Genomic DNA, 107,674 nt, shown 5'->3' with positions numbered 1-107,674 from the left:
CAGGCACTAACCACACCCCCACACTGCCTTTTCCTCCCTCTGCCAGGAAGTCAGTCACACGTTGGCCTGCAACTAACGCCTATCCCTCTGTTCTGTAGTGCGACGCCCAGCAAGCTTCTCCTTCACCTAACTGGCTCCCCCCTCCTGACTCCAGGTGTGGACACACCGTGAAAAACTGAACACACGGGTTTAGGGGTACCCACGGGTTTAGGGGTACCCACGGGTTTAGGGGTACCCACGGGTTTAGGGGTACCCACCTGTGATCCCAGCGCTCAGGAGGCAGAGGCAAGAGAACCAGGAGCTGAAACTAGCCTTGGCTACATAGTGAGACTGAGGCCAACCTGAGTTAGAAGAATGTCTCAAAACACCAAAAAACGGAGAAGTCAAAAACCTTCCCCATAGCTCTGTCTGTCAGTCTGTACTTGGTTTCCCTTCCCTATGACCACTGACCACCAAAGAGGGTCCCATAGCCTCCCTTGTCCCCTTCGCTGGTTCTCTTGAATCCCCTGGGATGTAGCTCTCCCCACCTCCCTGCCCCATGACCTCCCCTCCCTGCCCCATGACCTTCCCTCCCTGCCCCATGACCTCCCCTCCCTGCCCCATGACCTCCCCTCCCTGCTCCCTGACCTCTCTCAGATTGCCCATTCTGCCCTTAACCGCAGATTGGCTTTGGCCTCTGCTCGGCCACCGCCCCCTTCCTCACCAATCTTCTACTACGGAGTTTTTAAAAAGGTTTTAGAGCCAATGAGAAGGCCCAACGTAAAGGCCCTTGCCATCAAGCCTGCTTGACCTAAGTCCAGTCCCTGGGGCCCACACGGAAAACCGGAATCTGAGCTCGACATGTGTGCTGTGATACCTATATGTCCACACACGTAAATGAATTAATGTAATATGAAAAAATGTCATTTTTAAAGCTGGGCAGTGGTGGCACACGCCTTTAACCCTGGCACTTGGGAAGCAGAGCCAGGTGGATCTCTGTGAGTTCGAGGCCAGTCTGGTCTACAGAGCAAGATCCAGGACAGGCACCAAAACTACACAGAGAAACCCTGTCTCTAAAAACAAAACAAAACAAAAAAAATAATTGTTTTTAATTGTGGGGCCTGGAGAGATGGCTCAGCGGTTGAGAGCACTGGCTGCTCTTCCAGAGGACCCGGGTTCAATTCCCAGCACCCACATGGCAGCTCACAGCTGTCTATAAATCCAGTTCTAGGGCTTCTGACACCCTCACACAGACACACATGTAGGCAAAACATTTTTTAAGAAACAGAAAAATCAAACAGCAATGCTTCCCCTCTCCCCGCTCCCTGCGCTTACCACTCTGCTTCTTCTTCTTCTTCTTCTTCTCCAGTTAAATTTTGTTTATTTTACCGGTGCAGGGGGGCGGGGATTCCTGTGCCATGGCACATGTGTGGAGTCAGTTCCTTTCATCATGTGTGTCCTTGGGACAGACGTCCGATTGTCAGGCTGGACAGCAAGCATGTTGATCTACTAAGCTTAGCTCGACCACTCAGGATTCTTATTTTTTTACTTTTTTTTTTTGTTAGACTTACTTTTACTCATATGAGTGTTTGCCTGCATGTAGGTGCATGCACCACATGCAAGCTTGGTGCCTGAGGAAGTGGTGAACATTTATGTGAGTGCTGGGACTCGCACCTGGATCCTTGATAAGAACAAATGCTCTTAACCTCTAAGCCAACTCTCCAGCCCCAGGGTTCCCTTTTAAAGACAATAATATTCCATTGTGTAGCTACTCTCTTTTCTGTCTCCATTTATCCAGAGATAGAGATTTGGGTTGCTTTTCCTTTGATTATTGTGAATAATGCTGCCTCAGTAACAGAAGTATGCAAAGACTCTCTTTCTGATCCTCTCCACCAAGATTGGTTGTGGTTTTAGATTTGTTTGTTTGTGTCTATGTAAATATACAGGTGCCGTAGGAGGCCAGAACAAGGCGTCAGATCCCCGGGAACTGCGGTTGCAGGCAGTTGTGACCTACCTGATGTGGGTGCTGGGAACTGAACTCTGGTCCTCAGCCAGAACAGCAAGTGCTCTTGACATGGGCCATAGCTCCAGCCCCTGGTTGTTTTGTTTTGTTTTGTTTTGTTTTTTGAGACAGGGTTTCTCTATGTAGACCTGGTTGTCCTGGAACTCACTCTGTGGACCAGGCTGGCCTCAAACTCACAGACATCTGCCTGCCTCTGCTTCCAGAGCTGGGGTTAAAGGCATGTTTCAGCTGTTTGTTTTTTGTTTTTTATTTATTTATTTATTTATTTATTTATTTATTTATTTATTTATTTATTATGTATACAGTGTTCTACCTACATGTGTGTGTGCAGGCCAGAAGAGGGCACCAGATCTCATTACAGATGGTTATGAGCTGCCATGTGGGTGCTGGGAATTGAACTCAGGTCCTCTGGAAAAACAGCCAGTGCTCTTAACCTTTGAGCCATCTCTCCATCCCTGTTTTTGTTTTTTTATTGGAGCAATTGGGCTTCTTTCATTTCTTTTTTCCCTGTGAACTCCTTTTCTTCCTCACACTAGCCAAAGGCCCTGCACCTGGGCCCTTTCCAGGCTAGTCTTGCTGCTCCCAAGACTCTAGAACAAGAAACTTGGGGAGGGCACACGATGAGGCTGGGCTCCCGGGCTCCCAGACTTTCCTTCCTGTGCCGGACGGGAGCTTGGGTAGCCCTTCTGGTTTGACCCTTGATTTCTGCAGCTGTTGATTGACGGAGTGGACAAGGAAATAGTCATACTTTCCAGCATCATGATGCTTCACCTCCCTAGAGGCCAGTGTCCCTCCATGCTCAGTCGGCCTTCACTCTGCCGACCATCTTTCTGCCACTCACTCAGAGGCTTCTTGAACCATCCCCTGTGGTGGATAATTCCGGGCTGTGCTAGGGAATACCTAGAACGTCGTCGCCTCTGTGAGTGTCTGCGAGGCTGTTTCTAGAGCAGACAGCAAGCTGGCTGGGAAGGAGCCACCCTTAATGTGGCAGGCACTGTCCAGCCATCCTTCCAGACTCCAGGATTCACACCAGTGTCCCTCTTCTTCCACTTAAGTGGAAAGTCACACCAGCAACCTCTTTGATCCCGAGGTTTTAGAACGTGTACTAAGTCACTCTATCTGCCTCCATGGGACTCCTCAGCTTCTGTAATCATGTGAGCCAATTTCTTTAATCCCTCATCCGTCACCTACCTGTCTGTCTGTCTGTCTACCAATGGATCTATCTATTCATCCATTCATCCTTTATCCACTCTGTGTTTGGAGAGCCATGCCTAATACACCCCTCTGCAGCTGGAAGTTTTCCTGTGTCCTGCCCGGTTTGCAGCCGCTCAGACCCAAATAAACACACAGAGGCTTATATTATTTTTAAACTATATGGTCTAATGGCTCAGGCTTCTCGATAGCTAGCTCTTAAATCTATACTTTGCCATGTGGCTTGTGACTTACCAGTACTTTACATCTTCTTTTGGCGGCAGCTGGCGTCTCTCCTGTTCTGCCTTTCTCCTTCCTCCCTCTCTACTTAGAATGTCCTGCCTAACCTTATTCTGCCTCACCATTGGCCAAACGGCTTTATTTATCAACCAATCAGAGCAACACACATTCGCAGCATACAGAATGACATTCCACAGCGCCCCTTCCATCCCCCTTTCCTCCCTCATGACAACACAGAACACTTTGCTTTTCCATGCACTCTCCGTGATGCTGGGACTGCTCTCATGTTTTAGCTACTGTGATCAGTGCTGCTATGAACACAGGAATACAAATGTTCCCAGTTCTTTTGATCATACCCAGAAACAGCCCTAATGGATCATACAGAGGCAATTCTGTTTGCCTTTGGAAGAACAACCAGGTGCTCCTCACCACTTCACACTCCTACCCATGGGGCACAAGCACTCCAATTTCTCCACACACACAGCCTGTTTTTTGCCAACACTTGTTATCTTTTTTTTTCCCTATTTCTCAGAGCCATTAGGTGCCTGAGATAAGGTGCCTCATTGTGGGTTTTTAAGATTTAAATTTTTTTAATTGTATGTGCATGAATGTTTTGTCTACAGGTATGTATGTGCACCAACTGCATTTCTGGTGCCTGAAGAGGCCAGAAGAGGGTGTCAGATCTCTTGGCACTGATGTTACAAGTAGTTGAGAGCCACCATGTGGGTGCTGGGAACTGAACCATTGCCACGTCTCCAGCCCAGCTCTGCCTTTTTCCCAGCAGTTATTTACATGTACCGATCTTACAGAAAAGCCAACTGTGGCTTATGGCACACATGTTGAGAGACTCCCAACTGCTTGTGAACCCAGTTCTAGGGATCTGACTCCCTCCTCTAGTCTGCTTGGAGACCTGTACTCATGTGCGTGCACACACACACACACACACACACACACACACACACACACACGAAATAAAGAAGTAAACAAACAAAAGCTGGAAAGCTGGCTCAACAGTTAAGAAATTATTCTTTTGTTTGTTTGTTTTGTTTTTCGAGGCAGGGTTTCTCTGTGTAGTTTTGGTGCCTGTCCTGGATCTCCCTCTGTAGACCAGGCTGGCCTTGAACTCACAGAGATCCGCCTGCCTCTGCCTCCTGAGTGCTGGGATTAAAGCGAGCACCACCGCTGGTCAAGAAATTGTCCTTGCTGCTCTTCCAGAAGACCTGATTTCAGATCCCAGCATAAGTGTGGGATGGCTCACAACAGCCCAGCTCCAGAGGATCTGACACTCCCTTCTGGCCTCCTTAGATATTGGCATACAGGTGGCACATACACACCCACACCCTCCCTCCCCCACACCCCATACACACTTCTTACATATTTTTAAAAAATCTTAAAAAGCCAGGTGGTGGTGGCACACACCTTTAATCCCAGCAATCGGGAGGCAGAGGCAGGTGGATCTCTTGAGTTCTAGGCTAGCCTTGGGCTACAGAGCGAATTCCAGAACAGCAAATTCCAAAACAGTGAGGCTACACAGAAAAACTTGTCTTGAAAAACCAAAAGACCAACCAACCAACCAACCAACTAACCAACCACAAAAAACAAAAAGACAAAAACAAAACTTAAAAAACAACAGACCCACCAGACTCCTTTCTTTTAAACCCCCATAAGAGAAAGCTTCAAATGACCAGGGCCTCTGAGCACATCTTCCCTGTGTGGTGTTTGGTCATCCCAACAGCATATTTCTTTCTGATAAGTTTTAATGCTTCACTGCTTATTATATTTATTTAATTTATTTATTTATGTGCAAGGAGAGGCATGTGGATTAGTAAGTGCCACAGCATGCCAGGGAGGTCAGAGCACTTATGGGGGGACCATTTCTCTTTCTCCACCATGTGGGTCCTGGGGGGCAAGCTCAGGTCATCAGGCTTGGTGGCAGGCATCTTGAGTCATTTTGACAGCAGCCCCTTGTTTGGTCTTGAATAAACTTTTTTTCTCCACTTTTGCAAATCTCTGTGAGCTTTTATTTTTAACGCTTATTTGTTTTTTTACTTGTGTGTGTGTCTGTCTATAGATAGATAGATAGATAGATCTGTGTGTACAGGTGTCCACAGAAGCCAAAGGAGTCAGGTCCCCTGGATCTGCAGTTACAGATGTTTGTGAGTCAGATGATGTAGGTGCTGCAAACTGAACTCCCATCTTCTGCAGGAGCAACACACTCTTAATAACAGCCATCTCCCCAGATCTGCAATTTTTTTGGTCATTTTTATTTTTAGATTTGTTAATTTTTATGTGTAAATGTTTTGCTCACATGGATGTCTGTGTACAATGTGCATGCCTGGTGCCCAAGAAAGTCAGGACCAGGCTGGCCTCGAACTCACAGAGAACCACCTGCCTCTGCCTCCCGAGTGCTGGGATTAAAGGCGTGCGCCACCACCACCTGGCTGGCACTAGATTTCTTGGAACTGGAGTTCTGGACTGTTGTGAGCTCTCATGTGGGTGTGAGGAATGTGACTGGAGTCCTCTGTGAGAACACGTACTCTTCACTGATGAGCCATCTCTCCAGCCCCCTTTAACATTTTCTTATTTTTAATTATGTGTCTGTGTGTGTCTATGTTTGGGTGTATACCTTTCTGGGTGTAGGTGCCCAAGGAATCCAGGAGAAGATATCAAGTCTCTAGGAGCTAGAGTTACGGGAGATTGTAACTCACCCAGTGGGGTGCTGTTGGGAACCAAACTCAGGTCTTCCTCAGGAGCCATAAGCGTTAACTGCTGAGCCATCTCTCCACCTCCTGTTTTCAGTTCTTTGAATAAGAGGCCAAGAACACAGATGCTACTTCAGCCACCAGTAACAGACTCCCATCCTGCTATGCTCTGAGTGTAACCCAGGCTGTCCTCAAACCCACGACAATACCTGCTTCCGTGTCTAGGTGCTGTTCACACATGTGAGCTACCATGCTTGTTGAGAATCTTCTCCCTCTCTCTCTAGTTACATTAAACCTAGGGTCTCATGATGCATGCTAGGCAAGTGCTCTACCACTGACCTGTGGTGATATAGTGTGTACCCTGATAAAGCTTGTCTGAGGATCAGAGGACAGAGCTAGCCACTAGATTAGACTGAGAGGTCAGGCAGTGGTGGCGCACACCCTTAATTCTATCACTCCAGAGGCAGAGATCCTGAGTTCAAGGCCACACTGGAAACAGAGTCAGGCAGTGGTGGCACACATCTTTAAACCTAGTACTGGGAAACACACACGCCTTTAATCCCAGGAAGTGACCTGGCTGGGTGGAGAATGGTGTATAAGGTGTGAGGAAACAGGAACTAAGGCAGTTCAGCTGAGACCCTTTCAGGTGAGGACTCAGAGGCTTTCCGTCTGAGGATCTGTGGAAACAGGATAGACTGAGGAGTTGGTGAGATGAGGTTGGCTGTGGCTTGCTCTGCTTCTCTGATCTTTCAGCTTTCACGCTGATATCTGGCTCTGGGTTTTTTTTTTTTTTTTATTATAAGACCATCTTAGATTTGAACAACACTGAACTATATCACCAGTCAATTTTCATACTTCTGACACAGGGTCTCACCTGCATGATCTGTCATTGAACTCACGCTGTAACTCCAGCAGGCCCTGAACTTGTAATCCTGTCTCAGCCTCCCAAATAGCCAGGATTACAGACTTTCACCAGCACCCTTGGCAAGAGGATCTATGTGGTGATACATTATGGTAAAAATATCTTACCTTCTAAGAGACTGGAGAATTTTTTTGGTTGTTTTTTACTCTTTGGCTCTTTAGGGGCCTGCCACCCAGCTATCAAATAAACACAGAGTCTTATTCTTTCTTATGAATGCCTGGCCATAGCTTGGCTTATTTCTAGCCAGCTTCTCTTAACTTAAATTATCCTGTCTACCTTTTGTTTCTGGGCTTTAACCTTTCTCTATTTCTGTTTATCTTTTTCTTTTCCTTCTTCTTCTGTGGCTTGTCCCTTGCATCCTCCTCTCCTTTTTTTGTTCCTTGATCTTCAAATAATATTCCACAACAGTTCTTTTCTGGACCTCACAGTCAAAGTTAATAATACACCTTGAAGTCACTTAAGACTTAACATGGATCTCCTGCTGTGTACTCAGCTTGTTGGTTTAACCTGCCTTTAAGAGAAGAATGTAACAATCAACCTCACTTGCCTTGGATTCCCATGTAATCAACATTTACACCCTGAGCTAATGTGTGGCTGTAATCTTAAATTATGTAGTCTTCCATGTCCCTGGCCCAGAGAAATGTGTGTGTTCTAATAATCATTTGCTGAATACAGCAAAAACAGAGGTTGAAAGCAATCTTATGAAATGAAGATCCACCATGAATGTTTCACACAACATTTGGATGTTGATGTTCGTGGTACTCATTGTTATCTGGGTCAGTTGGAGTCTGTGACTTACTCTCTCTCTCTCTCTTTTTAAATTTATTAATATTTATTATGTACACAGAAGAGGGTGCCAGATCTCATTACAGATGGTTGTGAGCCACCATGTGGGTGCTGGGAATTGAACTCAGGACCTCTGGAAGAGCAGCCGGTGCTCTTAACCTCTGAGCCATCTCTCTAGCCCCATGACTTACTCTCTTATAAAATCTGTTAAAGATTTCTATAAAGAAGCCAGGCGGTGGTGGCGCACTCAGGAGGCAGAGCCAGGTGAATCTCTGTGAGTTCGAGGCCAGCATAAAGCTAAACAGAGAAACCCTGTCTCAAAAAAACAAAACAAAACAAAACAAAACAAAAAAAACAAAAACAAAAACAAAAAAGATTTTTATAAAGTATCCCGTTCCTTCCCTGTGTAATGCTTCCTATGCTGTCCAGTGAAGACGAAGCAAAGCTCTTCTCCTGACTTAGACTACTCACAAGACAGCCCTCAGGCAGGCACAGACTCAAGCAACAGACAGACAGAAAGACAAAGACACAGAGTAAAAAGTGGAGAATACAAAGCTGGGCCTGCTCTTCTTTAAATGACAGCGGGGTGGGGGGTGGAGGAGTGTTCTGGAGTTTGTGGCCCTTGGGAAAAGACCATGAAGTCTATGGCATAAACTCAATCCAATTATAATTAAAAGATTTATCCATTAGCTGCTAGAAGGATGAACAATCTCTGAGCCAAATTTGAGAGTGCAGTGAGAAGGAGGTTGAAAGAGGAATTTTTAAAGGAGAAAACCTTCAGTGTCTATGCAAGCAAACAAAAACTGTTATGTGAAGTGGTTAGGGTGACTCAGAACAAACAGTCTTTGAGTATCTGCGTGAGCAAGTTACAGAAACAAGAAAGCAGTTAGTCATATCACAAGTAGATGGTCACGGTTGTACATTTTTGGGGTTGGGGGGGTCACTGAGTCAGGGTTACTGGGAATTTACCTTCTAGGGACTGGAGTCAGAGACACATGGCTAGTGGGTGCTAAGATGGACATCTAGCTTAAAATGGAGTTTAATTTTTGGAAGGGGTGACAGTTATGTGGTCATCCACTGGAACACGGGAAATGTGTTTTAGAAAGAGAAGAGAGGGAAGAAGAGGAGCTTTCTAAACACGGTTCTGTCTCAGAGCCCAAACAGCTTTTCCTTTAATTCAGAATAAAAAGAAAAGAGCCTTAGGAGTGGTGCGTTTTGCTTCCGGCTCCTTTGAACTGAGCCCCGAGCCCACCTGCTACTCCCTTGGGCTTTCCCTTATTTGTTTGTTTGTTTTTTGTTTTTTTGTTTTTCAAGGCAGGGTTTCTCTGTAGTTTTGGGTTTTTTGGGGGGGTTCTTTTTGTTGTTGTTTTGTTTGTTTGTTTGTTTGTTTGTTTGTTTTGAGACAGGGTTTCTCTGTGTAGTTTTGGTGCCTGTCCTGGATCTCACTCTGTAGACCAGGCTGGCCTTAAACTCACAGAGATTTGCCTTCCTCTTCCTCCCAAGTGCTGGGATTAAAGGTGTGCGCCACCGCCACCCGGCTTTTCATAATGTGTTTGGTGACTAAACTTTTTTTTTTTTTTAACCTGCACTAGTAATGTTTTGCTGGTGAGAGTGTTGGGTCCCCTAGCATTGTAGTTAGTTACAGACAGTTGTGAGCTGCCATGTGGGTGCTGGGAATTGAACCTGGATCCACTGGAAGAGCAGTCAGTGCTCTTAAACACTGAGTCATCTCTCCAGCCTGAGCAGGTGTTTTATACACACACTTAAAGAAAAAGAATCAATGGATTTGAATGAGAACAAGCGGGAACACGGGAGGGCCGGGGCAAGGAAGCCAGAGGGATGAAATGATGTGATTATACTATAAAAAAGTGTATTAAGGGCTGGAGAGATGGCTCAGAGGTTAAGACCACTGGCTGTTCTTCTAGAGGTCCTGAGTTCAATTCCCAGCAACCACATGGTGGCTCACAACCATCAATAATGAGATCTGGTGCCCTCTTCTGGCATACAGGCATATTGTATACATAATAAATAAATCTTAAAAAAAAAGTGTATTAAAAAATTCAAGGTTGCCGGATAGTGGTGGCGCACACCTTTAATCCCAGTACTTGGCAAGCAGAGGCAGGTAGATCTCTGAGTTTGAAGCCAGCCTAGTCTACAGAGCGAGTTCCAGGACAGCCAAGGTTACATAGAGAAACCCTGTCTCATAAAAAAGAACAAAACAAAACAAAAAACAAAAAAAAAAATGTTCAAAGGTCATCGTGGTGGCTCATGCCTGTGATCCCAGAACATGTAAAAATGAGGCAGGATCACTGCTGTAAGTCTAAGGTCACCCTAAGACCACAATAAGTCTCAAAATAGCTTGGGCTACAAGTGTGAGACCCCATCTCAAAACAAAACAAATCCATATGGTACCCATTAATTAATACATTCAAATCCCACAGCATCTTTATGTATCAGTGAAATCCAAAACAAAAATAAAAATGGAAGACAGTGTCCTAGTTTGCTTTCTATTGTGATAAACATGACCAAAAGCAACTTGGGCCGGGCAGTGGTGGTGCACACCTTTAAATCCCAGCCCTTGGGAGGCAGAGGCAGGGTCTCTGTGAGTTCTAGGACAGCCAGGACTACACAGAGAAACCTTGTTTCAAAAACCAAAACCACCGGGCAGTGGTGGCGCACACCTTTATTCCCAGCACTCGGGAGGCAGTGGCTAGCTAGGCAAATCTCTGTGAGTTTGAGGCCAGCCTGGTCTACAGAGTGAGATCCAGGACAGGCACCAAAACTACACAGAGAAACCCTGTCTCAAAACAAACAAACAAACAAAACAACAACAAAAAGAAACAAACCAAAAACAACTTGGGTAAGGGTTTCTTTCTTTCTTTTTCCTTTTTGGTTTATACTATGTAGTCCTGGCTGTCCTGGAACTCACTATGTATACTATGCTGGCTTTGAACTCACAGGGATCCTTCTGCCTTTGCCTCCTAAGTGCTGGAACTAAAGGCATGTGCAAGCACACCCAACCAGGATTTTCTTAATCTTTTTTTCAGATATATTTATTTATCATGTATACAGTGTTCTGTCTGCATGTATGCCTGCAGGCCAGAAGAGGGCACCAGATCTCATTACAGATGGTTGTGAGCCACCATGTGGTTGCTGGGAATTGAACTTAGCACCTCTGAACGAGCACCTCTCTCCAACCCGGATTTTCTTCATCTTAAAAGTTATAGTTCATAATGAAGGGAACTCAAGGCAGGAACCAAGAGGCCAGAACTGAAGCAGAGACTGCTTGACACCATGGTGCCTTTCTCCTTAGGCTCACATTCAGCCTGCCCAAGGGTAGCACACCCCACAGTGGACTGCCTTTCCACATCAATCATTAACCAATAAAACGCCAACGTACTGGCTGACAGGCCAGTCCACTGAAAGCAATTACTCAATTGCCATTTCCTCTTCTCAGATGAGTCTAGCCGGTGTCGGGTTGACAAAAGAATAAACAAAACAAAACAAAAACAAACAAACAAAAAACCCACTAACCTGCATAGAATGAAAGCATAGAATAAACAAACAACTTTAAAAAAACCTACATATGGGTGAAACCACACCCAGAGCTGGAGTCAGTTCCCTGTTTCTCCAGTTTGAGTTCCTATACCAGTGCCCGCTGCACCTTGGCACCTTGACCTCTACTGTTTGGGCTCCGAAAATGAGAACAGGTACGGAAAAATTAACGATTAGATTCCCTTCCTCTCTCTACTGAAAATCAAATTCTAAAAGGTGCCTCATTTTAACTGAATTGTCATCAAGAGCTCCGGAAAGCAGGCGCGGAGCCGCAGGTCTGTGATCGCAGCACTTGGAAATCTGAGGCAGGGGGATTAACAAGCTGGAGGTCAGACAGGCCTGCATAGCAAGACCTGTCCCAGAAAGAAAGGAAAATAAAAAAGAGAAGAAAAAAGAAACGAGAAGGAAGTTGAAGGAAGAAAAGAATGGGAAAAAAAGAGAGAGAGGGAGGAAGCAGCTACTTCTGACTCTTGGTTTCTGCGTCAGCCAATTACGAAGGTCCCTAGCGGGACACGCACGCGTGACAGGCTTGAGGGCATATGGAAGCTAAAGTAGGCGTGGCTACTTCCCTAATCCAAGATGGCCGAAGAGGCGCTCCTAGAGGGAGGCTCAGAGGCTGAGAATGCCATTGGTGGAATGATAGCTACTTCACAGTGGGCGGGAATGACAGCATCCCGGTTTCCGGTTCCGGCAGTACCAGGATCCTAGTCGAGATGGAGGAAGATGCGAACCGAGTCTGGCTGCCGCTGGGAATGGAGGGTCGTGCGCGGACTGCGTTCTAGAAGTTCAGGCCTGGATTTCTCAGACGCGGCCGAACCGCCTGGGTCTGGGAAGGTAAGCGACATCGGTGCTTGGGTGCCTAGAGGGATCAGCGGTACCTAAGGACCGACTTGTCGAGGAGGCAGCGGATGTCTGCTCTGCGGGGCTACAGCGCCATGGGAAGCCGCCCTGCAGTTCTGGCTACGAAAGGCAAGTCCGGCGAGGCATCTCTTCCTGGCATAGGAGCATGAGAGGCTGACGAGAAGCATGGCAAGGGGCATACCCAAGGACCCTGAGTTCGCCGTGCCAGAGCCGGACCGAAGGTGCATAAAGGAGGGTGTCACGTGGAGTATGTGGAGGGGATTGTCATGTGGTGTCCGTGATGAGGGATCACGTGGAGACCTCTATTGAAGACCAAAGAAGACTGGGTGGGAATCTCACCGTGCCGGAGGGAGGAGGCTGTCTCCAAGTGGGAGGAGACATCGCCAGGACCTAGGGAAGGGCGGTGAAGAGTGAGCGGGACAAGTGTTCCAGGATAGTGCGTTCCCGTTCAAGTGGGTGACAGCTCCCAGAATGCAGAGCCTGGTGCGGCAGAGAGGGCAGAAAGGAGAGAGGGAGCTGCTTAGTATTCGCTCCTGTCTAAGAACTGCAGCCCCCTGGGTGTCTGGTCAGGAGCTGACCAGCACAATGTAACCTGATGTGGTGGGAGTGGTCGACAGCCAAGATGGGAATAGACCAATTGGTCATTATTGTGCGAGTCACAGGGCTTCTAACCTAGTCCTAGGGCTCTCAGACTCCAAGAATAGTTATGATTCTCATCAAACTGACAATCTCTAGTAATTAAAGCAGTGCTCCCAGCGCTTGGAGGATCCATGTAAACCACCTAGAGATGTCAGTGTTATTTCTTAATCAGCAGGTGTCAGGTATGGCCCAAAATCCCCTTCCCCCAGCAAGACAGAGTCCTGCTGTGTAACCCAGGCTGACTTTGAACTCCCGTGTCTCTGGCCTCAGCCCCCTTGTGCTGAAGTGACAAGCATGTGCTACCACACCTGGCCCTGCTCTTGTAATAGGCAACCCCAGGTAATGCCCAGGCTGCGGATCTGTGGATCGCTGTGGGTGTGGAGGACTCAGAGCATCACTGCCCAATAGGACTTTGTGAGAAATACTTTACTGTGACCAAAAGCCTTTCACAGTTAGTAGCTCCAAGGGCTGAGGATCTGGCTCAGTTGGTGGAATGTTTGCATAGCATGCAAGAAGCCCTAGGCTGGATCCCAGCGCCGGATAAACCGGACAAGAGTATGGTGGCTCCCGTCTGGAATCCCAGCATCTAGGAAGTGGTAAAGACAGGAGGATTCAAGGCCAACATGGGCCACGTGAGACCCATACAAAACAAACAGCAGAAACAGCAGCAACAGCAAAACCAAGTGAATAGTCTAGTTGTGGATTTTATGAATGTGAGTAGAGTGGAGGTGACAGATGAGCATACTGGTTTGTCTTCCATTTCATGTGGTAACTTCCAGTATAACATGCTCCCGAATCTGGCTTAGCCGTTGGGATGCACAGAAAGGACCTCATAATTCACAACGTTTCCTTTTGTTTGTAAAGCAGGGGTTCTTGTAACCCTGGCTGGCTTTGGACTTGCTGTATAGTCAAAGATGACTGTAGACTTGCCATCCTCTTCTGCCTCTGCCTCCCAGGTGCTGGGACTGTAGGCATGGGCCACCACACCTGGTTGTTTTTTTTTTATGCCGTGCTGGGGACTGAATTTAGGGCCTGGTACATGCTAGGCAGCCACTCTGTCAGCTGAGCTACACCCCCAGCCCCATGCACAGCTGTAAAGGGGACAGAAAGTCCAGAATTGTCGTCAAGTACACAAACGGGTTTGACAGAGGGCCACGGAGAAGTTGGACTGGCAGAACCAGGAGAAAGGAAGGCTGAAGAACGTTTGTGTTCAGATTTCTGCCAAGAGGATTTCCCAGCAGATGAAACGGGAGAAACAGATGTTTCAGCGGGACGTCTGGGGTGACAGTGAGCAAGCTGAGGTCCTACTTTTAGGGGAGAAACTTCTCCTTTTCCAAGGGTGTAACGCCCTCTTAGCCTTCTACTATGGTGCTCTATTGACTGAGTTGTGACCTTTAGTAGCTCCTCCTGTTACCCTGACACTGGTGGGAATTACCTGCCTTGGGGAACTGTGGCTCCCTTCAGAGGAATTAGAGTGACTGACACATGTGGGAGTTGAAGGCCTAGGGGACATGGAGCAGTGGGTCCTGCCTTAGGATTGCTCATTGGGAATGCCTGCCCAGGGGGCCTTATCTTCATGGGTTAAGAAGGTGCCCATGAGAGCGGGTCTTGGAACAGAATCCTTCCTGGCTCTGCCCTTCTGCCCTGTACTGCATGCAGTTTGTGCATGCCCAGCAGGAGTCCCAGCTTGAGCTGTTTATTTTCTGATGACCACATGGCTGCTCAGCCAATCAGCTCAGTCAGTCCCCGAGAACGAACGCCGAGAAAGAGGAGGCAGCCCCAGCTCTCCCTGGACTAAAGCGGAGAGAACTGGCGGTCAGGAGACCATTCACACCACCTCCCGTGGGAGGTCTTAGTTTTGAGAGAGCTGTGTTGAGCTCTTCAAGAACTCCGCACGGCACCGGAGGCACAGTGGAGTCGAGATCTCGGCTGCTGTCTTGTCTCCTTGCTGCCCAGCAGCTGCATGACTCGGGGCTGCTTACAGTGGACCTGTTATACCGTCTTCAGTTTGCTCGTTTTCCAGGGATGTTTTGTTGTTGTTTGTGGTTTGCACACCTAGGGTTGGCAGCCCAGACTCCAGCAGGCCCTGTCCCTTTCTAGACTGTGAAGGGAAACCAGCTCAGGTGGTTCTTTACTCTTCCTGGGGTTAGCTAATGGCCAAAGAGGACTCTGACCTTTGGCCTGTTCCTGACTTTTAGACTCCTTTCCCTGGAGAGTGGGGAGGTGGTTGGGGATTGCCCCGGAGTGTGAAATCCCTGCCTGTGTTCTTCCCTACACTTTCTTCTAATATAGACTAGAGAAAACAGAAGTTCTGGTGAGGGTAGGGCAGGGGTGGTCAGAGCAGCCAGTGCAGGGGGCAGAACTGAGGCAAGCAGGCAGCAAATGTGAGTCAGGTGCCTCACACTGGAGATGGAAAGGTGGGTGCTTCTTCTCCTGTGTCACTTTGTGACATCCCATTAGCCATGTAGGCCTTGATTCCAGGCAGATGGGTTGTCCACAGCATCCTAAGCGTGCCCAGGCAAGTAAGACAGAATGATCCGTGTTCAGGACTCTGATGCCAAGACCTCGGCCGAGACAAAATTCAGAATGGGCAGTCCTACAGGCTGAGTGGGGGCCGAGGTGAGGGTGGTCTAGCCTCGTCGTGCTGTGAGGGACGATTTCTGGAGGAAGGACTCGATGAGTTGGACAGACTGGTCAGGACAGGAGTGCAGAGGGCTGCCCTGGGTTGTGTACAGACAGAACCCGACTGTTTGAAGGCGAGGCCTTGCTGAGGTGGGGGTCCTAAGAGATACAGCCTGAGAAGGTGACTTTGAAGCCTAGGCAGGAGGGAAAAGAAATGGAGTTCTGATCTTCCTCACCTCCCCCTGCCTGCCCAAACCCCAGGTCTTCAGGCACAATGGAGGACAAGCGAAACATCCAGATCATCGAGTGGGAACACCTAGACAAGAAGAAGTTCTATGTGTTTGGCGTGGCAATGACCATGATGATCCGGGTTAGCATGTACCCCTTCACCCTCATCCGTACTCGGCTGCAGGTTCAGAAGGGCAAGAGCCTCTACCATGGGACCTTTGATGCCTTCGTCAAGATCCTCCGGGCAGATGGAGTGACTGGCCTCTACCGGGGTTTTCTGGTCAACACCTTCACGCTCTTCTCTGGCCAGTGCTATGTCACCACTTACGAGCTGACCCGGAAATTTGTCTCGGACTACAGCCAGAGTAACACAGTCAAATCACTGGTCGCCGGGGGCTCCGCCTCCCTCGTGGCCCAGAGCATCACGGTGCCCATTGACGTCGTCTCCCAGCACCTGATGATGCAGCGCAAGGGTGAGAAAATGGGTCGCTTCCAAGTTCGTGGGAACCTGGAGGGACAAGGGGTAATTGCCTTTGGCCAAACCAAGGACATCATCAGACAAATTCTGCGGGCTGATGGCCTTCGAGGCTTCTACCGAGGCTACGTGGCCTCGCTGCTCACATACATCCCAAACAGTGCTGTGTGGTGGCCCTTTTATCACTTCTATGCAGGTAAGCAGGGCCTGGGGGGGTGGGGAGCTCTTACTGAGGGGGCAGGGATACTCTCGTTTCTGCGTGTTTTTAAAGTGGAGATGAGTATAGAGAGGGGGTCACAGGCGCCTGCTGGCAAACCCAGCCGAACCCTTGTTTTGCTAGCTCTGTTTCTTCTACTGACCACAGTATTTCATCCAGACTGAGGTAAAATGATCCCTGTACTGTCACCCTGACCCTTTGGGAGAACATTCTGGTCATCAGTGTGTGTTCTTGTGTTTCTGTGAGACAGGGTCTCCCTGTCTAACCTGGACTGGCTTTGAACTCACGCTAGTACAACAATGTAGAGCTAACAACATTGCTTTTGCTCCACAAGTGCTAGGATTACCTCAGCAGGCACTTAGGGAAGCTGGGCACGTAGCTCAGTTGAGGAGGGAGCTTGGCTCGCATGCAGGAGCCCTCCCTCCCTCCCTCCCTCCCTCCCTCCCTCCCTCCCTCCCTCCCGAGCACTGTAGGAAAGCCAGTTAGTTCCAGGACGGTGTTTTCTCTGGAGTCTGCCTCTGGCCTTTGGCCTCACTTGATCTTAGGAATACTGAGAGTTAGGTTTCCCCGTGTGCCCACGTTCTGTGGCATTGTCAGCCAAAGCTGCCCAGAGGTCTCAACCGACATTCTGACTGTGGGGCCCTGTGCACTGAAGGCCCTGGCTGTCTGTCACGCGAGGGGCTGAGCTCCGCGCACCCTTACATATAAGTAGCTGCCTGGCCGCTGAACTGCAGCACTGGCTCTTTAAAAATTAAATATTGATTGTTTTTAAAATAGGGTCTTATTCTACAGCCCAAGCTAGCCTGAAGCTCAGTATGTAGCTCAGGCTGACCTTGAACTCTCAGGAGTTTTATTGCTTCAATCTCTAAAGTACTAGGGTACAGGAGGGATGCCCAGCTTAAATTTTATTGCTTGGAAAGGTCCTGCCTTTGTCCCCTCTGCTGCTGGAATTACAGGCTTACACCACCACACTTAGCTAGTTTTGTCTTTGTTCTTGAAGTTTGTGTGTGTTGTTTTTGTTTTTGTTTTGTTTTTTTTTTTGATTGGGACTCATGTACCTCAGGCTGGCCTTAAACTACTGATCCTGCTGCCTCTACCCACCTAGTGCTTTTTTATTTGAATCAAGGTCTCATATTATACACGCTGGCCTTAAACTTGCTCTGCAGACAAGAATGACTTCAAACCTCCACCTTCCATCCACGCACTGGGACGACAGGCATGTGTCACCAGGCCCAGCTTGTTTTTGACACAGGGTTCTCGCCGTGTATCCCAGGACAGCCTCCAACTCACTGTGTACTTGAAGGTGACCTTGTTTTCCTTTTCTTTCTGAGATAAGGCCTCGTTTTATAGCCCTAGCTTGCCTGATAGACATGTAGGCCAGGCAGCCTGACCTTGAATTTCAAATCCTCCTCCCTCTACCTCCTGGGTGCTGGGATTAAAGGCTTGAAGCCTGTGTGGTTTATGCAGTGTTAGGGATCAGAGATGATGTTTCGTCTCTGCTGGGGAAGCTCTACCAGCTGAGCCACACTCTTCCCTGTTCATACCTTTTTGTTTTTTAGGTTTTTGGTTTTTCGAGACCGGGTTTCTTAGTGTAGTTTTAGTGCCTGTTCTAGATCTCGCTCTGTAGCCCAGGCTGGCCTTGAACTCACAGAGATCCGCCTGGCTCTGCCTCCCGAGTGCTGGGATTAACTTCTTTACCCTGTTGGAAAGAGGGCTGTCTCTGTTTTCTGTTTTGGCTCCTTTAGTCCCTGACACTTCAGTTGGCAGTTATTTTACCCCCAACTTCTAGCTCCTTAATTAGAATCTGAAGATCCATGACAGTATTTCTCTGTTTTTATTTGTTTGTTGTGTTTTTGAGACAAGGTCTCTCTATGTAGGACACCCCCCCCCACCCCCCCCACCCCCACCCCCCGGCCAGGAACTTGCTCTGTAGAGTCTCCCAGGTGCTGGGATTAAAGGTGTGCACCACACTCATGGCTCTTCTTTCTCTGCACGGGTCTAGTGTTTATCATAACGCCTGGCATTTAGCAAACATTAAATAAATAGTCATTTATTACTGGGGGCCAAAGTCACTTAGCCAGAAGATAGTTAAACAGAGTCAGCCTGGACTTATTCTGTCTGTAGGTTAGGGTGCTTGGTAAACATTTGTTGAACGAATAATGAAGAGGGAAGAAAGAGAGAGTTAAAGGACCCTGTCCTGCCCTTTAACTCTCTCCATCCTCTCTGTGAGCTCCAGGAAAGTGCCACGTGCACAGGACTAGAGTTGGAGTCTGGATCCTGTGCAGCGTGCATGCCTGCGCCCGTGCATACAGGCCCGGGAGGCAGGCAGTGCGGGTCCCAATGCTGTGCAGCTTGCATGCCTGGGCCCGTGCATACAGGCCCCGGAGGCAGGCAGTGCAGGTCCCAATGCCGTGCAGCTTGCATGCCTGGGCCCGTGCATACAGGCCCCGGAGGCAGGCAGTGCAGATCTGAGTGCTACAGTATGATGGTTGCAAAATGCCTTCTTCAAGAGAAAAAGGGCACCCGGGAGGCAGACTCCAGATCAGCCTGTTTCTGTTGGCATGCTTGACTTTGGGGAGAAACAGTTAGGAACTGGGGAAGAGGTGGCTCTGCCAGGCTTACGGAATTCTGCCCTGTCGACTGAGACCGAAGCTGTGGCTTTGGCTCTGCCAACCCTGTCCTCCTCCCTCTCCTCTAGTCTCCTCGCTAGCCACAACTGCCAGCACCAGGCACCTGAGAAAGACCTCCTAAGGACTGGTGACTGGCCCTAGAGGAGAAACTCTTGGGAGGAAATCTTTGAGATTATGAGTCTATGACCTCCTGTTTTAGCATAAAAGCCTGAATTCTCCTAGAATCCTCAGGGCCCTTGGTTACTCACCTGAATCTCACTCACTGCTCCTTCCAATGTTCAGCTCCGAGGCACGGTCTTGCTGCCCCTGCGCCCCTCAGGCGTGGCGCTGCCTTGGTCTCTGAGAGCTGTTGTCCTGGGAAAGCTCTTGGCCCAGGCACGTGTGGCTTAGATCCCACCACCAGGTGGTCTCTGGCGCTGTGCCCCTGCCGTCCCCTGCCACTTGATTTGATCTGTAGTCCGCACCTTCTGCAGGGCTTTGGGCTTTCCTTTTTATTTGTTTATTGTCCCTTCTTTCCTACTAGAATGTGTACTTCCTGAGGGCCAGAATCCGAGGCGCTTTTATTCCCCGTCCTGCCCTCAGGACCCAGGGCGGTCAACCCATGGTACTCACTGAATCTTTGTTGACTAAATAAATGAACTCAGTCTTTTACCTTAAAAGAGAGTAAGGCAGAGAATTTATTTGCAGGCATACTTCCCAGTGGCACTATGAGAAAATAGGCCTTGGTGTTATTGTTCTTGTTCTGGGAGACATGGTTGGCCTCATAAAAATTACAAGCATGCATCACTATGCCTGGCTTTTTTTTTTTTTTTTAAATTTAAATAGACTCTGGGCTGGAGAGATGACTCAGTGGTTGAGAGCAGTGACTGCTCTTCCAGAGGACCCGGGTTCAATTCCCAGCACCTACATGGCAGCTCATAACTGTCTGTAATTCCAGTTCCTGGCCTTCTGATACCCTCACACAGACATTCATGCAAGTGAAACACCAATGAACACAGAATAAAAATAAATTATTAAAAAAAATTTAAATAGACTCTGGTGTAGCCTTGAACCTCTGATCCTCCTGTGTCTACTTCCAGGGTACTGGAATTAGCTATATGCCACCATGCCTGGTTTTATGTGCTGGGGATCAAACCGAGAGCTCCATGCATGCTAGGCTTTGTACATCCTAGGCTCCATGCATGCTAGGCTCTGTACATCCTAGGCTCCATGCATGCTAGGCTCTATGCATTATAGGCTCTGTGCATCCTAAGCTCCATGCATCCTAGGCTCCATGCATCCTAGGCTCCATGCATGCTAGGCTCTGTACATCCTAGGCTCCATGCATGCTAGGCTCTGTGCATGCTAGGCTCCATGCATGCTAGGCTCTGTACATCCTAAGCTCCATGCATGCTAGGCTCTGTACATCCTAGGCCCCATGCATGCTAGGCTCTGTACATCCTAGGCTCCATGCATGCTAGGCTTTGTACATCCTAGGCCCCATGCATCCAAGGCTCTGTACATCCTAGGCTCCATGCATTATAGGCTCTGTACATCCTAGGCTCCATGCATGCTAGGCTCCATGCATTATAGGCTTTGTACATCCTAGGCTCCATGCATGCTAGGCTCTGTACATCCTAAGCTCCATGCATGCATGCTAGGCTCTGTACATCCTAGGCTCCATGTATCCTAGGCTCCATGCATGCTAGGCTCTGTACATCCTAAGCTCCATGCATGCATGCTAGGCTCCATGCATCCTAGGCTCCATGCATGCTAGGCTCTGTACATCCTAGGCTCCATGCATGCTAGGCTTTGTACATCCTAGGCCCCATGCATGCTAGGCTCTGTACATCCTAGGCTCCATGCATGCTAGGAGAGCACTCTGCTAATTGAACCCCTTTTGATTTTCTTGAGACAGAGTCTCGTGTAGTCTGAGTTGACCTGGAACTCGCTCTGTAGTTGAAGATGACCTTAGACCCCCGGCCCTCTGACCTTTGTCTTTTAAGTGCATCACCATGCCTGGCTGCAGCTTTTGTTTGTTTGGTTTGGTTTTTTGAGACCGTTTCTCTGTGCAGCCCTGGATGTCCTGAAACTGGCCTTGAACTCAGGGATCTGCCAGTCTCTGCCTCCCAAGTGCTGGGATTAATGACATGCCCCATCACGCCTGGCCGTTTTTCTTTCTTGGAATAAGCTGGTCCTCACTGTAGGGTAAGACTTCCTATTTTAATATTAATTGTTTATATTTGTAAAAATATTTACATAAAATTTCCAAATGAATTTTGAAGGGCTAGGAATGTGGCTGAATGGGTAGGGTGCTTGCCTGGCATGCTTGAAGTCCTGGGAGCCATCTCCGGCACCGTGTAGACCAGCTGTGGTGCCACATGTCTATAACCCCAGTACTTGGAGGTGACGACAGGAGGGTCAGAGATCATCCTCGCCCTCATACTGAGTTCCAGGCCAGCCTGGGTCCATGATACCTTGTCTTCCCCCAACCCCTAAAGGTAAAGAACTTTGAAAGGAAAAGGTTTGCAGTATGTAATGCTAGTCACCCAGTCCCTTCCACAGAGACCACTGGGTATCAGTGTCACATTTTTTTAATAATTTGAGACAAGGCCTCACACTGAAACTCGAGCTGGCCTGGGATTTACTCTGCAGCCTGTATGGTAACAAACCCATAGCAATCCTGCCTCAATCTCCTGGGTGCTAAGATTACAGGATGGAGCTACCATGCCCTGCCTGGCTGATCATGTGGTTTCAAGTGTCACCTACTAGAATGCCACATAAGGAAATGTGCAGTATGTGCTTTTGTTTTTACACCAGAAATGATTTTCTGTCTATCAGATGAAAGGAGTCACCAAGTAAAGAGGGTTTTGTTTGTTTGTTTGTTTGTTTGTTTTTAAGATTTATTTACTATGTATACAGTGTTCTGTCTGCCTGCTGAAAGAGGGCACCAGATCTCATTACAGATGGTTGCGAGCCACCATGTGTTTGCTGGGAATTGAACTCAGGACCTCTGCAAGAACAGCCATTGCTCTTAACCTCTGAGCCATCTCTCCAGCTCCGCAAAGAGTTTTTTAAATCCCTTTCTAAGTCTTGTCCTTTTAAAATGGATGATATGTCCAGAACGGCGTCTGGAAAGCTCCAGAGATATACACTATGAATTTTTGGTGGGTGCAGGTAGACACAGAGAAGCAAAAGAGATAGCTTAAAGGTCTAGGATGGCAGAGGGCTGAGGGCTTGTCTTGGCTGTAAAGGCATTGTGAGGGCGGGTGGACGGTACCTTGTATCTTGAGGCGTTGTCTCTCCCTGGATTCCAGAGCGGCTGTCGTACCTGTGTCCTCAGGAGTGCCCCCACATTGTCTTCCAAGCCATCTCTGGGCCCTTGGCTGCGGCCACTGCCTCCATCCTCACCAACCCCATGGATGTCATCCGAACCCGTGTGCAGGTAACACCGGCCTCCTCCCCAGTCACCTCCCCACCCTGACTCAGAGATTAGAAGCAAGAGCTGTAGGCCTCCAGTGTCCCTGTGACCTCAGTGTGCCATGACCCTGATGTCTAGTCAGCCTTATGACCATTCAAGTCCCTTCTTGTGCTTATCTGTGCAGATGCCAGCTGAGAGCTTAAAAGTGTCCAGATTGTTTTCCTTACCCTGTCTGCTCCTTGTATGTCTCTACCCATTACCTGCCCGGCCTCTGGAGACTCTGTCTGCTTTCTTCTGGCCATCAGTTGAAATCTGTTCCATACTCTATTAGCCTAGGTCCTAAGCCACCCTCCTTGCAGGCTGTGGTGATTGGAATTATTGTTTCATATTAACTTCCGAGGTCTCTTGATTTTTTTCCACTAGGCTCTGAATTCACAGAATGAGAAATTGAAATCAAAGAGGTGGTCTCTAACGTGATCTGGGGGGAGGGAGGTGGAGGCAAGACCCTTGAGAAATGGAAAGAGAGACAAAAATGTCCCTTTTCCGTTCAAGATTACTACATTTATTTATTATGTGTGCATGCATGTGTACACGAGGTTGACATGGAATGAGCAGAAGCCAGAAGAAAACTTGTGTGAGTGGCTGAGTCCTTTACTTGCATTCTGTGGCCCTTGGAGTCAGACTCCGGTCCTCAGGCCTGGCAGCAGGAGCCTTTACCCACTGAGCATTTTGCTGATCCTTTTTTTTTTTTCCACCCTAAAGACAGGTTCTTGTGTATCCCAGGCTGGATTTGAGCTCTATAACTAGCCCCGATGATGGCCTCGAACTCCTGACCTTCCTCTACCTCTAGAGTACTGGGTTAGAGGGGTGTCCTGTTGTACCTGCTTTTAGAAATGCTGGCCTTGCTAAGCAAGTCCTGAGCAGACTGAGCTCCCCAGCTCCTTCTGGTTTTGTTTTTGAGACAGGGTGTCATGTAGTCCACTCTGACCTCAAAGTTGTTGTAGCTGATGCTGCCCTTGAATTCCTGATCTCCTGAGTGCTGAGATTACAGGAAGGTGCCTCGCATTTGGCCTTTTGTTGATTTTTTTTTTTTTTTTGAGACAGGGTTTCTCTGTGTAGCTTTGCGCCTTTCCTGGAACTCAGTTGGTAGCCCAGGCTGGCCTCGAACTTACAGAGATCCGCCTGATTTTGAGACAAAGTCTCAGAGTTCAGCAAGGCTGGCTTCGAGCTCACTTTGTACCTGAGGATGACCTTGAACTCTTGATTTTCCTGCCCCCACCCTCCAAGTACTGGGATTAAAGGTGCATGCCACTATGCCAGCTGTGAAACTCCTGGGGGTTTTGTTTGTTTGCTTGTTTTGTTTTTGGTGTGTGTGTGTGCGCGTGCGTGCACATACACACTATAATGTACGTGTAGCGGTCAGAGGTTTACTTGCAGTAGTTGGTTTCCATGTGGGTTCCAGGGGATTGAACTCATGTCACCAGGCTTGATGGTAAGCAGTGAGCCATGTTGCTAGTCTGAGATTGTTTTTAAATAGCTTTCACAGGTTGTACTGTGTAGACTCATTCAAAACACTGACAACTTGTAGTGCTGCCCAGAAATTGTAATCCCTGTCTAAAGTCAGCTCTGAAGACAAGTAGCTAGCACCAAGAAATAGGATCTGAATATGATACATGATACGCAAAGGGTAAGTTTTGCTGTATCAAGTCTTCGGTGTCAAGCAAGGGGGGCTTTCAATGTGTTACTAGGGTAATTTAGGGTGAAAGGTAGAGAATCAAGAAAAGATATATTCGAGAAGGATCACTGGGATGTGGTGAGAATAGGAAGGAAGAAAAGGAACCTTAACAGTTTGGGGCAAAGTATTTTTGTGTCACTAGTGTGTCCAAAGAGGGGCAACAGATATAGGGATTTTTTTGTCCCTAGGAAAGAGTTCTTCCACCATTTCAAAATAAATACACTGGCATTTGCCTGGGATGCAGGTGAATCCTCCGGTGTCTTTATCATGGAGAACCAAGGCTGGCCCCGTTCCTTCCTTAACCTTGCCAGGTGTTTTAGGAGGCAGTCTGAGGGAAAGACAGCTCTCTGCTCTGTGGGCTTCTAGGCCAGAGTCTAGGGCCAAGCTGAAAATGCCTTTGACGTGGCTAACAGAGCTTGTGGAAGCGAAGTGATGAGATGAGATGCTCGAGGAGACAAAGTTGTGGAGGAGATGCCGAGGAAGGCAGGGTAGAGTAGGGAGCCATGGCAGACTGGGCTGGGATCACCTGGGGAAGATGCACTGGACAGGGAGGGTATGAATAAGGAGTCTGTGTCTTGTGTGGGCAGAAGTGCTCTGACCTGGGCTCTAGAGCTGTGATTTGGGAGTAGGGGAAGGAGATAGAACTGTCGAGAAAAGGGGGCAGACATCCATGTCCTGGCTACTGGCCGGGTGACCAACACTGAACAGAGTGGAGGCTTCTAGCCCTGAAGCCGAGAGGGACTGAGATGACCAGAGGCTGCCATGGATGGCTAGAGCTGCCTGAGGGCCTTACTAGGGATTGAAGGCAGCCTCGTGAGACAGAGAGAAGCACCTAGTCCAATGACTCACAGCTGGATAGCTTGCCTGAGACAGGGAAAGCTGGTACTTCGTGAGCATGCTCTTACCAGACAGCGCTATTGGCAGTCTGTTGATTGAGAAAGGTTTCATCATAGAGCTCTGACTGGCCTGGAACTCACTGGATAGCCCAGGTTGGACCCAAATTTACAGAGGTCTGCCTGCCTCTGCCTCCTCAATGCTGGGATTAAAGATGTGTGCCGTGTTGTTGGCATTTATAAGTATTATTTTCTTCTCGCTTGTAACAGCCTCGTGACACAGGGACTGTTATATCACCATTTTCTATTTGAGGAGACTGGGGTAGGAAGGGTTAAGTAAACTCAGGTAGTCTGTCACCAGAGCTCAGAGGAAGTCACTGTGCTGTCCCCAGCAGCAGAGTCTAGCCCTTGGAGTCCCCACTTGAGCCTGAAACACAGTGTGGGTGAGCAGAGCAGTTGTGACCGGGGACAGTTGGTGGCGCCTCACTGTGGTGACTTTTCCAGGTGGAAGGCAAGAGCTCCATCATCCTGACCTTCAGGCAGCTGATGGCAGAAGAGGGGCCCTGGGGCCTCATGAAGGGCCTCTCCGCCCGAATCATCTCGGCCACACCCTCCACCATCGTCATCGTGGTGGGCTACGAGAGCCTCAAGAAACTCAGCCTCCGACCAGAGCTGGTGGACTCGAGACACTGGTAGCCAGTGGTGGACAGAGAGCCTCTGGTTTCACACATTCTTCTGGGCCGGGGTAGAGCAGGGAGGATAGTACCCTTGTGAACGCCACCACCACACACCCACCCTGCTCCCAGCCAGGTGGCCTATCTGGGACAAGAGAAGAAACTTTGGACTGTTCTTGCTGAAGAGGTTCTGTGCCTGGCTTCCCTGTTCCCAGTCATTTTATTTCTCCTGCAGATCTGGGCCCCTCACTAGGTCCTGGTACTTAGTCACGGCCTGAAGGTCAACCTCCACGGGACCTGTTAGCCCCTCACTGGTGCCCCTTTCTCTGGCCACCCCTCAGGCCTGGAGAAGAGCTGCTCGAGAGTCTGTCTGTCCTCTGCTTTTTCCGCTTGAGTCTTTAAGCCAAGGCTCTAAGCAACTGCCCAAGATCTATTTTTTAAGCTTGCTTATCTTAAATTGGGGACTGAGTTGTCCACTGGACTACTCTGCTGTGCCCTGCTTTTGGGGACATGGGAGCAGCAAACACTCTGCAGGGAGTCACTAGGAGGAACGCCAAGGCTTGACTTGGTGACATCTGTGAACCAGGCAACTAATCCTGACAGCGTCAGGCCTGCTGTTGGAACCCACTCCTTGAAGAAGTGGAAAACTGTGACATCGATCCCGATTCTTTATCCCTTCCCTGTCCCTTCAGGTCTGGGAGCCTGAAGACAAGAATGGGCTGTTGGCCTCCAGTGGCCCAGGAGACTACGGTGGAGGGCACAGTTCCGAGCGGATCAGACTTTCTGGAAGACACTGGACTTGGAACGTTGCCCTGAAGCAGGTCGAGAGAGCCGCTGGCTTGGAAAGCAATGAGAGGGTGTGTGTCCCGTCACTGTCCTCTCCTCAGGCCAGCTGAGCCAAGCCCGGGAGGCAGCAGGGGAGGTTCGGAGCCCCAGGCGCTGATGTCACACACATACCTGTCACTTAGATGAACAGCAGGGGTCTCACAATGGGACTCTGGAACATGAACTACCCTGGTTTTTCTTGTCTGTGGTTGTGAAGTGTCATCCCGGTCATGGTACCCTGTGCTGGCAACAGAAAAAAGAACCGTCGGGAAGGCACCCAAGGCCAGGCCCCCTGCAGTTACCAGCCTCATACTGCCAACGTCAGTGAAGCTCCTTCAGGAGCTGCTTCTCTGTCTCCAAGCCTGTGCCGGAGGCAGAGAGGCACAGCATGTGGAATGGGAAGATGGTGGCCTGGGTGATGCTTTCAACCTTTTCTAGTGGCCCCATGCCTCGGGAAATGCCATGGTGCCAATGTGGAAGGTGCTAGCTAACTGAAGCAAGCCTTCATGGTTTTCACTGCTGCTCCACGTTCTTCCGTTCCGACTAGACCCCTGTACGTAACTCTTCCACTCACGGTAGTCTGTATTTGTTTCCTTTGGAACCCTTGACTCTTGTCTCAGCATATTAGTTGTTTTGAGACAGGCTGGTTTGATTCACTCTGTAGCAGAGGATGCCCTTGAACTCCTGATCCTCCTCCACCTCCTGAGTTCTGGCTTTGTGGTATGCTGCCAGGCCCCACTTCCTGCACTTTATTGAGAGAGCCCTCCAGTTTTGTCCATAATCATCTGAAGGGTGGAGCCCACAGATCGTTTTGAATCTTTCTGCTCCTCACCTCTACATTAAGAACTGTCAATACAACGGAAGCACAGACACCCCCGAGGAAAACTATCATGACTTTTGCTCCGTGTTGTCTTTCCTCTTTGGTCCTTCCTTACTGGGACAGAGGGTGGACAGCACAAGAGGTTCTTGCTTCTCATGCCTTAGGTTATTTCTTCCTCCTGACTACATTTTCTTGTGCGGTGTATAAATCTCTCCCTCTCCTGTCCCTTCTCTTTCCTTCTTCCCGCTTGTTTGAAAGAACAATACACGTAAGGGCACCTCCCCCATCCTGACCCCTACTCTCCCCAACGTCAGGGACTAGGATGGGCCAGCGGGCGCCCGTTTTTCCAAAACTGGAGAGCAAACAAATTTTATCCCTTTGGTCCGTAACCTAATTTAGAAACTAGAAAAGCCAGGAAAACTGGAGGGACATGGGGAAGAAAACTTAAGCGTTTGATAAAATGGACTCTTGAGGATATTAGCTGCGAATATTCACTGTTGCACTGTACGAAATCTTTGAAATGTAATTAAAAGTTTTTATTGAGCCCCTAAACTTCGGTTTGAGAACGTTTTTCCCGCCGGGAACTAAATTATCCGAGGTATTCCGAGTCCTCTGACCCGCCTCCTCTGGCGGCTGCCCCGCCCAATCCGGTCTAGTGATGGGCATTCCCTCGCCTCCAATCAGAGGTCCTGGTGGGAGGGGCTGCAGGAACAATTCATTTTGGCGGTTCAATTTCAACATGGCTGAGGTGAGCCACGGAGATGAGGCCGTGGAGAGGGGGCCTGAGGCCTCATCTCCGGAGTCCGTGCCAGTTGACACGACCATCTCCAGGGTGAAACTCCTCGACACCATAGTGGACACTTTCCTCCAGAAACTAGTCGCCCCCAGGAGGTAGGTGGAGACCAATAGGAGCGAGAGGTGGTGGCGGGAGGGCTCGTCCTCGGGATGGTAAATCCCGCGAGATCCGGTTGGTTCGGTCACGTGGTTCCGGCGGCTCCCGAAAGCCTTGCCCCCGGGTTCTCCCTGGGCTCGACCTGCGGGGGTCCCGGTCTCCACCGTCCCGCGCCGGGGCGCCTGTGTGCGCTGAGCGCCGTGGGCCGAGCGGAAAGGCGCCCGAGGCTGCCAGCGCGAACGCAGAGTCGGAAGGAGGACCTTCTTTGCTCTTTAGACTTCCACTCTCATTTCATCTGGCGGTTTTGAAGCGAGAGTTTTGCCCCCGATCCCACCACGCCGGCGCCCGGGATACTGATACCCTTGCACCCCGCATCGGTCTTCCAGGATCCCTTGACCTCAGTGATTTCCATTTTGTCAGGCTTGGTTGGCTCACTTTCGTAATCCCGTTTGCTCGGGAGGATCGTGAGTTTATGGACAGCCTGGACACTTGAACCAGACCCTATCTCAAAATTCAAAACCGGGCAGGTGGTTCAGCTCAGCAGTCTATGGTTCATTCTTCAATCTAGCGGTGAGGGGAGAGGTTTGGGGAAGAATAACACTCCCTTTTTAAAAATGTTAAGTAGATTTGTTCATGTCATGTATGGGTATTTTGTTTGCATGTATGCGCACCACACACGTGCTTGATGCCCACAGTAGGGTATCACATCCCCTGGAACCGGAACTGCAGATGGTTGTGATCCCACGATCAAAAAGTGCTCTTAACTGCTGAGTCATATCTCCAACTCTGAGCATTCCCATTTCTGAGGCCTGGCCCATCACCTGTGATCACAGCCATCCTGGAGGCTGAGGAAGCCTGGATAACAAAGTGAAATACCAAAAAACAAAAAGACCATCTCTTCCTGCAGTCTGGGCAGCTTAGCTTCCAGTCGTGCTAGTGTGCGTGTGCATGTGTGTGTGCTAGGGATTGAACCTGCAGCCTTTGTGTGCTAAGCAACTACTTCACCCGAGCTGCGTCTCCAGCCCTTTTTAAAACGTTTTTTAATCTTGAGGGGTTGTAGGGATGGCTCAGCAGTGAAGAGCATGTCCTGCGCTTGCAGAGTGCTAGAGTTGGAGACCCCGCCCCCAGGTCAAAGAGCTCACATCTACTTGTGACTCCAGCTCCAGGGGATCTGAAACCTCTTCAGAAGTGTTGGGAGACCCACCCCTCCCTCACAGGTGCAAACTTACTCCACCCCTACTCCCATGGACTTAATTTAAAAGAGAAATCTTGGGTTTGAAAAATGGCTCAGTGGTTAAGAGTGCTTGCTGCTCTTCCAAAGGACCTACCTAAATTCAGTTCCTAGCACTCAGGCCCAGCGACTTACTGCCTGTAACCCACTTCAGGCCTCCAGCACCAGCATACCTGTGGCAGATAGACAAGACAGAAAGACAGACACACACACACAAACACAAACAAGCCTTAAAAAAAAAAAAAAAAAAAAAAAAAAAAAAGACTTATGCTGGGCGGTGGTGGCTCATGACCTTAATCCTAGCACTTGGGAGGCAGAGGCAGATGGATCTCTGTGAGTTTGAGGCCAGCCTGGGCTACAGAGCTTGATCCAAGACAGGCACCAAAACTACACAGAGAAACCCTGTCTCGAACCCTACCCCCCAAACAAAACAAAACAAAAAACAAAACAACAAAAAGACTTACTATTTGAGGCAGGGTCTCAGTTAAGTTTTCCAGGCTTCACTTGGACGGATCACCCTGTCTCAGCCCCTGAGGTGCCAGGCCCACATCACACCCACAGTGAAGTGCTTTCTTTTCTTTTTCTTTTTTTTTCTCGAGACAGGGTTTCTCGAGACAGGCTACAACTTTGCACCTGAAAGACCCCCAGGGGAGATCTTCCTCCGGGAGAGACCCCAAACCCAAGGAACACACCGAAACCACAGATTCAGATGCAAAAGCAAGAGGGTTTATTTAGACCAGGTACCTGGGGCGAAGTCTCTTGGAGGACTTGCAGATTCAGATGCAAAAGCAAGAGGGTTTATTTAGACCAGGTACCTGGGGCGAAGTCTCTTGGAGGACTTGCGCGCTTTCCTAGGGCAAGGGGGACTTTTTATGGGATCCCAGGGGCAGAGGCGCGGTTACAGAAGCAAGAAGCATAGTTACAGGGTCCCTATTGGTTGTTTCTAAGAAGGCCAGGGTGAACTTGGGGTCGTATGTGTGTGGCTGATTTGGCCTTGCCCAGGCCAGCTGCTTATTCCTCAAGACCAGGGGGCCAGCCATAAAATATCCTGATTCGACTCAACTGTTTTTTTCCCAAGGCCGCCGACCACAGTTATCTCTCTCAAGGCTGGATGGCTGGCCATAGCTATCTCTGTCAAGGCCGGGTGGCTGGCTACGGCTGTGAACTCCTGTTTTTCTGATTCCTTTAGAATGGCGTTTCTTAGGCTAAGCTATTGGGGGGGAGCATTTCATTGGCCCAAAGCCCCATGTCCTCATAATGGAGCGGGGGTCTTTCACACCTTTCCTGGAACTCGCTCTGTAGCCCAGGCTGGTCTTGAACTTACAGAGATCCGCCTGCCTCTGCCTCCCGAGTGCTGGGATTAAAGGTGTGTCCCACCGTGCCGCCGCCCCCCCCCCCAAGTGCTTTCTTTTGCATGGGCCTTGTCATCTGCCTCTTTACTTTCCTCCTAATAGATATTTTTGTGCCTTCTCTGTATTTGGTGCTACAGATATGATATAATCATAGGGCTTGGTAACATAATGAACGGATAAGTTAGTGAATGGGTGATATGATACAGAGTACTAGGTAAGATAAGAGGAATCTACTCTGAAGAAGTGATAATGCAGCTAGAATTTGAAAGATGGGAAAGAACTAGATTTTTTTTTTTTTTTTTGGTTTTTTGAGACAGGATTTCTCTGTGTAACCCTGGCTGCCCTGGAATTTGCTCTGTAGACCAGGCTGGTCGCAAACTCACAGAGATCCGCCTGCTTCTGCCTCCTGAATGCTGGGATTAAAGGCTGCGCCACCACCGCCTGGCAAAGAACTAGATTTTTGTAAAATAAGGTCTATGCGTATAGGCCCTGGGGTAACCCGATCTCATGGTGGAGATGTCCTTGCCTACAGTGTATGATCAGAGGGGGAGTAAAATCAGAGAGGCTAACAGTCTCAATTAGAGCCCAGGTTTGCATGAAATCTTTTTAATTCAGATTTATTTTTTGTGGCCGGGCTGTGCACGCCTTTAATCCCAACACTCGGGAGGCAGAGCCAGGTGGGTCTCTGTGAGTTCGAGGCCAGCCTGGGCTACCAAGTGAGTTCCAGGAAAGGTGCAAAGCTACACAGAGAAACCCTGTCTCCAAAAACAAAAACAAAACAAAACAAAAAGATTTATTTTTTGTAGGTATGAATGGTTTGCCTGTATTTGTATGTCCACCACATGTGTTCCTGGTACCCTTGGAGGCCAGAAGAGGGCCTCACATCTCCTGGAAGTGGAGTTATTGATGACTGTAAGCCTCCATATTGAGAACCAAACCTGGGTCCTCTGCAAGAGCAACCAGTGTTCTTAATGGCTGGGTCATCTTTCCATTTGTAAATATTTTATGTGCATCACACACTCACTATGTTTTCAACCAGTGTCCCTTCCTTGTTTAGTTTTCCAAACTCTGGTCTTCTCAAGGACCTAGTAGTTGGCTATAGGTCCTCATGTTATTTATAGTACAAATAATCATTGGCCAGTGCTGGTGCCTAAACTGTCGCTGGATATACAGCAGTGACAGTGACCAACAAGGTCCCTGCCCTTGTGGAATAGGCATGGTGTTGATATAAAGAAAAAGTCAAAACTGGGCATGGTGGTACACACTTGTAGTCCCAGCTGTTGTGGACTGGAGGCAGGAGGGAAGAGGGGAAGGTTAGGTGGTCCCAGTTGGTGTTGGGAATGACAAGGTTTCCCATGGAGCAAGATGTCTGTGACCCCACAGCAGGGTGCACGTGCTGAATCAGAGGCGATTTTGTTATAGACTAAGGAGACCTGGAGAGAGGAAGTACAAGTCTGTTTGCAGATGCATTGTGAGTGCTAATCTGAGTGTTCTCAACTTGACTACTGTAAAAATAAAAGAGATTCCTAGACTCACAGATACTAGTGTGTCTCAGCAGTTGGAGTCTAAAGGAGCTAGCAGAATCCGAAAGCTTTTCAACCTTTAAAGAAGATGATGTCTACCAAAGTGTTGTCAGAAAACCCCTCAGCAAAGGTCAGAAACCCAAGACCACAGCGCCCAGGACTCAGCATCCTGTTGCTTCCCATGTCCTGTGGTTGTGTTAGCTTTCTGTCTCTGTAATCGAAGCCTGAGATACCTGAATAAGAAGGGTTTATTCTCACTCACAGTTTAGAGATCCAAAATTGCTTTGGCTTTTATCAAATACAGAAACAGCTCAGCTCTTAGCAGCAGGAAGAAAGAAGGGGCCAGAGTCCCAATATCCCCTTCAGCCATCCAGCCCCAATGAGCTAACTTCCTTCTACTGGGCTTACCCCATAGAGGTTCCACCACCTTGAGTAGCAAAGCCTGGGGACCAAGCTTTCAATACATGGCCCTTTAGGGGTCATTTGCTGTTCAGACTATGATAGTCCACCTTCCTCTCATACAGTGTGTGGTCTGGCTTACAGTGTTCATTCTGCCTGATGCTCAGAGCAGTGACTGGCGCATGTGGATACTCAAGAGATGGGTCTGGGATAAATGAGCCCCAGGTCGTCTCCTGAATGTCAGACCTCTGTCTCTGACAACTTACTACTAGAAATCTCCATTTCGTGTCCCACAGAGCAGTCAAGCTCCGTGTGGATTTCCCTCTTCTCTTCCTGGGTCCTTTGTATGGTTTGGAGCGCGGCTGTCTAACCACCTTCCAGGCCTCTTTGGGAGTTTATGCTGCACCTTCTTGCATTTCTAATCTTCTTTCCAGCCTTGCCATCACGGGCAGTTACTGGATACGACATCAGACTCCACACCATCTTCCGGCCTTGGTCTTATCTCTACTCTCCAGTCCATGTGGTCTCATCATGTCCTGCTGCTCACCAAGGTCAGCTGGTCTGGTGCTCCCTCGCTCCCTGCCTCTCCTCCATCTTTAACCAGGCCTGAGCCTGGAGTGCAGCGCATACACTTTGCAAATGCAAGGCCTCAGACCTGAGAATTTCCCCTGTTGTTTCTCACGAGAACTTTCTCCCCTCGGTTAAGTAGGCCCTTCAGTTGGCCTCCACATAGGAAGGGCTCAGTAAATGTTACTTCTTTTTTGAAAGAATAGTCGATTACTGAAACTGCTCGGGAGCAGTGGGGTTGGAGACTGACTAGAGAATTCCTGCCAGTACAAGTCCTTTACAAATAGACTTTATTTTTGAGACAGTCCTGCTGTGTAGCCCAGGCTGACTCAAACTCAGAATACTCCTGCTTCAGCCTCCTGAATGCTGGGCTCCAGACTTATAAAATGGATACAGATGTTTGGGTTCTTGACTACCCCTCCTCCCAATGCTTCCAAGCTATTAAGTCTTCAATTTCAAGGGCAAAGTGCTTATATCTATGACAGAAGTCATCACACAGAAATTGTTTCTTTATTTGTATCAGTGATCTAAAGGTTATGGGTGGTTTGTGTCGGGTCCTTAGATCACTCCAAATAACCAGAAGACACCCAATATGCAATTACAGGAAGCAGCTTTATTCTCAAGCCAGAAAAACCAGCATGCTGGGGTCCACCCAAAATGGCATCAACCCCAGGGGAGAGTAAGGCAGCCCCTTTTAAGCCTGCTTAGGGGAATTCCAGCTGTGATGAAGTGTACTTTGAAGTGATTGGGAATAGACCCTTACCGATACAAGAATCATTTTATGATTGGCTCATGACATGTGGTTGGCAACTGTGGTGTCAGGGGTCTGTTTTATATGTCAGGGGACTGTTTGATTGAAAATATCGAGAATAGTTCCTGCTTGTGGCGGGGTAGGACCCTAATTGGCACCAGATTGGATGTACCTCCTGAAGATCTGCCTGAAGCCAGACATGAGTCAACATAGGATGGTGGGATAATATGGGGCAGAGGTCTTAGCAAACTGGCCCCTGGGAAAAACAACTGGTCCTGGTCTCTTTAGTTAGTTTGTGTTTGTTTTGAGACAACTTTCATTCCATTGGTCAGACTAGCCTGAGCTACGTAGCTAGCACAGACTGGGCTGGAACTCATTGCAGCCCCCTCAGCCCACCCACTGCTGAAATGACAAGTGTGAGCGGCCACATGCAGATTCAAGTGTGTGTGTTCTTGTGGGTGTGCATGGATGTGGAGGCCAGAGGTCAACCTCCAGTGGCTTTCCTCAGGAACTTCCCACCATGTTCTTTGAGGCAGGGTCCCTCATCACCATGACACGAGGCTCGTCAGTTAGACTCAGCTGTGGCCAGTGAGTTCCCCTATCTCCCTAGTGCTGCTATTATAAGCACATACCATCACACCAGGCTTTTTTACATGTGTTCTGTGATCCAACTCAGGCCTTTCCCAGATTCTGGTCCCAGCAATCACGTGGTAACTCATAACCAAATGTAACTCCACTTCCAGGGAATCTGGCACCCTCTTTTGGCTTTCACAGACACCAGGCATGCGTGTGGTACATACACACACGTAGGCAAAACATCCATACACGTAAAATGAGAAATAAAAATCAATAATTATACCTTCTCCAAACTTCAAACCTTGTCCTGATGCTCACAAGACCAGTATTTTACAATTGAGCTGTCTCCAACCCCTTAAAGTATATTCTTTAAAGCCCAGATTGGCTTTCCCTACAACTCTGCAGATTAAAAAAAAAAAAAATTGTGTGTGTGTGTGAGGTATATGTGCACAGGGGTGTGTGTGCATGTGCATGCTGAGGTACCAGAGGCACCAGGAGCCCTCCTGTGCCCTCCTCTACAACTACCTCGTTCTTCTGAGGTAGGTTCTCTTGTCGAGCTGGGAGCTTGTGGTTTTTTGGCTAGGCTGGCAGTCAGCAAACCCCACCAGTCCTCTCCCCCTTCTCAATGCTGGGGTTAGAGTGTGTTCGGATTGTGCCAGGCTTTTGTGGTGGTCAGGCTTGCCCTGCAAACATTTATTACCACTGAGCCATCTCTCCAGCCCCATCTTTTACATATTTTTAATATAAATATTAGGTTGAGCAAGAAAGTGAAGTCTTTTCTATACTCACAGCCTCCTGGACCTTCAGAAACAGCCTTTCTCTTTCTTTCTTCCTTTCTTCCTTTCTTCCTTTCTTCCTTCCTTTCTTCCTTCCTTTCTTCCTTCCTTCCTTCCTTCCTTCCTTCCTTCCTTCCTTCCTTCCTTCCTTCCTTCTTTCTTTCTTTTTCTTCAATTTTTTAAATTAGGCTGGCCTTGAACTCGTGATCTTCCTGCCTCCGCCTCCTTCAGCAAATCTTACTGGCATGTGCCACCACAACCGGCAGCCATTCTCTTTAGCTGCAGCAAGCAAGGGGCTCCTTTTCTGTGTTTCGTGGCATCTGAACCTGCCAAGAGAGACAGTGGGTTGGTGGAATTAGTGGAGCCCAGGCCTAAAACCATTTAGTCCTAAACAGAGAAAAGCCAGGCCTGCCACTAGCACACGGTGCAGCCCAGCTGCTTGTCCCAGGAGAATAGAGAGAACTGTGTGAGCGAGGAGCAGTCGACAGCTCCTAAATTCTTACCATGTACTGATCCAGGCTTGTGGCCTGGGATGCACTGGGCAGGGTGTGATCTTATATAGTGATGTGGAGCCCAATGAAAGAGAGCAGACAGCCACTGTGCCTAAGTTGATAGCATCTGAAACTAACGGCAAGGAGGTGAGGGATGGGGCTCAGTGATAGAACACCGTTGAGGCCCTGGATTCTACCTCCAGCTGTGGGGATCCAGAAGAAAATCATCCGTAGTAGGCAAAGGTGGCAGGCATTCAGGAAGCAGTTCTTTACAGAAAGAGTAGTTCTGTGTGTGAGCCACAGGAACTCCTTACCCACTGTACGTGCGCAGGTGATCTGGTTGTGGTGAGAATTCGTTTCTGAGCGCCTGGCTCTTCAATGTAGAGTGTGCTCTGGTCTGGCCAGCCTCGTCCCTCTCCTTCATGTGTTTCCAGACCACCCACTTTACTGTGTCTTCGCTGTCTCTGCCATCTTCAGGCTGCCATCTCAGTCATGCCTCCTAAATCTACCCTGGGATTGAGGCGAGCATCTTCAAGTGCAGATGGGGGCCTGTCTCGGTCCCTGCGTCAAGCCCTTTGACCCTTTTATAGTTCCTCTGGCATGAGTCAGTTCAGGTGCTGTGATTCAGGCCCCTCCCTGCCTTGAATGGTGGAGTGTACATTCCAGTTGGCTACATCATGTCCCAGCCAAGTGACTTTGGACAAGCCTTTGTTTGCTAGTTCTTGCACATCTGAGCATTGGAGATGACAGTAATGGAACCTGCCTCGCAAGGTTCTTGTAAGGAAGGGTTTGGTGAATGACTTCATGGAGAATGCTTAGGACAGGCCAGGTACCAGTCAGTGCTCTGAATGTCTCCATGATTACTGCATCTTTGCACACATGTGTGCACAGTACACTGCCCTTGAGTCACCTGAGCCTGAGCCTCAGCACCTCTGTTCTTCTGCACATGGAGCCCCTACCAGTCTGCCACCCACCTCATAATACCTAACATCCCAAGCTTATTCCCTGAAGGCTTGTCTATACGTCCATGTGTGTGTGTGTGTTGGGGGGCAGGCGTCAGAGGATAACTTTCAGGAGTCAGCCCTCTCTTTCTACCGTGTGAATCCCAGGGATCAAACAACTCAGGACATCGGTCTTGACAGCAATTACCTTTACCTATTCAGCCTTTTTTGAAACGTGGTTGCTCACTAGCCTGGGCCTTGACCATTAGACTAGGTGGCAGACCACTGATCCCCAAGAATCTAACCATCTCTACCTCCCAACCCCTGGGATTTTTACATGGGTGCTGGGTACCAGGCTCAGGTCCTCATGTGTACATGGTTTCTCCCTCCACAGTTGGAATTGTGCTTTGGATTTGTGTTAGCAAGGTTGGCCTGCCCTCGTGTTACGCTGTTAGAGCTCAGTAAGTTGTGTTTGGTTGGTTAGTGCGTGTTTGTTTTTGAGACTGGGTCTTGTGTAGTTCAGGCTGGCCTTGTACTTCTGATCTTCAGCCTCCCAGATGCCAGGATTATTACGATCTACAAGGTGTATGCCATCATGCCTGGTTTTACTCAGTTCTGAAGGGTGAACTCATGGCTTGATACACTCAAGGCAACTGTTCTACATCACCAACTGGAGAATCCCTTCTAAGGGATCAGGGCAGCTGTAACTGCAGGTGGCACTGGACAGACTGAGTAGTATTTTATAACCCAGCTTCATCTGTTGTGTTCAGAGCCCTGCTTCTTCTGCGCCAGTCGCTGCTGCCCTCTGGTGGACAAACCATGGAACTGTTGAATCGGGAAGCCCACTATGCATGGTAGCATAAGGCAAGCCTGGCTTTTGTTTTGTTTTTGGTTTTTGGTTTTTCAAGAAAAGGTTTCTCTGTGTAGCTTTAGAGCCTGTCCTGGAACTCACTCTGTAGCCCAGGCTGGCTTCAAACTCACAGAGATCTGCCTGCCTCTGCCTCCCGAGTGCTGGGATTAAAGGCGTGCGCCACCACCACCACCACCACCACCACCACCACCACCACCACCACCACCACCACCACCGCCCGGCTGGTTTTGTTTTTTTGAAATAACGTCTCATTTGGCCCATGCTGGCCTAGAACTCACTATGGCTCTTTCTGCTTCTACATCCTGACAGAGGGCTGCAGGTGTGTACCACCACACACAGCTGCTGGCCCTCTTGGCTCCCTTGGCACTGTGTACAATAGTGACACTGCCCAACAGTGTTATGTGTTTCTCGTCTGGGCCTCTTTCACCTTTCGGTGTATGTACAAAACAATAGGTTGTATTTGGGCATCTGCATAGAGAATCCGAGGACAACCAGGGTTGTATAGAGAGACCTTGTCTCAGAACAAAAACCAGGTTGACAAAGGACTAGCTTTCTCCAGTCTCTACAATGAGTGCACGCTAACAAGTCCAGATCCCCCGCTTTACCCCTACCCGCGTTTCTTTTTTTATTACATGGTCTCTATCACCCAGGATAGCCTGGAACTCAGGCTGGCCTTGAATTGTAAACGGTCCTTCTGCCTCTGCCTCTGCCTCTGCCTCTGCCTCTTAAAAGTGCTGGGATTACAGGCATCAGCTATCACACTTGCTCGGCTCTGGAGCCCTGGCTTTTTACATGGGTACTGGGTATCAAACATATTCTTAGCTATGTGTGGCAGGCATGTTACTGGCTGAGCCATCTCCCCAGCCTCTGAAGTTAAATTTTTGTAAAGTAAAGCCTTAGCTCTTTTACAGCGAATCATTTGTTTTCATTTTCTGTTACTGGACATTGAACCCTGCACCTCATGTCCCACCACTGAGTTCCATCCCAGTACCTATCTTGGGTCTTCAGAAAATGAAATGCTGCTTCAGTGAGCTCAGATAATGCATGCTGATTGAGAGAAAATGCTGGGTTAAAATTGGCCACTATATTCACGTCAGGCATTTCCATATATTTATGGGTGTTTGTTTGATTGTTTGTTTGTTTTGAGACAGAGCCCTAGTTGAACTGGAGTTCATAGAGATCTGCCTGCCTGTGCTGGGTTATTAAAGGCATGCACACCACAACCAGCCTTTTACTTCTTTCTTGTCTGTCTGTCTGTCTATCTATCTATCTATCTTTTAAGTGTCTTGGTGTTTTACCTGCATATGTGTCTGTGTGAGTTTCAGATCCCTGGGAGGTGGGGTTACAGAGAGTTGTGTGAGCTATCATTCAGTGGTGGGAACTGAACCTGGGACCTTTGGAAGAGCAGTCTGTGCTTTTAACCACTGAGCCATCTCTCCAGCCCCTGCTTATTTGTTTTTTAATTCTGTGTTTTTTTTAAAGATGTATTTATTATGTATGCAGTGTTCTGCCTGCATGTCTGCCTGCACACCAGAAGAGACCACCAAATCTCATTATAGGTGGCTGTGAGCCACCATGTGGTTGTTGGGAATTGAACTCAGGACCTATAGAAGAGTGACCAATGCTATTAACCTCTGAGCCATCTCTGTAGCCCTTGGTGTAGTCAGAAGTTTTCCTGGTCCTGCCCAGTCCCGCATCTGCTCAGTCCCAAGTAAGCCTTGGGACTGTATGGCCTGTGGGTCAGCTTTTTTTAGCTATCTCTTTTAACTTAATTTAACCCATTTCTGTATGTATGTTGCCACATGGCCATGGCATTACCGGTCTGCTGGCATCTTGTTGCTCCTTCAGTAATGGCTGGTGTCTCCCTTGACTCTGTCCTTTTTCCCATAACTCTGCTTGGATTTCCTACCTGCCTCTAAACTGCCCTGTCATAGGTCAAAACAGCTTTAATTATTAGCCAATGGAAAGAACACATATTCACAGCATAGAGAAAGACATCCCACAGCACTTGGCCCTTTTTTTTTGTTCGTTTGTTTTTTTAAAAACGGTATGTTGCTATATAATGCAGACTGGCTTCAAACTCATCATGTAACTAAAAATCTGTTTTTTCTTTTTCTTTTTTCTTTCTTTCTTTTTTTTTTTTTTTTTTTGTTATTGTTGTTGTTGTTCTTTAGGTTTTCAAGACAGGGTTTCTCTGTGTAGCCCTGGCTATCTTAGAACTTGCTCTGTAGATCAGGCTGACCTTGAACTCAATAAATCAGTCGGCCTCTGCCTCCTAAGGTCTGGGATCAAAGGTGTGTACCACCACACCCAGCATCAGAAAATTTTTGTTGTTGTTGTTTGTTTTTTTTGAGACATTGTTTCTCTGTGTACCTCTGGCTGTCCTCAAATTCCCCCTGTAGACTAGGCTGGCCTCGAACTCACAAAGATCCACCTGCCTCTGACTCCTGATTGCTGGGATTAAAGGCGTGCGCCACCATGGCCAGCTAGATGCCTTCTCTGAAGAGACAGGGTTTCAGGGGCTGGAGATACAGCTGCAGGGAAGTACACTTGCTTAGCGGGTACAAGTCCCGAGTTTAACCCCCAGCACTGCCAGAAGCAAAGGAAAGAAGAGGGAGGTTTTGCTGTGGTGCTGAGACTGCCCTCAAACTCCTGCCTCAACTGTGCATAGCCACTTTTATCTAGAAATTTTAAAAGAAAAAAATGAACCTATGGTAATGGAATTCAGAAAGCTAGTGTGTATTAAGAGGACTGTTTAGTAGCTTTGGAAGCCCGAGGCCTTGGACCCCACCTCCAGCTTCCTGGTAATGCTAGAAAGCTTAACTTAGCTTTAAAACTTAGTTTATGAGATTCTTTGTTGGTGTTTTGAGACAAGTTGTTACTTTGTAGCCCTGGCTGGCCTTGAACTCATGATCCTCCTACTTCTGCCTATTATGTTATGAAGTTATGGATATGTACCACCATACTGAGCTAGTAATTGGGCTTTGGGGTTTATTTTGTTTTCAGAAGGAGTATCATATCATACAGTCCATGCTGGCCTGAAGGATCCTCCTGTCTTTGCTTCCTGAGTGCTACAGACTTGTGCTCTCATGCTTTGTTTTAGGTGGTACAGAGATGGAACACAGGGTTTTGTGTGTGCTAGGCAAGCACTCTGCCAACTGAGATAAACCCCAGCCCTAGTAATGAGGTTTTTAAATTCGGTTACATTTTGTTGTTGTTGTTGTTGTTGTTTTGCTTTGTTTTGTTTTGAGACAGCGTCTCTCTATACAGTCCCGGCTGTCCTGGAACTCATTAAGACCAGGCTGGCCTCAAATTTGCAGCGATCCCCCTGCTTCTGCCTCCTAATTGCTGGGATCAAAGGTGTGCACTACCTGGTAATTTTTTTCATAGGTGTATACTATCATGCCTGGTTTTCTGCCTCTCTTTCAAAAGGATACCATTTATCCCAGATTGGCCTTAAACTCCTTATGTAGCAGAGGATAAGCTTGAACTCCTGATCCTCTAGCTTCTAGATCCTGATGGATGGGATTATATGCCTGTCCCAGCACAGCTCATTATGTGGTCCTGTTTTGAACCTAGGGTTTTATGCATACCAGGCAATCACTCTCCCAACTGAAGTAATAGTCATGTTGGGATGCATCCTGCAACATTGCCTAGAGTTCCAGCTCTTCAGGCTGAGCCAGAGGATCACTGGTGTTAGTATTCTGAACTGCCCCTTGGGGACCTGCCCCTTGGGGACCCGCCCCTTGGGGACCCACCCAGTGTCCTGATGTCATCTTATGAGAAGTCTCCTTAAGAAAAAAAACCAACCCCTTCTCCGTCTCCCCCTCTTCCTCTCCCTTTAATAATAAATTTTCCGCCCGGACATGTATCTGCATGGTGTGAGTAACTTTCCTCCGCTCCATGCCACAGCCCACCACTGCATCTGCATGGTGTGTCTCCTTTACTCACCAGGGCACCTTGGCCCAGCCCGCCAAGCCTCCTGCGTGACATATCACAACTGGAGCCCAGAAGTTTGAAACCAGAGTGGGCTGCATAGTGAGACTCTATAAGAAAACAAACAGATGGGCTGGAGAGGTGGCTTGTTGCTCTTACAAAGGACTCAAATCTGGTTCCCAGCACCCACGTGGCAGTTCACAACCATCTGTAACTCCAGTTCCAGGGGATCCAGTGTCCTCTTCTGGTCCCTTTATGCAACAGGCACATATATGGTGCACAGACATACGTGTAAACAAAACACCCATCCATATAAAATGAAAATAATAAAATTTCAAAAGAAAGGGGGAAAAGGACAGAGTGATAGAAGGAGACACCCTCCGTCACACATGCACTTGCCTGCACCCTCAAAGAGTACTCTGTATTCCCAGTGGCTTCCTGGCTTAGCTGGAGAACTCTGGCCTTCCTTCCCTGTCCCCCTCCCCCAGTGGAGGGCACTGAAGCCAGGGCCTCAAGCATGGTAAGCCCGCTCTGTTATTTAGCTACAGGCACAGTCTGCCTCTCCCTCAGACCATTTTCCTTCGAGATGTATTTATTCTCTGCATGTTGGCTATAAATTGGTAGCCCATAGACAGTGGGTCTAGGCTGCCTGTAGGGAGGTAGAGATGGCGGCAAACACAGATGCTCACTTGAGTGTAGCAGTGTGCAGTGTGACAGACTCCCACCATCGAAGGGTAAACATGGCTTAGGATACTTGAGTGACTGTGCTCAGATATCAAAAGGACAATTCAAAGGACAGATACTGGGAACCCTTCCAACCCACAGCCCACAGCAGAGTTCCGGGCATCTTGTTTTGGTCCTGGTCTCCACAGCCACTCAGCCTGTGGCTCTGGGGGAATGCTGGGGGGGGGGGGGGCACATGATACAGCCCAAGGAGGCTGAAATTGAAATGGGGTAATTGTGGCTTACACCAGAGATCCTGTTCCTTTCCACAGCCCACTCCGGCATCCGGGTCAAGCCGGGCATTGCTCCTCAGCTCCACTAGTGGACAGGGCCTAGGGAGGGGTGAAGCAGACTGCCTACACTTGAGGCACTTGAGAACTCTTCTGTAAATGTGAAGGACCCCAGAAACGTGCACATTTCATCAGAAGGGACACTTTTCTACAGAGTCCCAGGTAGGTGAACTAGGAAGGAAGGAAGGTAGTCAGACCAGCACTAACAGCACAGAGTGTTTACACACAAGGAGGTCAGAGGATGAGGCTGGGTGATTTCCTCAGCCAGTGCTGGTGTGGGAACGGCTTGAATGCCCTGTGGATTTCTTGAAAACTACACTCAGGGAAGAAACTGATGTTTAGTAAATGCCCATGGCCATGTGTTGGCCAAACATAAAATTATAGCGTAATGTAATGCTGTAATGTCCCTGTGGAAAAGTGCTGGGACCTGGATGCCCACAGCAGTGTCGGTTGGCAGTATGGAGTCTACACAGACTGGGCAGCCGGGACGGGGTCATGGCTGCAGGCCTGCTCCCCTCCCAGCTGCCTCTCCCCCTGGGCCTCAGGTCTGCTTGGGTGGCAGAGCCCTTCTCTCAAGCCCCCCATGGCTCCTCTGTCTGTGCTTCCTTTATCCTCACAACAGAGCAGTTCTTGGCCTTGACCTTCTCAGTGTGCACAGGAGGCCAGCTCTGCACCAAAAAAGCCTGCTAGCTCTCTTTTGTTGTTTGTTTGTTTTTTTTTTGAGACAGGGTTTCTCTGTGCAGCTTTGGTGCCTGTCCTCAATCTTGCTCTGTAGACCAGGCTGACCTCGAACTCACAGAGATCCACCTGCCTCTGCCTCCCGAGTGCTGGGATTAAAGGCGTGCGCCACCACTGCACGGGTAGCATGCTGGCTCTTGACACACTGGGTTCAAGTCCTGCCTCCACAACCTCTTCACTTCCGTAAGCCTTGGCCTTGGTTTGCTCCTTTGTTGAGTGGGACAGCAGCGTCTGTACTGCCCAGATTGCTCTAGGGATGAAGTACTCTGGACCTCTGAAGTACTAAGTGCCCCTCACACAGCCCCACTGCTGCAGGGCCTAAGATGCTAGCCAGCTGCTTAGTTTAGAATGTGAAGAAACAATCCAGCAGCAGGATTCACAGAGCTCCGCCCCTCTGCCTCCCGAGTGCTGGGATTAAAGTGCCACCACTGGCTTTGGTGTGGACTTTTAAAACCTCAAAGCCCACCCTAGGGACACACCTCCTCCAAATCCTTCTCACACAGTTCCACCAACTAGGGACCAAGTATCAAGACATAGGAGCCTGTGGGAGTCATTCTCCCATCTGTGGTGGTTTGAATGATAATGGCCTTTATAGTCCCTACGTTTGAATGCTTGGTCTCCAGTTAGTGAAACTGTTTGGGAAGGATTAAGGGGTAGACTTTGAGGGGTTTTTGTGAGGCATAGTTTTTGAGACAGAGTTTCTCTGTGTAGCCCTGACTGTCCTGGAATTCACTATGTAGTCCATGCTGGGCCTCATACTCAGATCTGCCTGCCTCTGCCTCTTGAATGCTGGGATTACAGGCCACCCATCGGCCAGCAGCTTTGAGGTTTCAAAAGCCCACGCCAGGCCCAGTGTCTTTCACTCTCTCTCTGCTGTCTGCTTCCCAGCATGATGGTCATGGACTCTACTACCCTCTGGAACCATGAGCCCCAAATTAAATACTTTCTTTTCTAAGACTTGTGTTAGTCATGGTGTCTATTCACAGCAGAGGACACTAAGACATCATTCAAATCACCACAACGACCTGCTTCTATTTTTACTGTTTATTTCAGCAGGGTCTCATGTAATGTAACTTAGGCTGGTCTTGAATTTACTGTGTAGCTGAGGTTGACCTTGAACTCTTGACCTCTGGCCTCCATCTTCCATGTGCTGAGATTAGAAATGTGTTCCTGGTTTTATGCAGTACTGGGAGTCAAACTATGGCTTCATGCATGTTAGGCAAGCCCTCTTCCTACAGATGTAAACTGAATCTCTATCTCCATCTCCAGTCCCGTAACCCATTTGTTTTGTTTTTCTTTTCTTTTTTTTTTTTTTTTGTTTGTTTGTTTGTTTGTTTTTTTGAGACAGGGTTTCTCTGTGTAGCTTTGCGCCTTTCCTGGAACTCACTTGGTAGCCCAGGCTGGCCTCGAACTCACAGAGATCCACCTGGCTCTGGCTCCAGTGCTGGGATTAAAGGCGTGCGCCACCACCGCCTAGCTTGTTTTTGTTTTTTTCTTCACATCTTTCAACCTTTCAATAAAAGCACAGCAAACAATACCTCCCCACCCACCACCCACTCTTCCTGAGTATGGTCTATGAAGCCACAGCTGCATGTGACCAAGACAGGCCAGAGGCCAGGCCAAAATGCCCATTAAAGGGCAATTCCAGCAGGACTTCTCGGCTCAGCAGGCATTCACACAGCTACCAACAAGACTAACCATGCTTAATAATCCAAGAGAAGCTGAAGAAGAAAGACGGGAAGTCAGGTAGAGAACAGAGAAAGAAAAGCTCCAGTTAGGCCTCATTTGAGGCAGTCCCTGCAGACACCTAGCCCAGGCTGCCCTAACCAGAGCCCCAGTCATCCCAGGCCAGTTCTGGACGTGCTCAGCACGTGGCTCAACCTGTTGGATTCTGTTGTTCAAGCTCCGGCAGGTTCTGCCACAGCGTTAGGCTTCCGTCATATCTATCCACAGGAAGAGCTGGTGCTCGGGCACCAGGGCAGCCCTCACTGCTGGGCTGACTTAGAGAAGGTGAGCTGGCCAGGGAGAGACCTCCTCCCAGGGTAGGTGACTGAGTGTCTGCCATAACCCATTTGCAAATGCTACCAGAGCCCTAGCTTGGAGTAGAAGCAGCCGACCTGTCACTGGAGGACATGGTACCCACAGCCATTACCCGGGTCTCAGTGATAAACAGAGGTGACTGCCTGGGGCTGCTCACCCCAGGTTTGCTTGTCTCCTTCCTGACAGCTTCGAGAGGTTCACCGACTGTTACCAACACTTCCACCAGTTGGATCCTGGGGTGACGCGGAGTGTCTATGACAAGTTTGTGGCTCAGTTACAGACATCCATCCGGGTGAGTGCCACAATGACCAGAAGTCCTTTTGCTTAGGGTTCACTCTGTATTCGGCTCCCTCAAGATGGCAGCCTGTTTGCAGTCCCTGTCTGCTCAGCTCCTGGAACTGTCATCCAGTGCACCCTTACCCTCCAAACAACATGTGTCTCGATGCCGCCTTCTCTCCTGGTCCTGTAATATAACTGTGTAAGTTGTCCACCAGCCAAGGCAGTGCCAGCTCAGCCAGGCCCAGATGGACCAGGCTCACTTTTGCACGCCCAGCTTCTGAAGAGACCCTTGATAAAATGCCACAAAGGACAGGGCTTACCTGTGTGGCCTGGGCAGGCGTCTCCATGACGGGTAAGGTGACCTGCTGATGTCCCACACAACCCAAGTCAGAAGCTCATTTTTAATAAAAAGGGAGATCTCTCGGGTCCTGGCCCCTGTTTTGGGTAACTGTTGCCTTGCTTGCAGCCCTTGACCTTGATATCCTCCCAATACTAATTCCTTGCCAGATTCCACCCTCCTGAATGCTTAAGGGAAGTTCCTTGTCTATGTATCCTGAATAATGGGCGTTAACAGCTTAGATGCAAGATTGTAAAACATCAGTAGCGAACTTCTGCCCTCCGGGGTTCTCCCATTGTGCTGTAAGCCTGTATTTAACCTCCTACCCCCTTCAAGAAATGACATTTGACATTTAAAATTAAAAATATATGTGTGTATATATATATATATATATATATATATACACACACACATATATATATAATTGAATGAATACTGCGAATGTAATCTGAATACTACAAATGTGATTAATATGAGTGTAAGTAATGAATATCATGAGTGATGAGTGTAATTTAAAAAATAAATTAAAAAAAAAGAAAGGACAGGGCTCCACTCTACTCATGTCTCAGTTACTGTGATGATTGCCCAGTGTGGTGGCGCACACCTTTAATTCCAGCACTCAGGAGGCAGAGGCAGGTGGATTTTTGTGAGTTCCAGGCCTGCCAGGGCTACATATGAGCATGCCTTCTCAGAAAGGAAAAAAGGAGTTCCCATGTTGTTCCTAGAAAGTCAACCATCTGTGCTGCTGCTCCAGGACGGTCTTAAAACAGGTACCTGGCACAGAGACAAGAGGGTTGCAGTCTCCTGAGTTTGCCCTGTGTAGCCCTGGCTGGCCTTGAACTCACAGAGACATGCGCACCTCTGCCTCTGGTCTGTAGGATCAAAGGCATCTGCTACCACTCCTTACATGCAGTTTCTTTTTCAGTGTTTGCTATTTTATATTTTCTTGGGTTAATTCTAAAACCACACATTGTAGAGAAATTGGATTATTCAGGAGAGTGATAGAAATTAGCCAAAGTCTTCCTCAGTGCTGTTAGCAGCTCAGCATGTTTCCACTGAGAGCGTGCATGAAGTCCTCACAGCTCTTTCTTCTCTTCTATTCAGGAGGAAATCTCAGAAATAAAAGAGGAAGGCAACCTGGAAGCTGTCCTCAACTCCCTGGATAAGATCGTAGAAGAAGGCAAAGCCCACGGAGAGCCAGCCTGGTGAGACCAGGTAGAGGGTACTTGAGCAGGGTACCTCAGTGTCTGGAAGAAGACCAGTTCTCACCCATGTCTCAGTTCCTGCCTTCTGAAACGAGACCGTTCGAGGCTTCCTGGGACCCCCGGGACCTTACAGGAACAAGCAGAAGTGGGGGATCCGAGGGCCAGGTCGTGAGCTTTGGCCCCGAGGGCAGATTAGGTGACTAGTCACGTGGCTTTCATTCGTTTGTGTGTGCCACACTTAGGAAGCATGGGCTGTCTCAGTGTGTTCAGTCATGAACAAGTTGCGCTTGGCAGCTGGCATTGCATTGGCCAGCATGGCTGTCTGGTCTGCGGTGTGCTGGACAGAGAAGTGGTGACTGGGGTGAGGAGGGCAGGAGACGGTCATGACCAGAGTGGCCTGGGCTCCAGGAGCCTCCCTCTGCCTCCCCTTACCTTACCTACAGCTCCAGGCTATAGTTGGCATATGCCTTTTTTATTATTCTGTAGTATTGGTGCTGAACACAGGGCCTTGGGCAGGCTAGGCAGAGTTCCAGTGCCTTCGCCCTCTTTCTGCATTCCCTTTTGGTACGGGGTCTCCCCGAGTTCCCTCAGCTGGCAGCTGGAGAGATGGCTCAGCGATCATGAATACTGGCTGCTACTCCAAAGCCGCAGGGTTTGGGTCCCAACGCCCGCGTAGCTGCCCATCCTCCGCTCCAGTTCTGGCCCACCAGCACTCATGTAGCGCACATACATAGATGCAGGCAAAACTCCATCCACGAACATAAGTCCTTTCCAAGTTCCTCCAGCTGGCCTTGAACTCGCTGGTTCAGGGTGACTCTCATGCCAGGTCTATCAGAAGAGGGCAGCAGATCTGACTGGAGTTACCGACAGTTGGAAGCCTCCATGTAGGTGCCGGGAATCAAACTCCAGGTCCTCTGGTTGCTCTTAACACCTGACCCATCTCTCCAGCCATAGCCTAGGAAGTGTTTGTGTGCTTGTTTGTTTGGAGACAGGGCCGAGATAGCCCTGGCTGGCCTGGAACTTACTGTATAGACTAGAAATCATAAAGATGCCTGGGATTAAAAGTGCGCACCACCATGACTGGCCTGTAGGCTGTGAACCTTGACTCCTGCCTCAGCCTCTCAGGTACTGTGGATTGCTATGGCCCAGCCTGGATATCTTTTCTTTCACTTGTCCTTAAAAAAATGAATGATTGGGCTGGGCGGTGGTGGCACACGCCTTTAATCCCAGTACCCGGGAGGCAGAGCCAGGCAAATCTTTGTGAGTTCGAGGCCAGCCTGGGCTACAGAGTTAGTTCCAGGAAAGGTGCAAAGCTCCATAGAGAAACCTAGTCTCGAGAGAAAAAAAAAAAAGAATGATTAGGGCATGGTTCAGGATGGACAAGCAGGTGGGGAGGGGAGGCTGGGGTCAGCTTGTGACTTGGGCCTGGGACTAGAGTGTCTGGCCCTTCTCCTTGTGATGGGCTGTCAGAGAGGGCCGGCCATCCAGGTGAAGTACCCAGTGTTTGCTTGGCTGGGGGGCCTCTGGCTCTCAGCCCAGAGAGTGCCCAAATAGGCCGCACAGCCGCTCCAAGCCTACACCTCTCAAATTGTAAAATTACATTTCTCCTTTCGGGGTGTATCCCACAGGACATGTAGGGTCAGAGGACAGCTGAGCTTCGATAACTGAAGGAATTTGTAGAAGAACCTGCAGTAGTCTTTGCTCATTGACTAGTCTTGCTCCCTAAAACACCTTCCCTTATCAGTCTATACTTAATAGATCTCTGAGAAGCTGGGCCCTCTGAGGAGCCACCCAATCCGGGAAAGGTCACCCTGCCTCCCCCAGTTCTCCCTAACTCAGTCCGTTGGGGTAACGTACCAGCATGGACTCGTGGTCATAAGGACGGAGGCAAGGTCTGGAGAGCCACTGTGAATTCTAGGGTGCTGGAGATGGGTGAGTGTGTGGAGGAGCAGGCTGTGTGGGGGGCTGAGGGAGGAGGCCTGGAGGGGTGCCTGTAGGCAGGGAGGCTGAGGGCCAGGAAGCCAGAGTTCCCATCGGGAGCAGATTCAGGAGGTAACAGGGATCCCAGAAGAGTCCTAGCCTAACTCGGGACTTGAAGTAGGACTGTTACTGGTTAGGTTTAGAGGTAGAAGCCTCCTGTACATTATATTCCTCCTTCCCTGTCCCCTGGAAACCATGTGCTGTAGAGGAAATTCTAAACGGTCTTATTAAATAAGAAACACAGCCAAATACAGAGTTAAAAGCCCAAGAGATCAGAGCATTAGCGAACAGCCTTTAGCTTACCACTCACTGCCATCCTTCCCCTGAGAGAGAGTGTCTCCTGTGTGACCTGTCTCTTTATTGTCTTTCTGTTTTACCTTCTCATTGGCTCTAAACCCAACCACACGATTTCCTCATCACTGCCTGTGTATACAGACCTACAGGTCTCTATGGTTTGTACTGGGATTAAAGGTTCGGGTCACCACTTGGCTGTGTCCTTGACCACACAGAGCCTGCCATGTGATCGGATTGAGGGCGTGTGCCACCACCGCTGGACTTCTGCTAAATAGCTTGCTGTTAGCTCTGATCCCCAGGCTACTTTATTTATTAACATATAAATAAAATCACATTTCAGACAAAGAAAATATCACCATGCTGTGCCCCTCTCCCCAGGCGACCCAGTGGGACCCCGGAGAAGGACCTGTGCAGTGCCATGGCACCCTACTTCCTGCAGCAAAGAGACACCCTGTGCCGCCGGGTGCGGAAGCAGGAGGCCAAGAACCAGGACCTGGCCGACGCTGTCCTAGCCGGGCGCAGGCAGGTGGAGGAACTGCAGCAGCAGGTCCAGGCCCTCCAGCAGGCTTGGCAGGCAAGTGCTGGCCTTGGCCTGTTTTCTCCTTCTCAGGGCCCTGGGTGGTGGCTTCCTCTCTCCCAGCCGAAGGGATCCCATGGGGAGCGGGCTGTGCCCACAGCACCTTTGGTGGGACATGCGAGGTTGGCTCCTCAGTGCTTGTGCTGAAGTCCAGTCACAGCACGTGTTCTGTGCAGCTGCTAAGTGAATGCAAGCAGAAAGGGCGAGAGCCTGGGCCTCTGTCCGGGTGGAGTCCACCCTCTGAGGCCAGTGGTGCAGCGTCTGCTGCATGCAGGCACAGCGGTGTCCTTAAACAGCACGCGTCAGAAGGACCCCAGAAGGACAGGGCTTGGAATCACTCCCAAGGGACTTTGAGGTAGTAGAGCTGGGTCGTGCAATTGTTAGGTGTGACAGGAATAGTGAGAGCGCTTCTTTTTGTTGTTGTTTTTGAGACGGGGTTCTCAGTGTAACAGCCCTAGTTGTCCTAGAACTAGCTCTGTAGCCCAGGCTGGCCTCGAACTCACCGAGATCCGCCTGCCTCTGCTTCCCGAGCGCTGGGATTAAAGGCATGCAATCACTTCTTAGTGGCTTCAGATGCAGTTCTAAAAGTCTCGGGAAGGCCCGAGTGTCAGTGTTACTTCGGGGTCCTCCTCATCCGCTAGAGAGCTGCCCAGTCTGTGCCTAATGCAGTGGACAGTGGACAGCTACTTCCTGAGGCTCATGGTGCCCAGGTTCCTTCTGGTTTGCTCTTGTGTAGCCTGCCCTAGGTTCGGACGGGTAGGTGCAGGTGGAAGACCTGTCCCCATCCCTCCAGTCGCCCAGTGCTTGGTCCTTAGGTACTTGGAGCCACCTTGCTGGATCCTCAACCCCTCCATCCCTAGGAGGCTCCTTAGCACTCTTGTCTCCTGGATAACAAACTGGCCAAACCATGGTCCCCGAACCTGTCAGCTCTGCTCCCATAGCCTCCCTCCAGCCCAGCTTCCATCCTGGCCTTGTCTGAGATGCAGCAGCTGGACCGGATGTTCAGTGTTGACCCTATGTGCGAGCTTCAAAACCTCTCACTGTCTCAGTGCTCAGAGATTGAGCATTACTCAGCATGCCCTGGGGTCCACTTTCAGCCTGGGAGGGGTAGAGTTTCTCCAGTGAAGGCAAAGGAGCTGGAGCCACTTGGGAGTCCTTGTTGGACATGGATTCTGCTCTGGAGAGGCCCAGCAGAGGTGGCCAGGGCATCCAGATGGCCGGGAATACCACCGGGTGGCAAGGGACTTCCCGCTTGTCTTTGTCCTGTGACGTGAGCCACAGACCCAGCCACGTTGTTCTAGGGGACCTGGACTGGGAAGGGCCTGGCACATGGGGTGTGCTTTTCTCACGCCCCACACATCTCCTCTCGACTTTGGTTTCAGGCTCTTCACAGCGAGCAGAAGGAACTGCTGTCAGTGCTGAGGGCACCTGAGTGAGGAGCCGTTGGGCCCCAGAGCAGAGGGCAGTCATGGTCTTGTGGGAGTCCCGTGGATCCAGCTCCCCATTCCCACTGCTTAGGTTCTGGCGGGGTCACCCACACTGCCTTCAGACTCCTGCCGCCGTCCCACCCTGGGCATCAGACACCAGCTTTGTCTCCTGGAGTTGCAATCAGCATTGCCCCACACCCTCCTTCCGGTTGGTTCCCCAGCCCCCTGCACTGGACGGGATAGTGTTTTCAGGATGCTCTGATTGCCGCCTTGCTGGCCAGCCCAAGGGCCCTTGCCATGTTCTCCCCACATCTGTAAATAAACTTCCTCTCCGGCACTGTAATCTGTGAGGATGCTTCCTCGCCAGGCGTCTGGGGTCAGGTCAGGACCACTTCTGGGCCCCGGAGCTCTGTCTGCAGTCAGGACATGGGTCTGAGGACTCTGGAAGACTGCAGCCTAGGGAGTGGGTTGTTTGGATCACCCCGTGTGGGATGGCAGCAGGACCCAGGACCACTGGGTCCCCGAGGTCAGGATGAGCTGTCACTGCGTAACCAGGGCTGCCCTGGGCTGCTCTTTGGGGCACAGAGAATGTGAGGAGGCCTCCAGCACAGCTGAACACTTAACCTTTTTCTCCCACCACTGGGAGGGCCAGTCTTCCCTAGGGTGGGCAGACAGTCTTCTCTCCTGCCCGAGAGCCTCCCCTTAACCCAAGGGCTGCTTGTGTAGATCTGTCTGAGGAACCCTGAGGACAGAAGACCCCACAGTGGTCTCTGCACTGCCCTCTCCCTGTAACAGCCTGGGCACTTCTGCCAGCCACTCTCCAGAAAGCTCCCGAGTTTATGCCTCTGGGTGCTCTGCTTCCTGCTTCAGCCCTCCAGTCATCCTGTGCTGTCACCTGTCACCATTCTGAATTCAAGCTGGTGGCCAGGTGACCAAAGACAGGCCAGGGACAGGTGTAGGGTGTAGCCGGTCTTTAACCCCAGCACTCTGGAGGCAGAGGTAGGCAGATCTCTGAGTTGGAGGTCATCCTGATCTACATCCGGAGACTATCTCAAAAAAACAAAAAGGTCCAACAGGTCACTTTCTCATTCTCCGCCCCACCCCCGCCCAAGCTGGGAAACAGTGGTGGCTCATGGGAGACAGGCCTTGGGCTAGGATGCTGTCCCTGTGAAGACAGTCTTTATCACCTGGCTCACGGGAGAGCAGGCCCTATCTGAGGTTGACACTACCCTGGCAGGATGGAGACCACAGGGTGAGGCCCCAGACTTGCATTCCACCCCTGTACACCTTGCAGGTCTGCCCACCAGGGTCAGCCTCCCTGGTCTGTGTTCCGCACTGCCAGAATGGAAGAGGCCGTCCTTACCTTTGTCAGCCTAGGTCTGAGCTTTGGGCCCTTGGCCCCATGCTACCTGGCCTAGTTAAGGTTACTAAGTACTGTGATGGGACACCATGGCCAAAGCAACTTGAGGAGGAAGGGGTTTATTTGGCTCACACTTCCACAGCACTGTTCATCGAAGGACATCAGGGCAGGAGTCTGGAGGCAGAGCTGATGCGGAGGCCATGGAGGGCTGAAGCTTACTGCTTTGCTCCATATGGCTTGCTCAGCCCACTTTCCTATAGAACCCAGGACCACCAGCCCAGGGATGGTACTACCCACCCTGGGCTGGGCCTTCCCCATCCATCACTAATTAAGAAAATGCCCTACAGCCAGATCTTACGGAGGCATCTTCTCAATTGAGGCTTCCTCGTCTCAAGTTGACATAAAACTAACCAGCACACTGTCCCGCCCTTTCCCCAGAGCTGAGCAGAGCTGCCCTGCAGCTGGGCAAATGAGGACATCACTGGTCACTCCTGCCCCGGGGTTTGGCTCCTGCCCTCGTGGCAGACACTGAAAATCACAGGCTGTGAGATCTGGAGCCCAGTTCGTCCCAACCCTATTTTAGACCGCTGCACCATCTCTAGGGTACTCATAGGGCCCAGCCAGTGCTCCAGCTGAGGCCCAGGAAGAGAACAGAGACCAGGGAGGTGGGGCACCCTGGGGGGAAGAGGCCTAGGGCAGTCTCAGTCTGGCAACCCCTGATTGTGGCCCACATCCACTCCCAGGGCCTTGCCCAGGCAGCTGCAGCCCTCAACCACAGCATCCTTTGGGTTTGACCTACTGAGCCAGGGCACATGACCCCCAATTAGTCCTGGCAGCATCCCCTGCCCCGCCTGCTCTCACGGGCACAGGCCGTGGATATAAATGGTGCTGGAGGCTGAAGTGCTCAGAGCAGTGAAGTCCCGTACAGCATCCTGGTGCAGAACTGGCAGACGCCATGAGGACCCTCTCTCTGCTCACTCTCCTGGCCCTGGCTGCATTCTGCCTCTCTGGCCCAGCAGGTGTGTGTCCTTGTCCATTTCTGTGGGAACCCGCACCCCTGAAGATCCCGGGATCTGCTCTGGGAAGGCACGAAGCACGGAGGGGCAGGGGTGGGGAAACAGAGCTAACTGTGCATTGTTTCCTTTACAGATGCAAAGCCCAGTGGCTCCGAGTCTGACAAAGGTACTGGTGGGCCGCCTGGAGCCTCAACCCTGCCCCCACCTGTCCCCTAGACCCCCAGCTCCCCCGCCTTCTGCCTGGCTGCCCCCCCCCCCAAACCCAGAGTCACCTGACCCTGGCCCTCTGCTCCACAGCCTTCGTGTCCAAGCAAGAGGGCAGTAAGGTAGTGAACAGACTCCGCCGCTACCTGGGCCATGGGCTTGGGTAAGTGGGAAGGAGTACCTGGACTTCATATCGGCAGGGAGGATGTGCTGGGGTGGTCTCTATGAACTGCAGAGGGCCGGCCCGACAGGGCAGACGGATCCTCCAAAGCCCAGGGCCCTGGAGCCTCTTGTACAGTAGGAAGGAGCTGTGTGTACCCCATGTTGGTTGACGGTGCCCTGTGGTGTTTCTCAGAGCCCCAGCCCCATACCCAGATCCTCTGGAGCCCAAGAGGGAGGTGTGCGAGCTCAACCCCAATTGTGATGAGCTAGCGGACCACATCGGCTTCCAGGACGCCTACAACCGCTTCTACGGTACCACTGCTTAGGGCACGTGTTGCCCTGGGCCACACGGCAGCCTCAGCCTCAGCCTGGCTACTCTCCAGGACTCGACTCTCCCTGTTCCCTCTCCCTGTCCTGGGTGGCACACAGCTGCTCCAAAATAAAGTCCAGAGGAGGAAGTAGGCTCGTGTCTGTCCATTGTGGTGGGGGGATAGGTGGGGGGGGAGGTGGGGGGAGGCTTCACACTCAATCCCAGAAAGCTACAGTCCAGTTTATTTGTTATACTGCTTTGTTACGGGTCACACTGGAGGTGTCGTCCTAACGTCCAGCCGCCCCCCTCCCTGCAGCGACCCTCACCATATCCATTATATCACCGGGGACACATCCAAACACATGAGCCACCAAAGGCCTGGTCACAGCGGTGAGCAAGACAGGCAGCTCGTGTGTGGACACACAGTTGCTGACAAGAGGCACCGTCAGGCCCTGGGGCAGGGCAGGTATGTGGGCCGGGTGGCTCACAGGCACTCAGGATGACCTGAGGTGAGCAGATGTCAGGGCAGAGGCCACACGAGGGGCCCCACACCTCCAGCTCTGCTCGGGCCTGGGCACCTGTCTCCACTTACTGGCCTTCACTACTTGCCTCTAGGGTCCTGTCCTTCCACCAGCCCCCCAGACTTCCTCTTCTCTTCAGCCACCCCGTTCAGACTGAGAACAGCCTCCGCCTTCTCAGGCCCCTCCCTGTCAGGGCTCCTCCCCAGCAATGAGGCCTGGCCTCTGCCTCCCTCCATGCCAGTCCCGGAGATGGGGCTCACTCTTGTTTAGCCTGGAGTCCCGCTTCTAGCGAGTTACCCTGCAGCAGGGGACAGGTTCCAGGGATCCGAAGCAGAGAGGCTGTGAAGGCAGCGATGATGAGCAGGTTCCCAAGCACTGCCAGGCTCAAGGTGGCCATGGTAGCCTCCAGACCAAGGGAGGGCTCTTGCATGGCCAGCCAGGCTCTGCGGGATCCCATATCCACCAGCACCGCCTCCAGCTGGAAATGGGTGCCCAGCACTGCACAGATATGGAACAGCTGGTGGCTGTGGCCTGAAGATGGGGGTGGACTGGTTAGGCACAGACCCGCCCCAGTTTTGAACAGATTCACCTGTAACCTGGGGTAGTCACCTGTCCACCGGGCCTGGGGAGAAATCAGACCCCTAAAGGTTCTGGAAGAGCGATTGGACTGAGTTGCATAAAGCCCTACATTCTGTGATTACTGGGGGCTGAGGGGCTGGGGTAGCCCTCTTGGCTTGATCACCCACCCTCAGGGGAGGATACCCCATGTTCCTGGCTCACTCTGCACTTGGAGAGCAGTCTCCCTGCTCTGCCAGGCCAGCCTGAGCCGGGCTTGTGCTCACCAATATAGTCGAAGCGCCCAGGTGCCAGGCGCTCCGGCAGACGGGCAGCGAAAAGGAAGCCGGTGAGCAGAGCACAGAGGAGGTGGTAGGCGTGGCTGGAGCTCAGGGCCTCCTGCCCACAGCTGTGGGCCCTGCCCCAACACAGCTGCAGCTGGTGAGAGAAAAGAGAGCCGCTGGAGAGCGTCCCTGGGACAAGGGACCCCGCTAAGGTCCGATGGGGGCAGGGGTGCTGAGGGGGTGGGCCCCAGGGTCCTGCGCCTGGAGAGTGGGCGGAGAGCTGAGGATAGAGGCTGAGGACCGCCATGAGGTCAAGACGGCAGGCAGGGCAGGGGCCGGGAGAGCCCTGGTGCCCTTACCCGGTAGAACAGCGGGAGGTTGTCGAACAGGAAGGGGTAGAGAAAGGCGGCTGTGCGCAGAGCCTTGCTGAACCTGGGCCGCTCTAGCTCTGGGAACCTGATGGGCAAGAGAAGCGGGTTGGTCTCCATCCCTGGGGGGTGGGGGGGAGTACAGGTCCAGGAGTTGTCTGGGTCAAAGGGGATGAAGGGCCTCAGTGGCGAAGAGAGCCTCCCTCAGGAAGCAGGTGTGTGGAGGCATGCCTGTAACCCCAGCACTGGGGGGTAGAGGCAGGAGGGTCAGCCGTATAGCTCAAGACCCTGTCTCAGAACAGGGTAGTGCAGCCTTAAGTCCCAGCACTTGGGAGGCAGAGACAGGGGGAATCTGAGTTTGAGAGTTCCAGGACAGCCAGGGCTACACGCAAGAACCCTGTCTAGGGGAGGGAGGAAAAAGGAGCAAGGAAAAAGAATAAATGAAAGAGGGGGGAGGGGAGAAAGGAACGGGCTGGTGAGATAACTCAGCAGGTATGGTAAACACACAAATAAAAAATCATAAAAGAGAAGGCCCTCGGGGCACAGGGTCTCCCCCCACGGCCACCCCGTGTAAATGCCACATCTGCTATGTGGCCATAGAGACAACTGCCTTTCCAGGACCGCACACTGGCCGACAGTAAGGCCTCCTGCTGGGTAAGGTACAGGGGTGGCTCAAGAGCCCCGCCTGCCTACCCTTTCCGACACTGGGGGGGGGGGGGGCGGTCCAGAACCCACCGCGAGTAGCAGGAGAGACCGGTGCACAGGAAGGAGTTGAACGCAGCGGCGGGCACGAAGAACCGGTGCAGGCGGCCGTGCAGCCAGGAGGCCGGCATGGAGTAGGCGGCGTAGGGGAAGGCGCAGCCTGCGGCGAGGTGCGAGCTGAGGCCTGCGGGCTCACCCTCTGCGCCCCACCATCACCCACTGCCCTCAGCTCACCCAGGCTGTAGAGGCTGAGCGCCCCGTAGTCCAGGAAGTAGCAGATGTGGCGCGCACGGGGCGACATGGAGCTGAAGGTGTGCGCGCAGCAGGACGCGAAGGGGTAGAGGCAGGCGGGCAGTAGGAAGACCAACAAGGGCAGGTGGTACGGCTCCGCGCGGAAGCCCGGGCTGCCCAACGCCAGCAGGCGCCACAGAAAGTACCTGTGCCGGGCACCTGCTCAGGCGCTGGGGCCGGAGTGCCTGGCCAGTCCCTGCCCGCCTGGCACCCCATCTGAACCTAAGGCAGAGCCTTCCCTCACCAGGTGGGCAGGAAGTGAGTCCAGATGTTGACCGTCTCATTGGTCATCTGGAAGGAGCTGAGGACACAGTCTAAGGCCGAGCTTGTGGGGTGTCGGTAGCCAGACAAGATGCTGTCTTCCCAAAACACCTGCGGGTGGTGGGGGAGCAAGCATGAAAAGTGTCTGGTAGCCTGATGCATGCCTTTAATCCCAGCACTCAGGAGGCAAAGTGATCTTTGTGAGTTCGAGGCCAGCCTGGTCTACAGAGTGAGTTCCAGGACAGCCAGGGCTACACAGAGAAACCCTGTCTCGAAAAATAGAAAAACAAAACAAAAAAAGATGCGCTGGAGATCACAGGGGTCCCAAGCCAAACTCAATTCCAACTCCTTTCTCACCACAGCGTTCCAAACCCACAGAACTCTACTGGGATCAGATAGGATGGGGGTACACACACTGGGTGTTCTGCAGAAGGGGACTCCGGATGGAGGGATATTTGGGGAAGGGTTGCAGGTTCTATACTGCAATAGAAAGATAAGAAAGTTAGCTTGCAGGAGGGACTTCCCTAATAGCTAACGAGAGAAAAAGCTCTGCCCCAATGAGTCCTTTGGGGAGAGACAAGGTTGATGGGTTGGGGCCCCTCACCCGGGGGACCTGGTGGACTCGAAGAAGTTGAGGCAGCTTGAGACTGAGCATGGTGGCCAGGTAACTCCACGTCGACCTGGAGACAGAACAGGGGCGGGTCAGGGATTGGCACCCATCCACAGGTTCCTACGACCAGGTTCAGGGTAAAGTCAGCCACTGAGCCCAAGCTGGGCTCCCACACGGGTGGCGGCAGCTGGTGCTGGCCACAACTCTTGCCCGTTCCCTCCTGGCCCTAGCCTGGGGCATCCAGTCCTGCAGGAGAGGTCCTCAGCGTCTGCGGGCGTGCTGTAAGGGCACCCAGCAGCGAGGCGGCCTCCTGCTAGAACCCCCGTTTGGTCCTCAACCAGAACCCTGACTTTAGGACCCCCCACCCACCCTCCGGCAGAGGACGGAGACCTCCACCGACAAAATTCGTGCCCTCGGGGAAACTGCTTAACTAAGCAGGGCAAGGAATTAGGGGTGCCCTTGAGGCCACTTGGGACCCCTGCCCCTCCTGGGTCCCGTGCCCCTCAGCCCAGACCTGTGCGCCGCGTCCGGGTGGCCTCGGCTCCGCCTGCCCCGCCCGCCTCTCGGTCGCCTCGCCCAGCACATTCCTCGGCACCGGCGGGGGCGGGGCTAATGAGTGGGCGGGGCCACTGACCCGGACCCGTAGGACCCTTCCTCCGGCCCTTGGCTAAAACTTTCCAGCAACTCCACCCTCTCTTCCTGCCGCCAGCCCCGCCCGTCCTGGAGTGAAGACTAGGGGGACTTCGCAGTGTTAGTCTCCTCTGAGTCCATGCTGAGGACCTTGCCCAGCTTGACAAGACAAACCTGGTCCCCAGGCCCCTCATCCCAGATGAAGAGGCGGTGTAGGAGAGCTGCCTGTCCTGACTGCAGCCCCGCTCCCCCGGGGAAGGGCTGAGACGATACTGGGAGGAGTCTATCAGCCCTCAGCAAAGGATCTGGGGATCTCTGCTGCAGAGCGGAATGTGAGGCCGGGCCGATGCTTCATCTCCATTTTCTCACATGTGAGCTGCGTTATCCCAGGCTGACTGGACTCCACAGGCAGTCTCTGGTTCCTGCCAGTCAGCCTGACACGGAGAAGAGTGGCTGGGGATATGGGCCAGGCCCGGCCGAATTGGAGACGGAGGGAAGCTGGGGAACAATCTTAGCCTTGTCTGCCAGTCCTGGAGTAGCACTGGGTGGCCCAGCCCCATTAGCAGGCAGCTCACTTGGCCTCCTGCACACCGCCAGCCCTTCAGCGTGTGTCTGGGCCCACTTCACTGTGCTGTCTTGACCAGGCTAGGGGCCCACGTGGGGATCTAATCTCTGACCAGGACACCTGGTCTAAGTTCCCCAGGATCTGAGGTTGCTAGGCAGGAGGCTCCAAAACCAACTTTAGCTGCATCTCAGAAGGCATCCCTGCTTTGCCCGTGGTGAATGTTGCCCCCCTGGGAAAGACACACCGATCTATCTCATTTACCCCGACACAATGTGGGAGCCCGTTCTCGGGTTCCTCGTGGCTTTACCCAGCAGGTCCGAATAGAGGATGATCAGGACCACGGGCCTGAGTGCAGGTGTCTGAGATGGTCTGCACTTGGCTGTGCTGGGGGGAGGTCTTTTGCTCCACCCCTTGGCGTCTCTGGGGCAGAGACAGTTGGGGCCTGTTGGAATAGGTTCCAGGCCCTCTCGAGGCTATCCTTTATTTTCTATCCGATTATCTCCACAATCTAAATCCTTCTAATATTTCCTGCTGCTTGCACTCAAGAACACTCTGGGGAGCTGTGGGGTTGGTGGGTAAATGTCCCACGAGTTGCCAATCCAGTGGCGCTAGGTATAAAGAACCTTAGCTTCAAGTCTCATGTCTTATTCCCCCTGGAGGGCACCAAACTAGGCCCAGGCAGATTTCTTCACACTGTTCTGTAAACCAGGAATGGTGATGCTTCCTGGGCTCTCTATCCCAGAACGGAAGGAACCACCCAAGTCTAAGGCCAGGTTGGTTGTACAGCAATTTAGAAGCCCTACCCGAGTTCCCTGGACTCTCTAAACCACAAGTGTTGATGATACAGTTCAGTGGTAGTGATGTTATAAAGGACTAATAGATTAGGAGATGTGAAGTCACATGAATGGAATTTAGGTAAAGGAGCACTACCTCCAAAGTACCCCATAAGTTAGAATCTAAGCAGGCCTGTTGAGGTAAGTGGGTGCCAGGATGTAAATGTTTACTCACTAAGAGGGACAAGCCATTAGGCTGTCTCATGACAAAGAGACAGTGGTTTATGGGCCACCTAAGGCAAACCTCTTACAAGGAAGCTTAGGGCAAGGAGGTCACAAGCATCACTAAATCCAGGGCTGCCAATAAGTCTTCTTTGCTGCATTAGGAAAAACACAATTCTGCCAGGTGGGCAAGACCCTGGGTAAACACTATACAAAAAAGAGAACACTGGCCGGGTTGGTGGTGGTACACGCCTTTTTTAATTTTTTCCCAGAGCTGAGGACCGAACCCAGGGCGTTGCACTTGCAAGCTCTACCACTGAGCTAAATTCCCAACCCCGGCACACGCCTTTAATCCTAGCACTTGGGAGGCAGAGGCATTCGGATCTCTGCGAGTTCGAGGCCAGCCAAGACTGTTACACAGAGAAACTCTGTCTTGAAAATAAAAAACAAAACACTGGCCAGGCATAGTGGCACACATCTTTAATCCCAGCACTTGGGAGGCAGAAGCAGGAGGATCTCTGAGTTCGAGGCCAGCCTGGGCTACAGAGAGTTCCTGTGTAGCCAGGGCTACGCAGAGAAAGCAAACCCTGTCTCAAAAAAACCAAACCAAACCACTTGTATGCTTAAAAAGTCATGGCAGTGTGTCCTGTCTTTGCTGTGTAAATCTACCTGCAGTCTCCTGTTCCTGTTTAAATTAAGTGCAACCTGGGGCTGGGACCTGAAAGAAACTTAAGGATGACAGTGTTTGTGGCATGTAAAGTATAAATATGTCAGTAAAATTCTCTGTTCAAGGTCCATTTTGTGTGAGCTTGAGTGTTTTGCTTAGATGAATCCACACCATGTGTGTGCCTGGTGCCTGTGGAAGCCTGAAGTGGATGACATCAGATCCCCTGGAACTGGGTTATGGATGGCTGTGAGCCACCATGGAGTGCTAGGACTTGAACTTGGGTCCTCTGCAAGAACAAGTGCTCTTAGCTACTAAGTCATCTCCCCAGCCCCATCAAGGCAGACTTTTATTTGGGCCTTAGTCTCAGTTGGCGAGGCGCTTAAGAGCCCTCCTTTTCAAAGTGTGCAGTGATCTCCCACCGAAAAGGCGTATCTCTAACAGTAGAGGACTTCCAAACACACCGGGTTCCACGCCTTCCCCATTCCCAACCCCCAGGAGCTCCTGCACAGAAGGCACAGCAGACAGGGTGGGCTTGGGGAGGGGTCTTTATTAAGTGATGCTTGAGTCTCAAGTCTGCCAGAATTGGAAATGGGATAACCCCAACCGTCCCCTGGTTTTCCCCGCCCCTGTCTTGGTGGAAGGCAGGAAGCCAGCTGCTCTAAGCACAGCCAGAGCTGCTAGGCCAGTTGGGGTCAGGAGGGGAGCAGAAAAGATCCCAGCCCCAGCTGTGCTAGGCTTCCAGGCTGAGGGGTGGAACTGGGGTCGCCATGGCCAGAGCCTCCCCACAGCTCTGTGTTCAGGACACCTGTCTGCCCCTGAGCTAGTCATGATCTCCACTCCTGTATCACTTGACACTCCAAAAGCCAGCCCATGCTCAGCCCACCAGGGCTCTAGTCCTGGGGATGGGCAAAGGAGGGTAGTTCAGGGCAGGGGCCCCGAGTAAGCAGCTTCCAGGGATCTTGCCTCTCTGCCACCCTCCCTCCAGCCCTCCCTGGATGGTGAGGGGGTGGCCTTGGCCCTCACTCCTTCCCTGGCACCCCTTACCCCAGCCCAGCAGCCAAGAGCACCAAGCACAGTGACTGGAACTGGTGGAGAAGGGATGACCACTGGCACATAGCCAGCCAGCCCACACCCTAAGTGGGCCTGGAAGCTGGGCAGCAGCAGAAAGGAAGTGGGGCCTTGGAGTGTGCAGCCCCTACTCTGTGGGGTAGGCCATTTCAGGCCCTGCTTCCCTAAGAGCCACCACAGCTGGCCCCAGAGCCGCCCTGTCCCCCATGGGAGACGAGGGAGAGGGTCCTGGAGGGTGGGCAGGGTCTGTGCCGACACTCAGTGTCTCCCAACTCTTCCCTGAGAGCCAGGGGCCCAAACTCGCAGCTCCACCCCCCTCTATCTTGGGTGAGGACAGGGCCCTTCTCAAAGTCCAGGAGCTGCTCCAGTGGAATGCAGGCCCGTGCCAGCCCCGCCCTGGGGACACAGGGCTAATGTGGAAGGGCCAGGGGTCCGCAAGCCACTCCTCCTCCAAGCCCTCCTCCCGTCCCCGATTCCGCCTCAGCAACAGCCCATCCTCCAGCTGGCTCCGGGCCTCCCTGCAGCCTCAGTGCAGCTGGCCCGCCTTCCCATGTGCCGCATGAGTCTGCGTGGGGGGTGACTACAGGTGGTGGTCCTGGTTGCCGGAGAGAACAGGAGAAATCTGGAGTCAGCCCCACTGCAGGGCCTGTGGACCAGTCTCAACCAATCTCCTTCCACTGCCTGTAGAAGTCCAGAACATTCTTGACATCCACACTGGCATGGGCAGCAGCTTGCAGGGCAGCCTGTGGAATGGTGGAGGCGGCAAGATGAGGGAGGGCCTGACCTGACATGGTAGGAAAGGGGCAGCTTCTCTGGAGCGGGTGTGTGTCTGAAGATGGCTCCTAACACCTCTTCCCGACTCCATCCCCCGCCTCATCAGTGACCTACCTGCATGGGCCCAGAGAGCACACTGGGGTTGTCCAAATGAAGGCCTGTGATGATGGTCACCATGCCACTCGGGTCCTCCTCCCCTGCCCCTTGGGCCAGAGTTAGCTGTCTGCAGCTGTCCAGAATCTTATAGAGAGTCCTGAGAATGGGGTAAAGGGAACAAGACCAGGCATGACCATAATCTAAACATAAAAATCTCCAGAGCCTGGGAGAGCGTCAAGAGACAAGAAGAGCCAACAGGCAGCTGGTGGCAGTGGGTCCAGAAGCTGGCCCTGGAGTAGGTGCTGGGAGATGCAGACAAGATGGTGAGCACAGGCATCTCTGGGCCAAAGTGACTGAGATTATGGGAGGGCCCTGGTAGGTTATGCTGGCCCATCCTGTCCAGGGGTGGGGTAGTTCACAGAGGGGCCGGCAGAGCCAGCTCCTGACAGTTTCTGCGGGGAGAGGGCTGACACTTTACCAGGCATCTGCATCCTGCCTCTTCAGTTTATGCCGCTCAAAGCTCTTTCCCACCTCCTTCTGGCAGCGAATGTATCTGCAAAGGAGACCGCAGAGGTGGAGAAAGGGACAGGGAGGGCACTTCACACAAAGCAGGCCATTGTGGCTGGGCAGGCTGTGTCAACTCTGGGAGACAGGGTAGCTATGTCCCTCCCATCAGGCTGTTTGGAGTCATTTTGGAGCAGTTTCTTGGATGCCAGGCTGGCTTTCTCTACTGATAACATCGAGTTTCTGGTTTTTCCCAGGGGAGGAGCTGGGAAGGCAGTAGAAGCACTTTCAAGTCAGAGCTTCTGGGGGTGACCTCCAAACAAACCAGCCTTGTGTAGCTTCCTGGCCAGGCAGGCCAGAGGCAGGGTAGAGGAGGAGCTCTCGCCTCTCCTGCTCCCTCCACCCCAAAGGCTAGAAGGGTGGGGTCTGGGCTGAGTTCCAGCTTCTCCCTGGGTGGCTTAAACAGCCTCCGTAGTGGACAAACAGGGAGCCTGCTCCTTCAGTCTCCAACGGAAGCCTAACAGCTCCTTCAAAGGAGCCACGGCCCAGAGCTGGGACCCGACTGCTACTTTCCCCCAGCAGGTGCTGTGCGAACTCTGCTTCAGAGACAGGGCAGCAGCTCTGACCCCTCAGGGCTTTCAGCTCTTCTAGCCTCCTTGTCCTAGCAGCTGAGACCTCCCAAAGCGGCACAGGAAGCACGGATGAGGCCCGTTACTTGCAGGGAGCCGAGAACTCCTAAGTACAGCTAGATAACGGCCTCAGGTTGCACAAAGGCCCCAGCCAGACCTAGGTCCTCACCTGTTTCCTTTTTTAAACTCTGCCTCCAGGTACCGGATCCCATCCCGGGCCCCTGGCTGTTCCTTCTTCAGCAGATCCAGGCCATCAATCACTAGTAGGCAGAGCAGGAATAGGTAAGGACAAGACAGTAAGCTCAGACTGCAGAGCACGCTGCAGGAGATGTCCACAGGGAGTGGGAGATGGGTGCAGGACCGTGATGCCCACGAGACTCTGGACACTTCTTTGAAAATGTGACCAGCCAGCTTGACAGCTCACCAAGCACCTCCACTTGGGCTTCTCACTTACTTGCCCACATCTCTGCAGTGATGTTGGCACAGATGCCTATGCTGAGGCGCAGTTCACAAATGGTGGGACTTGACCAAGACCACATATACACTGGACACTGAATAAGGGTTTCTCAATCCCAAGGCACCCTCCATCTGCACCCAACCTCCCCAATACACTCACCTGTCCTGGGAATGATGATGATAAAGCGGCCACTCGTGGCCAGCTGGCGGATGAGAGGGAGGTGGTAGCACAGGGCCTGGGTGTCGGGGATGAGGTAGGGAGACATGGCTGACTGGGCCTTGGGCTGCTGCAGGCTCCCTTCCAGCTGGGAGACCTCGAGCTGGGAAGAAAAGGCTGAGTGGCTGGAACTGCATAGAGCCCAGCAGGCTGGGTCGAGGAGACAGTAAGAAGACCCTAGGCCAGTGTTAAGGTGGCTTTTACAGGGCTCCTCCTAATGCTCCTGGGACAGAGGAGTCTTTCTACCAGTGACCTTGAGCATAAAGGGGGTGAAGATAAACGTGGGGTAAAGAGACAAAGAAAGCAGAAGGAAGGCTGAGCATCAGGGAGAACATTCCAGAGGCCAAAAAAGAGCTCTTGGAGGAGCGGTCCAGAGCCACGGCAGGGATCATCTGAGAATGGGCAGATGGACCAGTAACAGGAGGATGTGCACACAGCCCACCTGTAATCGTAGCTGAGCCATGTCTCTCATGAGCCTGTTCCGCCGAGCCTCCTCCTCTGCCTACAAGGAAACACAGCTGTGAGAAGAGGGTCTGTGGCCCTCCCTCCTCTGGACTCCAGAGGACTGGATACACAGTCTGTGGGAAGTCCCGACACTCCTGTTCCAGGAGGGGAGGGAGGCACGGGAAAGGAGTCTTTCCTGCTTCCTCTACAACCCTCAAGACTGACCCACGGTAGGGCCATGCCTGCTAGAGTCCTATGGAGAGGAGACAGCTGAGGACTTCTAGCATGTACGACCCTGCCTGCTGAGCCTTAGGCAGGTTCCTCTAACCTCGGTTCCTCTGCTCCTTCTAGCCAGGTCCCCCTCAGGGGATGCCAACCACACACACCCTTGCCTGCTCTCGGCCTGCCCATGCTGTCCAGGACACACTCACGCTGTCTGTGCCCAGCAGTCCCGTCCCCTCCTCCTCTCGCCCAGCCTTCTGCTGCTGCTGCTTGGTAAGCGACTCTCTAGCTGCCAAAATGAGAACGCTTCAAGTGGCCTCTGTCTGTCCTCTCTCAGCACTTAAATCCAGTGAACCTCGACGACACACCAACATCCTTCCCTTACCGCAGGAGCACAGGATGCTCTCAGCCACGCTGCTCTGCCCTTCTTGACTCGTCCCTGCTCTCGCACAAGAGTCCCAACAGTTTTCCAAAGCTGCCAATGCCCACCATCACCTTATCTGGAATTCTTTCAGTTTGCAAAATGAAGTTCCAAGCTCTTCATACATTGCCAATGTGGACAAGGGTGAGACCTCTGTCCTGTGAGGTAACTGGGCACCACTGAAGGCTCTGAGGTCAGCCAAGTTGTCCTCAGACGCCATGCTAATGACACCAAACCAGACAAGTCTATAAAGTGACTGGTTAGTTCTCCTCACGAGTCAGGGAGGTAAGAAAATGTGGAAAGCCGAGGATCTGTTAGAGACTTCACCAAATGTCACGGAGGGTGTCGCACAGAATTGGTGGAAATGGATAGTCCATAGTTAATAGTACACACCAATCCCAGGTGCTCAGTTTGGATAATTACCCCAGGGTTAGGCCCGACTCACTCCTACCCTGCAGACTCCTGCACAGTTAACAACTACCCTGCCCCAAATGCCAACCATGCCCCTCTGGGGGCACTGGTAGAGGAGGAAAGAAGAACCAAGCTGACAAGGTCACATCCTTACAGGCTGGCCAGAAGACAGAAATGGAGAACACCAAGTGGACAAAATCCCCTCTTTTTCACTGCAGAATCGAGCCCATAAACCCGACTGTTTATATTAAATCGTCACTGGGAAACTCCGAGATCCAGAAAGGGACTCAAGGCCCCTGTACAAGGGGCTCAAGGCCCCTGAGGGATCAGTGCACATGAGGAATCACCTGAATGCAGGAAGGGGGAAGCACGTCATCGTCAGTTCAGCAGCTCAGACAGATGTGGGTCTGCTGGCCTCTGAGGGAAAACCTTTTTTCAGAAGGGCCAGTGAGAGAGTTCCTAAGCCTGGCAGCCACTTGGCAATGGGACAATAGCTCCTGGCGAGCATATGGGCTGCACAGAACAGTCAGTTTGAATGCTCATGGTTGGCACCAGGCATGGTAGCATATGCCTATAATCGTAGCATGGCTAAGAAGTCTCAAACTGAAACAAACCAAAGAACTCAAGTTTTCTCTAAGAGGTCAGAGCCCTGGTCCCCAATTTGACTTTAGTGTCTTGGAACTGTCCACAGTTTTCCCAGACATAAAATGAAGACACAGGCACCCATGCCACAGGAAGGCTGCGGGTGAAATGATAGGGCACTTGCAAAACAGATTAAGCACACAGAGTGCTCAGTGTGTGACAAGAGATGGCAAACTTGGGGTCAGTCAGTGACAGAGGCAGAGTAGGAAGCAGTGTGGCCTGCAGCATCCAGAACCACACAAGAAGGTACAAGAAGGTACTCACTGGCTCCTACCTCTTTGGGAGCTGTGAGTTAGAGAAAATGCCTACAGAAAATCCAACCGTCTTGGTTTGTTTGTTTGTTCATTCGCTCATTCATTCATTCATTTATTTTTAAGAACTCACTCTGTAGCCCAGGCTGTCCTCGAACTCACTGAGTGCTGGGATTAAAGGCGTGTGCCACCACCGCCTGGCAAAAGCTTACCACCTTTTATTTAAATTTTATTTTATGTGCATTGATATGAGGGTGCCAGATCCCCTGGGACTCGAGTTACAGCTGCGAGCTGCCATGTGGGTGCTGGGAATTGAACCCAGGTCCTCTGGAAGAGTAGTCAGTGCTCTTAACTGCTGAGCCATCTCTCCAGTCCCCTCAACAGTTTTTATTTTAAAGCTGTGTGACTTCCCTCACTATTTTTGTAACCCCACCCCTGTCTTCCTGTACAGGATAACAACAAAAGCCTTAACACAAAAGCTTGCTTTTAACAAAAGGTGCTTGTTCCTAAGGCAGCAAGGAAGGCGCCTCTGGGTGAGCATGCTCCCCTTTCAGCCTGTCAAAATGTCCACGGCAAAGGGACTCAGGTCAGGAAGCTGCCGGATCAGAGAGGAGACTGGCTGACACACGAGGGACTAATTCTCATGCCTGACACCCACACTCCAGCTCAGGAAGGACAACTGCGCCAGGGCTGCTCATGCCCAGAGAGACACACACTAATGCTCACGGAGCGGATGGCACACAAATGAAGAGACCGCCATGTTTACTGCTTAACCCCAGTGTCTAACGAACTGACAAGCCTGACAGAGTGAATTCTCAGTGTTTGTGCTGAGCATCACAGGCCACTGCTTGCTCTCTGGATGGGACTATGTCTGAAACAAGAGAGTTCCTCCATGTTTCAACTCTACATTCTGTTCCATTCCCAAGTCTTAACCTCCGGTGAAAAGAAGGCGTGGGAGCACCTGCTGCGCATCCACAGGCAAGGAGCCGACTGGCACCATCACTCCATCTCCTCCCCTACCCATTCACAGCCAATTCTGTGTATTCCTGCACTTGAGTATCTCTCATGCCCTACCTAGCAGCTCCACCCTCAGGCCTCGCTGGGCCTCTGAACTGGCTCCCTGGTTCTTCAGATAAGAACTGCCTGTGCACCCGAGCCCCTTACTGCTTCTGCGGGAAGCCCAGTGGGAAGCGTTCCCAGGAAGGGAAGGCTGACTCACCATACGGAACTGGGCCTGAGCCTGCTGCAGCAGGCTCTCTTGCTCAGACTGAGCAATGCTGACGAAGATGCCGACCTCTGGATTGAACTGCAGGATGCTGCCTTGTAATCGAGCAACGAAGTGCCCGAAGCTGCGGATGTAGCAGATGCGCACCACCGACTGGGGAGAACAGAGACCCAGCTAATGTGAGCAGGCTCTCTCAGCAGCTTCCTCAACATCCCTCACCCTCACCCTCCGGCCTCCCTGCCAACCCAGCCACCTCACAGCAGCAAGGGCTCCTTGGAGAGGCAGGTGGTCTGTAGAGTGGGCAAGGGCACCAAGATACAGACCCGCTAAGCACTAACTGTAGAAAAAGAGGAGGCTAGCAGGACAAGGAGACTGCTAGGAGATCAGAGGGCCAGGTCGTGGGCTGAAGAAAAAGTAAGAGAGAGTGGGGCTGAGGTTAAGAGCTCAGTGGAGCTCAGTGGTACAGTGCCTGCCCAGCAGGTGTGGGGCCATGGGTTTGATCCCCAGTCCTACAAAATGGATGAAAAAAGGAAAAAAGGCAGCAGCCCAGGAGTGAGGAGACAGGTTCTAGAGCCATCTCTTCTAAGGCTCTTCGTGCCTCCCATGAAAAATGAGAGACACATTAGGATCACACTTCTCAATTTTATTTATTTATCTCTCTATCTACTTACTTACTAAGTATACAGCATTCTGCCTCCATGTGTGCCTGCAGGCCAGAAGAGGGCACCAGATCCCACTATAGATGGTTGTGAGCCACCATGTGGGTGCTGGGAATTTAACTCAGGACCTCTGGAAGAGCAGTCAGTGCTCTTAACCTCTGAGCCATTATCTCTCCAGTCCCACACTTCTCAATTTTTTTTGGCCAGTAAAGCCCTTCTTCATGCCCCTCAGATAAAAAAAAATCTGGCCTATCTTAAAACATAAAAACAGAGTCGGGCGGTGGTGACACATGCTTTTAATCCCAGCAATCAGGAGACAGAAGCAGGCAGATCTCTGTGAGTTCGAGGCCAGCCTGGTCTACAGATCCAGGACAGGCTCCAAAACTACACAGAGAAACCCTGTCTTGAAAAGAAAAGAAAAAAGAAAACAAAAAACAAAACAAATACACATAAAAAGTGCAGCCATGCCTCTGGTTGTGGAGAAAGCAGCCAGGAGAAAGGCTGAGGAAACTTGGTAGCCTGTCTGCTTGGCTTCCCTTTGCTGCCCCCAAATGGCCTATGTGGTAATAGACTCAAGAGAGAAAGCTGCTGACCAAAGTGGACCAAATGTTTTCAGCTCTGCCTGTCAGACAGATGTTCAGTTCTGGCCTGACCCAAAGAAGCTGAAACATTCCAAGTCGTGATTGACTTGCTCTGCCCTCCGCAGACAGAGGGGAAGAAAGGACACACTACTAGTAGCACACCTTGGAAAGATGCCTGTCAAGGTAACACCCGGAGGGTGTTCCCGGTCTACGAAGGTGTCCTGCCCAGCCAAGAAACCCTGCTTTGCTGCAGGATGTGACAAAGGCCTGGCCTTGTGGCAGGAAGCAAGTCCCTTACCTCCTCTAAAGCACTGAGCAGGGGCCGATCTGCATCGAAGTTGAAGCGTCTATGAGCAGTTCGGAGAGGAGGTAGGTTCCGCAGCGCCATATCCTCTGGGAGCAGCAGGCTAGAAGGGAGGTCAGGCAGCTCACAGCCTTCAAGGAGACCCTGGACTTCAGGACACAGGGCCAGGCCTAGGCAGAAGGAAGGAGACTATCAGACCACTGCCCTGGGGAATGGCCACACAGGAAATACAAACCTCCTATAGGGTTACCAGGCTGGTGAGACAGGACAGAGCCCTAAGACAAACGGCAGGTGGGAGGGAGGGAAGAAGAGAGACACACCGGGCCATGCAGGTGGAGCTCTAGGATAGCAGAGCTGGAGCCAGAGAAAGCAGGAGGAGAGAACAAGGACAGTCAGCTTGGGAAGGAAGCTCTTGGTGAGTTTTCTAGTGGGAAGGTGGTAGAGGATGACCTGACCAGCAATGGTGTCACTCCTCAGCGCCTACAGGCAGCACGGTGCCATGACAGCCTGGCGCCTCTGCTCTCACCAGCCCATTCCTTCCCCGGCGCACACCTCCTCGCACACCAGAACACCAGCTCAGCGGGAGCAGTGCTGGTGTGGAAACTACACTGACTGCTTGCTACGTGCTGGGGAGGCTCCTCACCCCCAAATCTAAGCTAGAAGAGGGGGACCAACCAGGTTTGATGGGGCCAGTAAGAGAGAAGGAGAACAGTCCTAGAGCCCACTCACCAGAATCCTGGAGTTCACCAGCTGCTGGCAACAGATTCAGCAACACAGACAGGCGGTTCCACAAACTCTGAGAGCTCTGGGGAGAAAAAGAAAACCTCCAGACAGACAGTTCAGGAAAGCAAGGCAGGCAGCACACCAGGGTCTTGTGTTCTGAGACTCAGAGGGACTGGACAGGAGTTAACAAGAGGAAGTGCATGCAGGATTGGGAAAACAGATTAGGTCAGAGAAGACAGTGTGGCCCAGGAGGGCCTTTCCAGACTGAGAGTGTGAAAGCAAGCCCCATGAGCTGGCTTCTCCTGTCTAGTGGACACTCACAGGGAAGGACAGGGCTCTTCACAATAAACAAGACTACAACAAGCTCAAGATGGGAGCTCTGATTCGTGGGGTGCAGGCATGGCCCCACCCAGCCCCGACGGCAGCAGTCTGACAAGAATGGCTCCTAAGAGGGCCTCTCGAAGCCACAGCCTCTGCCTGGAGAGGCCCAACTTTGCCCGTTTTCATTTCTGTTGCTGTCCTCTACTGCACTGTCCTTTTGTTTGTTTGTTTGTTTGTTTCGAGACAGGGTTTCTCTGTGTAGCTTTAGAGCCTGTCCTGGAACTCACTCTGTAGATCAGGCTGGCCTCAAACTCACAGAGATCCACCTGCCTCTGCCCCCCAAGTGCTGGTGTTAAAGGCGTGCACGCTGCTGCCACCGCCGCCGCCCAGCCTTTGATGCCTTCTTTTCCTCTGTATTCTTTCATGTTTACTGAGTCTGGCCCCCAACATTTCCCACAATGTCAGTATTAAGTCAGCTTTGGGAAAATGAAGCAGAACTGGCAACCTCCTCTCCACCCCCTGGACATAGGTTCTTTGAGGGAAGAGATCACACCCACTCCTGCCAGGCCAATCCGGCTCTTGGCAGACCACAGACAGGCTGCTTAGGCTCCTTCTGATCTCATCCCCCTTCCAACCTTGTGGACCCTGACAATGTAGGATGTGGGTCAACACCTGCGCACAGACGATGATGAGGTCAGGATTGGTCCGCAGCCAGTCGAGGAAGACCTTCACAGCAGGAAGGAGGCCCTCAGCCATCAGGGCCTGCAGCTTCTCCTGAAGGCTGCGCTCATTGCGACATGAGCGGCTGCTGGACTCGCTCCCCTCTGACTCAGAGCCATCCTCAGAAGCTGGGGTGGGGCGAAGAAGAGAAAACCGGGGTAAGCAGTGAGCAGCATTTGGCAACAGGCTTCCGTACTCTCAGAGAATGCTACCCACCCACTCCACCCACCCAGTCTCAGTCACTGTCAGACCCCTGCCCCGCTGCACCAGACCTAAGAGCTTTGTGCTGGGATTAAAAGTGTGTGCCACGACACCTGACTTCATTTAAAATTTCTTAATCTCAAAAGTTCCACCCCATGCCAGGCACTGTGTTAGGCATTAGGAACACAAACAGAGAAGACATATTATTTAGTTCTCCTAAAGCTCAGTCTATCTCAAGACAAGTAAGCCAGTAAAGTCTCACAGGAGAGGGTAGAGGCTGCAGTGGAGCAGATGGTACAGGTTACCCACACCTTTAATCCCAACACTTGGGTTGCAGAGGCAGGCAGACCACTGTGAGTTCAAGGCCAGCCTGGTCTACAGAGTGAGTTCCAGGACAGCCAGGACTACACAGAGAAACTTTGTCTTGAAACAAAACAAAACAACCAAACAAACAAAAACTAAAAAACTAAACAAACAAAAACCAAGCAGTGGCCTTATTAAGGCTTCTGCATCCTTCAGACAAATGGGGCATTGTATACAAAGTCTGGAGGTTAAAAACAGCATTTAGGGGCTGGAGAGATGGCTCAGTGGTTAAGAGCACTGACTGCTCTTCCAGAGGTCCTGAGTTCAAGTCCCAGCAACCACATGGTGGCTCACAACCATCTGTAATGAGATCTGGTGCCCTCTTCTGGCCTGCTGTCATATATGCTGTATACATAATAAATAAATAAATCTTTTTTTTTTAAAGATTTATTTATTATGTACACAGGAAAGGGTGCCAGATCTCATTACAGATGGTTGTGAGTCACCATGTGGGTGCTGGGAATTGAACTCAGGACCTCTGGAAGAGCAGTCGGTGCTCTTAACCTCTGAGCCATCTCTCCAGCCCTAAATAAATAAATCTTTAAAAAAAAAAAAAAAAAAAAAAAAAAAACCGCATTTAGGCCAGACGGAGGCAGAGGCAGGCAGATCTCTGTGAGTTCAAGGCCAGCCTGGTCTACAGAGTGAGATCCAGGAAAGACGCAAAGCTACACAGAGAAACCCTGTCTTGAAAAACAAAACAAAACAAAAAAAGTAAAAAGAACAGGGACGAGCTAGATGGCTCAGTGGTTAAGGGCACTGGCTGCTCTTCCAGAGGTCCTGAGTTCAATTCCCAGCACCCACATGATGCTCACAACCATCTATGGCGGGATCTGATGCCCTCTTCTGACATAAGTCAAGAGAGCACTCATACATATAAAATAAATGAACCTTAAACAAACAAACAAACAACCCCCCCCCAAAAAAAACAAAAACAAAAAACAACCAAGAACAGGGCTGGCAGCTCTTCCACTACAGATTGCTAGGCTGAAGGCAAAACAACACACCCTAACCACTGGGGATGCTGCCCAGTGGTTAACACATGACCAGCATGCATGAGCTCCTAGGCTGGCTGCACAGTAGTAGAAAAAGAAAAGACGACTCTAAAACAGTCTAGCCTAGAGCTTGACATAGAATAGGCCCCACAGATGCTGCTGTTGAAGATTGCTCCCTCTACAATGATGACACTTGAGTGTCCTCCAAAGTATTGCTCGGACAAGAACACTATGCCCAGCTTTAGGGACCCCTGGGGGGAGCTGGATGCCTTGAGGGAAGAAAATACAATGGCCGACAAGGAGAGAAGAGCTCAAAGCCACAGGGCAGTGCGGTGGAAAAGGATTCCTGACAGCGAAGCACCAAGGGTGAGGTCACTCTAAGAGAAGGTGGTCTCTCATAGCCATAGTATGGAGAAGTGCACCCAAGCAGGAGGCAGAGACTCAGGTACCTGGCTCTAAAGGCTTGTCCACATCTCCGTTGACACAGGACCTGTGACTGGACACACTGTTGGGTTCCGTGGTGGGCTGCAGGAGCAGGTTGCTGAAAGTGGGGGCCAGTCGGAAGCAGCGCTTTGTCTGGAACATCTGGGTGGACATGGCCTGGAGATTGCTGGCAATGCTTGCCTCATTGGGGACCAGAGGGCCATTGAGGGAGTCAGGCACCTCTGACCTGGCCTGAGGAGGCTCCAGGGCTGGAGACCTTGTCCCCTCTTCATCCTCCATGTCTTCCAGGTCTGAGCGGGACTCCTGGCTGTTCATTTCTGAGTCTGTCTCTGCATCAAATGCAGTGCCCCTGCCTTCCAGGCTCTTATCAGAGCCACTGTCTGAGCCGTCACTGGCCTGGGCAGAGTCATGGCTCGAGTCTGATTCAAAACCTTCACTCAGGTCACTGTCATCACCAGCTTTAGGAGGATGGTGGCGGCGACGGCGACGGAGACAAGAGAGCCGGGAGTGCTTACGGTTCTTTCTACCCTCCTCAGTTTGGGGCACCACAGTGGGAGGCTCGGGCTCTGGCTCCTCCTTTTCTAGTGGTTCTTTTGACTCTGGTTCATCTGTAGAAAGGGGAAAGTCACGGGAGACAACTGTAAGCTGGAACAGGCCCTCTCACAGCAGCCCTCACATGGGATGCAGTCCCTCCTTCTCCCAGTCCCATGCAGACTCTCCAGTCCCAGCCCGCCCAGCCCAGCCTCCGACCTGTGCCGTCACTCTGGAAAGCCGAGACAGGGTTCTCGCCCTCTTCCAGCTCCGCCTGCAGCCGTATGTTGACATGATTAATGAGGTGGGAGAAGAGGGCCAGGGTGAAAGCGATGGCTGCACTATACTGCTTGGATCCTAAAACCAGGAGAGCAGGAGTAAGCACCGTCACTTCCAACTTGTCTTACCTCTCAGCTCATCCAATGGCCCAACTACTCCTCAGAGCTGGTTCCTGACAAAGGTTTCTCAAGTCTCTTGAACAGTATCCACCTTCTCACAAACTAGAATATACCAGCTCGCCCCACACCTTTTCATGTGGGTGTATCTTCTTGCCCTAGCTATCTCACTAGAGCTTTGAGACTGCTCCTGGTAACCCAAGAGTCTTAGCATCTAGCACCGCCTCGCCCACTACCTCTGCCAGAAAGGTTTCCAGATTCTTCCTAAGTGCCCTGATCCCAAGGCCTGGGCCCTGGAGAGTACATGACTGTCTATGGAGGAGGTTAGGGGAGAGATAAGAACCCAAAGCACCTCTCCTCCTTCACAGGAGATCCATCGGCAGGCTTCCTCAGCCCTCCCTCTACACACGCACACGCACACGCACACGCACACGCAAGGAAGGGTCTACTTGTGGAAGGAAGTCTTGTCACACTGCCAACAGGACAGTGGGGAGCAGAGGGGTGCAGTACGAGTACCTGCTCTCTTTAAACTGTGCACACCCATAAGGCAGATGATGGCCATCTGAAAGATGAGGAGGTCAGGGAGGTAAGCATATCCACTTTCACATTCTTCCTCATCCTCGTTCGTTAGGCCAAGGTTGGGTGAGGAGGGCAGGTAGAAGAGACAGAGGTTGAAATCCTCTAGGACTGACTGACAAAGTGAGGTCAGCTCAGAATCCATGGAGCTATGGGGAGGAAGGAGGAACAAGTGATGTCAGTGATGGCGTGGGGTGGCACAGAACTGACAACCCGAAAGTCAGAGACTAAGGATGTAGTTCACGTGTTGGCCAAGCGCGCATAAGGCCCTGGGCTCAACCCCTGGCACATCCAACAAACACACTCAGAGTCACCTAGGCATGATGGTACATGGCTTTAATGCCAGCACTTAGAAGGCAGAGGCAAGCAGATTTCTGATAATTCAAGGCTAGACTGATCCATACACGTACACAGTCAGTTTCAGGCCAGTAACACCATTTTTCAAAATAATAAAAAAAGAGGAAACACTAAGGGATCCTATAGAGACTATGAGGACTTGGGCGGGGGGGGGGGCACCAATGTCAAAAGATAAAATTGAAGTTGTCTAGTGTGAGCAGCGCCCTGCTTCTACTGATAAAAACAACAAAATAATGACCGAGAATGTTTCAGACCCCACATGAAACAGGGTTAAAACCCCCAGGAAAGGCTATGGGTGTCTATTCAGTCAGTCACTACTTCAGCATCTAGTAAGCACTCACTTGGTGTCAGCCAGGATGGGCCCAGACACAACCGTGAGGGACGCCAAAGATGAACAACCGACCGGTGAGCCTTTCCCACAGGAAGCACAGTGCAGCAGATGATCCTTCCCTAACCCACGTAAGGAGCAGCCACGGCAGGGGCTTGCTGACCCCATCCTGTTCACTCACTCCTGCTCACCTGCTTTTGGGCTGTAACAGGCTTTGTAGGTACATGAAGTTCACCAACAACCTCTTAATGTCTTTACATCTGGAACGAGAGGAACCCAGAGTACACGTTGAATGGTCTACAGTCTCTGTGGTCCCACCGCCGCCACCGCTCTGTTCCCTCCCCTCAGGCCCCACTTACCGCTTTTTGCTGGGGGACAGCTTCCTGGTCTCAGACTTCTTCAGCTGATGGTACATTTTGGTTGCCTTGTCATACAGCCTCTTGAGGTTCCCATAGGCTCCCTCAAAGGACACCTCTGACTGGATGCTGAAGGAGAAACAGGGGTAAACTACTGCATCTGGACAGGGAATAGGAGGAAATGGAAAGGTCACCTGCTGGGACCTTAAGAAGCTATTACTAGTAAATAGAGGGGATTTCAGCCTCAATTTCTTTACATACTTGGGTATGGACACGGACAGACGGACAGGGACGGACGGGGATGGACAGACAGACAGACACACACACACACACAGGTTCATCCAAGTAAAGGTATTATTTTCCTTACTTTCTTCTCTATATAAAAGGGAGCAATTAATCCTACTTTGTTACAAGTTTAACTTACCATCCCTTAAATATATTATCTCAACTTGCAAACAAGGCAGCACCCTATAAGCATTTACTACATACAACTAAGTGTATTTATCTGCATTCTTTGTTAATGCTGCAACACCTAACCCGGGTCAGGCACACAGCACACCCTAATACCATCTACACACAAGATAAGAAAAAGAGCCTGCAAGGACAAACTACCCAAGGTGCTTACACACCTGGCACAGGGTAGTGCTGAAGCTTCAACGCAAACCTATTTCACTACAAAACCAACAACTTAGGCATTATATGACAGGTTTATCTTTTTTTTTTTTTTTCCCCTTGAGACAGTCACATGTAACTAAGGCTGGCCTTGAACTCCTGCTCCTTCTGTTTCCAATTCCTAGCTCCCACAAGGGAGCTCACAAGCATTTATAACTCTAGTTTCAGGGATCTGATGCCTTCTTCTGACCTCCTTGTGCATCAGGTATACATGAAAAGTAAAAACATACATGTAGGCAAAACACTCATACACATAAAATAAAGAAAACAGGAGCTGGAGAGATGGCTCAGCAGTTAAGGGCACTGGCTTCTCTTCCAGAGGACCTGAGTTCAATTCCCAGCACCCACATGGTGGCTCACAACCATCCATAATGAGATCTGGTTCCCTCTTCCGGCATACAGGCATGCATACAAACAGAACGCTGTATACACAATAAATAAATCTTTTTTTTTTTGGTTTTTCGAGACAGGGTTTCTCTGTGTAGCTTTGCACCTTTCCTGGAACTCACTTGGTAGCCCAGGCTGGCCTCGAACTCACAGAGATCCACCTGCCTCTGCCTCCCGAGTGCTGGGATTAAAGGCGTGCGCCACCACCTCCCGGCCCACAATAAATAAATCTTTAAAAAAGAAGAAAAAAATAATCCCAGTACTTGGGAGGCAGAGGCAAGCAGATCTCTGTGAGTTCAAGGTCAGCCTGGGCTACAGAGTGAGATCCAGGACAGGCTCCAAAGCTACACAGAGAAACCTTGTCTCAAAAAACCAAAAACCAAAAAAGAGGAAAAAGAAAACAAAAAAAAAAAAATTTTTTAATGAATTAAAAAACAAAACAGGCTAGATGGTGGTGGCACACACCTTTAATCCCAGTCCTCAGAAGGCAAAGGCAGGAGGATCTCTGTGAGCTCAAGGCCAGCCTAATCTACAGAAGGAGTTCTAGGACAGCCAGAGCTGTTAGAGAGAGAACCGTCTTGAAAAACAAAACAAACTCATTTCCTTCTAGAGAAAGCCAGCAATCCTGGCTGACATGTATACGTATGATCCAGCAATCAAGAGACAGAGGAAGAAGGACCACTGCAAGTTTGAGTCAGCTTCAGCCAGCCACAGGTACACAGCAAGACCCTGTCTCAAGCAAACCCCCATGGAAACAACACAAGAACAATCTCCCATTTACACTGTGTTGTTACTTTAATGTCCCAGGGACCTGTCAATCCACGTGGCTCTGTAAAACACAGCAGGGCTGGGTCAGCGTACCCCTAAGTGAAAAGACCCTCAATCTAGCACACCTCAATCTGAGCCAGAAGCTGGCAAAAGACAGAAAAAACAGAGATGGGGAGTGGGAAGTCAGGGGTGACAGATAGGAGAGCAGGACCGCAGGGCTAGGGAAAGCGCTGGCCAACACTCACCAGCGCAAGTAGCAATACATGGCTTCCACATTGTAATACTTGCTGCCCGCAAGGGTGCCCAGCTGGTTGAAGGGCATTCCTGGAGTCAAAGACAATTCATGCAGTTAAAGTCCACAATACCTAGTCACGACTGCCAAGCCCAATCAACCAACACTAAGCATCAGAGAACTCCAGGGGAAAAAGCTAGGAGCAGCAGGCAACCCTGGAACCTCAGATGACTAGCACATCAGTCTCCTCCTCAGAAGAATCACTAGCTTCTCTTCCCATCATTCCATTTTGGTTTTCTGGGATTTACCTGACCCCGGATGCATCCCTTCAGTTACACTGTGGGTCTTTAATGGAGTCTCCTCCTTTCTTCTAGCTCAGTTGGTTTGTTCAAAGTCTGAGTTTCTTACTACACTCTACATGTGAACCCCATTTCTGTCTAGAATAGCATCTTTAAAAAGTATATATATTTTGAGATAGGCTCTAACGTAGCTCAGGCTGGTCTCAATCTTGGTATATAGCCAAGGATGATCTTGAACTTGTGAGTTTCCCAATTCTACCCCTCAAACACCGCGATTGTAAGTGTACACCACCCGGCCTGGCTTCTGTGGTGCAAGGGTTCAAACATAGGGCCTTTATGCAGGCTTGGCCAGCACGCCATCAACCCCTGTATTGACTCTCATCCCTGCTCCCACTACCCCTTCTGTGGGCAAGGGGTGTATGATCTCTTCTTTCTACAGAGACCTCACAGAGAGAGGAGCCATTTTCTCCGTCTTCTCTGTTAAGACTTGTCCATTTCTTGCCCCTTCCTTTGTCTTCTGTGTGTCACAAAGGGAGAATATATACCCATGGTGAACTAGGAGAATGGGAGAATCATGGACCTGGAGGAATGAGCACAAGGCCTATCTATGACCAACAGAACTTCCTACCTCAGAAATGATCTGGTTTACATCCAAGGAGGACACTTACCAATCTGGGGAGCTACTGACAAGGCTTGATAGTAAAATCTCTCAGCTAGCAGCTCAGTGTCCACACCAGCTAATTCATTCTGATAACGTGCTATATGAGAGAGAAGGGGAGAAAAGTGATGATTTTAGGTTTTAGAAGCCCCCCCCCCCAAAGCTGTAAAGAGCCTGGGAGGCAGGGACATGAACTAACACATAGGCTGTGAGGTCTTAGACACAATCCTAAGTCTGTGTGACTATACACAGTACTTGACTCTCTTCCTTGCTAATGATTAAAAATGTAAAGAATCTGCTGTGGAACAATCCTTTTCTACACTGTGACTATGTATTACTCTCATTGGTTAATAAAAAAGCTGACAGGCTGGTAGGTGGGCAGAAAGTTAGGCAGAAAAGCCAAACTGAGAATGATCGGAAGAAGGAGGGCAGTGTCGGGAGAGACGCCAGCCAGCCGCTGAGCAAGCAGGATATCTAAAAAATGTGGTAACAGGCTGGAGATATGGCTCAGAGGTTAAGAGCACTGACTGCTTTTCCAGAGGTCCTGAGTTCAATTTCTGGCAACCACATGGTGGCTCACAACCATCTGTAATGAATAAGATCTGGTGCCCTCTTCTGGCCTGTAGGGATATGTGCAGACAGAACACTGTATACATAATAAATAAATCTTTAAAAAAAAAAAAAAAAAAAAAAAAAGAGGTAACAAGCCATGAGCCATGTGGCAAAGCACAGATAGAAAAATGGGTTAATTTATGTGTAAGAGTTAGCTAGAAAGAAGCCTAATCTATCAGCCGAGCATTTATAATCCATATTCAGCCTCTGGGTTGGTTATTTGAGACCTGGCAGTCAGGTCTCAAGCAGGAAACGTCTGCTTATAATAGTCAGCATCTATAAAGTGAGCAGGTTCATCATGAGTGTCTCTTCCCAATGTAGGGAGTTGCAGCAAATACAGGTGCTTGCAAAAATCTCTGGTGTTTGGTTCTGGAATGCAACTGGTTGATTCTACAGGAAGACACTGGTCCAGTTAATGTAAAACAGTGAACTCTATGCATACTAGTGACCACAAGTAGATAGACCAAGCATGCAGTGGAGACAGAGCCAGAAGAGCTTCTGGTCAATGAAAAGTAATGCACCCAGCATATCTATACCAGCAGCCCAATACGGAATGGACGTCTACAAAGACTAGAGACTCAGCACCTTTCCAGCCTCAGCAACACTCACCATGCAGTTAAGTGCTCTCTGAGCTTCTTGATGCTCAAGTGCCTGTCCACCTAGGAGCCCATAGAGATAACAGAAGGCTTCCAAGGAGAAGGACCCAAGCTACAAATTTTCATGACCTACTGAAATAGTGACCATTCTGACTACTTCAAATGTCAAAGGCATTTCCCCATTCCTAGCTCTCCATATAGAGCTGGCTCATAGGCATCAAAAACAGAACACTGTAACCAACTGTTTCTTCAGTTCTCCAATACATAAAAGATGGTACCAACAACTGAAGCAGTCTGCACCCTTCCCATAGCCCAAGGCAGAGAAAATGCAAAGTGAAGATTCTTACACAAATCCCCCAGGTACACCAGACATCGGTGGCATGCCATCTGTGCCCAATCCATCTCCTTTCCTGAAGCAGATACTGGCTTCTTGCATCCTGAAAGGGGGTGGGTGGGTAGGTGGGAGGAGGAGAGACAGAAGTTGATGTTTTTGTTTTGTTTTTATTTTCCTGGAACTCACTTTGTAGACTAGGCTGGCCTGGAACTCAGAGATCAGCCTGCCTCAGCCTCCCAAGTGCTGGGATTAAAAGTGTGTTCCACCATCGCCCAGCTCAGATATTGATTTATGAGTCCATTCCTCTACACCCACCTAGGTAGAAACATCTTCTAAGAGAAGAGGAGATGCTAGGCCAGCCTTGCAACTGTATTATAGAGCTGAGAAGACACTTAGTAAGAAGAAAGTAGACACAGAGGCACAAAAGAAAGAAGACCCTCAAAAGAGGACAGTGCCCAAAAAGAAGGTCATCTGAAAGGTCAACACAGGAATTCTAACAGAAAGGGACGAGGCTCCATTATTAGGTGAGGAGACGGGAAGAGCTACATCAAAGCAACCTACGTGAAGGTACAAAGTTTAGTAAGATTCACAAATGCATGCTACATTGATGGTTTCTTTACTCAGGAGTACCTTGACACATAGCTGGGTGTGGTGGTACGTGCTTTTAATCCCAGCACTTAGAAGGCAGGTGGGTGTCTGTGAGTTCAAGGCCAGCCTGATCTACAGAGCGAGTTCCAGGGCAGCAGAGATACATAGTGAGACCCTAACTCAAAACAAAACAGAACATTTTCAAAGAGCACCTGGCCTCCTGCCCTGTTGCTTTTGCGGGTCCCCTGGGTAGGGAGTCCCGCTCTGAAAAACTTTTCCTGATGTTCCTGCAGACTTTCTACTAGACTGAATGAAAACACCAAAGAGAAAAAGTGTTTGTGTTTGGGGACCAGAAGGTCTGAAGCAAATTCTGAGGCTGTGGACCCTTTCACTTTCTAGTAAAGCCTACAGACACTGCCTCCATACTAATCTTGCTGCTGTTTTGTGGAATTAGGGCTTCAACCTAGGGCCTCACACAGTCAGACAAGCACTCTATCACTGTAGTATGTCAGCCCTCTTTGCTTATGTGTGTACACATGCACATGTGTGTGTGAGAACAATATGTATAAGGGCCAGATGTAGACACTGGGTATCTTCCTCAATTGTTTTTCCCCCTTTACAATTTTTTTTATTACATTTATTATTTATTTTATGTGTATGTAGGTGAGTGCGTGCATGCCACAGCACACATGTGGAAGCCAGAGGACAACTTCTAGGAGCTGATTCTCTCCTTCTATAACGTGGATCTCAGGGATTGAACTCAGGTCATCAGGCTTGGCAGCACGAGTCTTGGCCCACTGGCCATCGCACTGGCCCTCTCCACCTTAGTTAAGGAACTGAACCTGAAGCTCATCAGGTCAGCTGGACTGTCTGAACAGTAAGCCCCAGGGATCTTACTGACTCCACCTTCCTAGAGCTGGGGTCACAGATCTGCAAGCGTCTTACCTGGTTTCTACCTGAGTGCTGGAGATCCTTAGGGATCCTCAGGTCCTTATGCTTCTGTGGCAAGCACTTGACCCAGTTCTTCCTTTTGTTTCTCAGTATTTTAAGAACACAAAGCACAGATGCTCTGCATCTGGCGAGAACATGTCAGGTGGTAGCAAGGACATGGCTTCCATCTCTGACAGAAAGTCTACCTCCTAGTGAAAGCTGGGGCAAGGCTCTAGAGGAGGGAAGAGTACCTACAGAACAAGGAGAGATGGAGGGAGGGACTCTAAAGGGGATCTGAGCTAAAGGGAAAGTGTGAGCTACAAAAGTAAAGCCACTGCTGCTAGGACCTCTGTTGGCTGCACTTCTAGAAAGACTGTCAACAATTTTCCCAACATTTCTGAAGATTTTAAAACTTTAGCCAAATACCGGAAAACATTCCCTAAAGCTAAAAGCAACAGGACCATCAGAACTCAACCGGAAGAAGAAACCAAAGGTTAATAGCATCTTCTAGAGCCAGATCTATACCACAGCCAGGTCCCCTCCCATAGCCTCCACATTACTTCACAATTCTGAGCCTCTCATTCCTTAAAACCTCCACTGTAAGTAACTCATGCTTGTTTGGATGAATCTCATTTTACAAAGGTGTTCCACTGCCTGGCTGCTCACTAGTTATTCCAACTTTGAAGATGACAAGGCACAAGAACCTATTCCTCGAGCCCTTTCAGGTTTCACTGACCTATGAGGGGGTCCGTGACATGAGTCCAGTCAATGCAGCACTGTAGTTCAAGCTGGTAGTGGGACTGGATATAGAGAAGGAGATGCTGGTAGAAGCCAATGCCAGCGACCAAATGAGTCCTGTAGGCACATTCCAAGGTGCTCCGGCTGTGGATATGCTGGAGATCAGGAAGGCAAAGAAATAAGCCCAGAGAACCACTCCCTCTGCCACAACCTCTGCATCCTACTGAGGAAATGAGCTTCTGTTCTTGGCTCCAGGATCTCAACCACATCTCTCTTCCCACAAAAAGTTACCCCCCTACAGCCTTAGATCAACCTCTCTGGTCCTCTCATGTGACAATAAGCTCCCTCCCTTCTCCAATTTCAATTATGTATAACTTTCTCTTTCCTCTCTTCTGCCTGTGTGTCCTCATCCCATCCTGGGTCCGTCCCCGCCCCACCCCCACCTCCAAGAATGCTCTGGACCTACTTTTCTAGCTCTTTCCCTTGCTCAACTTCGCCTCTTTAGACAAGTTTTGTTTCCAGTCCTAGGACCTCCCTTACCTTTTTGTTAGTCTTGATAAGCTGGATAACTTCATAATATACCTTTCTCCACAGCAGCTCCTCAGCCTTCCTCCCATAGTCTACCGGATGCAAGAACATAAGCTTCACACAGAGCTCACGCAACCTGGGAAGGCGTAAGGGAGCATGAGGTACTGCCATCCCTTGACAAAGAACACACAGAGCTAAGGGCAAGGCATGGGCTATTTCCGACACCAACAGATCTCTGCCTCCCAAGAGACATCAGTGTCAATGATCGGAACTACAACCTAGAAGTAAGAGGAGCCCCCAAAAGCCAGCAGCAGGAAGTAACAAGAATTTTAACAGTCTTCGTTCCCCCTAGAGTCTCTTCTCCATTTTATTTCCTTTTTCTCCCTTCACATGACCAATTCCTTCAATTCAAATGCCATTCTTTTTTTTAATACTTATTTATTTATTTATTGTGTTGTTTATTTATTATATATACAGTGTAATGTCTGCATGTATCCTGCAGGCCAGAAGAGGGCACCAGATCTCATTACAGATAGTTGGGAGCCACCATGTGGTTGCTGGGAATTGAACTCAGGACCTCTGGAAGAACAGTCAGTGCTCTTAACCTCTGAGCCATCTCTCCAGCCCTCAAATGCCATTCTTATGGTACCAATCTAGTGGATGTACAAGCTGCAGATGGAATGAAGGGTTCCTATCTCTTCTCTCAGGAAAGCCAGGGACTTCATGGTTCAGTAGTGTACCATGAGGTCAGGAGGTTAAAGGTAACGTACATTGATTTATACCCAGCACAGTTAATAGAGATAGGGAGGGCAATAGTAAGACTCTAGTTCAGGATCTCAGCTTACTTGTTCCTCAGGCTAACATTCTCTGGTTTGAACACTTCTTGATAAGCAGTTTTGTTGCAAAGGATGAGGTCTAGCCGATGCACAGCCTCCACCACAGCCCTGCAAGGAAACAAAGAGCCCTCAGCCATGTGCACAGTTGACTTTGAGTGCCGGGTTACTGGTGCTAAAGAAAAAGTTCAAAGGCAGAGGAGAGGGAAGGGGAGGTAACGGGAAGGGAAGACTTAGGGTTAAGGAAATGAAAGGCAGGCTGTAGGCTGAGCTCTACAAAACATGAAGACAGACTTCTTCCTGATACAACAGCCCCCAATCAAGGACACATGGCAATGATGGGGAGACCGGCTGTCCTACTTGAGGGAGGTGCTACTGGCATTTAGTGGCTGCTGCTAGAAATCTTTTGATGCATAGATGAGCCCACAAAAATAAAATACTACCCACACACACCCACAAAACACACACACACATTTACAGATACCCTTGGAGGTCAGCAGAGGGTGACAGATGCCCTGAGCTGGTGTTACAGGCAATTGTGAACTATGGGTTCCAAGGAATCAAACTCAGACCCTCTGGAAGAATACTATGTGCTTTTATCTCTCCATTTCACAGACACACACATACAAACATTCACATGAATACATGTGTATGTTTATTGATACTTTATTCACTATAACAAAGAATTAGAATCAGCCTCATTGTCCACCAATAGATGAACAGGTAACTAAAATTCAGTATAAAAAAAAATGGAATACTATTTAGCTATAAAGAAAAATGAAGTTAACAAATTTTCAAGAAAATAAGACTCAGACTGACAATATTAAGTGAGCTCACAATCTAGGAAAGAAAAAAATTCCCACATACTCTCACTCATATGTGAAATCTTAGTACATATGTGTGTGCGCGCGCGCGTGTGTGTGTACATATGTAAACAAATGCACCTGTGGGTACAGTATAAAATGAAGAAAGGGAACAAGGAAAGCTAAATGTAAGGGAATGAGGGAAGATGGAGTGTTGTGGAATATTTGTTTACATTGTAAAGATGTGTCAAGGTGCCTTCTGATTGGTTTAATAAAGAAATGAATGGCCAATAGCTAGGCAGGAGGTATAGGCAAGACTTCTTAGCAGAGAGAGAGGAAGAGGAATCTAGGCACACAGAAGATGCCAGGGGACGGACACACAAGTCAGAGGTACAGAATGAAAGAAAGGTAAAAAAAAAAAATCATATGGTGGAATGTAGATTAGAACATATGGGTTAATTCAAGATATAAGACCTAGTTAGAAACAGGACTAATCTATAGGCCAAGCTTTCACAATTAATGTAAGTCTCTGTGTCATTATTTGGGATCTGGCTGGCAGGACAGAGAAAGACTCATTAAAATGGACTGCAGGTAACAAGTTATTAAAGAAAATATAAAGCTAAGTGGTTTTTTTTTTTTTAGTTCTAATTCTGTAGTGAGTTTTTTTTTTTTTTTTTTTTTAGTGGTGTGGTCATTGAATGTAATGGGTCACCATAAACCTATAGGGAAAGGCACTACTAGGAGATGACGCTTTGTTGGAGTTGGTGTGGCCTTGTTGGAGGAAGTGTGTCACTGTGGGGGTGGGCTTTAAGATCTTCGCTCAATGTGACATTAGTCTACTTCCTGTTGCCTGCATATCAACATGCAGCAGTTCCTTTTCCAGCACTATGTCTGCCTGCATGCAACCATGCTCCCTGCCATGATAATGGATTAAACCTGTAAAACTATAAGCAAACACCTCAATTAAAGGTGCTGTGCGGTCAATAAGACAAAAAGACAGCCTACAGAATGGGAAAAGACCTTCACCAACCCCACATCTGACAGAGGACTGATCTCCAAAGTATATAAAGAACTCAAGAAGCTAGACATCAAAATACTGAACAATCCAATTAAAAAATGGGCTAAAGAGCTAAACAGAGAATTCTCAAAAGAATCACAAATGGCGGAAAGACATTTAAAGAATTGCTCAACATCCTTAATCATCAGAGAAATGCAAATCAAAACAACTCTGAGATACCACCTTACACCTGTCAGAATGGCTAAGATCAAAATCACTAATGACAGTCTATGTTGGAGAGAATGCGGAGCAAAGGGAATACTCCTCCACTACTGGTGGGAATGCAAACTTGTACAACCACTGTGGAAATCAGTATGGCGGTTTCTCAGAAAATTGGGAATCGATCTACCTCAAGACCCAGTCATACCACTCTTGGGCATATACCCAAGGAATGCTCAATCATACTACAAAGATACATGTTCAACTATGTTCATAGCAGCACTATTTGTAATAGCCAGGACCTGGAAACAACCTAGATGCCCATCAACTGAAGAATGGATCAAGAAAATGTGGTACTTATACACAATGGAGTACTACTCAGCAGAGAAAAACAATGACAGCATGAAATTTGCAGGAAAATGGATGAAACTAGAAAATATCATCCTGAGTGAGGAAACACAAACCCAGAAGAGCAAACATGGTATGTACTCACTCATAAGTGGATTCTAGATATAAAACAAAGAACAATCAGACTGCAAACCACAGAACCAGGGAGGCTACATAGCAGGGGGGACCCTAGGATGACTGTGGCTCATAATAAGTTTGGGTTTCACTCAATCACTGGGCAAGCGTCAATCAAACATTTCACTATTAGGGTAAGAATTTATACTGTATCAAGCTGATAATAGAAAAATAAATAAATAAGTAAAAATGGGGGAGAAAAAAAGAAAAAGAAGCAAGCAAGAAAGAAAAAAAAGAGTTGTGGTTGCCAGGTGGCGGCGGCACACACCTTTATTTTTATTTATTTATTTTTTTTGTTTTGTTTTGTTTTGTTTTGAGACAGGGTTTCTCTGTGTAGCTTTGCGCCTTTCCTGGATCTGGATCTCGCTCTGTAGACCAGGCTGGCCTTGAACTTACAGAGATCCGCCTGCCTCTGCCTCCTGCCTCTGGAGTGCTGGGATTAAAGGCATGCAGCACCACCGCCCAGCCGCCGGGCACACACCTTTAATTCCAGCACTTATGAGGCAGAGGCAGAGGCAGGTGGATCTCTGTGAGTTCGAGCCAGCCTGGTCTACAAAGCAAGTTCCAGGACAGCCAGGGCTACACAGAGAAACCCTGTCTCAAAAACAAACAAACAAACAAACAAACAAACAAACAGGAGTTGCCATGGTCATGATTGTCTCTTCACAGCAACAGAAGCTCTAATTAAGACAAGTAGTATGTAAGTCCATAAATTTAATGGGAAGCATTCCAAGAGTACATATATACACAAATCAGGCAAAAAACCCTACAAACAAAATTGGGCAATCATGTATAATCCCAGCATTCGTGAGGCAGAGAGGCACATGAGACTTTTTCTCAAAAAGGGAGACGGTGGCATGGCACGATGCTAAGGGTTAAGGCACTTGCTAATTCAAATTTCACCCCTGAGACCCGCAGGGTAGAACTGACTCCCAGAAGTTGTCCTCTTGCCGGGCGGTGTTGGCGCACGCCTTTAATCCCAGCACTCGGGAGGCAGAGGCAGGTGGATCTCTGTGAGTTCGAGGCCAGCCTGGGCTACCAAGTGAGTTCCAGGAAAGGTGCAAAGCTACACAGAGAAACCCTGTCTCGAAAAACCAAAAAGAAAAAAAAAAAGAAGTTGTCCTCTTGCCTCCATAGAGGTTCTGGCACCCATATCAGGGCAAAAGTATGTTCACACACATATGTGTGGCGTACATCTTCAACACCAGGCCCTCTGGAGGCAGAGGCAGGTGGATCTCTAAGGTTCAAGGCCAGCCTGGTCTATAAGAGGGAATGCCAAGACAGCCAGGCCTACATAGAGAAAGTCTGTCTTGAAAAACAAAAACCAAACAAACAAAAAGTGCTTCAGACTGAGTGTGGGCACATGTGATCCCAGCACTACAATTGTGTTCTTTGAATTTCAGAACAGCCTGAGCTACACAGCAAGTTTGGGCCAGCCCAGGCTATACAGCAAGACCACTTATCAAAGACTGTAGGCTTGGCCAAGCACAGTGGTGACCGCCTTTAATCCCAGGACTCAGGAGGTGGGGCAGCTGTATCAAGGCCATAACCATCTACATAGTAAGTTTCAGGCCAACCAAGGAGCAAAGTAAGAACCTGTCTCAACATAAACAAAAACATAACACAAAGATTATAGGCTTGGAACCAGACTCCCTGGGTCAAATTTCATCTATATTTATAACCAGCTCTGTGGTCCTGCACAAGATACCCAACTTGTTTGTGTCTCAGTTTACCCTGCTATAAAATGGGAATATGATAATTAACTACTTTTGTTAATAAATAAAACACTTGTGTCAGTGCTTGGTAAATGTTCAGTAAGCATTAATCTCCCCCCTTTTTGTTATATACTGAGGTGTTTGAATTTAGAAGCTAAGAAGCTTGTCAGTCATTAAAGCATTACTCTACAACAGACACCCAAAAGGCCCCAAAGGTAGGCTCTTCTCTAGAAGGGTAAAACACAAGAAGCTATGGAAGCTGGTACATTAGGCTCCTCTGTGGATGAAAAGGCAATCCAAAAACAGAGACTGATGGTTCCCAGAACAAACCAAGATGTGTTCTTAGGCCAAAACGTGGGCTCAGATTCTGTATGGCCCAGCTGCACACCTCTAAAAGCTGCCCTCTACAGGGCCAAGTGATTTAGCACTCAGCTGAAGGAGTGGGCTGGAGAGCAAAGCCTTCTCACAGGAAGCTTGACAGCTCAATGTTCTAGAATTCAGTTACCTTTCAGTCTACCTCGAGGTCAGAGCCAATCCTTTCCTGCAATCTGGACTTCAATGCCACAGGCACCAGCTTAGTTCACTGGACAGTTTTTTATTTGCTTTTTTGGGGGGTGGGGTGGAGGGCAGAGACCTTGCTGTCCTCAAACTCTTGTGCCTTCACTGCCACAGACAGTTGTAATAAGAGTATAAGTGTTTTATTTTCTGATGCTGCTGTAATCCTGAACCCAAGGCCTCCACTAGACGACACCCCCAGTTCAAGTGTTTGTATTTTATGAACAGGATTCAGAGAGTTCCTTACGTTCTCAATTAAAGAAAATAATAATAAGTTAATATCTGATACTCTAGAAAGCACCAAGGACAAATCCTTAAATCTGAGAGCACTTAGCACCTTTCCCCCATTGTCTATCATATCATAAGCTTCTTCAAGAAACTGTACTCTCCCTTTGGATAAACCATGAAAATTAGTCTTGACTCAAATCAAGGTAGTATAATTTTTTTTGTTTTGTTTTTTAAGACAGGGTTTCTCTGTGTAGTTTTGGAGCCTGTCCTGGATCTCGCTCTGTAGACCAGGCTGGCCTCGAACTCACAGAGATCAGCCTGGCTCTGCCTCCCAAGTGCTGGGATTAAAGTTGTGCCCCACCACCGCCCGGCTAAAGAAAATATTTTTAAAACAAGTACAGAACTAACTGGCCTAATAAATTAAGTGTATTTGTAGATTTCCCAGCAACCCTTTTCCTGCTTCTTTTTCTCTAGATAGCCTTAAAAGATATCAAAATGCTGTATTTGTAGACAGCTAGATATGAGCGTTTCTCTATTTGAGTTCAACAGCTCCACAGTCTAACAACACATTTACCAGAAGTCAGACTGTTATTCATTACCAGTGCCACACACACACACGCACACGCACACGCACTGGCTGCCTCAAACGTTCACCCTATTCAAAACCAACACCATCACAGATAACCCATATGCACACATACATACATATAAGCCATGTGCCGCAAACACACCAGCTCAATCTGTCAGTCCTGTGAAACAGGTCTTCGAAGGCCAACTGGACACAGTCAGTAGACTGGCCCAAGCCGTCAGCCAGGCTGGAGACAAGGAAGGCATATCACAGACACTGGCCACACGGGCCTGACAGGCAGCTCAGCACTTAGCAGCATTGCTAGTTACACAAGCCATCTCCAGGGAACTCCTCAGCCTGGGGACTTCTCCTTGGGGCCCCACAATGGGAGGCCAGGGGCTGCTCATGGGGATCGATCACCTTCCCATTTCTGGAAGAGCCTGCACCACCTTTCACTTTCTGGCTTACAAGGCCAGAACACAACCAGCTCTTGGTTCTTGACTACCAGGACTGGGCAGGGCCGGTACTCTTCTCAGGCGGACACCTCCATTCAGCAGGGCCTGAGGTACATGGGAGCCCAAGCCCCACCTTCCGCTAGAAGGCAGAAAACTCATCATCGCGGTCTCTATCCTTCACCCTACTGTGACTCAGCTCTGGGATCTGGACTCCACTTGAGCTACACAAGAGTGTGGACGCGGACTGTAAGGAATGAGTCAGTGGGGGACTTGAATACTAGTCTTCTGGCTTGCTTTCTCATTCAGAGTCCACAAGATCCAAACTTCAGAGTGGGTTCTAATCAAATCCACTTTCTATACATTGAAGTTTCTTTTTTAAAAGATGATTTATATTTACTTTTTGTGCATTTGGTGTTCTGCCTGCATGTGTGTCTGTGTGAGGGTGTCAGATCCCCCGGAATTGGAGTTACAGTTATGAGCTGCCATGTGGGTGCTGGGAATTGAACCCAGGTCCTCCGGAAGAGCAGCAGCCAGTGCCCTTAACCGCTGAGCCACCTCTCCAGCCCCAGGCCCTTCCTTTTAAGGAAGAAGAAACTGAGGCCCAAGGTCACACACAGTGAGAGGGGGCAAACCAAGGACATGAACCTGTTTTTGCGTCGAGGGCTGTTTCCAGTAAACCACGGGCGCTCGGCAGGGTTCTGAGCACCGCTCCCCTTCGGTTTTTGTGTTTTTTTCTTCCCACCTGCGACCCGACCCCCCCATCCTCACCTATCCAGCCCTTCCAGCCTCCGATTCCCACCGGATCTCTCCCGCTCCCCGCGCCTAAGCCCCGCCGACTGCAGCAGCAACGCGCTCCCAACCTCCCACCCACCCCCAATTCTTCCCCGCTCCTCCGGGCTCGCCCAGAAGCTCGCAGGCTGCACCCCCGCCCTCGTCGGGCCCGCCCGCCCGCCCCAGGCCCCGCCCCGCGCCGGCCGGCCCCGCTTCCCCACCGGGGCTGCACACACGCCCCGGCCCTCTCACCGGTAGAGCCGCTTGGTGTGGAGGACCTTTGCTTCTGGTTCGCTGCTCTCCCCCGGAGGGGGGCCCTGGCTCATGGTGCCTAGGCCCGGGGGCGCCTCCTGGTCACAGGCCCCCGCCACCCACCACTGGTTCTTCCACTGCCGTCTCCAGCCGTAGCCGCAGCCGCCACCGCCGCCGGCCCTGCTCGGCCGCCATCGCTGTGAGGCGGCTGCCTGAGACGGCTCCTCCTCCGCCTATCAAGTCTCGCGATAGCTGCCGCCGAGCTGCGGACCGGTGACCGCTCCCACCAAATCTCGCGAAAGATTGGTTCCTCTCCGGGAAGTTCCCCGAGAGGAACTCCGGGCAGCATGGCTGCTGCTGGGTTTGGTCAGACGTCCTTGAGGAGGAAAACTTGATTGTCGAAGATGTCAGGGAAGCCGGGCGTCCTAGCGCAGGCTTATCGGCCTAGCACTTAGGGAGCCTAGGCAGCCTGCAGCAAGTTCCCAGCCCGCTACCCAGGGAGACCCCTGTTTTCAAAAAATTAATAAAATACCACATTTAAAAAGAGCGCGCTGGCGAGGTGACTCAGCGGATAAAGGCGCCGGCAGCCAACCTAAGCTCGACCCCTGGGTCCCACGTGGTGTAACGTGAATCGACCCAGGCAAGTTGTCCTGACCGCCACACACGTGCTCCATGGCATGTCCGCACCCCGTGATAAAATGTGGTTTTTTTAAAAAAGTAAAGTTTCCAGGGAAGGAAAACACTGTAGAGGGCTCCAGCTCTAAATAGGACAGCTAGGGGCTGGAGAGATGGCTCAGAGGTTAAGAGCACTGGCTGCTCGTCCAGAGGACCCGGGTTCAATTTCCAGCACCCACGTGACCGCTCGCAACCATTTGTAACCCCAGTTCCAGGGGATCCGACACCCTCACACAGACACACAGGCAACACACCAATGCACATAAAATAAAAATAATTTTAAATAGGACAGCTACCCCCAAGACACAGACATCACTGCAGAAGAGGGGCAGCGAGAAAATTTTTTAAGAGTGGAGATCTGCATCATCAAAACAGTACTTGCCGGACAGGAGAGTGCGGTTGACACACATGGACTCACAGAGCCTGAGACTGTGTCCCAGCATGGATGTGGGGAGGAGGACTAGAAGGTGATGGCTGCTGGGGAGGGACAGTGGTTTTTCTTTGTTAAGGAATTCCTCCAGAGACACTACTTTCATTTATTATGTATGTACATGTGTGGTGGCCCGTGTTCCACCTGTGGTGGTCAGGGAACCTGGGGAAGGCAGTTTTCTCCTTCCATGGCGTAGTTTCTGGGGATCAAATTCAGGTAATCAGGCTTGGTAGTAAGAACCTTACCTGGTGAGCCATCTTGCCGGCCCTATTGCTTTCTTAACCATAAACCTAAAAACAAGGTGTTTGGGGTCCTGTATGTATACACATGATCATGGCGATGTTATACCGCTATGCTCCTGGCTCCAGCCACCAAGCCGCCTTTCTCTTCCTAACACAGCCTGAAGTCGTTTCTGTCTGTCGGCCTTTGACTTGAAGTTCCTCAGTCATACCCCTGAACGCCCATTGGGTTTCGACTTAAATGTCACCTTAAAGAGGCTTTCCCTTACTGAAATTCTCAGCTGATTCAGTGCGATTGTTGTTGTTTTGTTTTTCAAGACAAGGTTTCTGTGTAGAGTCCTGACTGTTCTGGAATTTGCTCTGTAGACCAAGCTGGTCTACTCATTCACAAAGATCCACCTGCCTCTGCCTCCTGAGTGCTGGGGTGGGATTAAAGGTGTGCGCCAGCACTCCCAGGCTCAGTGTGAATGTTTAATGCCTGTTACCCCAATAGCTAGAAACCTTGATTGTCACTTTGTTCTCGTCTGTCCCCGTGCCTAAAATAGCACTTGTTGGTTGGAATTTTTTGTTTTTTTGTTTTTGAGAAAGGGTCTCTCTATGTAGCTCTGGCTGTCCTGAATCTTGGCTTCTAGACCAGCCTGTCCTCAGACTCCTAGAAATCTGCCTGCTTCTGCCTCCTGTGCTGGGATTGAAGGAGTGTGCACCCCCAAGAACAGCACATTATTAAATAAAATTGATACACATTTACAGAAAGAACAAACTTGCAAGTGTGGTCTTTTCCCAGCTTCCTCTGAGTACCCTTTGGCATACAAACCCACTTTTCCCCGGACGCTTTCCTGAACTGGAAGCTCTTACACATCCCAGAACACCTGAAGCCCACACCTCTGTGTCCAGCTACACCCTCACTTTCAAAACGGATGACATCCTCCTTTAGCACTCTTCCAGTCGGCAGATTCTGTAGGGCAGGGCCTGCGCCTTTAATCTGAGCCCCACCTGCTCTGGTCAGACAGGTTTGGAGGGAGACACAGGTCAGGGGAGGGAGACTGGGAAATACTTGCGGAGCCAGCCAGGAGCTGGGCAGTTCCTTTCCGGGGATCCTCCGCCTCTCCGCAGATGTAAAGTAAGAGGGTACGGTGGGTCCAAAGGGCAGGGGTAGGAGGGGCCCTAGAAGTGAACAAAGAGAGTCTGCCCACAAGCAGTGGACTGGAAGGTGGCGGGGAGGAAAACCCGCAGGAAGGCCTGGGAACAGCCGCACTAGAGCTGAAAGTCTGAGTGCAGCCCAGCCCGGCTGAGTTGGGTGAGCCTGGCAAGGGGGGGCGTTTAGAAAATGACTGGCTCCTGGAATGGGCTCTGAGGAACGGAGTAGCTGGCAACTGGGATCGGTTGCCAAGAGAGTTCAGGCGGGGATCTGCGGGGCAAAGGGCAAGTGGAAGGGTGAAGGGGCAGTTTCTCTCTAGCATGATGCTCAGTTGTAAAGCTCTCGGCCAAGTTCCTCCCATTCCAAAGCCAGAGTGGCCATGAATCCGGGGGTTTTGGTGGCTGGAGCAGAAGGCGGCTGTGGGCGTAGGCTGAGGCCACAGCTGCCAGGGCTTGTGCCCCTGACTCAGCCCGTCCTGCTGGATGACACTTATTTTGAAAGTGTTTCTCCATTTCAGCCCTCCGCCGCCGCCGCCGCTGCCTTCTCTGTCTCAACTCGACCTTCCTCCACACTGTTCTCCCTAGAGTCCCATGAGGCCGGCTGCTCTGGTGAGTTCCAGTTTGAGGAACTGTCCCGGGGCCAGAAGACAAGGTATTTTCACAGAGCTTACCCACTCCCTTTAGGATGGTGTCACCTTGGGACAGACCTCAGAACTGAAGCCTCGCAATGACAGAACCAGAACCAGAGACACTGGCCCTGCTGGAAATGAAGGGGCCCGAGGGTCCAGAGAAGAGCCCACCACAGGCTTTCGTACCCACCGGCCCGCAGCCAGAGGGGGAAGGTGGGACTGAGTCCCCAGGAGCTGAGTCTCTCACCGTGGGGTCTTCAGTTGGTTCTCCCATAGTCAGAGTGGGGCCCGAGGATGGTCCAGACAGCACTGTGAGTGAGGCCGCGACTTTGCCCTGGGGAACCGACCCCCAGGCCAGCGCCCCACTTCCGGATCCCCCAGGCTGGCGAGATATTGAACCAGAACCCTTAGAGTTGGAACCACTCACTAAGTCGGAGGACCCACTCAAAGACGATGCCAGCCTGCTCCTTGAGAAGACGGTGAGGGCCTTCGTGCCCATTGACTTACAGTGCATCGAGCGGAAGCCACAGGAGGAGCGCATTGTGCATCGGGAGGCCGGACAGGGCGAGCGCAGGAATTTCCTGCCAGCCCGACTCAGCCACCCCGAGCCTTCAGAGTGCAAGTGGGCCGAGGCAGTCGTGAGACCCCCTGGCCGGTCCTGTGGGGGCTGTGGGAGCTGTGGAGGCCGCGAGGCGCTGAGAGCCGTGGCCTCGGTGGTGGCTGCCCTTATCTTCTTCCCCTGCCTGCTGTATGGGGCGTACGCCTTCCTGCCCTTCGATGCTCCGAGGCTGCCCACCATGAGCTCCCGCTTGATCTACACGCTACGCTGTGGGGTCTTTGCCACCTTCCCCATCGTGCTGGGTGAGTCTGGGCCGGGGAGAGGGCTGCCTAGGAAGTGGGCTAGAGGCGCATGGGTGGAGTGGTTTCTCTTCATCCCCCTGGGGAACCACCCAGGGCGTCCCAAACCCGCCACTCTTTGCTCCCTCTCTTGCAGAGAGCGCTTGTGTCCTCTCTGCAGTCCTGACCCGAGAACCATCTTCCTGAAACCCTGCGCAGCCCTCCCGCCTGTTCTGACCCCGTGTGTGTGCTTCCTCCCCTGCCAGGGCTCCTGGTCTACGGGCTGAGTCTGCTGTGCTTCTCGGCCCTCCGGCCCTTTGGAGAGCCGCGGCGGGAAGTGGAGATCCACCGGCAGTATGTGGCCCAGTCCGTGCAGCTCTTCATCCTCTACTTCTTCAACCTGGCCGTCCTTTCCACCTATCTGCCCCAGGACACGCTCAAGCTGCTCCCCCTGCTCACCGGTCTCTTCGCAATATCTCGGTGAGCGGGGGCTGTGGTGGCCAGGCTAGGGCAGGCGGGAGGGAGGTGAAGGTGTTGTTAGAGCCTGCTGGGGGCTGCAGGTCTGGAGATCTGAGGTCGGGATTTCTGCATGTGCACCATGCAGCCGTAAGCCTGCCCACTCTGTCTCTTGCGCTTCGCTGGGTAGCAGCGAGCAGGTGGTCAGCTCCCATTCCTTTCAGAAGTTGATCTCAGAGGCGTGCCAGTGGGGAGCTTTTGAATGTTGTTTATTTTGGTACCGAACCTCATACATCTAAGCACAGGACTGACCATCCTAACCTCAGGTGTCATTTAGTATGTCCACTGAAGGTGCTCCTCTAGTCTGTGACACTCCATTCAAATAGCTTTAAAAATTGGCTATAGGGGACATTTTTTTTTAAATAAAGATTTAATTTATTTATTATGTATACAGTGTTCTGCCTGCATGTATGCCTGCAGGCCAGAAGAGGGCACCAGATCTCATTTCAGATGGTTATGAGGCACCATGTGGTTGCTGGGAATTGAACTCAGGACCTCTGGAAGAAGAGCCAACCCTCCAGCCCACTAAGTGGGATGTTTTCTGTTTTATTTTGCTTGAGACAGTCACCATCTCACTATGCAGCCTGGACATAAACTCTTGGCAATCCTCCTGTCTCAACCTCTTAAGTGCTGGGATCACCACCTTTCCAGGTTTAAGAGTTCTAATTGCTAGAAGGTTCTTCCTTATACAGTGTTACAAACTGCCCTAAAGGCGATGTAGTGGCTGCTCAGGCCTGCAATCACAGTACTTGGAAGACGGAGATAAGAGAGCTGCCCAGCCCGGTGGCGGCGGTGGCGCACGCCTTTAATCCCAGGACTCAGGAGGCGGAGGCAGGTGGATCTCTGTGAGTTCAAGGCCAGCCTGGGCTACAGAGTGAGTTCCAGGAAAAGCGCAAAGCTACACAGAGAAACCCTGTCTCAAAAAATTAAAATAAATAAATAAATAAACAAACAGAGAGAGAGAGAGAGAGAGAGAGAGAGAGAGAGAGAGAGAGAGATCTGCCCAGAGTTCAAGCCAGCCTGAATTGCATAGTGAGTTCTGGGCCAGTCAGAACAACCTAACGGACCTTGTCTCAAAAAACAAAATGAGCAGAGGCAGGCAGATCTCTGAGTTCGAGGCCAGCCTGGTCTACAGAATGAGTTCCAGGACAGCCAGGACTACACAGACAAACCCTGTCTCAAAATCCTCCCCCCAAAAGAAAATGAACAAATAAATGAACTTGTCTGATGCTGACCTTACACAGACCAGTTACTGCACTCAAACGGCCTCCTCTTCGTGGTTAAATGGCTCTGGTCCCTCCCTCTCTGGCAGGAAACCTGCTTGTCGGTGAGCAGAGCCTTGGTTAAGGGCACTGACCTCTTTACCTGGAGGTAGTTTGTGCTCATGGCAGTCTTATTACTTTTCTTTCATTCAATATGCAGTCATCGCTGAATTTTATTTTATTTTTTATTCTTTTTTTAAAAATTAATTTATTATGTATACAGTATTCTGCCTCCTTGTATGCCTACAGGCCAGAAGAGGGCACCAGATATTGTTACAGATGGTTGTGAGCCACCATATGGTTGTTGGGAATCGAACTCAGGACCTCAGGAAAGGCAGCCAGTGCTCTTAACCCCTGAGCCATCTCTCCAGCCCGGTGAATTTTATTTTATTTTAGAGACAGGATCTCAAACTGTAGCCCACACTGGCCTGAAACTACTAGGTAAATCAGTCTGGCCTCAAACTCTCTGCAATCTTCCTGCCTCAACTTACTGGATATTGAAAGTGAGCTTTTGTTTTGTTTTGTTTTGTTTTGTTTTGTTTGAGACAGGGTCTTTACATAGCTCGGGCTGTCTTGGAACTTTAGACCAGGATAGCCTCAAACTCAGATTCGCCTGCCTTTGGCTCCTGAGTGCTGGGATTAGGAGCCTGTGCCACCACGCCCAGCAGAATCTTGGTTTCTTTATCTGCAGAGGGTAAACAGAAAACGCACTGGAGCTGTCTAAGAATGAGAACGGGGCCTGGTGTGAGGTGGCGCGTAGTCCCAGCCACCACTCAGGAAGCAGAGGCAAGAGAATCAGTCCGTGTTCAAGGCCATACAGGGCTGCACAGTGAGAGCCTAGCACATGAACAAACCAGAAATGCAGGAACACAGCTGGGAGTGGGGAGAGTCACTGGACCAGGGTGCAGCTCAGTCAACTGTGTATGCCTGGCATGCATGGGTTCTAGGTTCAGTCCCAGCCCCCGGGGGAGTGTGCCTGTCCATCCCCCTGGGGGGGGGAGTGTGCCTGTCCATCCCCCTGGGGGGGGGAGTGTGCCTGTCCAGCCCCCTGGGGGGGGGAGTGTGCCTGTCCAGCCCCCTGGGGGGGGGAGTGTGCCTGTCCAGCCCCCTGGGGGGGGGAGTGTGCCTGTCCAGCCCCCTGGGGGAGTGTGCCTGTCCATCCCCATGGGGGGAGTGTGCCTGTCCATCCCCCCCCGGGGGAAGTGTGCCTGTCCATCCCTGGGGGGAGTGTGCCTGTCCATCCCCATGGGGGGGAGTGTGCCTGTCCAGCCCCCTGGGGGAGTGTGCCTGTCCATCCCCCAGGGGAGTGTGCCCGTAATCCCTTCATTTGGAAGGGTGAAGGCAGGGTTAGGGGTGGGTGTGCTCTGGGGATACAGCTCAGTGGTAGACAGACCACTTGCCTACCTTTGTGAAGCCCTGGACCACAACCAACCAGTTTTTGTTAATATCTATAAAATAGAAATGACTCAAGAAACTGTAGAACTGGATGCCTAGGGTGGAGTATCAGAAAAGGGGAAGACAAGTTTGGTTGGCTTTTGGTTTTGTTTTTGTTTTTTGAGACAGGGTTTCTCTGTGTAGCCCTGGCCATCCTGGAACTAGCTTTGTAGACCAATCTGACCTCAAACTCAGAGATTGCCTGCCTTTGCCTGCCAAGTGCTGGGACTAAAAGTGTGTGGCACCACTACCCGACAGGGGAGGCCAACATTAAAGTTGATTTCTCATTTAATTCTGAATCACGCAAATGAACATTTAATTGTAATTTAATCAAAAACGAAATTAATTGAGAAAGTAAACACTGGGAACATACATATTAACCGCATGTGTGTTTATAGTAATTAGCAGTAGTCCCAAGCAGCACCAGCCTTGGCACCCGCTCCCCTCAGGTCTCCCGCTGTCTGTCCCTGACCTCATGGCTGGCCCCTGGGGAGTAGATAACCCTTGTCATGCTCCCACAGGCTCATCTACTGGTTGACCTTTGCTGTGGGCCGCTCCTTCCGAGGCTTTGGCTACGGACTGACTTTCTTGCCGTTGTTGGCCATGCTGATGTGGAACCTCTACTACATGTTCGTGGTGGAGCCGGAGCGCATGCTCACTGCCTCCGAGAGCCGCTTGGACTACCCGGACCACGTTCGATCCCTCTCTGACTACAGGCCGCGCTCATGGGGCTGAGCTGCTCCAGGGCTGTGCAGGGTCTTTCAGGCCTTCCCTGAACCAGTTGCAGGCCTGGCCTTTGCCCAGGTCCTGGACCTTCGATGTGAGGAACCTTGCTACTGCCCCATAGGGGCCCCATCCAACGGGGCCCAGACACCCCAGTTCTCTCTTAGCTGTTGCTTTACCCCTGGAGCGCGAGAGCCCGAGGGAGAGACTGGAGAAGCACGCTTCCTTCTTGGGCAGCCTCCCACCATGCCACACTAAGGCTAGGGCTGGATGGCTACCTCGCTCCCCAGCTTCCTGTGGGCCAGCGGTGCAGAGCCATAGCCCAACCTGAACTGTCTTTGCCAGCTGTCTGGAAGAAAGGTCAAGGAGATGGACAAACTGCCTAAGCCCAAGAGTGGAGGTTGGTATCACATCAGATGAGGGCTTTGATATCTGACATTGATTGGGTGAAAACCTTCCTAGGGGGCCTGGGTTCAAGGCTCTCTCTACCACTTGACTGGCTTCAAGGCTTTTTTGCCTCAGTCAAGGCTATTATAGCTGTTGCCTTCCCTCTCCCAACCTGCATGGGTCCCTGTAACCTTCCACTTTTCAAACTTCCAAGAAGTCCCATTATAAAAAAATAGGTGGGGTGCAGAGATGAAACCTCTGAAAGAAGTGTGTATGTATTCACATGTACTGGCTGGGCTGGCAGAGAGACTGCCTGCCCACTTATATGTATGAGTATGTAATAAATCACTGCCAGCCTCCCATGGCTCTTTCTTCCTGCCAATCCCCAACACCCTCAAGACACAAGCCACCTCCTAAACATCCAGTTCAAGGGGTGGAGGATGGTTAACAAGAGCCTTGGGGAGAAACCACTAGGATTGGTGAGAAAATGTGCCTTCAATAGAAATTGCCTTCCAAGCCTCTCTCTGTCTTCCCATTTGCTGAAACCAGCCAGGCAGGCATGGTGGTGCAGGCCTTTAATCCCAGGACTCAGGGGGTAGAGGCAGGGGGATCTATGAGTTTGAAGCCAGCCTGGTCTACAGAGTGAGTGCCAGGGCTCCACAGAGAAACGCTGTCTCAGAGAGAGAGAGGGAGGGAGGGAGGAAGGGAAGGAGGGGTACCCAGTCTGGGCTGGAGGGATGGATAGCTCAGTGGTAAGGGCATTTGTTGCTCTGGCAGAGCACCCTGGTTCAGTTCCCATTACCCATATGGTGGTTCACAACCATTTGTTAACTCCAGTTCCAGGAGATCTAGTGCCCTCTTCTGACCTCCACAGGCAACACACACACACACATACACACACCTATACAAGCAGACAAAACATTCACACATATAATAAAACACATAAATCTCATTTAAAAATAAGAGAGAAATTGGAATCTTTTATGGAAAAAATATCTATTTCATGCCCCTTAGGGCAGCCAACCAGTCATTCTCATTGCAGACCTTCAAGTTTTATCCACAGGGAGTGGTAAGTGAAGAGGAGGAAACTCCAGTAGGGCCCTTCCTCTTACCAGTAATTCCAGCCTCTCCCTAGGGTAGGAAGGGCATCACCCAGGGAGCCCCCAGCAGTTGAGGCTGGCTTCTGAGGTTCTGCAGAAAAGCAGATCACAACACTGACCCTCTACCTTCCCACAGTTTGAGGCACGGCAAGGCGCATGTGGTCCTGCCTCTCCCTCTGGAGAAAGGGTTTCAGTTTATGGACTGGTACTCAGAATACTGCTTGTGGCGCAGCAGCAGAAACAGGCCTCCCCCCAGCAACACGAGTCCTGGGGTTCCCAGGGCCACTGCCATGATTCCAAGGACTAGTGGAGATAAGGCATCCACTGGAGGGGTGCCCACTCCCAGAAGCATTGACCTAGAGCACGAAGATTAAAAAACAAAACAAAAAGGTAAGCAAGCTTAGGAAGGGAAGGCTGAGGGGCTCAGCCCTCCTCCACTGGGACCCCCCCCCCCAAATCCTTGGTTCTTACCAGGAGAGGTAGTGCTGGTCCCAGTAGCCAGGGCCTGTGGGATCCCCAAATGTCAGATTGAAGGCACAAAAGTTGTTCGGGGACCCAAAGAATGCTCGGACAATAGGTGACTGAGGGAGGGAATATGCCAAGGTGGGGTGAAGGGCGGAAGCCTGGCAGGAGAGGGCTGAGTCTCGGCCCCGCTGCTTCTGAGAGAAAGCCACTGGTCGCCACTGCATGAAGCCAGATGGTGAGGAGCCCCACAGCAACTGGTCCAACTGGAGAGGCAAAGGAGGCAGGTGAGATGGGCCAGCCTGGGCCAACCTGGGCTAACCTGTGTTCCCCCTCTCCCAGACTGCACGCCACTAGCAGTACAAGCACTGAGGCCAGTAAGAGTCCCCAGTGCTGAGCATGGTTCTGGAATCGAGCAGGGCCCAGTCTCTCCAAACACAGCCAGAGCCTGGCCCTCTGCCCTTGCTCCCTCTGGGCCCCAGGTTAAGGAGAATCCCTTCTGAAGATCATGAAGCGCTGTTTCTGTCCGCTTCCTAGGAGGGCACGAGATGTCAGGCGATACATTAGTACAGCCCAACACTAAAAGGAGCCAGAGAAAGTGTTAAATAATAAATGGGTGTCCGTGTGTGCTGGCGCATGCATCGAATCCTGGCTCTCAGGAGGTAGAAGCAGGTGAACCTCTGTGAGTTCAAGAGTTCAAGGCCAGTCAGGACTACAGAGGGAGACCCTATCTTAAAAAACACCAACAAAACAACAACAACAAACAAACAAAGCCCTTTAAAAATGGCTGGTGGTGGCAGCTGGTGCTATGACTCGGTGACTGCGAGCTTGCTGCTCTTAGAGAAAACCCAGACTCAGTTCCCAGCACCATGTCAGGAGGCTCACAACCATTTGCAATTCCAGCTCCAGGGGATCTGATGCCCTCTTCTTGCCTCCTCCAGGAGCTTAGACACACACTCAGACACACATACAAAATAACAAATCCTTTTTAACACTAATACATGGTTGGTTGAGTTTCTGGGGTGTTAACAGGACCCCACTTCTCTCCCCACCCATCTGCCTCCCACTGGAAACCTGACCTGGAAGACAGCGGGGGCGTACTCGTCATCGATGGAGTGCAGCTCTTTGGCTGTGGGGCAGGCAGGGCCAGTACCCAAGGTGGCTACCTCTAGGCCGAATCGGGAGTGGTTTCCACGAGGAGAAACTCCAGCCAGGGTAACTTCTAGCTGGCAGGCATCTGCTGTGTGCAGGAGACGAGGGGGCTGGGCAGGCCGGCCAGATCCAGAAAAGGCCTGGACCTAGGAAGGAGAAAGCCACGTGGGGAGATCGGAGCTTGAAGGATATTCCCATCCTCATAAATCAGCTTTTTTTGTTTTGTTTTGTTTTTTGTTTTTCAGAGACAGGGTTTCTCTGTGTAGTTTTGGAGCCTGTCCTGGATCTCGCTCTGTAGCCCAGGCTCGCCTCGGACTCACAGAGATCCTCCTGGCTCTGCCTCCCGAGAGTGCTGGGATTATAGAAGTGCGCCACCACCGCCCAGCATAAGTCAGCCTTTTGAGTTCCTTCCCCATAGCCTCACCTTCAAGGCCAGGCTGCCATTGGCAAATGCTCCAGCAGGGTCATCTGCAGGGTGGCCTTGAAAAATGGCGCTCAGAGTGGCACGATCCAGGGAGTCGCTGATATTGTTCCAGGAGAACTCAGCCAAGGAGTAGGGAGGATATGGTCTTCCTGAGGGCTGGGCTGCCCCCTCGGGCACCCCGGTGCTGTCAGACTCAAGCAGCTGGGGACAGGTGAAGTGGGATGGGGCTTGCCTCCCTCTGGCTTTCTCTTGCATATTGCTCCCGCTCAACCCACCCCAAACTGCACCCAGTTCACCCCCCTGTCTTAAACCCTCCCCTCTCCCTTGGGGTAGATGAACTCCGTCCCTGGGCTCCTCTCTCCAAGCTCTTCCAGCCCCCTCACCCTGGTGAAGACAAGAGCAGACGAAAACTGGATGCTGTTCTTGGGGAGCACCATCAGACCCCCCTCAGGATCAGGAGACAGCAGGAGACTCCAGTTGACGCTCAGGACACTCTGAGTGGTGTTGGTGGCCACCAGCACCACAGCTGGAGGCCCTAGGGTGCTCCATACATAGTGCAGGGTAGAGTTGGTGCCCACTGCCCGGATATGAAGCAGGTTCTGGGGAGTTGGGCAGCCAGAAATAACCTCCATGGACACCTGGAACGTGGGGTGGTGGGGTGGAGAGAACAAGATCAGGGATGATCACAGGCAAAGCAAGGGAAATGCAAGGGCCTTTGAGGACTAGACAAGAGGATGTGTGGAAATTGAGGGGCTCTTGGAATCAGGGGCAGATGTAGGGTTGAGAAGAAACAGGGTAGATTCAGGATTACCCTGACCCTGGTGAGGAGATCAAAGCTCAGGGCCGAGAAAGCTTTTTAAATCTCCAAACTTGCCTGTTCCTGAGCTACACTAGCTGAGCCGTGGTTGACATCACCAGAAGGCAGGAAGCTCTCTTCACAATCCTTCCCATCTCTCCTGGCTCCATGCTCACTCTCTGGGTTGATACCTCTCTCGCCGCCACCCTCCACCCCTCGGTTGCCCCAGATTCCAGTCATCGTGGACAGGTTGTATTTCTGGAATCATCTATTACTTTAGTTCCAGAACCCTTACCTGGCGAGTCTCTTCTCCCAGCATGCCAAGTGGAGCTGCACACACAAGACTCAAAAGGAGCCATGGGGTGGGGCCACAGGGGACCCAGCCCCAGTAAGGTCCCCAACAGCGACACATACAGCTGCACCAACTTTAACGAAGCGGAAGAGGCTCAGTCACATGACTCCCTTCCTCCTGATCCCTTTAGGGGGCGGGCCACCAAACCAGTTCTTAAAGAGACCACGTCCTTTTTTTTTTTTTTTTTTTTTTTTTCATTTTACAATACCATTCAGTTCTACATAACAGCCACAGATTCCCTTGTTCTCTCCCTTCCTGCCCCCCTCCCCTTCCCCCCAGCCCACCCCCCTTCCCACCTCCTCCAGGGCAAAGCCTCCCCCAAGGACTGAGATCAACCTGGTAGACTCAGTCCAGGCAGGTCCAGTCCCCTCCTCCCAGACTGAGCCAAGCATCCCTGCATAAGTCCCAGGTTTCAAACAGCTTACTCATGCAATGAGCCCAGGACCTGGTACCACTGCCTAGATACCTCCCAAACAGATCAAGCCAATCAACTGTCTCACCTATTCAGAGGGCCTGATTCAGTTGGGGGGCCCTCAGCCTTTGGTTCATAGTTCATGTGTTTCCATTCGTTTGGCTATTTGTCCCTGTGCTTTATCCAACCTTGGTTTCAACAATTCTCGCTCATATAAACCCTCCTCTTTCTCGCTAATTAGACTCCCGGCGCTCCACCTGGGGCCTACCCGTGGATGTCTGCATCCAGATTCCTCAGTCCTTGAATGGGGTTTCTGGCACAACTATTAGGGTGTTTGGCCATCCCATCACCAGAGTAGGTCAGTCCCTGCTGTCTCTCGACCATTGCCAGCAGTCTTTTGTGGGGGTATCTTTGTGGATTTCTGTGGGCATAGGAGATCACTTCCTAAATATAACACCAGTAGCACAGACACTGAGAAAAACAATCAATCAATGGGACCTCTTGAAACTGAGAAGCTTTTGTAGAGCAAAGGATACAGTCAACAAGGCAAAGCGACAGCCTACAGAATGGGAAAAGATCTTCACCAACCCCACATCTGACAGAGGACTGATATCCAGAATATATAAGGAACTCAAGAAATTAGACATCAAAACGACCAACAGTCCAATTAAGAAATGGGCTATAGAACTAAACAGAATTTTCAACAGAGGAAACTCAAATGGCTGAAAGACATTTAAGGAATTGCTCAATGTCCCTAATCATCAGGGAAATGCAAATCAAAACAACTCTGAGATACAACCTTACGCCTGTTAGAATGGATAAGATCAAAAACACTGAAAACACTTTATGCTGGAGAGAATGTGGAACTAGGGGAACTCTCCTCCACTGCTGGTGGGAATGCAAGCTTGTACAACCACTTTGGAAATCAATATGGTGCTTTCTTAGAAAATTGGGGATCAATCTCCCCCAAGATCCAGCTATACCACTCTTGGGCATATACCCAAGAAATGCTCAATCATACCACAAGAGCACTTGCTCAGCTATGTTCATATCAGCATTGTTTGTAATAGCCAGAACCTGGAAACAACCTAGATGCCCTTCAACTAAAGAATGGATAAATAAATTGTGGCACATATACACAATGGAATACTACTCAGCAGAGAAAAACAATGACATCATGAGGTTTGCAGGCAAATGGATGGATCTAGAAAAAATCATCCTGAGTGAGGTAACCCAGACTCAGAAAAACAAACATGGTATGTACTCACTCATAGGAGGATACTAGATGTGGAACAAGGATGGCTGGACTGCTACTCACATCACCAGTGAGGCTACCTGGAAAACAGGACCCCAAGAAAGACACGAGGATCGCCCAATGACGGAGAAATGGATGAGATCTACATGAACAACCTGGACATGAGTGGGAGCAATGAAGGGTGAGGGGCAAGGGAAAGAGAGCAGGAGATCCCAGCTGGATCAAGAACAGAGAGGGAGAACAAGGAATAGGAGACCATGGTAAATGAAGACCACATGAGAAAAGGAAGAAACAAAGTGCTAGAGGCCCACAGAGACTGCGTCCTTTAACACAGATGTCAACACAAGTTGGAATCGCATCAGGAAGACTGAAGGTAGGTACGTTATCTTTAACAGGTTGGCCTGCAAAGCATTCCAGACCAGCTATGCAAACACACTCCTGCATCTCCTCAGACACCCTGCCAGTCCCATCCAAGTTACCTGTGGTGAGTATGCCCAGATGTAAATTCTATATGGAACCTGTACATTACTACTGTATGGTAGGAAGGTATAGAGAAACTGTTGTATTAGAATGATTTAAAGGAACCCTTGCCAAGGTGGTGGTAGCAGCTCACACCTTTAATCTCAGCATGCAGGAAGCAGAGGCAGGAGGATCTCTGTGAGTTCGAGGCCAGCTTGAGCTACAGAGTGAGTTAGTTCTAGGAAAGGCACAAAGCTACACAGAAAAACCCTGTATCAGAAACAAACAAACAAACAAAACCAAAGAACCTTTGAGGGCCAGCAAGATGACTCAGTGGGTAAAGGTGCTTGCCCCAAGTTTGACATGACCGAATGGCGAAAGGAGAAAAATAATTCCCAGAAGCCATACCCTGACTTACACATGCATTCTGGGGTATGTGTTGTCACCATTGACTACATAAAATGAGTAAGATAAAATGTGTAATAATAATAATTAAAGAATTCTCAGGTATGGTAGTCTCAAAAAAACAGAAAAAGCCTGGAGTGGTGGCTTGCTTTTGTAACCCCAGCTTTTGGAAGTCTGGGGTTGGAGGGCCACCATGAGTCTGAGACCAGCCTGGATTACAGAGTCAGCTCCAACTAGAATGAAGAACTGCCTTTAAAAAAAGGGGATGGGGTGGGGAGGACTGGAGAGATGGCTCAGCGGTTAAGAGCACTGACTGCTCTTCCAGAGGTCATGAGTTCAATTCCCAGCAACCACATGGTGGCTCACAACCATCTATAATGAGATCTGGTGCCCTCTTCTGGTGTGCACAGATACATGCAAACAAACACGGTATACATAATAAATAAATCTTAAAAACAAAAAAACAACCTGGAAGGGTTAAATAGCATGCATGGTTTATTCTCCAGCACCATATAAAAATAGGATATGGTGGTCCAAGCCAGCCTGTAATCCCAAGCCTCAGGAGGTGGGCACAGGAGGATCAGAAATTCAAGTTCTGGGGCCTGTGAGATGGCTCAGTAGATAAATGCACTTGACAAACAAACTGGATGACCTGAGTTCAACCCCAAGGACCCACATGGTGGGAGAGAGAACCAACTTCTCAAAGTCTGGTACCACACGCACACGCACATGCACACGCACACACACACCATAACGAAAACACCCCAGAGGGGTCCTTTTGATGATGTATTTATTGGATTCCTGGGTACAAAAGTTACCACAGATAATCTATGAGAGCAATACAACCATTTATCAAAACATGTGCTAAAGGCATGCTCTTTTTGCTTAATTTTATTTTGTTTTGTTTGAGACCCAGTCTCTCTACATAGCCCTTGCTGTCCTGGAACTCACTATACAGACCTGGGTCCCCTGGAAGAGCAAAAGTGCTCCTAACCACTGGACCATCTCTCCAGCCCCAACTTAACTGTTAGACAAATTTGAACCAAGTGTCCTGGCAAAGCCT

General features: G+C 50.5%; 7 protein-coding genes across 22 annotated transcripts; 4 read left to right on the top strand and 3 right to left on the bottom strand.

Moving 5' to 3' along the window:
- The first annotated feature begins 11,974 nt into the window (after positions 1 to 11,974).
- Positions 11,975 to 27,909, top strand: Slc25a44 (solute carrier family 25 member 44). Of its 7 annotated transcripts, none has more exons than XR_013052157.1 (5): positions 12,070 to 12,232; positions 15,782 to 16,419; positions 21,125 to 21,257; positions 22,367 to 22,494; positions 25,543 to 27,909. XR_013052157.1 is itself a non-coding variant. In XM_006976379.4 (4 exons), exons 2-4 carry the CDS (start codon positions 15,795 to 15,797, stop codon positions 25,732 to 25,734), a joined length of 945 nt encoding a protein of 314 aa, XP_006976441.1. In that variant the 5' UTR covers positions 11,975 to 12,232; positions 15,782 to 15,794; the 3' UTR covers positions 25,735 to 27,909. The 7 variants fall into 7 exon arrangements, 5 of the variants coding, with proteins under 5 accessions (XP_006976441.1, XP_006976440.1, XP_076430544.1 ...); XR_013052156.1 differs by having other exon boundaries at positions 12,071 to 12,480; XM_006976379.4 differs by lacking the exon at positions 21,125 to 21,257 and having other exon boundaries at positions 11,975 to 12,232.
- A 134-nt stretch (positions 27,910 to 28,043) lies between these two features.
- On the top strand, positions 28,044 to 51,896 carry Pmf1 (polyamine modulated factor 1). 2 transcript variants are annotated; one of them, XM_042279303.2, is made up of 6 exons: positions 28,044 to 28,248; positions 33,189 to 33,305; positions 45,641 to 45,746; positions 47,175 to 47,275; positions 49,928 to 50,123; positions 51,509 to 51,896. In XM_042279303.2, the coding sequence occupies exons 1-6, from the start codon at positions 28,097 to 28,099 to the stop codon at positions 51,560 to 51,562; spliced, it is 726 nt and encodes a 241-aa protein (XP_042135237.2). In that variant the 5' UTR covers positions 28,044 to 28,096; the 3' UTR covers positions 51,563 to 51,896. The 2 variants fall into 2 exon arrangements, with proteins under 2 accessions (XP_042135237.2, XP_006976443.3); XM_006976381.4 differs by lacking the exon at positions 33,189 to 33,305 and having other exon boundaries at positions 28,053 to 28,248.
- A 1,935-nt stretch (positions 51,897 to 53,831) lies between these two features.
- Positions 53,832 to 54,753, top strand: Bglap (bone gamma-carboxyglutamate protein). Its single transcript, XM_006976380.4, has 4 exons — positions 53,832 to 53,932; positions 54,063 to 54,095; positions 54,227 to 54,296; positions 54,489 to 54,753. Exons 1-4 carry the CDS (start codon positions 53,869 to 53,871, stop codon positions 54,619 to 54,621), a joined length of 300 nt encoding a protein of 99 aa, XP_006976442.1. The 5' UTR covers positions 53,832 to 53,868; the 3' UTR covers positions 54,622 to 54,753.
- Positions 54,754 to 54,824: 71 nt separating this feature from the next.
- Positions 54,825 to 59,276, bottom strand: Paqr6 (progestin and adipoQ receptor family member 6). Of its 3 annotated transcripts, none has more exons than XM_015995263.3 (8): positions 59,002 to 59,276; positions 58,192 to 58,267; positions 57,571 to 57,698; positions 57,270 to 57,472; positions 57,069 to 57,195; positions 56,325 to 56,421; positions 55,969 to 56,119; positions 54,825 to 55,657 (listed from the first exon to the last, which is right to left on the bottom strand). In XM_015995263.3, exons 1-8 carry the CDS (start codon positions 59,019 to 59,021, stop codon positions 55,383 to 55,385), a joined length of 1,077 nt encoding a protein of 358 aa, XP_015850749.1. In that variant the 5' UTR covers positions 59,022 to 59,276; the 3' UTR covers positions 54,825 to 55,382. The 3 variants fall into 3 exon arrangements, with proteins under 3 accessions (XP_015850749.1, XP_006976444.2, XP_042135236.1); XM_006976382.4 differs by lacking the exon at positions 59,002 to 59,276 and adding an exon at positions 58,712 to 58,838; XM_042279302.2 differs by lacking the exon at positions 59,002 to 59,276 and adding an exon at positions 58,712 to 58,838 and having other exon boundaries at positions 57,270 to 57,340.
- A 2,305-nt stretch (positions 59,277 to 61,581) lies between these two features.
- Positions 61,582 to 92,379, bottom strand: Smg5 (SMG5 nonsense mediated mRNA decay factor). The gene is made up of 22 exons (XM_006976385.4): positions 91,526 to 92,379; positions 84,453 to 84,551; positions 83,620 to 83,743; positions 83,078 to 83,234; positions 80,837 to 80,926; positions 79,292 to 79,381; positions 78,338 to 78,416; positions 76,269 to 76,394; positions 76,101 to 76,169; positions 75,165 to 75,373; positions 74,473 to 74,610; positions 73,728 to 74,330; positions 71,675 to 71,850; positions 70,688 to 70,763; positions 69,953 to 70,128; positions 68,409 to 68,567; positions 65,241 to 65,300; positions 64,742 to 64,901; positions 64,295 to 64,385; positions 63,471 to 63,545; positions 63,011 to 63,149; positions 61,582 to 62,865 (listed from the first exon to the last, which is right to left on the bottom strand). The coding sequence occupies exons 1-22, from the start codon at positions 91,597 to 91,599 to the stop codon at positions 62,782 to 62,784; spliced, it is 3,054 nt and encodes a 1,017-aa protein (XP_006976447.1). The 5' UTR covers positions 91,600 to 92,379; the 3' UTR covers positions 61,582 to 62,781.
- Positions 92,380 to 93,875: 1,496 nt separating this feature from the next.
- Tmem79 (transmembrane protein 79) lies at positions 93,876 to 100,151 on the top strand. Of its 7 annotated transcripts, none has more exons than XM_006976386.4 (5): positions 93,880 to 93,989; positions 94,525 to 94,615; positions 94,691 to 95,496; positions 95,739 to 95,952; positions 99,206 to 100,151. In XM_006976386.4, the coding sequence occupies exons 3-5, from the start codon at positions 94,734 to 94,736 to the stop codon at positions 99,417 to 99,419; spliced, it is 1,191 nt and encodes a 396-aa protein (XP_006976448.1). In that variant the 5' UTR covers positions 93,880 to 93,989; positions 94,525 to 94,615; positions 94,691 to 94,733; the 3' UTR covers positions 99,420 to 100,151. The 7 variants fall into 7 exon arrangements, with proteins under 7 accessions (XP_076430540.1, XP_006976448.1, XP_015850758.1 ...); XM_015995272.3 differs by having other exon boundaries at positions 93,887 to 93,997; XM_042279298.2 differs by lacking the exon at positions 93,880 to 93,989 and adding an exon at positions 94,022 to 94,166.
- Positions 100,152 to 100,746: 595 nt separating this feature from the next.
- On the bottom strand, positions 100,747 to 104,188 carry Glmp (glycosylated lysosomal membrane protein). The gene is made up of 6 exons (XM_006976387.3): positions 104,024 to 104,188; positions 103,316 to 103,570; positions 102,933 to 103,133; positions 102,436 to 102,654; positions 101,366 to 101,622; positions 100,747 to 101,250 (listed from the first exon to the last, which is right to left on the bottom strand). The coding sequence occupies exons 1-6, from the start codon at positions 104,138 to 104,140 to the stop codon at positions 101,085 to 101,087; spliced, it is 1,215 nt and encodes a 404-aa protein (XP_006976449.1). The 5' UTR covers positions 104,141 to 104,188; the 3' UTR covers positions 100,747 to 101,084.
- Positions 104,189 to 107,674: the final 3,486 nt, after the last annotated feature.

This window comes from Peromyscus maniculatus, chromosome 6 (genome assembly GCF_049852395.1).
Source record: "Peromyscus maniculatus bairdii isolate BWxNUB_F1_BW_parent chromosome 6, HU_Pman_BW_mat_3.1, whole genome shotgun sequence".
Classification (NCBI taxonomy): domain Eukaryota; kingdom Metazoa; phylum Chordata; class Mammalia; order Rodentia; family Cricetidae; genus Peromyscus; species Peromyscus maniculatus.
Note: the sequence above shows the minus strand (reverse complement) of the source record. Positions and strands in the feature narration are given on the sequence as shown.

What these genes read in the sequence shown, in the direction of transcription:
- Tmem79 (XM_076574425.1), top strand. Translation starts at nt 94,734, where the DNA reads ATGACAGAACCAGAACCAGAGACACTGGCCCTGCTGGAAATGAAGGGG. An exon ending in CACCTTCCCCATCGTGCTGG is followed by an intron (nt 95,497 to 95,738) that starts GTGAGTCTGGGC and finishes CTCCCCTGCCAG; the next exon opens with GGCTCCTGGTCTACGGGCTG. An exon ending in GGTCTCTTCGCAATATCTCG is followed by an intron (nt 95,953 to 99,205) that starts GTGAGCGGGGGC and finishes ATGCTCCCACAG; the next exon opens with GCTCATCTACTGGTTGACCT.
- Slc25a44 (XM_006976378.4), top strand. Translation starts at nt 12,425, where the DNA reads ATGGCAAGGGGCATACCCAAGGACCCTGAGTTCGCCGTGCCAGAGCCG. An exon ending in GTGCCAGAGCCGGACCGAAG is followed by an intron (nt 12,481 to 15,781) that starts GTGCATAAAGGA and finishes CCCAAACCCCAG; the next exon opens with GTCTTCAGGCACAATGGAGG. An exon ending in TCATCCGAACCCGTGTGCAG is followed by an intron (nt 22,495 to 25,542) that starts GTAACACCGGCC and finishes TGACTTTTCCAG; the next exon opens with GTGGAAGGCAAGAGCTCCAT.
- Bglap (XM_006976380.4), top strand. Translation starts at nt 53,869, where the DNA reads ATGAGGACCCTCTCTCTGCTCACTCTCCTGGCCCTGGCTGCATTCTGC. An exon ending in TGGCTCCGAGTCTGACAAAG is followed by an intron (nt 54,096 to 54,226) that starts GTACTGGTGGGC and finishes TCTGCTCCACAG; the next exon opens with CCTTCGTGTCCAAGCAAGAG. An exon ending in TACCTGGGCCATGGGCTTGG is followed by an intron (nt 54,297 to 54,488) that starts GTAAGTGGGAAG and finishes GGTGTTTCTCAG; the next exon opens with AGCCCCAGCCCCATACCCAG.
- Paqr6 (XM_006976382.4), bottom strand. Translation starts at nt 58,782, where the DNA reads ATGTGCTGGGCGAGGCGACCGAGAGGCGGGCGGGGCAGGCGGAGCCGA. An exon ending in GGTCTCTCCTGCTACTCGCG is followed by an intron (nt 56,422 to 57,068) that starts GTGGGTTCTGGA and finishes CTTGCCCATCAG; the next exon opens with GTTCCCAGAGCTAGAGCGGC. An exon ending in TGGGCGCTTCGACTATATTG is followed by an intron (nt 55,658 to 55,968) that starts GTGAGCACAAGC and finishes CCCCATCTTCAG; the next exon opens with GCCACAGCCACCAGCTGTTC.
- Pmf1 (XM_042279303.2), top strand. Translation starts at nt 28,097, where the DNA reads ATGGCTGAGGTGAGCCACGGAGATGAGGCCGTGGAGAGGGGGCCTGAG. An exon ending in AAACTAGTCGCCCCCAGGAG is followed by an intron (nt 28,249 to 33,188) that starts GTAGGTGGAGAC and finishes TCTTCTTTCCAG; the next exon opens with CCTTGCCATCACGGGCAGTT. An exon ending in AGTTACAGACATCCATCCGG is followed by an intron (nt 45,747 to 47,174) that starts GTGAGTGCCACA and finishes TCTTCTATTCAG; the next exon opens with GAGGAAATCTCAGAAATAAA.
- Smg5 (XM_006976385.4), bottom strand. Translation starts at nt 91,599, where the DNA reads ATGAGCCAGGGCCCCCCTCCGGGGGAGAGCAGCGAACCAGAAGCAAAG. An exon ending in CTGTCCCCCAGCAAAAAGCG is followed by an intron (nt 76,170 to 76,268) that starts GTAAGTGGGGCC and finishes CTCTCGTTCCAG; the next exon opens with ATGTAAAGACATTAAGAGGT. An exon ending in GGACAAGCCTTTAGAGCCAG is followed by an intron (nt 71,851 to 73,727) that starts GTACCTGAGTCT and finishes GCCCCACCCCAG; the next exon opens with CTTCTGAGGATGGCTCTGAG.
- Glmp (XM_006976387.3), bottom strand. Translation starts at nt 104,140, where the DNA reads ATGTGTCGCTGTTGGGGACCTTACTGGGGCTGGGTCCCCTGTGGCCCC. An exon ending in CTGCTCTTGTCTTCACCAGG is followed by an intron (nt 103,134 to 103,315) that starts GTGAGGGGGCTG and finishes ACCTGTCCCCAG; the next exon opens with CTGCTTGAGTCTGACAGCAC. An exon ending in ACGCCCCCGCTGTCTTCCAG is followed by an intron (nt 101,623 to 102,435) that starts GTCAGGTTTCCA and finishes TTGCCTCTCCAG; the next exon opens with TTGGACCAGTTGCTGTGGGG.